The 138,745-nt window shown below is 37.4% G+C and overlaps 4 protein-coding genes, 1 long non-coding RNA gene and 3 pseudogenes across 5 annotated transcripts; 2 read left to right on the forward strand and 6 right to left on the reverse strand.

Annotated features, from left to right (window-relative positions):
• Positions 1 to 30,442: 30,442 nt before the first annotated feature.
• On the reverse strand, positions 30,443 to 33,509 carry LOC103448839 (L-type lectin-domain containing receptor kinase IX.1-like; annotated as a pseudogene).
• Positions 33,510 to 38,710: 5,201 nt separating this feature from the next.
• LOC108174559 (putative bark agglutinin LECRPA3) lies at positions 38,711 to 39,303 on the reverse strand. Its single transcript, XM_017335660.2, has 2 exons — positions 39,099 to 39,303; positions 38,711 to 38,997 (listed from the first exon to the last, which is right to left on the reverse strand). Exons 1-2 carry the CDS (start codon positions 39,301 to 39,303, stop codon positions 38,711 to 38,713), a joined length of 492 nt encoding a protein of 163 aa, XP_017191149.2.
• A 16,248-nt stretch (positions 39,304 to 55,551) lies between these two features.
• LOC103448840 (uncharacterized) lies at positions 55,552 to 60,897 on the forward strand. Its single transcript, XM_070808512.1, has 8 exons — positions 55,552 to 56,097; positions 56,176 to 56,307; positions 56,718 to 57,026; positions 57,108 to 58,758; positions 58,872 to 58,991; positions 59,176 to 59,698; positions 59,817 to 59,932; positions 60,089 to 60,897. Exons 1-8 carry the CDS (start codon positions 55,552 to 55,554, stop codon positions 60,895 to 60,897), a joined length of 4,206 nt encoding a protein of 1,401 aa, XP_070664613.1.
• An 8,623-nt stretch (positions 60,898 to 69,520) lies between these two features.
• Positions 69,521 to 71,523, reverse strand: LOC103448842 (transcription factor bHLH14-like). Its single transcript, XM_070808771.1, has 2 exons — positions 70,708 to 71,523; positions 69,521 to 70,387 (listed from the first exon to the last, which is right to left on the reverse strand). The coding sequence occupies exons 1-2, from the start codon at positions 71,432 to 71,434 to the stop codon at positions 69,636 to 69,638; spliced, it is 1,479 nt and encodes a 492-aa protein (XP_070664872.1). The 5' UTR covers positions 71,435 to 71,523; the 3' UTR covers positions 69,521 to 69,635.
• A 3,961-nt stretch (positions 71,524 to 75,484) lies between these two features.
• Positions 75,485 to 76,079, reverse strand: LOC139189679 (uncharacterized). Its single transcript, XR_011573525.1, has 2 exons — positions 75,870 to 76,079; positions 75,485 to 75,703 (listed from the first exon to the last, which is right to left on the reverse strand). It is a non-coding gene; the product is annotated as an uncharacterized lncRNA (long non-coding RNA).
• Positions 76,080 to 89,150: 13,071 nt separating this feature from the next.
• On the reverse strand, positions 89,151 to 91,092 carry LOC103413332 (transcription factor bHLH14-like; annotated as a pseudogene).
• Positions 91,093 to 97,605: 6,513 nt separating this feature from the next.
• On the reverse strand, positions 97,606 to 98,115 carry LOC139189542 (uncharacterized). Its single transcript, XM_070808513.1, has one exon. The coding sequence runs from the start codon at positions 98,113 to 98,115 to the stop codon at positions 97,606 to 97,608; it is 510 nt and encodes a 169-aa protein (XP_070664614.1).
• A 10,002-nt stretch (positions 98,116 to 108,117) lies between these two features.
• On the forward strand, positions 108,118 to 118,066 carry LOC108174560 (UDP-glycosyltransferase 79B9-like; annotated as a pseudogene).
• Positions 118,067 to 138,745: the final 20,679 nt, after the last annotated feature.

The following is a 138,745-nucleotide window of genomic DNA, read 5'->3' on the forward strand; positions in this document are numbered from 1 at the left end:
GACTCAGATAAAATAGATGGTTTACAAAAAGATACTGTATTTTATGGTCATCGATGATAAGTTGAATTAGAAAATTAGAGGTTTTTTTTTTGTCGGAAGAAAAATTTAGTACCAACACAACATACATATATGCATTGAGGCTCAATTAATTACACAAAACACAAACCAAAAGTCGAGCTTTGGTTCTTGTTCTTTTATTGAATTGGAGCTTTGATGATTGATTAAAGATCCATAAGTATTGGTCTATGAATCTATAACAATATAGAGTAATGATTATTTTGGGTAGCTTTGTTAAACTTGCGTTTCTAAAAAAAAAACCTTTCATTTTTAGTATGGCCATTAAAACTAAATGAAAGTTCTAACGATGTTACGTAAAATAACCATCGCCCATATTGTGACAAGTTCAAATAACAATGCTTATAATTTTTAGTTCATAGACAAATTTCCAGCCAATGCTCTTAGGGAACAATATTCTAATTTTCTCTAAAAAAAAATTTTAATAGTTAATATAATAGTTCATTTGATGATTGCTACATTTCACTGATGAATTATACAACATCAATTTCTAGTACAAAACAAAAGATTTTGCATGTTGAGAATTAAGCTGCCTCCTTGCTTTAGAGATATCCTGCAGAAGGTAATCCTGCAGATGAAGTCAAAAAGAAGCAGGAAAGTGTGAAGAAATGAAGACCTTACTAAAATTAGAAGGAGCTTTTTAATTTTTCAACAGCTAGTTTCTTCCCCTGTTTTTAGAAAGATTACAGCTGGTGTTTTATCCATTATTTGTACTGAGCACTCTCATCTTCCTCCAAGTGGATGGATGATATCCTCTGATAACCATTTATGATCGGAGAAGAGTACTAGGCCTCTAGATGTAGGTTCTGGTTTGTAGACCGGCTGTGAAACAAAAAGGATATAGTCTTTGTAATTTGTTTTTTGGATATCAAGAAAATATACAAAGTGACTCTTGCTCTTCTGTTTTCTCTCGAGCCAAAACAAACACAAAATTTCGTCAAACCTTTATTCAAGTTTCAATCTTTATCAACCAAAAACAATATGCCTGGTACCATTTCAAACATGGTATCAGAGCTCTTGGTCTGATTCCGAAGAAGGGCGTGATACTGTGGGTGAGATCTAGCTCCGAAGGAAACCCAGAAAATCTTAAAGGTGGTTCCTTTGTTGGTTGATTCACTGATACTCACTAAGAAATGGTGGGATCGAGTTCTTCCGGTGGAGATTTACGAACTCCACAGTTTGATGGTGCAAACTACGATTTTTGGGCTGTCAAAATGGAAACAATCCTCATAGCACATGATCTATGGGATGTGATAGAACTCGGAATACAGCCGCAGCAGACTCCCGAGGAGGAAGAAGGTTCTGTAGATGAAGGAAGTGAGGCTGAGCACACTCCAGTAGAAGCACCCACTATCTCCAAAGAAGACAGAATAAAAAACGCCAAGGCGTTAAGCCTCATTCAGGGAGCCATAACTGATGTGCTCTTCCCTCGCATCAGAAATGAGAAGACTGCTAAAGGAGCTTGGGAAATACTGAGAAGAGAGTTCAAAGGAGACAAAAAGGTAAGAGCTGTTAAACTTCAAGCCATTAGAGCTGAGTTTGAATATCTGAGAATGCATGATGGTGAACCCTTAGATGACTACTTGGCTAGGTTTTTTGAGATAGTGAATAATCTGAAATCACTAGGTGAGGATGTGCCTGAGAAAAGGATTGTGCAGAAGCTATTAATGAGCTTAAATAGAAGATACAAATCCATAGTGTCTATAATAGAGGAGACAAGAGATCTGGATGTTATAAGGGTTGAGGAAGTCTTGGCCTCGGTTAAAGTCTATGATAAAAGGGAAGACCTGCATGATGAAAGGGACAAGGTTACTGGTACTGAGAGGGCATTTAGTAGTCTAAAGATTGGAGGTAGTGTTCATGGTAGTACTAGTGGAAGTTATAAAGGTGCACAGAGTAAACAGAACCATAAATGGCAACAAAACAAGAAAGGAAGAAATTGGTCACAAAGCAGCAACTGGAATGGCAATGGTAACTCTAGTTGGAACAATCAAAATGGTGGAAGTTGGGGAAATAGAAGCACTTTTCAAAGCAAACAAGGAAGCAGTAGTCAAGGTGTCATGAAACCACAATGTCAAACTTGTGATAAATATCATTTTGGCATTTGTAGGTATAAGGGAAAACCAAAATGTGGCAAGTGTGGCAGATTTGGACACACTGCAAAGGATTGTAACAATGACAAACAGGTTGCTAACTATGCAAAAGAGGAAGGTGTGACCAATGGCACAATGTTCTATGCCTGTCACGCAGCATCAACATCTCAGGACAGATCCGTGTGGTTTGTTGATAGTGCCTGCAGCAACCACATGACTTCTCAAGAGTCTTTGCTACTAAATCTTGACAGATCAATTACCTGCAAAGTTAAAATGGGGACTGGCGATCTGGTTCAAGCTACAGGCAAGGGAACACTTGTAGTAGATACAAAGCATGGGAAGAGATACATTAATGAAGTTCTGTTAGTTCCAGGATTAGATGAAAATCTCTTGAGTGTTGGTCAAATGATGGAACACGGTTACTATGTCCTGTTTGGTGGTAATATGGCTATAATATTTGATGACAGCAATCTTGAAAATGTGGTAGCCAAGGTAACTATGGCTGGAAATAGGTGCTTTCCATTGTCCTTGGAATCTATAAATCCAGTAGCTAAAAGAGCTTCAATTGAAGAAGGGTCATGGATCTGGCATAAAAGGCTGGGTCACTTGTGTTTTGACAACCTAAAAAAATTGCAAAGAGAGGGAATGGTACTTGGTTTACCCGAGCTATCAGAAGTGAATGAAATCTGTGAGAGTTGTATTGCTGGAAAAATGCACAAAGAACCATTTGATAAGGAGAAAGCATGGAGAGCAAGCCATCCACTAGAATTGGTACATACTGATGTCTGTGGACCAATGCAAAATGAATCCATTGGTGGGAACAGGTACTTCATCACATTCATCGATGACTATTCAAGAATGTGCTGGGTGTACTTTCTTAGAAACAAATCTGATGTGTTCAATGTATTTAAAAAATTTAAAGCCTTTGTGGAGCTACAAAGTGGTTTCAAGATTAAGAAGCTGCGAAGTGACAGGGGAGGTGAATATACATCTCATGAATTCTTAGATTTCTGTTCTAACACTGGAATGGAGAGGCAATTAACAGTTGCATATTCCCCTCAGCAAAATGGAGTTGCTGAAAGAAGGAATAGAACCATTGGTGAAATGGCAAGGTCAATGATGGCCGAGAAGAATATCCCTGTAGTTTTTTGGGCTGAAGCAGTTGGAACTGCAGTATACTTGCAGAATAGATGTCCCACAACCTCAGTGAAGGGCAAGACTCCATTTGAAGCCTTCACAGGTAGAAAACCAGGCATAAAACATTTGAGAATGTTCGGATGCATATGCTATACTCACATACCTTCATAGCTAAGAAAAAAGTTTGATGAAAGGGCAAGAAAATGTATCTTTATGGGGTATGGAAGCTGCGAAAAAGGGTATAGAGTTTATGACCTGCAGTCCAAGAAAATAATCCTCTCCAGGAGTGTTGTATTCAATGAGGATCAGTGTTGGAGTTGGGAATACAGGCAAGTTGAAACACCTGTGATGTCCCTAGTCTTTGAGAATCAAACACATGGTGGTGATGTGCAGGAAAGTCCAAATGAGACTCAGGTTGAGACTGCTCAAAGCTCTCAACCAAGTTCGAGCCCAACCAATGCATCAACTAGCCGAAGTGAATCACTAAGTCAAAACTCAACTCCTAGTTCAACACCTGTAAAACTAAGGAGTCTAGAAGAGATATATGCTAGATGTCACATGAGTTTTGTTGAACCAGAAGATTATCAAGAAGCAGCACAGGATCAAGCATGGCAAGAAACTATGAATGCAGAAATCGATATGATTGAAAAGAATGACACTTGGCAGCTAGTTGATAGACCCACGGATAAGCCTGTTATTGGGGTGAGATGGGTGTTCAAAACTAAATTAAATCTAGATGGAACAGTTCAGAAGCACAAGGCTAGACTGGTGGCAAAAGGGTATGCACAAAAGCCCGGAATCGATTACAATGAGACCTTTGCACCAGTGGCAAGGTTGGATACAATTAGGACCCTTATAGCTTTGGCTGCACAAAAAGGGTGGAAATTATTCCAACTAGATGTGAAATCTGCGTTTTTAAATGGCATACTTGAAGAAGAGGTATACATTGAACAACCTGAAGGTTTTGAAGTTAAAAATGCTTGTCATAAGGTCTACAAATTAAGGAAGGCCTTGTATGGTTTAAAACAGGCACCTAGAGCCTGGTATAGTGAGATTGATGCATATCTCACCAGCTGCAATTTCATCAGAAGCACAAGTGAAGCTACTTTGTACACCAAGTCCGATGAAGAAGGTGGTATACTTATTGTCTCAATATATGTTGATGACATTGTGTATACTGGAAGCAACAAAACACTACTCAGTGAGTTCAAAATGGAGATGATGCAGAAGTATGAGATGTCGGATTTAGGCTTACTCCATCATTTTCTAGGAATGGGAATCCTACAAACTGAAAATGGTGTATTTATTCATCAAAGCAAGTATGCAAAATCATTACTTGTGAGGTTTGGTCTTGAAGACTGCAAACCTGTCTCCATTCCTCTGCCTACTGGTGAGAAGCTCAAGAAGGTAGATGGAAGTGAATTGGCAGATGAAACCATGTACAGGAAAATTGTGGGCAGTCTTCTGTATTTGACAGCAACTAGACCAGATTTGATGTATGCTGCTAGTTTGTTGTCAAGGTTCATGAATGGTCCTACAAAGAAACATTTTGGAGTTGCAAGGAGGGTTCTGAGATATGTGCAAGGCACGCTGAGCTATGGAATTGAGTATGCAAAAGATAGTGATGCAATCCTTGTAGGATTCTGTGATGCAGACTGGGCAGGGAGTGAGGATGATTGCAGGAGCACCTCAGGATATGCTTTTAGCTTTGGTAGTGGGATTTTCTCTTGGGCGTCTGTGAAGCAAAATACAGTTGCTTTATCAACTGCAGAGGCCGAGTATGTCTCAGCAGCAGAAGCCACGGCCCAGGCTATTTGGCTAAGATTTGTACTCGATGATTTTGGAGAAATGCAAGCTGATGCAACACCCTTATTCTGTGACAACATGTCTGCAATCTCCATGGTGAAAAATCCTGTCTTTCACCAGAAAACCAGACACATAAATAGGAGGTTTCATTTTATAAGGGAAGCACTACAAGAAGGTGTGATTAATGTGAAGTTCTGCAGAAGTGAAGAACAACTTGCAGACATATTTACTAAAGCCTTGCCTAAAGATCGATTCAATCACTTGAGGATGAAGTTAGGAGTAAAGCCAGTAAGCAGCTTAGGAGAGGCTGTTGAGAATTAAGCTGCCTCCTTGCTTTAGAGGTATCCTGCAGAAGGTAATCCTGCAGATGAAGTCAAAAAGAAGCAGGAAAGTGTGAAGAAATGAAGACCTTACTAAAATTAGAAGGAGCTTTTTAATTTTTCAACAGCTAGTTTCTTCCCCTGTTTTTAGAAAGATTACAGCTGGTGTTTTATCCATTATTTGTACTGAGCACTCTCATCTTCCTCCAAGTGGATGGATGATATCCTCTGATAACCATTTATGATCGGAGAAGAGTACTAGGCCTCTAGATGTAGGTTCTGGTTTGTAGACCGGCTGTGAAACAAAAAGGATATAGTCTTTGTAATTTGTTTTTTGGATATCAAGAAAATATACAAAGTGACTCTTGCTCTTCTGTTTTCTCTCGAGCCAAAACAAACACAAAATTTCGTCAAACCTTTATTCAAGTTTCAATCTTTATCAACCAAAAACAATATGCCTGGTACCATTTCAAACATTGCAATCATTTTTTTTTTCAGATATCAAGCTAAACAAAATGAAGCATGATTCTATGAAAAAGGATCCTCTCTGGATGCTGTCTATGCGGCATCTTGGGATCAATTATCCTAGTCGTTCACCACAGATCGAACGACTACGCCTTCACCAATCTCAAATTCACTGCCTTCTCTCTTCTCCTTTCATTGCTTATGTTCTCCTGTTAAGAGATCGAACGAGTTCGCAACGGAGGCATGTTATCCACTCATCGTAAACTCGATTGGCACAGGAAATAGGTTTGCCACAGACGAGAGGTTATGATCCCACCTTCGACGCGCAACGAAACACGTGCTGTCTGAGATGGTGTTTGGTGGGCAGAATCGTAAGGCGAAGGAAGGTAGTGGATGAGACATGTTGTCCATGGATTTGGAGGTCCTTCCGCCGCGACGACGCACTTCGATGGCTTGATTTTTTCTTTACCGTTTTATCGGTAGTGAACGATCAGGATTAATGAATCTCGAGAGTCCGCACAAAAAAAGATCTTCTTTTGGATTGTGTGCTCTCAATCACAATCATAATTATTATCTCAACATTCCATGTTATGCAATAATATGAAAATGTAAATATTTTGTTTTTTTTTTTTAAATTAAAGTTGAAAAACTTGAAATCTCTTAGGGGTGCAAGGTCTCCTGAGAGCCCTGACCTCATCTTTTATACCATATTTACGCTCAATGCTTTACAGTGGTAGCAAAACAAATCTTACTGGAACTGGAAGTGGACAATATTATTCTATCAGACAAAAGGGTGAAAAGGTAAAACAAGAAAGTGAAAAACGGATAGGAATGGTTGGTGAAGTTGATTTATTGATTTTACACACAACAAAACCAATCAGATATTTTAGGGTTCTTCTGTAGTCCCTACTTTGGTGAAGAACAATTCCTAAATTGAAAAAAAAATATCAGAAACTCAAACTTACTATTAAATTGATCAAAATAAAACATTGATGACATAGTAATTTAAAATTAAAATTATAGCAGCCAGATAACCATGAGATGCTAAACAACCTAGCAATCTCAACAAGAGGAGAAAAACCTATGTGTGGTTCGACTTGCCACTTGACTATGCAGAGTGACACTACTACCCACTCGAAACTTGTCATTTGTTAAATCAAATTAATCAAAGGCTCCATATTAATTTCAAGAAAAAATTAAAAAATAAATTAGTACATAAACTAATTAGTTAATTAAAATCAAATAACAAAAATAAAAGGATTTATTTTCTCGACCGCACCTCCTCCCTGCTCCTTGCTGTTCCCACCAACCCATTCCGATCATTAAATCAATCGATGCCCAAAAATATATTTGAATCTTGTTCACTTCATCTAACCTAGAAAAACTTTATCATTTGGTACTACGGTGTAATGATATTCCTATTTACTTGTAAGTAAAGATGTCTTATGTTCGATTCTCACTAAAAATGAATTTGAATCACATTATTGCTAGTCATTATGAGGTTAAGGTCATCCCATATCCCTTAATGTAGATAATATTGTTTTGTTAAAAAAAAAATCAACATAAAATAAAATAAAATAACCTAGAAAAACCTTGTTATTTTTCTTCTACCTATCAAATTCTTTTTTTGTTTGAATAGATATATAGCATATATTGTTTATGTGTTGTTTAAGGGTTTGCAGAGTGAGAATTGCTAAGAAATAAAAAGGGAGGGTTTTATTTGGTGCCGGTTTGGCGGTTGCTTCTCAATGACCTTTTTATCAATTAATCACACCCAGTAAGCTAAAAATATGTATAGAAATCTTTCTTCCTTTACTCAGACATTTTAATTAAGAGATTTCGATTTTCATTTGTCACAAAGTCAACACATCTTTATAATTCAGATATATGAACACCTTTGTAACTTTGACGTATAAGACGTCAGAAGCCTTCTTATCAGATCAATATTTCTATCGGTCACCTCCACCTCGTCGTCTTTCCAATGGAGGTGGACTGAGGTGGGGTTTTGTGTTTTCATCTTTTCATCTTTTGCTTTTAAATATTTTTTTTAGGTTTTAGGTTAAACAATTATTATATTTAATGTTTTAAAAAATAGTAAGTTTTAAGTAGATGATAGTACCACTCAACAAATTTTAGTGGAAATAATACTTGGCTACTCAAATATAAGTAAGAACTCATACTCAAAAAATTTTAAAATTGTTCGTTGTCAATTTATAGAAGTTCGTGTTTATAATCAAAACCGTTCATATTATAAATCACCCTATAAAGATTGACTCTACAAAAAATCAATTAAAACTAAAGTTATTTAGTTATCAAACTGTTTAAAAACAAATTAACGATATTGGTAAAAACATTACAAACTGTTTATGTATTTGTTACAATAGATTGACTAAATGACCTTAATTTTAATTTATTGTTTGCAATGATAATTTTTACAGTGCGATTCATAGTATAAGCGGTTATGATCATAAACATAAAATTCTTGATTAAAACATTAAGAATTTTAAGTAGGAATTTCTATTGATCTTTAAGTAACAAAATATTGTTTTTTAATGGAAAATCGAGCCAGCACAAATTTTTTTCAACAATTGAGAAAGAAATTTTGGCTACCAAACAATTTTAGGGTATTTTCATTACTTTTTGGACGAACGCATGAGTACAAAAGCAGCACTAGTTTTGAAAATGGAGTGCTTCAAAAATTCAACATACTAAATGATTAAATTCAGCATGCATGGATCGACTCAGCAATCCCATCTATCCATCCATCAAAATCAAAATCAAAAGAAAGAAAGAAAAGGTCGGGGTGGGAAGATTGATGCAATCGGATTTTGACACAACATGCTCGGATTTTGAGACAAAACCTTACCCACACAGGCTTTACATCAAATCATCTCTTCAATCTGCATGCTCGGGTCTCTCACTCTCTCTCCCATGATCTCATCTCACACCACTGCATGTAACGAGTTCAATATGTCACGTAATGTTCATGTTAGTAAGTTAGTAACAACATATAATATATTACGTATAAATTCTTTATTATATAGTATTACATTATTAAATAGAACTATTAAAGCGGTAAACTCGTTCTCATCTAATGTTCTCGACAATGCCTGTTTAAATTTGTTTGGGATTGGAGAATGAACAATAAATATATTTTGCATTATATGCAACTGCAGACTGCAATGCAGACTGCTGAGAGTTTTGCACATTTCATTGCATTTCCCATCTTTCAATATTTATAGTATTCAAGGCACTTCATAACATTAGTTAACAGAAAAGGTAAAAAAATCCCCCACGATCTTCTCCTATTTTGGCCTCCTCTATGACTTTTGCTTTGTGGCTAGGGTTCACGGCTTCTCTCTATCATCTGTTGCCCTTCATTTCCAAACGAAATGTCAATGCGTTGGCTGCTCAGACGTTTTACTTCGGCCATTGTGACTATTACATCACGTTTGGGATTTGGGAACTCCAAAAATACAATATAATATATATATATATATATATATATATATATATATATATATATATTATTTTGCATACAACTTTTCCGTTTTCGATAACGCGACGTAAACAACTATGTCATGTCTCGAGTGCAATTTGCTGCTTTCAGTTCTTCGATCGATGATCGATCGCAGATGGTGCAAATTTTGCATGGTTTTGACAGCTAGAATATGGGCTATGAACTGCTGTGAAACGACGATCGTCGTAGGAGAGGCTATTACTTGCTGATGAGAATATCTTATGACATGGTATACGTACGCAGCTTGGATATATAGAGAGGAGAGCGCAGTTTTCAATTCAACATTTCACCTTGTTTAGACTACATTTTTATTTTTATTTTTTTAATATATATCCGCTTAAGCTAGCTAACAACTAATTTACTATAATCTAAGAATTTTAAATTCGTTTCTCTTTCTCTTAAAAATATTAATATAACTAATTCTTCATTATCAATAAAAAAGAAATAGTTTTTATTTCTTATTCTATTTGATTAGTCTCTTCCTTCATTAGAAAAAAGGAAACTTTAACGAAAAGCACCCGGTACTGTTCACTTTAACGAAAAACCACATTTTTACACTAAAAAGTCAATCCTGGTACTATTCACTTTACCCTTTATTTTGTCATTATCATTAAAACTCAAAGTTTTCAAGCCATTTTTATTAGTTTTCCTTAGAAAAAAATGTCATTTTAATACTTTCATACGAAAGTTTCATTAATTTGTTAAAGTTTTACGTATATGACACACCCCGACCTGGAAAGGTCGAAGCATGCTGGCCATCACCGTGACGTGACGTAACCATAAGGGTAAGTGATGCAGAAAGTGAAAAAAATTGAAGCTAATTAGAACTAATTATACTAAACAGTGAAAGTGTGCGCAATCGTGGGATGAACCCACTACAATTATTCAGAGCATAAAAGATAGTGAGACTACATAAGGGTAGTCACAGGAACTAAGTACACTTATTACATAACAGTGCTAAGTTCGTACATCTAAACAGAAGAGAATGTCTGAACTGTCGAGATTCCTTGAGTGCCACAAAGAGTACAGCTATCTAGTATTGGAGGGGCGAAAAACAAAGTTGAGTGGGTCAACAAAACAATGCTTATATGAAATCCTTTTTTTTTTTCCAAATATACTAACCCCTCGTCGTAAAACAAGTATAGTTTCCTTAAAACATACTACGTAAGTATGTAAACAATAAAACAACAGTATCATAACAGTATTATAACCAGAAGTATGACAAATCATGATGCATCGAATGCCACAATAATATAATTGTGTGATAATCAAGTATAACTAAGTGCTCATCCATCTAAGCTGACACACGAGTTCGAACAGATAATTTCTGACACGAACAGGACCGGATGTAATCAATATGCTCTAGTACTACGATCACGTGAAGACTGGTGCATAAGCACATCACATACAAGTCGGATTGCCTAATGCAATCTACCCGACATGACTGACACCTAACTTGGATCCAAGGTGAGCGATTGGTGCGTTGTGAACATACACGTGAAGAACTGGCCCTGGCCCTAGGACGAGTACTTACACTAGGGTGCAGCAAGATGAGCATGTACAAATATGTATGAATGCCATAACAGTAATATCCCAATCATACAACAACATTTATCACAATTAATATCACAAGAACGATACTTGGCAAAATAAGCGCAAAAGTGAAGTAAATACGCATTTATGGAAACTATAAATATGTATAGGTATGAAAACAAATTGCCTACTCACAAGTACGTCGCTGGGTCGTAACCCCCGAGCCTAGCTTGGCCTCGAACGTCCTTGGGATACATTTTCCCTATATGTGAAATAACTAAAATAAAATTAATTAAAGCACATATACGGAATCCTAAATAAAACCTCCATAGTTTGCTCAAACTTAGGGTTTAAATATACCATCGTGACCTACTCGACGTCACGAACATCCCCAAATTTTTAGAAAATTTTTTTGACGGCTCACGCTCCCTCATGCGCAGGCTAGTGCCTGACGTCCGTCGGGAATATTCCGTTAAAAGCTAACAGAAGTTAACGGCGTTACTTGACACCGTTAGGAATATTTTGTCAAATATGACAGAATATTCCATCTCCTTCTCCGGTGAGCCTGGCCATCGCCGCCGTCCGCAATTCGGTTTTTCACCGGATTTTTGGAAAAATTTCAAATTCACTATTCTCCTTCATTTCTCAACCATTTTCGACGTACTATATATGGATTTGAAGCTAGGAAAGAGTAGAATCGCGTTATACCTGTTTAGAGTCCAAAAAGTGGATGGAGGTAGCTGAAAAAAGCATCGAAAGTTTCGGCTAAAAGTGAGCTCTTTGAAACTCGGTCGTTTCAAGTCCACCTTCTTCCAAAACAAGCTTAGGACCTTTAGAATGACGTGTAGAAGCTTTCCTAAGTTTCAAAATGTCCTAACTCGTTCGAAAACACGTCGAACTTAGTGTGCCCGAGTTCAGACCTCACGAGTTAACGAGTCAAAACTCGTTTAAACCAGGTTTCAAGAACATGGTTCATGAAGATGAGAGGAGTACAATAGTGTGGTTTTTGGGTTCGATCTACAAGTTTTGAAGCTCGTTTGAAGGTTTTGCTGAGAGAGAGCATACGTGAGATAGAGAGGAAAGAGAGAGAAAAAAAGTTCATTTTTCTCTTTTCTGATTGAGGGACAAAAATGAGGGGGAGATGTGATTGGTGAGAGAGTGAATAATGGAGGAAGGTGCACAAAATGGGCTAGGTAAAAGCTAGGGATAGGGTTTTAGATTTGTACAGAAAATAGGGTATAAAAATCTATCCGAAATAGTGTTTTCACACTGTAAAAAAATAATCGTACACTCGTAACAACGTGCACAATTTAGATACGGTGGCAAGAAATAGAATAAAAGCGATAAAAATACATCCACATCACTTGCCAATAAGGGCGTAATCGTTAAAATACATATTCGGGGAGAAATTACATAGGAAAATTAGAGACGGTTCATCATAATCTACCCCCTTATAAAAATTCATCCTCGAAATTTCAACACTGACTACAAATCAAAGCCATAAAACAGACATGGATACATATCTCGCATACGCTCTTCTATCTCCCAAGTAGCTTCCTCGACCGAGTGGTTCCTCCACAAAACTTTCACCATCCGCATGGTCTTGTTCCTAAGAACCTTATCCTTCCAATCAAGGATAGTCATCGGAACTTCATTATAGGTCAAATCTGGATTGATCTCCAATGGTTGAAGAGGAATCACGTGTGACGGATCAGAGATGTACCTTCATAGCATCGATATGTGAAACACATTGTGCACTATTGCCAACTCTGGTGGCAAGGCAAGTCGATAAGCAACTTCACCAACTCGTTCAACTATGTGGTACGGTTCGATGTACCTAGGGCTAAGCTTCCCTTTCTTTCCGAATCGCACAACACCTTTCCACGGCGATAACTTCAAGAATACCCAATCACCAACCTCATAAACTTTGTCGGTAGAATGTTTGTCTGCGATGCTCTTATGCCGATCTTGGGCCGCTTTCAGGTTAGCTTTTATCATTTGAATGTTCTGTGTCGTCTCATCCATAATCTTCGGGCCCACCAAAACTCATTCACCAACCTCGTACCAACAAAGTGGAGTATGACATGGTTTCCCATACAACGCTTCAAATGGTGCCATACCAATATTAGAATGAAAGCTACTGTTGTACGCGAACTCTATCAACGGTAAGCGCTTATGCCAAGCGTCTCCAAACTGTAGAACTGACGATCTCAACATATCTTCTAAAGTCTGAATAGTTCTGACTGTCCATCAGTTTAAGGATGATAGGCGGTGCTGTAGAGTAATCTCGATCCCAAAACTTCCTGAAATGCTACCCAGAACTTCGAAGTAAATCGGGGATCTCGGTTAGAAATAATACTAACTAGAACTCCGTGGTACCTAACCACTTCAGAGATGAATCGCTCGGCCAACTGACTTAAAAAGTAATTCTCACGAACGAGTATGAAGTGCGCTGACTTGGTAAGCTGATCGACTACCACCCATATACCATCATAACCATTTCGCGTACGAGGTAATTTGTACACAAAATCCATTGTAATATCTTCCCATTTCCACTGAGGTATCGAGAGTGGTTGTAGCAATCCAAATGACTTTTTTCTTTATGCCTTAACCTGCTGGCAAATTGCACAACGACTAACATACTATGCAATTTCTCTTTTCATACCTGGCTAATAATAGAAGTGTCGAATGGTATGATACATCTTGGTACTCCTTGGTTGCATCGCATAAGCAAAAATATGCGTTTCATCCAATATGTCTCTCTTTAGTTCCTTAACATTTGGTACATACATATGATCCCCCTGCATAAGCATGCCGTTAAGATATCTAATCCAGAGGTTATTCTTTTTCCCATCTGACACTGCCTGTATCAATTCCTGAGATTCTGTATTGTTCCTCTGGGCTTCGAGAACACGATTCAACAGAACTGGTCTGACCTGAAAATTGGCAATTAGGCCCCCCCGACGACCCTCTTTCAAAGCTACTCTGGTGGATCTTAGGTCAGTCAAAAGAGGAATGCGACTAGCATAAAGAGCATTAAGTTGACCATGAGACTTCTTACTAAGAGCATCAGCTACCGAATTGGCACGACCTTGGTGTTACTCAATGGTGCAGTTATAATCACTAAGCAACTCTACCCACCTCTGTTACCAAAGATTAAGATCTGGCTGAGTGAAGATGTACTTAAGGCTCTTATGATCAGTGAAGGTTTTACACTTTTCCCCATATAGATAGTGCCTCCAAATTTTCAAAGCAAAGATGATCGCTTCCAATTCGAGATCATGAGTAGGATAGTTCCTCTAATGAGGCTTTAACTACCGAGATGCATAAGCAATCATTACTTTATCATGCTGCATTAACGTACATCCAAGACCATTCAAAGACGCATCACTGTAGATCTCAAAGTTCCCACCATCATCGGGAAGTGCTAAGACATGTGCATGAGTGAGAAGATACTTTAACTACTGAAAACTCTGTTCATATTCATTACTCCACACAAAATGAACGTCTTTTCTAGTCAATTTTGTCAGAGGTAGTGCTATGGTTGAAAAGTCTTTCATGAAGCGCCGATAATAACCTGCAAGACCAAGAAAGCTTCGAATTTCTGTAACTTTCTGAGGTTGTTCCCAATTCTCCACGGCTGCGACTTTCTTAGGATCCACAAGCACACCTTGAGCTGATACCACGTGCCCTAAGAAAGACACTTGATCCAGCCTAAACTGATATTTGCTGAACTTAGCATACAACCGATTTGCCCTTAGCATCTTTAGAACTAAACGCAAATGCCTAGCATGATCAATTTCATTCCTTGAATACACCAAAATGTCATCTATGAAAACAATGACGAACCTATCGAGGTATGGATGAAATACTCGATTCATCAGGTTTATGAAGGCTACTGGTGCATTAGTCAATCTAAATGGCATCACAAGAAACTCGTAATGGCCATATCGAGTTCTAAAAGCTATCTTCGAAATGTCGTCGCTTCTGATCATCAATTGGTAGTAACCCGATCTTAGGTCAATCGTCGAGAATACACAAGCACCTTTAAGTTGGTCAAAGAGATCATCAATACGAGGTAACGAATAACGATTTTTAATCGTCACCCGATTCAACTGTCTATAATCGATGCATAACCTCAAAGTTCCATCTTTCTTCTTTACAAACAAAATTGGAGCTCCCCACGGGGAAGTGCTTAGCTGAATGAAACCCTTATCAACCAACTCTTGCAACTGAGTTTTAAGTTCCTTCAACTCTGCAGGAGCCATACGATAAGGTGTAAGGGAAATAGGATTAGTACCTGGAAGTAAATCGATGGTGAACTCCACTTCTCGATCTGGAGGTAAACCAGGTAATTCCTCGGGAAAAACATCAGGAAAATGCCTAATTACTCCGACATCTTCCACAAATGCAATAGTCTCTTCCGATAGCACAACATGAGCTAAATAACCTTGACAACCTTTACTCAACAGTCGTCTCACCCTCATGGCCTTGATGACTCCGTGCTTTAGACCACTACATTCACCAACAAACGTGACAATAGGCTTGCCCGGGTTGTGAAAAGTAACAACCTTCTCATAACAGTCCAACCTGGCACGATTGTAGTGTAACCAATCCATGCCTAAAATAACGTTGAAATCAACGATATCCAAAGGAACAAGATTAGCCGACATGACTACATCTTCAACAAGGATAGGACATCCTTGACATTCCCAACTAACATAACTGTCTGAGGTAATCAACCATGCTGGGATAGATTTGCATGTCTGCCTGAACCTCCACTGCTAGACGCTACGTCTAGGTTCTGATACTGTCCTCCAGTATACATTTGTGCTCCACCACCCTGATACGACGTATACTCTCCCTAGAACTGTGGATAACCTCCCTGAGTCTGCTGATAGCCTATCTGAATCTGCTGATAGCCTCCTTGATAGTAAGGAACTTCAGGTGTGTACTAGTATGGTCATACCTGATTATGGGCTACGTCCCATTGGTAGTGGAAAACTCCACCGTGGTCTATCTATTGACGATTACCAAGCGCTGGAAACTGCTGTAAGGGGACTGCATGTGGTAGATTAGCAGGTTGATTCTAAGGACAGTTATAGGTCGTATACCCTGTCTGTCCGTAAATGAAACATCCTCTGCTTCATCTCTTACACTCGCCATAATGATGGGTGTTAACAAAACTAAACACCTGAACTGCTAGAGTTTCCTTGATTCTGAAAACGAGAACCACCAGCGGATCTGCCTTCTCTCTGAGGTGTACCGGAGTTAGAACCCTCGCTCGACGATCCAGAGCTGTTTCCACTCCCTTTAAATTTTTAAGCCATTCTCGGGCCAAGTGACGATTACCCCTTGTTACCGTACCTCTGGGCATTCCTGCCAACATCCTCATCATTATCGTCAGGAGCATTCTCCGAATCTTCAATCCAAAGAAGACTTCGAAGAATTCCTGGTAGGTAGCACAGGGATTAGAGGTTGCTATAGTACGCCATTTCTTGCAAGTTCCCCTCTTAAACAAACAAAGCATCTTTCGAGGATTAGCAGTAGTCTCAGGGCAATAACGAGATAAGTCTGTGAATCTCCGATGATACTCAGTGGTTGACATCTTACCCTACCTTAAATCTGTGAACTCATTCTTCTTACTATCCAAATACTCCGGATGAACAAATCTGGTCTGAAACCGCTTGAAAACATCCCAATTCATAACATCCTCATCAGATAATGATTTCCTCTCATGATCCCACCAAGATTCGGCTCCTAACCAAAAGAGCTAGGTCGCTGTCTCGACCTATCTCTCTAGGGAAAGATTACCTTGCCTGTGCATAACTTGAAAAGTCTTCTCCACATGATCGAACCATATCTCTGACTTCTCTGATCCCTCATTACCAAAGAAATCATTAATCTTCAGGCGAGATATAATATCCAGAGTATTCCTTGGGGTAAGACGGAGTGAAGACTAAATAACATTGGCAATAGCTTCACCAAACTATCCAAAGTTTGGAAAATCATTCTCAACTGAAGTACATGGCTCCCTACGAGGTGGCATGGTTCTGACATAAGAAAACAAGAGTTAAAACACACTAGGAAGTGCAGGACTGTCTAAACCTAGGCTCTGATACCAAACTGACACACCCCGACCTAGAAAGGTCGAAACATGCTGGCCATAAACGTGAGGTGATGTAACCATAAGGGTAAGTGATGCAGAAAGTGAAAGAAATTGAAGCTAATTAGAACTAATTATACTAAATAGTGAAAGTGTGTGCAATCATGGGATGAACCCACTACAATTATTCAGAGCATAAACGACAGTGAGACTATAGAAGGGTAGTCATAACAACTAAGTACACTTATTATATAACAGTGATAAGTTCGTACATCTAAATAGAAGAGAATGTCAGAACTGCCGAGATTCCTCGAATGCCACAAAGAGTACAACTATCTAGGTTCTGGAGGGGCGAAAAACAAAATTGAGTGGGTCAGCAAAACAATGTTTATACGAAATCCTTTTTTTTTCTTCTGAATATACTAACCCTTTGCCGTAAAACAAGTATAGTTTTATTAAAACATACTACGTAAGTATGTAAACAATAAAACAACAGTATCATAACAGTATTATAACCAGAAGTATGCCAAATCATGATGCATCGAATGCCACAATAATATAATCATGTGATAATCAAGTATAACTAAGTTCTCATCCATCTAAGCTGACACACGAGTTCGACAGATAATTTCTGAAACGAACAGGACTGGGTGTAATCAATATGCTCTAGTACTACGATTACGTGAAGACTGGTGCAGAAGCACATCACATACAAGTCGGATTGCCTAATGCAATCTACCCAACAGGACTAGCACCTAACTTGGATCCAAGGCGAGCGAATGGTGTCTTGTGAACATACACGTGAAGGACTGGCCCTAGCCCTAGGGTGAGTACTAACACCGGGGTGCAACAAGATGAGCATGTACAAATATGTATGAATGCCATGACAGTAATATCCTAATCATATAGCAGCATTTATCGCAATTAATATCATAAGAACGATACTTGGCAAAATAAGCGCAAAAGTGAAATAAATACGCATTTATGGAAACTATAAATATGTATAGGTATGAAAACAAACTGCCCACTCACAAGTACGTCGCTAGGTCGTAACCCCCGAGCCTAGCTTAGCCTTGAACGTTCTCGGGATACGTTTCCCCTATATGTGAAATAACTAAAATAAAATTAATTAAAGCACATATACGGAAACCTAAATAAAACCCCCATAGTTTTCTCAAACCTAGGGTTTAAATATACAATTGTGACTACTCAACGTCACGAACATCCCCAAATTTTCAGAAAAATTTTTGGACGGCTTACGCACCCCCACACGTAGGCCAGTGCCTGACGTTCGTCAGGAATATTACGTTAAAAGCTAACAAAAGTTAATGGCGTTACTTGACAGAATATTCCGTCTCCTTCTCCAGTGAGCCTCGCTGTCGCCACCGTCTGCAATTCGGATTTTCGCCCGATTTCTGGAAAAAATTCAAATTCACTATTCTCCTTCATTTCTCAACCATTTTCGACGTACTATATATGGATTTGAAGCTAGGAAAGAGTAGAATCGCGTTATACCTGTTTAGAGTCCAAAAAGTGGACGGAGGTCGCTGGAAAAAGCCTCGAAAGTTTTGGCCAAAAGTGAACTCTTCGAAACTCGGTCGTTTCACGTCGACCTTCTTCCAAAACAAGCCTATGACCTTTACAATGACGTGTAGAAGCTTTCCCAAGTTTAAAAATGTCCTAACTCGTTCGAAAACACGTCGAACTCAGTGTACCCGAGTTCGGACCTCACGAGTTAACGAGTCAAAACTCGTCTAAACCAGGTTTCAAGAACATGGTTGTGATCGTGAAGATGAGAGAAGTACAATGGTGTGGTTTTTGGGTTCGATCTGCCAGCTTTGAAGCTCGTTTGAAGGCCTTGCAGAGAGAGAGAGCATACATGAGAGAGAGAGAGAGAGAGAGAGAGAGAGAGAGAGGGAAAAGAGAGAATGAGAGTTCCTTTTTCTCTTTTCTGATTTGGGGACAAAAATGAGGGAGAGATGTGATTGGTGAGAGTGAATAATGGAGGAGGGTGCACGGGATGGGCTAGGTAAAAGCTAGGGATATGGTTTTAGATTTATAAAGAAAAGGGGGAATAAAAATTTATCCGAAATAGTGTTTTAACACTGTAAAAAAAAAAATCGTACACTCGTAACAACGTGCACAATTTAGATACGGTAGCGAGAAATAGAATAAAAGCAATACGAATATATCCACGTCACTTGCCCATAAGGGCATAATCATCAAAATACATACTCGGGGATAAATTACATAGGAAAATTGGGGACGGTTCGTCACATATAGTTATATAGAAAAATGTATTTAAAACTTATGGTTCATTTGAATACAATCGTACCAACTTTTGGTACATTTAGATTCTAAATGTACCAAGAAACAAAATGCACCAGAAATCCAAATATACCATAAAACAAAATGTATTCATATTGTAGGTAATCAAATGTACCACTATAATCAATCGATCATACAATCAAATGTACTGCTAATAAAATTGTAGGAAAAATATTTAATCAAATTCTTAAAATGAACAGAAGTTAAATTATCGAAGTAAAAAAAACAGATGCACTTATATCAAAACGCCCTGAATTAAAGAGTTAATTGTAACAAACACTTCATGAATTACAATATTTGCAATTTGGATGGACTAAATAATTAAATTGTAGTGTCTTCACTATGTCGCGCATTACATGACAATCTTCATATATATTAATAAAACTATACAATAATATATTAACAAAAAACAATTCTAGACTAATGAATTGGACATGTATGTTGGTATTCACATGTCTTTTACACCTTGTTAATTTTGATTCTCTAATCTGTTTTTTTTTTAAACATTATTATCTACACTAAAGAAGGGAGGGAGTTAGCTAAGCCTCATAATAGAGGAGCAGTAATGTGGTTTAAATTCGCTTTTGGCGAGAACTTAAGCTATAACTCTCACTTACAAATGAAGAGGAATATCATTAGAGTGTAATATTAAGTGTTCAAATACTTTGATTTACTATATTTAATTCGAGAGTTTATCTTTTTTCTAAAATAAATTATTATTAAAAGGAGTGAAAAATGTTCGAAATTATTACAATAATTTAGTAGTGGACGTTGAGACATATAGATAAAACCCAACATCCTATCAATTTGGATATTGAACTGCATGCTCAAGAGTCAAAAATTAAAAAATACACATAAAAAGTGAAAGGTGTGAGTGAATAGCACCACCCTTTAAAATTTGAATTGTTTCAACATAGACAAAAACACCCCAGAGATTAACAAATTAAAAGGACACAGTTGCATTGAACTGAAACCATTCGAATCCAACCACAACTAGAGACTTTTTTAAAGAAACCCAAAAGATGAAAAGACTTTTTGGTCACCCATTGGGGTTTGGGAGCTTCAATTATTTTATTTTTTGAAAAATGATTTATGTTTGTCCTATGGTGATTGGAAGAAACAAACAAGGGGCGCGTGGATCGAGAGTTATCACGCTGGTATTGCGAATCGCGCGTGACGACAGCCTGAAATCACCCCGCCGCCCTCCACCAACGCCCGTTCTCTCTACCGCTCGATGCAGGTCTGTGGGTCCCACCACTCTGTGGTATACTGTGGGTGGCGCAGTACGCAAGCGCTCCGACCCCTCGTCCCCCCTGGGCCCAAATCTAATAAAAGAAGGGAGAAGGAACTAGGAAGGAGAGGAGAGCCCTGATTACAATAATCGCGTGTGTCAGTCCAATAATGCCACCCTAGAGTTCCCTACGCCTCCGATTTTGACACGTCAATATCAGCGTGTGGGGGCCACCGTACGTGTCTTGCATTGGGTTTTGGGGTTCGTGGACGTGCGCTTGATTCCATTGTTTACGGCCTGAGCCAGAATCCTGATGGGCGTCTTGTGTTGTTGTTATTTTGGTACGCCTTCGGCCGCCTGATTAAATGATATTGGGCACACCGGAATTTAATTTTGTGCCCCACAAACATCATTTTGTAGTTTCTTGCACATTTTCATGCATATTGTTAGCAAACAACAATCCATTATTGTTTCTCTATGTTCGTGTTGAGAGATTTTATGTTCGAGAATAAATATTTATAAAGGAAAACTAATGAAAAGAGCTTGAAAACTTTAAGTTTTAATGATAAGGACAAAATAAAGGGTAAAGTGAATAGTACCAGGTTTGATTTTTTAGTGTAAAAATGTGGTTTTTCGTTAAAGTGAACAGTACCGTGAGCTTTTCGTTAAAACTCCCTATTTATAGTCCAAGTTTTGCCATTGTGACGTCTGCATGCAGCCAATATGCCATTTGTCCAAGTATTTTTATATGACATTATGTAGTTGGCTTGAAATACAATAATGGCATTCCAATGAGTGCATGTAAGTCTTACTTCTCAAGTTCGCTATTCATGAATACTTAATTGTAATTGAGTGGTTATGTGACTTAGTTCAAAATTTCAAATTCATTCCAATATCATTGTACGAGAAAAAATGTATATCGATAATGCAATAATTTAAAAAAAAGATTAGGAGAATGTTCCTCCCTCTTTTTTTTGTATTTTTTACTTTATTATTTTTTCTTAGTTTATGTCCATCTGTGACTAGATGTAATTGTTTTTTTTTTTTTTTTTCAGATTCAATAAAATTATCATCCTATCCTATAAAAATTGGGAGAGAAAAGAAATTAACTACGAGCAAAAATTACTTAAACTCTTTTAGAGAATATGTTTTGGGGTTCTAAAAGTTTCTTAAGTGTTTTTTTTTTAAATTTATTTGCATTTTTATTAAGGCCTAGTATAAAAAATATTATCACCAAAAGCGATTTCAACCATTTTAAAATCAATTACAAACGTGTTCTTATTTCTCTTTAGCTTATTTGTAGGAAAGGTTTCATATATAGGAAATATCTTATTTTATTAGATATCACCTATTATGGCGGATTGAATATTTTTTACTCTTTTTACCCAAACGAAAAAAGAATGTTTCCTCTTAATTAGGTCGTGAGGGAAGGATGAATCTTGCAAATCATTTTCCTCGGTTGTTTTTTTTGCTCTCTATCTTGCCTGAATCCTTTTGAGGGGGAGGGGCGTGTGTGTGTTTCAACAAACATTATGCTCTCGTGACAACTATTGTGAATAAGAACATCGAAACAACATTACACAATTTCATGTATAGCAGTTGTTTGCATTTACCTTCCTCCTCAAATTCGATTGAGATCTTTTTATAGATCTCTGTGTCTCTGTGTCCGGAGTCCATGGATTCAGAGATTCGTGTCGTTGAAGAGAAAGAAATAGAGATTCCGACCTTTAATTTGTGTGAGGTGGGCAAGTGAAATAAGTTTTAATGAGGACCGCATGATTTAAAATAAATGGCCTAAATCTTTGAGTCCGTCGACTCTGAACACAGAGATCCTAAGAGGATATCAATTCGTACTATTTCTACTATACCTTTCCTTGAAAAGCCCCAAAAAGACGGAGTATGAAACGAATTTGATTCATCATATATCTTTCTACCATTGGATTGTCAATTTGTCACTCACATCAGTAATCTTTTTACATGAACAGACAGATTCCTTTTCGTTTTCTTTGTGTCCAAACAAGACTTTAGAAAACGCATCAGGATTCCGATGGACGACGGTATATAGTGGGAATCTGAGGAGCTTATTTGAGCCACTTTTAAGGATGGGTTCAATAACTTAGTGAAAAACCGATTGAATATGCATGAGCCATGCATTCCATCAATCTATATATTTACTGCCCACAACTAATTCTACTTTTTAGCACTTTCTACTGCCGGAAATTTACCATTTGTAACATGAGGTTCCATATTCACACATTCAGGTCCAATAATTTGATGCATTATTTTTAATGGCCTAACATTTTGGATTGAAAAAAACTGTGGCATTTTGTTTCCGCGTGTTTAGCCATGAAAATTCTAGCTTAGAATGGACTAGAGCACGGAACCCACATTTAAAAATCCTATCTCCTATGGAGACTGAACTTACTAATGATTGTTGTTGAATGGGGCGTGTTATCCACACACCTATTTTTACTTCTCACACACATCTTATTAATTTCTGTCGTTGATTTTCTTCGATTCATCCGATCCGACGGCCAAAAACCAAAAAGGTGTGTGAGAAGTAAAAAAGGTGTGTGGATATTACATCCCTTGTTGAATATCAACAAATGACATACACATAAAAAACTTTGTTTCGGATTGTATGGACTAAACTTACTAAGGATTGTCAATTATCACTCACAGTCGGAAGTAAGTTTCATTCACTTATGTGCCCCAAAGCAAAGATTTGCCCCTAAAATTTTATTTTGGTCAATTTATCTTAAATTTTTAGTAAGTATTGGAGGTAAGAATCCTATTAAATTCTCCAAAGCACCCTCCAACACCTTTGGTGACTTATTATTATTATTATTATTTAATTTTAACAAATGATATTGTCTACATTAAAAAAGCGAGTGAGATTAACTTTATAATAGATTAACAATAATGTAATTCAAATTTTCTTTTGTTAATAATCGAATTTAAAACTTCTTATTTACAAATAAAAAAGAATACCGTTAAATTGTAATAATAACGACAATTAAAACTTGATGTGGAATGAAATTAATCAACTAAACTTTTCAATCAATCATGTGCGTAGAGAGCACAACTTGATGGTGATGATCATATAAATTTAGTAAAAGTGGATTTGATGGACGGTTCCGAGGACATGGATGTAATGTTTCGATTTGATATGCCATTGACATTGTCACTGGTTTGATTCAGTTGATTGGAAGCTATCATTGACAATCATTATTATTATTATTAATCTTTTTTTTGTGTGGATCAAATGAGGTTAATCAAGGTCCATGTCTGAGGCCTAAGGGTAGTATCCATAGGCCCAAATTGAAGGGGTTTTCTGCATGCGCTGTTATGTGACATAATTTGATTCTTCTCATTTATGCAAAATTTCAATTCGGAAGATGTAAAAGCAAGACTCCAGAAAATCAGCATATTTCGGAGGGGAGGGAGTGAGAGATCGGTGTAGGTTCTGGGTTGTTCTCGACCATGTCAGGTTTCGAAGTTTATAATCAAAATGCGACTGCTTTCTGAAATAAGTATTTTTTGAACTAAAAAAATATTTTTAAGTTTTTCTGCTAAACATTATTAAAAGTGTTTTTAATACCTGAAAACAGTTTAAATTATTTTAAAAGCACTTTTAAACAAACTTGCATCTTATGAAATAAGTGTTTTTTTTTAAAACTAAAAAAGAGTAAATTGTAGCAATGATCTCTTAACTTTAACTCAATTAGAGCAATGATCCTTTAACTAAAAATCAATTACCATTGGTCCCTCAACTCATCAAAATGTGCAACTATGGTCCCTCAACTTTAATCCAACTGGAGAAATGGTCTCTCAACTTTAATCCAATTGAAGCAATGGTCCCTCAACTTTAACTCATTTGGAGCAATGGTTCCTCAACTTTAACCCAATTGTAGCAATGGTCCTTCCAAAATAACTTATTTTGGTAAAATTCTAACGAAGTTGACGACATGGACCATAGTTACACGTTTTGATGAGTTAAGGGACCCTAAATGTAACAATGGTTCTTCCAACATAACTCATTTTGGCAAAATTCTGACGAAGTTGACGAAAAGAATCATAGCTACACATTTTGATGAGTTGAGAGACCAATGGTAATGGATTTTTAGTTGAGGGACCATTACTCTAATTTGATTAAAGTTGAGGGACCATTGGTATAATTTACTTAAAAAAAAATTCTAAGTTTTTCTACTAAACATTATTAGAAGTGCTTCTAATATTGAAAACAATTTAAATTATTTTAAAAGCACTTTTAAACAAACTCTTAAAAGAATAAAATGATGTCCTTCAAGACGTTTGTGATAAAGGAATAAAAAGAGTTTCTCTATAGCTGCTCATTTTGAAACATAATGACTAGGGCGTGCACACTTTCGTTCGGTGCGGTTTTTGGATAAAACCTAAACCGAAATAATGTAGGTTCTGTTCGGTGTGGTTTTGGTGTAAGAACTGAAATGGAACTAAATCATGTAGTTTTGGTTTGGTTCGATTTCAAAGGGTTTTGGTTTCGATTTCACTTGTAGCAAGTCATTACTTTGAGGCAGTGGCGAAGCTAAGAATTGTTGAGAAGAAGGGTGAAATTTAAAAAGGTAAAAGGTCCCAGAAAAATCTAGATAACCATTCGAGGTCTAAGTCCATGGTCTGCAAGAAGATTAGACAATACTTCATTCAACTAAGTGACTTCTCTTTATTAAGAACTATCCAGAATATTCAAATGAGGATTTAAACTACTGAAATATTCGAAGGAGGATTTAAACTACCTGAAATATTCGAAGGAGGATTTAAACTACCTGAAATATTCGATGGATGATATAAGCACCGTTTCTTATAGTATAGTTCTATTATGTAATTGCATAATGAACAAGATTCTAAAAGACGATATGCGCTAGTCGGTTGGTGTGATGTGCCCTAATGCCTAGCACCTAAGTAGAGCCTAGGTAGACTAGGCGGATTATACATCGTATAAATAAATGCTATTCATTAATTAACATAAATTATATAACATATAATATACAAATTGATACATTTTCCTTAATATTTTAGTCAATTATAGAATGAGATAAAAGTTTAAGTGATTACAAGCCCGTAGTACCTTACATAAGTTTTTTGAAACTCGTATGAATTTATAGTGAATTTTAAAAGGAATAACTGTGTCAAAAAATGTTGCCTAAAATACATTGACAAAAGAGGACACATAGAAGGTCGCAACTTAATTAGACAATAACTAAGAGAAAAAGTGGCGTAACTTGAGTAGATAAAAATTGGAAAAATAAATAAATTGGTGAAAGTTAAGAGGTCGCGTGGGTAGGAATGGGAGAGAGAGAGAAACTCATTCTTCTTCTTCCTGATATCTTCTTAGTTAGAACCAACGCTGCAAAAATGGCAAATTCAACATTCTCTAGCTTCACAAACAGAAATAAAACTTTGATTTCGATTATAAAATAACCGAACTGAAAAATAAATATGGATAGTGCAGCGTAATAGCATTGACAACATTATCCATTCAAGCATTTCTTCACTCACTTTCTATGCAGGTTTAGAGGGCAGATTCCTCACTTTTCATGGGGATTTCGGACAATTGGAGAGGCGATCGCCTCTCTTTGCTCTAGTGTTGCTTCACCCATGTTTTGAGGCACTACTTTGGTTTTGGTTCCATGCAGTTCAACAAAAATTTTGGTTTTTCAAGTCACTACTATGAAATTTTGAATGCTCAGCCCTTTCCCACTCATTTTGCTCTTGGACACTTGCTCTTTAAAAGTTTAGGAGACCTTTGAGCTTGTGAACATGCTTGAGAAGACATTTGAGTTTGAGAATGCGATACTTGGGAAGACCTTGGACCTTGTGAAAGTGAAATTGATGGAGAAGAAACCACTGAAACTTGTGAACTAGAAGCTTGAGATTGCCTCAGAGCTTATTGTTGTGGTTGTGGATTAATAGTAAGAGAGACGATGCTTGAATTTGAATTGGTCAGCTCTACATAATACAAAAACATAAATATTATTTAATTATATTTGTTGTTTTAAAGTTTAAAATGCCTTAAAATATTTATTCATATTATGCGGTTTGTTTTAGATATTAGAAGCTGAAACCAAACCCTTTTTCTAGCTTGCTGTTTGGTTTCAAAACATAAAAACCGAACCGCTCAGTGCTGTATGTTTCAGTCTGTGTTTTGGTTTCTATTTTGGTTCCAAGTGCCTACTGTGGAGCCAAAAATAATCACAAGGCGACACGTGGATTTTTGGGTGAAGATGACAAATTTACCCTTGAGGCATACCGGGTCTCCTACACGCGAGCAGTGGAGAATCATCTATCAACCAAATAAGGAGTACCCAAAATAGGTAACAAGTTCAAATTTGTCTTATCCATCCTCATTCCATAACCTTCAAAACCTTCCATACAAATTAGATTAATTAGGCTAATTAATGGATTAATTCCTAATTAATCCATTAATCACCAAATTAATCACCATTTTCACACAAAATCCTCTAAGGGCCGGCCACCTCATTCCCTATATATAGGACCCTATTTCTTCTAAAAGGCTAAGTTGATACTATTGCAAAACTCCCAAAAATCTTCTAAACATTTTTTCTCTCTAAATTCTAACTTTGGCATCAGAAATTCTTTGACCAAAGCCCCCCATTCATCGTGTGTGCGTGAGGTTTTTGGCTTTGATCAAAGGTGTTGATTGTTTTGTATTAGGTGCAATTTTGTCAAAGAAGGAGAAGGCCGGCCACCTCATTCCCTATATATAGGACCCTATTTTTTCTAAAAGGCTAAGTTGATACTATTGCAAAACTCCCAAAAATCTTCTAAACATTTTTTCTCTCTAAATTCTAACTTTGGCATCAGAGATTCTTTGACCAAAGCCCCCCATTCATCGTGTGTGCGTGAGGTTTTTGGCTTTGATCAAGGGTGTTGATTGTTTTGTAGGTGCAATTTTGTCAAAGAAGGAGAAGACGAAAATTTGCATCCACACCTACCTCTAATTATGACTTCGGCTTAACTAGTGAGGGCACTAGTTGGTCACTTTGGTCCTTTGGGCTTAAGTGATAATTTATGCTTGTATTGGGCCTGTATCACATATCTTTTAAACTACATGTTAACGAAATTCTCTTTGTTAACCAATAAAAATATTAAATTAATTACGTCAACAAAACAAAAGAAAAATAACCAAAATAAAATATATGGACAATATAGTAAATTAAACAAAAAAAAAATAATTTTACTTTCTTTATAAATCTCTCACATCTAGGTAACCATATTAGGCTATTTATTGCCGTCATTTTTCTTCCACGTTTTTCTCATATAAAATAAACTTTAATAACAAAATTGTTATCCAAAAATAGATGCTAAAGATATGAACAACCTCTTTACTGATGAAAAAACGTTTGAGAATTGGCACAAAAACCTTTAGTGTCTATTTTATATTTTCTTTAAAATTTCAATGCACACGGTTGCTTTTATAAAGACAAAACCGTTATCAAATCCAATAGAAAGAGTTCGTTTCCATTTCCAACTTGCAAAAAGATGAACATTTCGGTACCATCTGCTCAAGATTAGAGCCAAGTAATTTAGATTTATGATGTTTTCTCTTTCAATCCTGCAAGTTGTCCTGCAGAAGGAAAATAAGAGCCGAGCTAAACCCACTTGCAAAAAGATGGACATTTCGGTATCATCTGCTCAAAATTGTATTTGGATATTGATTAAAGCATCTTAAATCTTAATTAAAGTAATTAATTAATCAATCATTAAGTTACTGGGTGATGTTTTATTTTGTTCTTCCTACAGGTCCAAGTTCAGTAATTCATTAGGGGGATGAGAATTCCTGATTACAACATGGCGGCTAATCGTGTTAGGGAGAAAATGCTCCCAGCAAGATTTTCGCTATGTTTAACTTCAATTCTGCTTTTTATTTGTTTGTCCGATCATTTTCTATTTGGGTCTCGATTAATTATGTGTCTGAACGGTTAAAATCAATTTCAACACTCCAGCTAGAAAGTTGAGTGTCAAACTTCATGAATTAAGTCAATTAACTAGGTCTAAAGAATCAGTTAGAAATTCATTTTCAGAATCTACTTCAATAGACATATTAGATCATGACCGAGAATTAACTAATTAATAAATATGAGACTCAAATCAATTAGGACAAACTCCTAGATTGCTCACCCTTGCTATGAAAACCAAGACCAAACCAAAACTACCTAAACTCAAGAAGATCCAACTTCACCAACAACAACTGATTTTGAAGTAAACCAACAATTATCAGTTTTAACCAAGCCATTTAAAATACATTGGAAATCATTAAAAGATGACATCAAAGTAGAAGAAATATACCAAGGAGAAAAAGATTTAGACTAAGTTACACCCAAGATACAAAATTTGATATTTACAAAAAATGTCGTTCTAAAAGATACACCGTTTGAATGGTTTTTTTTTTTTTTTTTAAAAAAAAAATTGTGTAAAAAATATGTTGTTACTTACCTGCGCCCATTTATATTTATATAGAACTGTCTAAAGATATAGCTTCAAAATAGTAAACAACTAAAACATTTACAACACAAATGCAGCAATGTGTCAACAGGGCCGGCCCTGAGAATTTGGGGGCCCTAGGCGAGTATTTAAAGTGGGGCCCTAAAGTTCTCGGACCTCTGACTCTTTGTATAATGGTATGTAGTAAAAAGAATTCGCTAATTACATAAAAAATATATTTCTTCATCAAATATCATTAAAAATTAATAACAAAAGAAAAAAAATATATACTAACATTACTTAATATTGCATGTGACATGTCTTTATACGCAAATGCACTAAGATTGAGAGTGAAGAGTAATAAAACTTGATGATCAAGAGAGGAAAAAACAATAAAACTTGATTGACGAATATAATAATTCAACAACGCCAAGTGATTCTCTTGTGTTCTTTCTAAATCAACAAACACTAGCGAATCAAATTTTAGAATAACCTAGTTTAACAATAAATTATTGAAAAAGAAAATTTAAATTCAAAGTTATGGTTACCTCAAATTACAATCTTCAAGACCAAGTGATAGTTGCTTAAACATTCAATAGAAATAGAAAGACTGAGAAGTTGAAAGAAAAAGGATTACAAAGTTATGATTATTTTGGTTTTTGTTATTTTTTAGGTTATTTTCAAAAGCAAAAGAAAAAAAAATGCTTTGGACAGATTGAGGCCATTAACTTCACTAGCTTCTTGTCACACGGGTGGGTGTGTGACAATTGATCTTTGTATGTTTTTTATTTAAGAAACTCAAGTTTTTTCTATTTATACAATTTTTATTTAAAATATTTTTGAAAATAAATAAGAATTTAAACATAAACCACCCACCAACATGAGGTTTTGTTATTTTTTTCTAAAGTTGAAAATTTTAAATTCATTCAAAATTAATATTTATTGAATTATTTTAACTCCTTTTGATTCTTGTAATTATGAAATTTTTAAAGAACAATTTATCTTTAATTTCATAGATTTGAAAAAAGCAAAAATTAATGCCTACAAGGTGTTTCGAACTGCCCACCCCAATGAAAATAGAGTGGAACTGTTTCCACTGCACCAACGAAATAATTATGATATTTCTTATGTTTTCTTTATTTATATTTTATATACAGGATGTATAGAAAAATTTGGGGGCCCCCCGAACTTGGGGGCCCTAGGCGACCGCCTACCTCGGCTACCCTCAGGGCCGGCCTTGTGTGTCAATCGTATCAGTTTGAATGAAAGATTTGAATACAGTTTTATCACGATTTTAACTTGGGATTATTGCGGAGACTGAAATGTTGTCGATGGAGTGGAATGTTGTTGCGAAAGATGGGGTGAACTGTGAAGAATTAGAGTGCTTTAACAATATCCTGAGAATTTGTTTGACCTCTTTCTGAACTAATAGTCTCAGTGGAAAAAGTTGAGAGTGATGTTGCAGAAGCGAAATAGGTGGCCACCGGCATCTTTGATGGGAGATTAGGCAATGCAACTTTGGAGTTAAGCACTTGAATCGCTTGTTGTATAGAAAGTCTGAATTGAAAATCCGGGTGAGCACACCACAGCCCAACAATCATCAAGCGCTCCATCTTTTCCTCATCAAAATGTCCGTTGAGTTTTGGATCGCCTGCTTGAAAAAATTTCCCTTCTCCGTAAAGCTCCCAGACCCACTCCACTATTTCAATTTGACTACTTTCTAAACTGAGATCCATGGATTTTCTCCCGCAGGCTATTTCCAAAGCAACAACTCCAAAGCTGTAGACATCTGATTCCTTGCTAGCCTTTCCTGTGGTAATATATTCCAGAGACATGTAGCCCCTGGTTCCCGCCACAACTGTTGTCTGTGACTGTTTTCCATGGTCCACAAGTCGAGCTAACCTGAAATCGCCAAGTTTTACATTGAAGTTTGAATCCAGCATAACACTGGTAAAAAAAATAACCAGAAGCTAAACCTTGAACTATCTTGTATCTTGCCAGCCAAGATAACAAGCTTGTTTCTTTAAAAAGATGAGAATCTAAACTACCGTTGGACATGAACTCATAGACGAGTAGTAGTTTGCTCTCTTCATGGCACCAACCAATACGTTGTACCAAATTCTGGTGTCTAAGCCTACTGATGATCCTTACTTCTGATGCATACTCCTTCAACCCTTGTTTAGATCCGCTGGATATCTTCTTTACAGCAAAATATGAGTGTAAGTCTTTTATGAAGCCCTTATAAACCACTTCGAATCCTCCCTCTCCCAACTTCTTGCCCTCCTCAAAATTACTTGTCGCTTGAGCCAACTCGCGGTAAGAGAACTTCCTCGGACCAGCCCCCATTTCAATTTCCTCATCAATCAAGTTATTAACAAAAGGATTCTCATCACGTTCCTCAACTGCTTTCCTCTTCTTGCAAAAAATGAACCAAACCAAACCCAACCCACCAACCAAGATTAGAGACCTGCCAACACCCAAACCAATCGGAAGTCTACTATTGGCATTTCCTGACTTGGGTTGAACACCGGGGCTTGGTGCAGGAATTAGTGGTGTGTTGTATGTTTCATCCAAATCAACTAGAGCAGTTGAAGCAAAATTCCATGAGACAACCTGTTTGGGATAAAATCTGAACTTTGGGCCAGAGAGAAAGTCGGCCCAAACCCAAGGCCCAGAGGAAAACTTAGGAGGCAGGAAAGAGGCTTTCGGCTGGGCACAAATTACAAAGGCCACCTGCTTACCTGCTCAAAGACCACAGGGGGTAGGTTATTCAGTCACTGCACAGCCCAATAAAGTACTTTATTGGTGGCATTCATGTAAAAAAGATAGTGAGTCATCACCAAACCGCATTCGGGCAACCGCCATTGCTACAGGAACCCAAGCTGAAGCCGTCTATAAAAGGAGGAAGAGAAGACAGAATTAAACACACTCAAACAAACAAACAAAAGCCAAAACTCTGCTCAAGCCAGATTTGCCTTCAACGAAGCTGTAGTCAGCACAAGCCTTCATCCCATTCGGGATAAACCTTCCCAAACCCCTGTAATAGCTCTGCTACCTCGTTCATGGTGGTATCGATTCATTTTGTATCCTCTTCTCCCCCGTCAACCCCTCTAAAAGCTTTCAGACCTCTGACAGAGCTACATAGATAGATTTTGTAAGAAGTTCAGCCTTGGCCGATAAGGTTCAAACTTACCCGACTATCTTTGCTCTGTCTTTGTCTTTTCTTTTTCTTAAAAAGCACAATAACATGTTATATATTCCCAGTTATATACAAGTTATTTCTAGCAAAGTTATAGTGAAAATGAGTCTTCAGCACTTGGATCCGATCTGAATCGCGTCAGAGTTCAAATCAGATCTAAGTCTTAAGCCCGGCGGGCATGTAATTTAAAGATCAGTTTAAAAGTCCTTGGCCTCAAGGCATAAAAAAGAACTCTATGTGGACTCAACCCATCCACGACAATCCTTGATAAGCGAGAAGTCCGAAGTTACTTGGGGCGCAAGTAATCGATCTATTTCTCCGTTTTGTTGCTATTATATTTTGATTCATAGAAAAGGCTTAAGCAGGGAGTGAATTCTGATAGAAAGCCTCAAGGCCTACACCTAAGGCCCCACGAAGGCATCTATTTAGCTTCATTTCATGTTGCGGTCTAGTTGGTCCGAGTATAGGGATTAACTCTGATGGGAAGCCTCAAGGCCTATACCTAAGGCCCTACAAAGGCACTCATTTGGGTTTGTCCTACATCTTGGATTCAGATAATCAAAGGTATAATAGTGATAAAACTCTGGCAACCATAAAAGGCTAAATATGATACATCCAAGCGCTGGTTTAGTTTGACAGGAAGCCTCAAGGCCTATACCTAAGGCCTCACAAAGGCACCTGTTATATCTAACTTGGTTTCTCGGGCGTATACATATTCAATTAAAGCTTAACACCCATTCAACATCTGCCATACTGAAGATGGCAGTGGCACGCCTGAGCATTACAAAGTTAATCTTGATTGTGAGCCTTAAGGCCTACATCTAAGGCCCCACGAAGGCACCCTTTCAAATTAACTCTGTCTTTCTCTTTCAGAACTGCCCGACGAGCCTTGCCCGAAGTGTGTCTTGCCCGACCAAGATCTGCTCGACAAAGGCTTGCCCGAGCGAGCCCAAGAAGAAAGCAGAAGTACGACAGATACCCTCAACCGACGCCATTCTCCCAGGGGAGCTGTGTGCTCGTCTGCCAGGAGATTCCTGCGACGAACACAACCTTATGCGCAACAACTTCATAACCTGTTGCAGCAGAGAAACCGACAATAACCCAATCCGGCAAGTATTGTTTCAGATCAACCGTGTAAGAAAGATAACTGATTACATCCACTTGGGTATCATTTGTATTATTTTGAAAGCTAGTGAAGGAAACAGTTAGATTTTATTGGAAGAAAGAATGGCAACTAGGGTTAGGTTATGTTGCATGTTCACCGTACAAAGGATTTTAAGGTGATAGATAGTGTTGTCAATTCCCTTAATTCAAGGGATGTGTCTCTTGTTGTCAATTCCCTTAATTCAAGGGATGTGTCTTATTTGTCTTGTTGTCAATTCCCTTAATTCAAGGGATGTGTCTTATTTGTTTTTTTTTGTTAGCTTTAGACATAAATCAAGGAGGGATAGGTAGTCTTGTTTTGTTCCCTCTAGCACATATATATTTGCTATCTCTTGTACCTGATTGTCTTATGATGAATATACCACTCACAAAATTCAATATGGTATCAGAGCAGTGACCCTAACCGGCCTGTCTCTTTGGTGTTCTCTTGAGAGATTTGTGAGCTTCTTCTTGTCCTTCAATCATGGTTGAAGAAAGCTCAGTAAATTTGGAATGAGACAGCTTTCATGCTGCTCCACCATCACCACACTCAGATATTAATATCAACCCAAATCAACGTCTTAGTTCTGTCTTGCTAAATGAGTTTAACTATCTTCCATGGGAGAGAGCAGTTTCTTTTGCTCTGGGAGGACGATCAAAGCTTGGTTATGTTAATGGTGCTATTCCAATGCCTGAGACTACGTCACCGGAGTATGATGCTTAGCTATGCAAAGACCAGTTGGTCATGTCATGGCTACTCAATTCCATGGATCGTAAGATTGCAGAAATTTTTAGCTATGCTGAATCCTCTATGACTCTTTGGAAAAATCTCAAGGAAATGTATGGAAATCAGAACAATGCGGCTTGTGTGTTTCAGTTAAAGAAGGACATTGCTGGTTTGCAACAAGAAGGGAAGCCATTTGTGCAACATCTTGGAAAGTTGACCACTATGTGGAATGAGCTGAATGTGTATCGACCATACACTATCGACGCTGCTGTGCTAACTAAGAGAGCCGAGGAAGACAAAATATTCCAACTCTTAGCAAGCCTGAGCCCTGAATTCGAAGATCTTCGAAGCTATATCCTCATGAATCCTGACATGCCTTCTTTTTCAAGTATGTGTGCCACAATTCAAAGAGAAGAGGTTCGAAGGAAAGTCATGACCTTGGACATAAAGGCAAATATACCAGAAGCTAAGGCTTACTTCTCTAACAAAAAACCTGGTGAGGAGAGAGGCTATAAAGGAAAGAAAACTGGCTTAAAATGTAGCCATTGTGATGCTCTTGGATTCTTCATCTAGAGTTAAAACCAAAGTTTCCTAGGGATAACAAAGGTGTCTCGAAAGGCTCATACAACCCTTCTTACAAGGCAAATCATGTTGCCACAACTTCTTCTGAGGGAGCACTGAAGTTCACCACTAATCCAGCTGCACTGATCAATGAGTTTGCTATGTTTCTTCACAAGAAACAAGGTCTTGGAGATAGTGAAGGACCACTAAATCAGTGTGACAACAATCAAACTGCACTACTAGGACAGTTTGCTGGCTTCCTGGCTGGAAATGAAGGCGTGGTGCGGTACAAAGGGACATCCCAGGTATCTTACATTCCTTCTCAACTGCTCTCAACATTGGTAATGTGCATGATTATTGGATTATAAATTCTGGAGCCACTGATCAAGTGATGTCGAGTCTGAGACTCTTTATGTTCCCTCATTCCCTTTTCAACTTTTATCTGTTGGCAAGATCACAAACTCATTAAATTGTCTTGCCATTTTCTCTCAAAAAAATGTGATCTTTCAGGATGTAGTCACCAAAAAGACGATTGGTGAAGGATTTTTCTTAAATGGTCTCTACTATCTTTTCAAGCATATTCAAGTTCCCAAGGTTTTTCAAGTCACTTCAAGCTTAGCTCAAGAACAACAACTTTGGCACCAACGTCTAGCACATCATTCTGAAAAAGTTCTATCCACCTTGTTCCCAAACATGTGCAAAGTTACAAGTCCTTGTGATGTTTGTCACTTTTCTAAGTTTACTAGATTACCATTTACTTCCTCTTTGTCTAGGGCTAGTAATCCTTTTGAAATCGTGCATTCCGATGTTTGGGGACCAATTCTAGAGTCTTTTGATGGATACAAATATTTTGTAACTTTTGTGGATGATTTCACAAGGATTACTTGGTTGTATCTTTTGAAATTTAAAAGTGAAGTGATGGAAGTTTTTCAAGATTTTCATAGATTTGTGGCCACCCAATTTGCTTCAAAAATTCATATTTTATGATCAGATAACGGCACAGAATATATGTCTCATAACATGTCACACTACTTGAGCACGCATGGTATATTACACCAAACAAGCTGTGTTGGAACACCGCAACAAAATGGGGTGGCCGAGAGGAAGAATAGAGATCTACTTGAGAAGACTAGAGCTCTTATGTTTCACATGAATGTGCCTAAGAAGTTTTGGTCTCAAGGAGTTCTTACTGCGGCATGTCTCATCAATAGATTGCCTAGTAAAGTGTTGAATTTTAAATCACCTTATAAAATAGAAAGATCAACTTTTCCCATTTGAGAGTCTTTGGGTGTACATGCTTTGTTCACATTCAAGCTCAAAATCGTGACAAGCTAGACCCAAGGGCTGCCAAATGTGTCTTTCTATGTTATTCATCTACCCAAAAAGGTTACAAGTGCTATAATTCAACAACTAGAAAAATGGTTGTTTCAAGGGATGTTAAATTTGAAGAATATGTTCCTTACTTCTCACAATCACTGGATTACTCTAGACATGGGGAGCATTTGATGGACTTATTTCCTTTTCCATATCCAAACGGAGAAGATGCAACATGCATTCCTAGTGATCATGTGCCGATGATGTTAATCTTCACTCGGTGGAACATCTTGAAGATGAAACCCCTTCCTCATCGGAGATTCACACTGCACCTTCTAGTGATCCTTCCAACCATGATGTTGTTCAAATACCTGTAGTTCAATCTCCTATAGTTCGTCACAATCCTGCACGAGAGAGGAAACTTCCATCCAAGTTGCATGATTATGTGACCTACACTGCCAGGTACCCCGTGACTGATGTTATTGACTATAGCAAAGTCTCATCTTCTTTTGCTACATTCCTAAGTGCCATTAATGAAGCTCGAGAACCTCAAAGTTTTCAAGAAGCCAATCTTCACAGTGAGTGGAGAAATGCTATGGTAGAGGAGCTTCAAGCCTTCCATGAAAATAACACATGGACTATAGTGAAACTTCCAAAAGGAAATAAGGCAGTGGGGAGTCGTTGGGTGTACAAAACTAAGTTTCATTCAGATGGCACAATCGAAAGGAATAAGGCTCGCTTGGTTGCTCGAGGTTTTACACAAACCTATGGCGTCGATTATAAAGAGACATTTGCTCCGGTGGCAAAAATGAACACTGTTTGAGTATTGTTGTCAGTTGCAATTAACAATGCATGGCCTTTCTTTCAAATGGATGTTAAAAATGCTTTCCTGCATGGTGAACTTGAAGAAGAGGTTTACATGAAGTTACCCCCAGGTCATCCTCAATCAAACAATCCAGAAATGGTGTGCAAACTCCATAAATCCATTTATGGTCTCAAGCAAAGTCCACGTGCATGGTATGCCAAGCTCAGTCATGTTCTGGAAAGGGTTGGTTTTTGTCGAAGTATTGCATATTCTTCTCTATTTGTTCGTTCCAACTTAGTGGGTAAACTAGTTGTGCTTATTTATGTTGATGATCTAATTGTGACAGGTGATAATATGTCAGAGATTAATGCTCTTAAACAGTATCTTAACAACAAGTTTGCTATCAAGGATCTTGGCACTCTCAAATACTTTCTGGGCATCGAGATGGCACACTCTCACAAGGGTTTCTTCCTCAACCAACGCAAGTATCTCATGGATCTTCTTCATGAAGCAAAAATGACAGATTGCAAGCCTGCTTGTACCCCCTTGGATAGAAACTTGAAGCTAAAAACTCACGGTGATCCAATTCCCAATTTAAGTTACTATCAAAGAATGGTTGGCAAACTCATTTATCTGACTATCACACGTCCTGATATATCATATGCCGTTAGCATTGTTAGCCAATTTATGCACTATCCAAGCATGGATCATTTGAAGATTGTTTATCGTGTGCTACATTATCTTAAGGGTTCCATTGGTAGAGGAATTCTTATGCGCAACAATAGTCACACTTAGATCTCAGGCTATACCAATGCTAATTGGGCAAACAATTCTCTCGATCGCAAGTTTACCACTGGGTTTTGTACGTTTGTGGGAGGCAACCTAGTTACCTGGAAAAGCAAGAAACAAAGTGTTGTTGCACGCTCTAGTGCAGAGGCAGAGTATCGTGCTATGGCGTCGACTGCTTGTGAACTTATTTGGCTCAAAAGTCTTCTGTTGGCTTTAGGTTTTCCTCATCTACAACCCATGTCCCTACGTTGTGATAATCAGGCCGCGATGCACATTGCATCGAATCCTGTATTCCATGAGCGAACTAAACATATTGAAGTTAATTGTCACTACGTCAGAAATCAAGTTCAGTCCAAGGTGATTGATACTCACTACACGCGCAGTCATGGTCAACTTGCGGATATTTTCACAAAAAGATTAACCTCTGCTAATTTTCAGTGTGTTTTGTTCAAGCTTGGATCAATTAATCCCTTTGATTCAGCTTGAGGGGGAGTATTGGAAGAAAGAATGGCAACTAGGGTTAGGTTTGCATGTTCACCGTACAAAGGATTTTAGGGTGATAGATAATGTTGTCAATTCCCTTGATTCAAGGGATGTGTCTTATTTGTCTTGTTGTCAATTCCCTTAATTCAAGGGATGTGTCTTATTTGTTCTTTTTTGTTAGCTTTAGACGTAAATCAAGGAGGGATAGGTAGTCTTGTTTTTTTCCCCTCTAGCACATATATATTTGCTATCTCTTGTACCTGATTGTCTTATGATGAATATACCATTCACAAAATTCAATAAGGGTTAGGTTAGGTTGCATGTTCACCGTACAAAGGATTTTAGGGTGATAGATAGTGTTGTCAATTCTCTTAATTCAAGGGATGTGTCTCTTGTTATCAATTCCCTTAATTCAAGGGATGTGTCTTATTTGTCTTGTTGTCAATTCCCTTGGGATGTGTCTTATTTGTTCTTTTTTGTTAGACGTAAATCAAGGAGGGATAGGTAGTCTTGTTTTTTTCCCTCTAGCACATATATATTTACTATTTCTTGTACCTGATTGTCTTATGATGAATATACCATTCACAAAATTCAATAGATTTTTTGAGCTGGAGTTGTAATCCGAGCACTATTTCGTTTTCCTTCCTCAATACCACCATTCCAAGGTGCGGTAAGATTAGACTTGAGAAAGTTGATGTCGATATCGACATGATCACCATCGGGATCCCTGATGGTTGGTGGCGTATTCTTGAAGATATCAAACTCCACTGCCACAAACGGATACTGAGCCTTCGAGATGTCTCCTGAGAGGTCTTCGACAGGAAGGCCGAGCTTAGCACCATTTCCTGCTGCACTGTTGAGTAAGGATCCGTTTGACGCTACAAAGAATACCATCCCATCAGCACTCCCTGAATCGATTATGAATGTGAAATTTGTGGTAAAGTCTGCGAGTTTTCCAGTGGCATTTTCCTTGGCTCACGGTAAGTTGCTCGACCGACGTTCCCAGTTTCTCCAGGGCTTCTAGTGAGTCTGATGAGTTGGGTATCAATATATGCTTCTCCCTCAAGGGATATGTTGGTCGTGCCATTGGGAAAGCTTGGGAAGTTGAAGGTTAAAGCAGTTGCAAAAGGGTAGAACATAAAGAAGAGCAGGAGATATAAGAACACATTCCCGGAGTTATCCATATCTAACATTTTGTAGTGGTTTTTTTCCAGAATTATCATCTAATTATAACACTTATATACTGAAGAACACATCTGCAGAGTAATTGTTCGGTAGACGCACCATACTGTATACCAATTCAAATCGAAACAAATTCATCGACGACCTGAGTCTTAGTCCACACTCTATAAAGTGCTGGGAAACAAACTAGCAATTGAGCTTGATGTATTGTTTGACATTGTATTTGTTTATGTATACTTTTATCCATATTTTGGTTTGAAATGGTATTTAATTATGTTTGGGTTTTTATCACAAATGGTCCATGACTCATCCTATCAGGATGGTCTCTGAAATTGAAAATCGATCAATGTAGTCTTTGAAAATAGGTGTCACAAATCATTGTGATCATTTTGTCACAATTCTGTAAAAAAATTCAGTTAAATGCTAATGTGATACCTAAATGGATTCCACTAATTTAATAAAATATTATTTTATGAATTAAAATATTTAAATAATGAACAATGACTGTATTTATTCTATGGGAATTTGCACTCGTATTATAATAAAATATTATGTTTTGTTGCAGGCCAATTGCTCTAGTAAATATTTAAATAATTCTCGTCAAATAACCACATGAATGTTATTTTATTGTGAGGTTAAACTCACCTCCTTTTTCTTAGTGTAGATAATATCGATTGATAAAAAAAAAAAAAAAAAAAAAGAGTAGAGAGTGACTATGCTAGACCACGGCGCCGGTCTGAAATTTCTTTTTAAAATTAAAGAATGACTCATGTAGTGTGTGGCAGGTGAAGTAAATATTTTTGGTCCGATATGCATTGACATAGAAATCTAGGATTTGACCAAAAATAAAAAGAAGAAACGTCTTGGAAATGGTTAGAAATCAGATCTTCGAGAAGGGTTCTTCCACTGATTTTCTCATGAAAGACTTACATACATGCGTACACAGTTACCATGGCGTTTTATGCTAATGGTTCAAAAATTTATGTAAATTCTTAGTTATATGCAGTGACAGTGTAACCGTGTCCTATAAATTAGTCCTAGTCATGAGTACATTTCTTTCTATTATTTTTCTCTATCAAAGGTCTTGAATTATGTCTTTTTATTTTTGTTTTATTTGTATGTTTTTTTTAGTTTGTTTTGGTCATAGCCATTTGAATGGGTAAAAGAATTGAATTATAGAAGTGGAGTACTTGACCCCTTCACACACGAAAGAGAATTTATATAAATACTTAAGCAGTAAAATGCTAAAAAAATTTAATTGCCGGTAGGTTTGCTGAAAAATCAGAACAATAAACTAAATGTTTGGTATGGCCAAATTCGTAGGAGATTTCCTACAAGTTTCACATTACTTTTCTTCCTCCGATGATATTGTATGGTTACTTTCTAGTAAGGTTTGTGGTTATTTTTGGTGAAATTCGTGTTCTCTTGCACTTTTTACTAGCACTCACAAATGTGCTATGAATGTGTGGTTAGGTTACATAACCCATAATATTTTTCCTATTTAAGATGTGTAGCCAATTCAGTCCATGTTACAATTTTTCTCACCAAACATTGACTGGGTTACAAATCCAATTTAATTGGAAAAAAAACCCATCCAATCTTACCCACCAAACAGGGCCTTTGAGTCCAAATTCATTTTGATGGTTGTGACTAGACATGAGTAGTATCCTCAAGTAGAGCTCCAATCTTGGGGAAGGAACTTGTGTCTCTAATATGTAGGACATTTTTTCAATGTAGTTGATCTAGTCAACCCATTGTTACGTTCATCAAACATATGGGACACGACATGTTAATCCATTTAAATTGCTTCTATTTAGTCTCAGCCAACAAATAGTAAAACCAGTTCATCCGTTTTGTGAAGCAGGTTGCTTGCATTGCAAGAAACAAGCACTAGGGGAGATTCTAGGCGTGAAATCTGAAAGAGCTCTTCTTTCTGCACTTCTTCTCCATGATTATGTCAAGTGATACTTAATCCCCTCTTTCTTTCTAGGCATTAGATTGAAGTAATAAACGGAAAAGCAAGTTAAATACTAGAAACTTCATCTTTCCTTATTTCAGTTATTATAGGTTGCGTCATTCTCATCAGTCATCACTCTACATTCGGGGAACTTCCAGATTTTTAAAACTGGTGCCTATCACGATTTCTGGTATTTTGCGCAAAACTCATTATCTCTTTCGTTTTATTTCAATTTTGTTTTTAATTTGTTTGTTTGATCATTTTCTTTCAATGCAGGTCTTGAATCTTGATCAATTTGTTATTTCGATAAATTTCGATATGAGCTTAAGCTTTAATTGAAAAATGAAAGATCAATGATTGAAAGTTCATGAGACAACAAAGCTCTCCGAATACAAAAGGTACAAATTTTGCTACTCTTTTTCTGTACATGTTGACATTTCTTCTAAGTGAAAACCTACAAGCGTAAAGTGTTGGAAAATTTAATAATAATATTATTATATTAAATTTATTAATTGAATGAAAATTGGAAGTTGAGCCTTTTGGTAGAAAGATATGCCTACTTAGTTGAAATATTGCAACTTTTGATAGTCACATGCTTTCAAAGAGGCATCTCACATTTTATAAATAGGGAAGCCCCCTATAATCACAAAATAACATTTCAGTCTCATTGAGTTCATATGAGAGAGTTTTCAATACAATCGTGGTTCATGGAGCCTTGTGATTTGGAGTACTACTATTACAAGGACGTGGTCGTTGTATTTTGGAAGACATGAGCCGATCAACCATGAGCACTGTAGTGGGGCGTAAACTTGTCTTAAAGACAGAGTGTCTAACACTTTCCTCGACCGTATTTCCAAAATTTTCTAATCTATTATGTCATGTTCGTTTATATTGGTTACTCATGTGTGTGCATTACTTTGATATATAATTGCATGAATTATTTCTTGATTTTTCATGTGATTTAATATAGCAATTAGACCCAATTTTTTCCAACATAAAGCTACCAAAGTCACTCCACCATGTTAATTTGAGTCTTTCCCAACTATGGATCAATGGGTTTTCTCCGACAAGCTATCTCTAAACCAACGACCCCGAAGTTGTAAACATCTGTTTCTTTGCTCGCCTTTCCTGTGGTAATGCATTCCAGAGATATGTATCCCATGGTTCCAGTCAGAAGCATGGTTTGTGATTGTTTTCCATGATCCACAAGTTGAGCTAACTCGAAATCCCCAAGTTTGCTGTTGAAATTTGAATCCAGCATAATATTGCTTGATTTGATATCCCTGTTGCAACACGCATTGTTCCCATTCTTTGTGTACCAAGCCTTGAGCACTTTTGTATCTTGCCTCCCAAGGTTGGAAGGTTTTCAGTGCGACCAATTGATGCGGAGTGTTGGGTATTTTACATACCTTGTATAGCCTCACTCTCTACCCATATGCTACTTTGTTTGTATATATTTGCAGGGGTTTTTTATTGTTTGCTTTTTACAGCCTTTGAGTCTAAGCTTGTGTGGGTGACATGCCTGACCCTGATATTCTCCAAACACTAGGGTAGGCATGTGCTGGCTAACACTCGAAGGTGACAAAGCCATATTAAAATGCATGATAACAACGAATATAAATAAAAGTTATGAATTAAAATACAATGATTATGCAAATGAGGAACGTGTTCAGAGCATACAACTACAACCTAACACTAGAAAGGAAATAATATATAATTGAATGAGCAAATGAATGGGTCCTACATCGAGAGGACTCGAAGATGCCGATGCGGGAGTGTCTTGATGCCGGGATCGTACACCTCAAATCTAAATCCTGAGGGGGCACAAAACAAACATTAGTGGACCAAATTGATATATATATATATATATATATATATATATATATATATATAATATTGAACCAGTTAATCAACATACTAACCCCCAAAGTTTAATGGAAATTCAATAGTAAAATATGTAATAGGTTTTTTCGAAAACCCTAACATGCCATAAAACTTTTCATAAAACATATATCGTAAAATATGCTAAATAGTGGTATTATATACTAGTGTCATACAGCCGAAGCCACCAACCTACGCCCAATCGAAGCCAATATAAGTATCTTCCGGCCAAAGCCACTTACCTACGCAGCCGATGCCAATATAAGTATCATCGCCCTTAGGCACCAACCTACGCCCGACCAAAGCCAATATAAGTATCATCGCCCGCATGCATAACAGTGACCACTAGATACGCACAAAAACATTGAATATAATCTTTCCAGCATAAGTGTGTGTTTATATATATATATATATCTCTCTCTCTCTCTCTCTCTCTCTCTCTCTCTCTCTCTCTCTCTCTCTCTCTCTCTCAAAAACATCTTCATAGTATAAAGTCATCCATCATCTATACTATAAAAAAGTGTGCAAAAGCATGTTCATAAGCAGTATATAGTCATCCATAATCTATACTACAAAGAACATGGGTTCGATAAAATAAGGTAATTCAAAATATTCTCAGTAAGCATAATATCTCATAAAACGTTTCCTTAAAATGTAATTATTAAATCATGCTTTTCATGTATGTATTTCTACTATTAAAACATACATTTTAGAAGGGCTCCACTTACAGATGCTTCATCCTCGAAGAGCCACGCAAACTAGTGAATACGGAAATGCCACAAATAATTGCCCCTAAGCACATAAAGGGTCCAATTAATAAAACTCTATCAAAACTATTGAATTTGGGAAAATGGACGTCGAATTACCCTAAGAAGGGTCCCGTACGAAAACCCGAAAAAAAATAGTCAAAAAGTCAATGTTGACCGTTGACCGGGTCAAGTCAAAGTCTACGGGTCCGGGTCAACCGGGTTGGGCTTGGGTTAGGTCCAAAAATGGGTTTGGGTTTAAAGCTATCAGGCCAGAAGCCCAAGTGGAATGGCCCAAGAGCTTAGGGTTTAGGGTTACTAGGTTTGGGGTCTCTGGGCTTCAAGGGGTTAACGGGCTGGAGGCCATGGGGTTTGGGCTCAAATGCAAAGGCCCAAAGGCGTACTCCTAAACAGTCCTAAGGCCTAAGCCTCTAAGGGTTTTGGGTTTCGTCCTAACGGGCCTTAGGCTTAAGGCCACGCCTAGCAGCCATTTGGGTTTTAGAAAATAAATTAAATAAACATAAATGAATAAAATAGGTGGGTTGGGCTTAACGAGCTCAAGGCCCTAGGTTCTAAACGGCCTAAAGGGCCTGGGTTCACTGGACTTAGGTCACTGACCCATTTCTCACCGGGAAGCCTCCCGTGCTCCGGTCGCCGGCCAAACCACACCTAAGCTTATGATCTAGATATCAAAATGAACTTTAGGATGAGGGCAAGAGATCTAGTACCTTCGATTAGTCATGGGGTGGCTGGATTTCAGCTTGCAAGCCACGAGCTCGCCGGACCTGGGTGTGTTATGGGTGTCCTAGTGTTTCACAGGGACAATGGAGAGGGAAGGTCTAGATGATGTTGGTGGTGGTGAGTGTGTCGGGGTGCTCCGTTGAGGTGTGGTGTATATGGTGTGTACTGGTCCTCGGGGAAGAGAGAATCTGAGAGAGAGCATGAGGGAGAGAGAAAGAGTGAGACCGAGAGAGAGACCAAGAGAGATGAAGGAGTGGGCCCCCGGGGAAACAACCTTAAAACAATTGGGTCCCACGGGCACACACATTAAGATCCAATTTTTTTTTTTAAAGAAAGGTATCCCTAACTTAAGGAAATTACAAAAAAAAACCCTTTTTGTTGCATAAATCTGAGGATGGGTTGTTAAAATCTGCCCCGTTAAATAAAATTTCGTCCCGAAATTTGAAATAAATTCCTATACTAAAATACTCGAAAATAGGGAGAAGAAAAAAAAAATAAATATATATATAGCGAAGAAATCAAGTCAGAACAGTTGCACAAAAGGGAAAATGCCGCCGTGTCGCAATTGGGTTGCAATGATTCCATCTTTCGTGCCTCTAGGCTCGTACCTTATTCCCTTATCAGTGTAAAAGTAGAAAACATACTTTATAAAGATATAAAGTCGGAAACACATACATTGACGTAGGGTCAAAAATATGTACGTAAAATATGATAACTTCAAAATAGATATGTAATAACGTAGAGGTTAAAAACTTCGTATTGAAATTAACACTAAAAGTGGAAATGACTCGTCCAAACATTTGTAACTTCGAGAAGATACAAATATATAACTAAAATAAGGAATTTAAAATACTTGAACTGAAAAATCCAAAACCAAAAATGAAAATGGGTCTCGCCTAAGCATATGTAACGTCATGTACTACGAGAACAAGTGTGTCTTTGGGTCAAGCCTCAACGAAAGCTAATCCGTAACAACTGCTGTAGATGGGTTTTCCTGCCCACTTACTTAATGAACCCAACAAATAAGTTATCGATATAGCAGTTGGCCGCCCGCGTATCGACCACACATTTGTTATCTCGATAAGCAAGCAGTAATTTTCCCAAAGATGCACAATTTTCCCTAATGTAAATTCGATCTTTCGAATACCATTTTGTTCCATAATGTGAAAGTGTACAAAAATCATCTGATTCTCATCTTGACTGTGCTATGGTACCATTCCAGAGGGTACTAATCATATCTGCTAAAAGTGTTTTGACATCCACGTACTCACAAACAATAAAGTCTTAGAGTGAAGCAGTGGAAAGATGCGTTGAGGCGAACACATCTCATCATCTTGCTACAATTCATAGGCATCATATCGTTGGAAAATATTTACCATAGTACGATATGATGTTTATGAATTGTAGCAAAATAATAAAAGGTGACTATTCATTTCTGCGTGAAGATAGTGATTGGGGACCCAAACCGCTGACCACTTACATTATAACCTTCATCAACTCATACTAAAAGACGACTCCAACCTCAAACTCATGTGGGTTGGGCTTAATGGGTCTGAGGCCTTGGGTTCACTGGACTTGGGTTACTGACCCATTTCTCACTAGGGAAAAAAGCCAGAGCCTCCCGTGCTCCGGTCGCCAGCCAAACCACACCTAAACTTATGATCTAAATACCAAAATGGACTTTAGGATGAGGGGAAGAGATCTAGTACCTTCGATTAGTCATGGGGTGGCCGGATTTTGGCTTGCAAGCCACGAGCTCGCCTGACCTGAGTGTGTTGTGTGTGTCCGAGTGCTTCACATGGACGATGGAAAGGGAAGGTCTACATGATAGTGGTGGTGGTGAGTGTGTCGGGGTGCTCCGATAATGTAAGATCCCACATCACCCAAGGGTGAGGATCTTGTAAGCCTTATATGTATATCCCATCTCTACCTAGCACGAGGCCTTTTAGGAGTTTACTGGTTTCGGGTCCCATCGAAACTACGAAGTTAAGCGAGTTCGCGCGAGAGAATTCCTAGGATGGCTGACCCACTGGGAAGTTCACGTGTAAGTTCCCAAAATCAAAACAGTGAGGTTGAGATCGGGGTGTGTCAGATTGGTATCAGAGTCACTCTGCCGTGTGACACATCCCGATCCCGACCTCACGGTTTTGTTTCTGGGAACTTAAATGGGAACTTCCCAGTAAGTCACCCATCATGAGATTGCTCTTGCACGAACTCGCTTAACTTCGGAGTTCCGATGGAACCCGAAGCCAGTGAGTTCCCAAAAAGCCTTGTGCTAGATAGTGATGGGAATATACATATAAGGCTTACAGGATCCACTCCCATAGGCGATGTGGGATGTTACAATCCACTTATTTAAGGGCCCGACATCGTCGTCGACACACTTCCGACCAAGGATTGGCTCTGATACCATATTTTCACATATCGGCCCAGGCCCCCACCACATCCTGGGCTCGACTCCACCGTAGCACGATATTGTCCACTTTGGGCTCCAACCACGCCCTCACGATTTTGTTTCTGGAAGCTCACATGAGAATTTCCCATCTCTACCTAGGACGAGGCTTTTTGGGAGCTCACTGGCTTCGGGTTCCATCGAAACTCTGAAGTTAAGTAAGTTCGTGCGAGAGTATTCCTAGGATGGGTGACCCACTGGGAAGTTCTTATGTGAGTTCTCAGAAACAAAACCATGAGGTCTAGATCGGGGCGTGCCAGATAAGGTGTGGTGTATGTGGGTGTGTACTAGTCCTCGGGGAACAGGGAATCTGAGAGAGAGCATGAGGGAGAGAGAAAAAGCTGAGGGAAAGTGAGTGAGAGAAAGAGTGAGACCGAGAGAAAGACCAAGAGAGATGAATGAGTGGGCCCAGAGGGAAACAACACCAAAACAATTTGGTCCCACGGGCACACACATTAAGATCCAAAAACAATTTTTAAAGAAAAGTATCCCTAACTTAAGGAAATTACAAAACCCTTTTTGTTCCGTAAATCCCGGGACGGGTTGTCATAGTGGACCTCTCGTTGTATTGTGGGTTGCTGCTTTCATTTTGCCTGGGCCTTTTATTTTCTCTGTAGTTGTTTACCCGATTCTTTTTGGGCCTTTTACTTTCTTTGTAGTTATCCACACACTATTTTTATTTATCACACACTCTCTTAATTTCCAACTATCAGATCAAATGAATTGAAGAAGATTAAGACATAAATTAATAAGAGGTGCGCGAGAAGTAAAAATGAGTGTGTAGATATAACACCCCTTTATTATAATGGAAGTTGTCTTTATGATAAAAAAAAAAAGTAACTATTTTGGGCTTAAAACTTTGACTGTGTTATTCAAGTCTTACTTGTACGGTTGAAATTGATGTAAGAAAATTTGCCATTAAATATGAAAAAAAAATACTCTTATTTAAGAAAAAGAAAAGAAGTCTCACTTAGGGAGGTGTATTCAATTGAGAGTTTAAGAAACTTTAATGGATTTATAAATCCATGGATTTTTATGGAATTTAATTGATTTGTAGCGATTCCATAAAATTTTGATTCAATTCCCTCAAAATCTCATAGGGAGATGTGATATTTGTGGATGCTTAAAATAATACACTACAAAATCTCTCTAATTCCCTCTAATTCCTCAATTTTTTTTCAAATTCTTTAAAATCAATTTTTAATTAATACCCCTGGAATGTTATAAATTTCTTTAAAATCATAATTAAATACACAGATTTGGAAGGATTTTAAAATCATGATTGATTACACCTTGAATTTTAGAAAATCACTTAAAATACTGATTGAATACTTCATTAGAAGAACTAAAATCCCTCAAAATATCAATTGAATATACCCCTCTTAATTATAAACTTACACCTGACTTTGACGTACATGCTATAGCAAGCATTACTCAATAAAAAAAAAAAGCATTGTCCTCATTAGCAAAGGAAACTAAATAAAATAATTGATAGTTTTTAATGGTACAGTCTTTTTAATATCATTTCTCAGTGCCTCCTCACTAGTTAATCCATAAGGCGGTCTGTATGGTTGGAGAAGAGTAGCCAACTTCCCTTCTCTCAGCCAACTTCCCTTTCCTCCATAGTCGCCAACCTCTGGCTAAGGCTGGGGGTCGATGGGCGCCTCTCCTTCTCATTCTCCTAGCTTTCCTCTCTTCTCCCCATCCTCTCTTTCTTCCCCACCCCCTCCCACATTTCCACCCTTCCTTCCATTACCTCTCATCCTCATTCCCCTAGCTTTCCTCCATTTTCTCGTTCCCTTTTTCTTCTTAAGCCTCCCCCACCCTTCCACTCCACTCTCTTATACCCCGTCCCCATGTTCCCCCATATCCCTGTCTCCCCGCCTTAGTTCCCCCAGCTTCCTCCCTTGGTGTTTCTTCTCCCCCTCATTCATCCGAGGCTCCTCTCAATTCCTTCTCCCCCCACGGTTGTCTTTAGTTTCACGAGTGGGCTTTGCCACAAGGGTTCCTCTGGTGGCCATGGGTGGCTTTGTTTTTTTGTGATTTTGGGTGACTTCAGTGGCTGCCGGGTTTGGTCTTGCTGTTTCAGTATCATGTTCGATGGGTCTCTCCCTCGCTTTGGCATGGTGGGCCTTTGGATCTGTCGTGCTTTGTCCTGGGTGGCGTCAATTTTGGGTGTTCCCAGCGGGGGCCTCCTGGTTGCTCACAGTTTTAATGTGCAAAACCGTTGTTGCTTTTGGGCTCCCCAAGGGCTTTGCCCTTGGAAATATCGTTTCAGCCTATTTGGGTTTGCTTCAGTCATGCGGCGGGGTGGTTGGTTCCCTTTGCCATCCTTGTCGGCCATTGCTTTCCTCCTCTTGTTACATCTCACTCCAGGCGGCGAATGCCGGTCTTTGGTGCCTTGGGTATCGCCCCAACTTCGGTGGGTGTCCCATGCCTCTGTTATCTCTACACATTTTGCCACTCCACTATCTCTTGCTTGCTGCTCCACTGTGGACATGTCGGATTTATTTTATTGTATTTTAGTCTAGGTTATTCTCCCTATGTATGTGGTGGTTGCGTGCTTACATTGGTTAATGTTGTCTCCGCTTTTTACGTTGAGTTAGTGGTCTCGTTTTTAACGTGGATCATTTTTGTGGTCTCGCTCAGCAATGACATTTTGTGGCCTCGCATTTATGCGATGACTTATGTGGTTGTCTATATAATTTTGTTGCATGTGTTTGTAACAAATTTGTATTGATGACAGTATGTGGGGTTATGACAGTATTTGTGGTTGTCGTATAGGGGTTTACTATTATTTGTTGTACTGCACAAATTCACTTCAGATCAATTTCTTGGTCATTGAAGTTTATGTACCCAACTGGCCACCTTTGTATATGTTTGTAAAGTTGAATGAAATACAATATCCTCCCTGTTAAAAAAAAAAAGTAAATCCATATGGCAGTCTTGCCCCAGCATTTTGAATCATCAACTATTTGATGCTCGACATGCTTGCATTGTATACTACAAAGTGGCTTTGGAAATAACAATCTTATAAAAAGTTTTGGAAATAATGATCTCATAAAAAGCATTGTTTATGGATATATTTAATTAGATAAACTTAATTTTCAATAATTATAGCATACAAATAATTTATTTAAACAAGGACAATTTAGTAATTAAGCTAGTTTTAAACTAGGTTCTAGTTCGTTGCCTGACTAGCCCCCTTTTTTAGAATCTAATCCTAGCCAATTTAAGCTTATTAAATTGGCTTTGATATTACCACTTACAATCGCTTTGGTGGAGAGACTATTTTCTGCTATGAATATTGACTTAAAACTTTGCACTCTACAATATAAAAACAACTGCTTCAATTAAACCTTGCACTCTTTTGAATTTCACCCCTCCCCTCGGCAAATCCTGGCTTAGCCATTGGCAAACTTGTAGCCCTAGACATTTGAGTGCACTCATCAACTTAGGCCATCTCCAACCGAAGGTTGGCCAGTGGGCTCGCTTTAGCCATCTGACGCAAGAAATTAATATTTTAATGAACAATGCAGGGCCATATTTCTTACCATATCCAACTGAAGGCCAAAGGGTCATAGGGCTCGTTTTAACCCTGTCACAAAAAACATCTCCAATTGAGGGCCAAATGGTCATAGGGGCAAACATATTATTTAAATTTAAAAACTACAACTTAATTTAAATGCACATTTACCATTTCTAATAAGAAGCTTATATTTGGGGCACCCATATTTGTCCCACATCGGGAGAAAATTGAGCAATCAAAAGCTTGCATGTGTGGCACCCATTATATTTGTCCCACATCTGCTGTGGGAGAGGTTTGAGTAATCAAACATGCTTATAAAAGCAACATCCCCACATGGAACCAATCACCTTTTTGGACCTTAATTAAATATTCTTTTTAAATTTTTGGCCAAAAAAAAAAACTGTAAAATAAAAATAACGGCTAGTTGACGTCAGCTAGCCATTGAGATTCAAACTTTTTAGCCCGACCCGGGGCCCGTTAGCTAGCTAGCTCATTTGGGCCAGCTGGTTGGCCCTTTTTTGTCTAATGGGACCCACGAGCCCTTTGGCCTGGCCCTCGGTTGAAGATGACCTTAGCATATGGGTAGTCTTGATTTGGAGTCTGAACACATATCATGGCTTCTGATCCTATAATCTTCACATCTACTTCCACAACTGCAGCAGCAGCTGACCTATTACTTTTACTAATATTATTATGATGCTGGTCAACTATGGAGCTGGTGCTTTGGCTAGAGTGATGATCAAGATTGTTACTTGCATTATTGCCCTTTTTAGGTTTTTGTAGTTGTTCTTGGACTTTGGCCTTCAATTCCTCAACTTTTGATTTGAGTTGATTGATGTACGCCACGACATCGGCAAGCAAAGAGGACCTGTCCATTTTTGACACATTGAGAACAACTGACCATAGGACATAGTGTTTGGGTTAAAACTTGAACTTTGGGCTAAAAAAGAAGTTAGTTCAGAAGGAGGTTTAGAAGGAAGGAAGCCCAAGGTTCGGCGGAAACCCAGAAGGCAGAAGAAGCCTTTTTTTCCGACTAAGTGCAAATCATTTAAGCCACTTGCTCACCTACCTAGAAGTCAAGTGGTGTAGACTAGCCAGCTAATCAACCCAAAAGTACTTTACAATGGCAGTACAAGTAAAAAGCTGATGAGTCACTACCCTTCAGCTGCATTCGGGCAAGATTGATGTTGTAGGCAGCCAAGCCAAATCGTCTATAAAAGAGGAAAGACAAACTCTGCTCAAAGGACACTCAATCAAACAAACAAACATACAAACTCTGCTCAAGCCAGATTTGCATACGAAGCTGTAATCAGCATCAAGCCTTCATCATTTTTAAGATCAACCTTCACCAAAAGCCTTTGTAAAAGCTCTGCTACCTTGTCTAAATCTTGCTGTAGTATCGATTCCTTTATGTAAACTCATTTCCCAATTCCCCCTTTTAGCTCCTAAACCCTTTGTAAATCACGAAGAGATGAAGCTGCAAGACGATCAGCTTTGCCTGACCCTTTTCGTTTCTGTCTTTTCATTCATAAATCTAGTAGTATGATTTATACTTCCATCTGGATTCAAGTTATTTCTAGCAAGCTTATGAATAAAAAGTGTCTTGGTTCTTGAATCTGGTTGGTTCAATGGTGCCCGACCATGTAAAAGTAAAGTTGGAATTCGCACTCATAGCTTGACCAGATCTAAGTTTTAACCTTTCGGGCATACAAGATTGATCAATCAAAAGTCCTTGGTCTCAAGGCATAAAAAAGAACTCAATGTGGACTTAACCCATCCACGACAGTCCTTGATAACAAAAAGTCCGAAGTTACTTGAGGCGCAAGTAATCAAGCCTATTTCTTAGTTTTACTTATGTTATATTATGATTGCCACAGAATGTTTGAGAATAGAATTAATTCTGATGGGAAGTCTCAAGGCCTATACCTAAGGCCCTACAAAGGCATCTATATGGGTTCATTCTGTTCTTCGGGCTCGGGTGATTAAAGTATAACAGTTATAATACTTCCGCAACAATGAAACAACCACTATATGTTCGAATACTAAGTTAGTTTTGATTGTGAGCCTCAAGGCCTACACTTAGTGCCCTACAAAGGCACATTTCATAGCTAACTTGGTCTCTCGGGCATATACAAATAAACTAAACATACATCTGTCATGCTAAAGATCGCAGTGGCACGCCTGAACACTTAAAGTTAATTTTGATTGTGAGCCTCAAGGCCTACACCTAAGGCCTCACAAAGGCACCTTTCAAAATTAACTCTGTCATTCTCTTACAGCCTGCCAATAAGCAGAACCCCGACAGACAATATCAACCGGCGCCAACCTTTTGGGGAGCTGTGTGCTCGTTGGCCAGGAAACGTCCCCAGCGGAAATTCCTCCAGTCGAACACATAGAATCGTTGGTTGAGCTTCTCCCTCCTCTGTCTCTCTGCCTCAACGTTGTTTTACAATTGTGATTCTCTACTTGGAGCTCCATGGTTTGACGCTCTTCCTCGCTTTTTTGGTCAAGCCATGTCCTCTTATGTGAATTTAAACTAACCTAATAAATAGATTAATTCAACCCAAATTTACTCGCAAGTACACGAATAAGTTGTAGTAGAAATATGTAAATATGAGATCAAATCCACCGGAGTTGATTTAATAATTTAATCCTATAACTATTACTTAACAAATTGAAATAAAGATTGGGTTTGTATCGAAGAATAATTAAAATTACCAATGATTAAACATAAATATGATTGAGAACAAATGTAAGAAAACATTAAGGCCTTGATTCCACCACTAATTGTCATTCCCTAGTATCCAATTGTCAACTCATGAATTATCAAATTAATGAAAACTTCTGTACATATGTTCGTGGTCAGGTACACATGCCAATAATTTCCCAAAGAGATGTGAATTTTACCGTGGTCAGGCTTAAACTCAACTATTCCTACAATCTTTATATCCATGGTCCAGTATACACAAATATGTAGAAATCCAATTAAGCGTAGTGAGAAACAAATTAACCACTTATCAACTTGGTCGCGTCAAACAAATAGCTAATTTTCTAGGAAGCCACACAAACCAATATTCGTCTACAGTCGGATCAAAATATAAATTCATGATTCTCATTCACAAAGCATTGATAGAATCCAATTCATGGTCAGAAATAAATTCATATGCAAATAATTTCAGTATCAAAATCCTAGACTATGGTCAAGCACAAAGAACCAAATATTAAAATTACAATTCCTCTAGTGAATGAAAACTAATCATCAATATGAAATTCACGAATTAAACAATCATATAACTAGAGTAATCATAATTAGGGCCTCCTCTTAACCTTAGCTAAGAGTTTAGAACCCCATGAACAAAGAATTCATATTAATTCTAAGAAGGAAAATTTGCATAAAATAAAACTAGAGAAAAAGAACCAAATTGTTACTGCTTTGCCGCTGCCTTGTTCCACGCCAGAAGAAGAAGCCGGAGTCCCCCCTCTTTGCTGCTGCTTTTCCTTTTATCGGTTGCACACCGTGAAAATTAATAAGAATCAAAGCCCTACATGTCAAGCCCACTCCAAGTCTGATTTAGTTTCCTTTTGAATCCCTCTTCAATGCTAAACTCCAACTGGAATACGAAAGCAAAAACATCTTCCAGCACGTCAAATCTATTTCCTTTTTCATCTCTCCTTAGTCCTCCTACTTCTTTTGAGCCCATGCCAAAATTCAATTTGATTAAAAATCAAGAATGCCCACTCCATCTCCATGTACTCAAAACCACACGAATTGGAAGTAAAATTTGTAAAATACTTTCCCATCTTTCTCTCTGCTTTCGCTTGACTAAAACTCCAAAGGTAGAATGAAGAAAATGCATCCACTCTCACCGCTTAATTTGTCGGTTGAAGTCCCTCATCTGTGGTTAATGACAAAGGCCACGTCTCCTCTTTAACTCATAGCCAAATAACTTGAAGTCACACCACCAATTGGCCTTCGATCTAAGAATAAAATAATAATTGATTAAATGGATGAAGCCAATGGTTAGGAAGACTATAATGTATAGAATGTGTTAAGATCACGTTAAATTCCACTTTTATCAATAAGCATCATAATCCTTATAAATTACAAAAACTTAAGTAATTTACTAAGAATAATTTTTATGAGGCACTAACAAATATAAATAATAGGGTAACAATTGTAATAAATACGTGTTTATCATCCTTCGTATTTTCGGAGGTGAAATTGCCAACGGAGTCAGAAGGTGATTCCGGTGACGACCCTCCTAGATTGATAGGTGCAGCTTCGTTTATACCACCTTGATCTGAATGAAAATAAAAAAAATAATTAAATAAATAAATAAAAAGTATTGAACATCGATATTAAATTTGGTTTATTACAGGTAGATGAACGCAGTGTAATTAAATAATGGACCTATGCAACTAATATGTACTTAGTGAATCATCAAAAGGGAGAAAAATTGTTTGGTAATTAGTATTAGGTACTAAATTACTAATCAATGGCCATGCCATTTTCAGAGCTTGATCAATATTTGATAATATCGACAAATAACCAAAAAAGTTCGAACGCTGTACAAATTTAAGTACTATAATTTGGTATTTGTAAGTACCAAAAAAAGAATTGCTCACGAATTTTGACATAGTTTTTGGTGTATACCTTGTCCGGTCAATTCCTTTTGGTCTGCTGAAAACAATCCATTTTCTAGGATAGGAACAAGCACATTGCCGCCACGGCTGGTCTGCTCTGCTTTGAGAGCCTGTTGTTGTTGTTGATGTTGCCATCTGATCCGAACAGCGAATGGCCCAAATGAGTAAAAATGGGTACATGATTCACTACTTGCTTAAGTTCCATGGCTTCTCAACAGAGGATGCCTGCCTAAGTTCCATGGCTTCTCAACAGAGGATGCCAATAAGCATCTCATGGAGTTTCACGTGGTATGCTCGGGAATGAGACCAGCAAATGTGGATGAGGAGCAAGTCAAGTTGAGGGCATTCCCATTTACATTAGAAGCCAAGGCAAATGAGTGGCTTTACAATTTACCTCCGGGATCAATGAACACATGGAACCAGGTGAAGCAAGCATTTTTGGAGCAATATTTTCCGGCCACAAAAGCTGCAAGCATAAAGAAGGACATATGTGCAATCCGACAACAACATGGAGAGCCCTTTGGAGATTACTATGAGCGATTCACACATTTGGTTGCATCTTGTCCTAATCATCAAATTTCAGAGCATCTTTTAATACAGTATTTTTATGAAGGATTATGTGGTACTGATCGTGTAATGCTTGATGCAGCAAGTGGACGAGCATTCATGGACAAGACACCAATAAATGCTAAGGCATTATTAAAGAACATTGCTGGCAATAATACACGACAATTTGGAGGGAGAGATGAGCTACCTCTTAAGAAAGTTAACGAGGTAAGTGCTAATTCTAGTATTGAATTACAATTAGCTAACTTGACTGAGCTACCTCTTAAGAAAGTTAACGAGGTAAGTGCTAATTCTAGTATTGAATTACAATTAGCTAACTTGACTAATCTTGTGCAACAGGTTATGGTGTGCTTTTAGTCCTATCAAATTTTTGGCGCCGTTGCCGGGGACATGACACCAATAAATGCTAAGGCATTATTAAAGAACATTGCTGGCAATACACGAAAATTTGGAGGGAGAGATGAGCTACCTTTTAAGAAAGTTAACGAGGTAAGTGCTAATTCTAGTATTGAATTACAATTAGCTAACTTGACTAATCTTGTGCAACAAGTTATGGTGTGCTTTCAATGATGGGACATGCCACGGACATGTGCCCTTCGTTGATAGATCAAGGTGGTCTTGAGCAAGCTAATGCGTTAGGAGGATTTCAAAGGCAACAAAGGTAAAAGTATGATCTATATTCCAACAACTATAACGTAGGATGGCGCGATCATCCACACTTAAAGTGGAACAATCAAGACAACGAACAACAATATGTTCCCAACAACTATAACCGTCCGCCTGGCTTCTTTCAAGCAAGACCGCAGGCACCATTTCAGCCTCAACAACAACAAGCTCCAAGTAAGTCTCTTAAGGATTTAATTGCTTCTTTAGCTAACTCTACTCAATCTCATCAACAGAAAACAGACAAAGCAATTGAAAACCTTGAGCGCCAAATGAGTCAGTTAGCAAGTTTGATGAGGCAACAACACCAACCAGGAAGGCTGCCTAGCCAAACCGTGGTGAATCCAAATGCGGAGCAGATGAATGTTGTGACTTTAAGGAGTGGAAAAGAAGTTTTTAAGCAGTTGAGGATGCAAAAGAGGACTAGAAAAGACACAATTGAACAAGGGGAGCTACAAACCAAGAATCTTGAGCAAGATGAGGCTTCAATAGAAACTGAAAAGTCTCCTAAAGATACAGAATTGAACAAAAACGATTCTGATAAGGTAAGTAAAGAAGTTCAAAATTCATTTAACTCATGTGTCCCTATTCCTTTTCCTAGTAGGTTTATGAAGTCTAAGAAATAGCAAAATGATAAGGAAATCTTGGATACTTTCCGGAAAGTCCAAGTGAACTTACCTCTTTTAGATGCCATAAAACAAATGTCCAAGTATGCAAAGTTCCTTAAAGAGCTTTGTATGAACAAGAGGAGATTCAATGATCAAGAAACTGTGGCATTAAGTGAGGAAGTATCAGCTGTTTTGCAGAGAAAACTGCCACCGAAGTTAAAGGATGCCGGTAGCTTTACCATTCCATGTGTAATCGGAGGGAAAGAGTTTGGGAGAGCCTTGTGCGATTTTGGGGCATCCATTAATCTGATGCCATATTCAGTGTATGAGTCATTGAACCTTGGAGACTTGAAGGAAACAAAGGTAGTAATCCAGTTGACAGATCGTTCAAATAGATATCCCAAAGGCCTATTGGAGGATGTACTTGTGCAACTGAATGAGCTCATTTTTCCCGCTGATTTTTTTGTTCTTGAGATGGAACATGACCCTATGCCTACTGCACTTCCTCTTATATTGGGAAGACCATTCCTTAGAACAGCACGGACAAAGATTGATGTCTACGATGGTACCTTAACCATGGAAATTGATGGAGAAAGTGTCAAGTTCAAAATCTTCAATGCTATGAGGTACCCTAGTGATTTAGAATCTTGTTTGTCTATTGATGCGTTTGACTATTTTGTGCAGGATTGTTTTAATGAAGGTGTGGGACAAGATAATTTGGAAAAGGCATTAGTGCATAGCATTACACATGGAAATTTTAATTATTCAAAGCACATTGAAGAAGAATTAATCCAAACAGTGGCCTCTCTTGAGTCTCTTTCACCAATTTGTGGTAAGTGTTCTTCCTATTTTATTTCTCTTCCTACTTCTAACAAAAAAACTCTTCCTTTTGTGATTCAGGCACCTAAATTGGAGCTTAAACCGATCCCTGAATATCTGAAGTATGCATTTTTGGGAGAGGATGAAACATTACCAGTCATCATATCGTCACAACTCACAGCAGAAGAGGGGGAGAAACTGATCCGGGTACTGAAGGATCACAAAACTGCCATAGCTTGGAGCATTGCAGATATCAAAGGTATAAATCCAGCTACATGTATGCATAGGATTCTGCTGGAAGAAGGTGGAAAACCAACTAGGGAAGCTCAACGCCGTTTGAACCCACTCATGATGGAGGTCGTTAAGAAAGAGGTTATCAAACTTCTTGATGTTGGCATCATATATCCTATTTCGGACAGCAAGTGGGTGAGCCCTATTCAAGTAATTCCGAAGCGATCCGGAGTCACAGTTGTTAAGAATGAAGCTAGTGAGCTAGTGCCTACACATGTGCAAAATAGTTGGAGAGTCTGTACAGACTATCGGAAGATAAATAGCATCACACGCAAGGATCACTTTCCAGTTCCGTTCATTGATCAAATGTTAGAAAGGTTAGCTGGTCATTCTCATTATTGCTTTCTTGATGGCTATTCTGGATATAATCAGATTGCAGTTGCTCCGGAGAATCAAGAAAATACGACTTTCACATGTCCATTTGGCACATTTGCATATCGAAGGATGCCGTTTGGACTTTGCAACGCTCCCGCCACATTTCAAAGGTGTATGGTAAGTATATTTTCTGATATGATTGAGAAAATAATTGAAGTGTTCATGGATGATTTTTCAGTTTATGGTGATTCTTTTGATACATGTCTACATAATCTGTCCCTAGTTTAAAACGTTCTCAAGAAACTAACCTGGTGTTAAATTGGGAAAAATGTCATTTCATGGTTTCGCATGGATTAGTTCTAGGGCATATCATATCTGAAAAGGGAATTGAAATTGATAAATCTAAAGTAGAACTTGTTAGTTCTTTACCCATCCCTACTACTGTCAGGGAGGTTCGTTCTTTTCTTGGACATGCAGGTTTCTACCGTAGGTTTATGAAGGACTTCTCAATGATTTCTAGACCCTTGTGCCGTTTACTTCAAAAGGACGTAACATTTGATATGAATGAAGAGTGTGGTAGCATTCAACAAGCTTAAGGAGTTGTTATCCACGGCTCCACCAGATTGGAGTTTACCTTTTGAGTTGATGTGTGATGCTTCAGACTATGATGTTGGTGCAGTTCTAGGGCAGCGTGTCAACAAAGTGCCACATGTCATCTATTATGCATCTCGAACACTCAATGATGCACAATTGAATTATTCAACAACAGAGAATGAGCTTCTAGCTGTTGTATTTGCTTTAGAAAAATTTAGATCTTATCTGATTGAGACTAAAGTTATTGTGTTTTCTGACCATGCAGCTTTGAAGTATCTACTCACAAAAAAAGATGCAAAACCGCGACTCATTCGATGGATACTTCTGCTTCAAGAGTTTGACTTGGAGATCAAGGATAAGAAAGGGAGTGAAAATGTTGTAGCAGATCATCTTAGCCGATTTGTGCATTCAAACACAGAGAAAGATCTCATCCCTTTACGTGAGAGTTTTCCGGATGAGCAATTATTTTCATTAAAGATTACTGACCCTTGGTATGCAGATATTATCAATTACAAGGTCATCAAAAAGATTCCGGATGATTATACATGTGCTCAAAAAGATAAGCTTGTCAAAACTGCCAAATACTACGAGTGGGTGGGATGATCCTTATTTGTGGAAATATTGCACTGATCAATTGATTAGAAGGTGTGTCCCTGAATCTGAGTTTAAATCTATTCTAACTTTTTGTCATTCTTATGCATGTGGTAGCCATTTTGGAGCAAAGAGGACAGCCTTGAAGGTGTTAGAGAGTGGTTTTTATTGGCCTAGTTTGTTGAAGGATGCGTACGAGTTTTGTGCAACATGTGATCGTTGTCAACGAATAGGTAACTTGGGCCTAAGAAATCAAATGCCACAAACCCCTATTTTGGTTGTTGAGATCTTTGATGTGTGGGGCATTGATTTCATGGGACCTTTTCCATCTTCAAATGGTTTTCTTTACATTTTATTGGCTGTGGATTATGTTTCTAAATGGGTGGAAGCAAAAGCCACCAAAACTAATGATTCAAAAGTTGTTTCAGATTTTATTAAGAGTAACATCTTTGCAAGATTTGGAATACCTAGAGCAATCATTAGCGATGGAGGGAGTCATTTTTACAATCGAACATTTGAAGCATTGCTTAGGAAGTACAATGTCACACATAAGGTGTCTACACCTTATCATCCACAAACTAGTGAGCAAGCAGAAATATCAAACCGTGAGGTGAAACAAATTTTAGAGAAAATTGTGAGTCCTAGTAGGAAAGATTGGAGCATGCGCTTGAATGATGCATTGTGGGCTTATAGGATTGCTTATAAGACTCCTATTGGAATGTCCCCATTTCGGTTAGTTTATGGGAAACCATGCCATCTTCCAGTAGAGTTAGAGCACAAAGCTTATTGGGCTATCAAAGCCTACAACATGGACATGAGTGTTGCTGGACAACAGAGGAATCTTCAATTGAATGAGTTAGACGAAATCCGGAATGATGCATACGAGTCTAGTCGAATATACAAGGAGAAATCAAAAGCATTTCATGACAAGATGATATCAAGGAAGAGCTTTTCCATTGGACAAAAAGTTCTTCTATTTAATTCTCGCCTTCGGTTATTTCCAGGTAAACTTCGTTCTCGATGGGTTGGTCCATTTGTTATAACTAATATTTTTCCTCATGGTGTAGTGGAAATCCAAAGTGCAAAGACCGGAAACATGTTCAAAGTGAATGGGCATAGACTCAAGCCATATTATGAGTCTTTTGCGGAGCATGATGTGGAGGTTGTACCCCTCCAAGAACCATCTCCCCTTGGATGATTACTCTTGGTACCGTCCGGCTGCGGACGTAAAAGCAAGCGCTTATGGGGAGGCAACCCAATATTTCTATTCATTGTTTTTTTTTTGTCATTTTCAATTTTCCATTTTTTTTTTCTGAATTTTCTTGCATGCTAAACTGAAATATTTCTTATCTTCGTAGGAAAATTTGATCGTGTCCACCATTGAAGTTGATTGTAAAATTGGAGTTTGGGGGTCATTGCTTGATTTTACTTCAAATTGGGGAAGTTTTCAGTCCAAATGCTTTATTTTGTTTCTTACTATTTTATTTTATTTTTATTTTATGCATTATTGTGTTTTTTCTAACATTGGAGACAATGTCCAGTTTAGGTTTGGGGGTAAGGATTGAAAAAAATGACCAAATTGAAAATTTTCGTACCTTCGACTAAGAACTGGTTTGATTTGTTTCCGCGTTGTTTCTTTTTATTTTCTTAATTAGTTTTGTTTACTTTAAAAAAAAACAAAAAAAAACATTCAGAAAATTTGAAAATCCAAAAATATTGTCATATTTTCTTTATCGTTTTGAAGTTGATTTTTGTTAGTTTCCCGACTCAATGATATAATTGGATTGAATTTGAACCACGGTGATCAAGAACTTAGTAAGCATGTGTTGTGTGAAATTCCTTATTCTCTTGTTAGCCTTGTATATGTTTAATCATCTTTGAAAAACCAAATGCACATAGCCTTGTTGATGTGAAACTAAAGTATGACTTAAAGCTTCACATGTGAATATAGTGACCATATACAACCTATGTGAGTTTTTGAGCCTATTGAAAGTGTGTGCATTTTTCATACACTCATATTCTTTCATGTGTAATGAACTTATGTGAATTACATCTCTAGAACTTGCGTAACGATCTTTCGAAATGTTTGTCATTTGATTGCATGAACTTGAAAATGATAGAGGCATTAGGTTTATCACCATGGCCCAAATAAGCATGTTTCCTAAAGAAAAATGATATCATTAGATTGCCAATTTGAGCCGTATATATTGAGCCTTTTATTTCTTATCACCAAATATGTCTACCCTTATACCTTAAACATTTTTCCTTACCCTTTCCAAGCTAGCTAGTGAGCAATGTGAGATTGTCTTATGAGAAATATTTGTGAAGTACTTCGAAGGAGTTTGGCAAAAGAATAAGTGTGGGGGTATTTCATGTTTGTATTTAGTTATGTACGAAAATTGGTTCGAAAAAAAAAAGAGAAAGAAAAAAAAAGTATACAAAGCAAATAAAAAGTTTTTTTTTAGGTTTCAGTTTAGAAGTGTGGTTGGAGGTATTAGCAGAGTGGTTGGAAAGCTTGAGTTCTTGTAAATCTCAACAAGAGAATTGCTTGCAATGTAGCTTGGAACTTGTGTTTACCTATCCTTTCATTTCTATAACACTCTTCCTAAGCCTCATTACAACCAATAAAAGTCCTCTTGATTTAAGTTTTGCAATTATGATTGTGGAGATGAGATCTTTATGCAAGCTTATGGTAGATCTTTCACATTTGATTCTTTGAGTGAAACACGTTAAACTAAACATATGCGTGATTGAGTGCATGTCCCGTGAGAAGATCACTAGTTAGCATGTGGTGTTTTAAAAAAAAAACTTGAAATTGCATTGGCATGGCTATTACACACACTACACTTCAAGGATGATTAAAAAGTTACTGCTAACATTTGAATAAGGAAGATGAGCTTGGATTAGTTTGTTTGGTGCTAGCTAAGGTTTTTGATTATTTGTTTTCTTGAATGAAATTCTATGAGGGTCACATAGGGGGAAGCTAATTTTTTTCATGGTTTCTTTGTTTTGCTCGAGGACTAGCAAAAGCTAAGTGTGGGGGTATTTGATAAGCTTATATTTATATATATTTTACATCAAATTCACTTCTCTTTTCTTAGTTAGTTCCTTATATTTTTGAGCTATTTACTTTGTTTTTGTGTTTTGTGGGATTTGTCAAGCAAATAAAAGAAAAATAGCACAAGTAGGATTTTTAGTAACAAATTCGTCAAAACTGCCTGTGCAGATCAGCGGACTTTGGAAGCAATTTCCGAACAGCTCAGGATGAATTAGAGAATGAGCCTTATATTCTTGGAAAGCTACGGATGTCTATTTTCTGTATCATTTCGCGGATTGTTAATATCATTTTTCTAGAAGAAGTTATGGCCGTTTTAACACTGAAAGGTTACCAAGAGGCTGAGCAGTTCGTAACTGCAATGAAAGCAATAAACCCAATAAAGCTAGCAACCAAAACTGATGCAGCCAAAAACAAGTCAGCTGACACTTATTCAAATATAAAAGGGAATGAAATTAAAGATGAGGATTAAGAGGGAGTAATTGGCATAAAGGTTGCCCAAAGTGTTACAATTGTTTTACCACATTTCCTCTCACTTATTGTCATCACTAAATGGTTGTTAGTGGGGTGAGTTATGGAGCAGAAATGGGGCAGCAAGAATGGGTTTAAAGGCAGTTGCGTTGGGGAAGGAAGGAAGAGGCATGAGGAGGCCTTGGTCGATTTCTTTCGGTTCTATCTTCTCAAACTCATGTCTATCTTTTGTTTTAACTTAAGGATTATGTGTAACTAAATTTTTTAGTAGTTAGGGGCTGTTTTGAAGCCCCCCGTATTTAGCCTTGGACAGAATTTACCGCCCGATTGGGGCTGCATTCCCAAACAACCCGACTCGCCGACAGCGCCTCGTGGTGCGACAGGGTCCGGGCACAACGGGGAAGGAAGGAAGAGGCAGGAGGAGGCCTCGGTCGATTTCTTTCGGTTCTATCTTCTCAAACTCATGTCTATCTTTTTTTTTAACTTAAGGATTGTGTGTAACTAAATTTTTTAGTAGTTATGGGCTGTTTTGAAGCCTCGAATATGATTGCAATTTTGTTATGACATTTCGTTGAATTACTTTTATGAATGGATGAAAATTGGTTCACTACTTATCTCATTGATGAATTCTTTATTTGTTTTCTATGGATGCATACGTAGTAAGCATATCTAGGATTCTAATGCTATGAATATGTGCGTGCCTGTCCTTGTCGAATGAGGACCTACATATATTCTAGAGTAGTACTTTTAATTGCGATTAACATGTGAACCAATTTCTAGGATAAGTAAGACAACGCTAGTACTTACGATGCCTTGTGATGACTCAAACTCTTTTCGTTCTTAATGATTTCTTCTTGTTAAATCTATGAACACGCCATTCTAGATTGCATGCTAGGAACTAAGTTAAGTTGAAAACGACATTCTCTTAACATACTACGTAAGAAAGAGTAATAGGTTGAGTTCTAACATTGAGCCAACTTGAGCATCTTCATCCAGAAATAAAAGAAATTTGAATGAAACATAACATGTTTGCATCATTATTTGGTGGTGGATAGCAATACCCCTAACTCGTTTTTCTTAATTTGTGAACTACTTAATATATGTTTCTGTCCTGTTTTTGTTCGATTTAATTTAAATAGCAAATCAACTCCAAAAATCCCAAAACTTTGTGTGAGTGTAGCTCTTTGTGTCTAGTATCTGCACATAAAATTTCGTAGAATTTAGATAAGTGTAAGTTGGTCTAATAATTATTTTTCGGTGGCTGGTCAGTAGGGACAGCAACCAGTTTTTGTGACATTTTAAGTAGTTAGATAAAACAATCTTCTACGGGAAAGACCCTTATTTTCATATGCTACAATTGACAAATCTTATTGTTAATAAGGAAAATCAATAGGATATTTGTGTGCTACTTTATGGTGTGCTTTTAATCCTATCATGGGCCGAGGGCCCACTCCAACAACTCCGATACTATCCCCACTTAACCACCTGCACAATCCTTAAATGTGGGGTTTTATCACAAAAGACCTTGGTGTTAGTTAGAGTGGGGTAATTATATTTAAAGTACTCCTTCTCTTTCCCTCTGTCCGATGTGGGACAATTGGTTTCAACACTCCCCCGCACGTGAGACCCCATTTTATGGGTCACACGTAGAGATCCACACATTGGCAACCACATGGAGCCATGTCAGGGCTCACCCATTGCGCGGGGCCAAATAGGGACTCACCCAATCACGTAGCATCTTTAGCCTACGTAGAGCCATGGCCGAACTCACCCATTGTGAGGGACCAAACGGGGACCCACCCAATCACGTGGCCCGTCTCTTTGCTCTGATACCATGTTGAATTTTCCAGGTCGATAAGTCGAGGGCCCACTCCAACAACACCAATACTATCCCCACTTTACCACCTGCCCAATTCTTAGGTGTGGGGTTTTATCACAAAATGCCTCAATATTAGTTGGAGTGGGGTTAAGATATATAAACTCTTCTTTTCTCATTGATACGTTTGATGTGGGACATTTCCACACACCCTCTCACGTGGGACCCAATTAGTGGGTCACATGTGGGAGATCCACACATGGACAACCACGTAGAGCCAAGATGACTCACCCTACACGTAGGGACAAGGTTTGCTATGTGCTTATATGATTTTGGGTTACTTCCTAGATTGCTAATTGGTTTTATGGTGGAACCCCAATTTCATCATAGTATCAAAGCAAGGTTGTCCACGTGTGAAGCCCAATGGCCACACGCGCTCCACGTCACCCAATTGTTGTCCATGTGTAGGCTTGAAAATCCGACACACGTGTGGGAGCGTGTTGAGAGTTGTCCCACATCGGTGAGGGACAAAGTTTGCTATATGCTTATATGGTCTTGGGCTACTCCTTATATTGCCAATTGATTTTATGGTGGAACCCCAATTTCATTAGATACTCTCTTAACAACAACCCTTTATAAACCTCACCAAATCCTCCATGTCCAAACTTCTTTCCCTCATCGAAATTACTCATGTATTGAGCCAATGTCTTGTATGAAAACTTCTTCATGTTGGAGAATATGATCTCATATTAGTCATATGACAATAATATACAATTAATATATGAGAATTTTCACCTTAAATCGAGATTTTTTGTGATAAAACTCAACACATAGTAATAGGTGATTAAATTGAAACAATATGAGTGATATTGGTGGTTGGAGAATATGATCTCATATTAGTCATATGGCAACAATATACAATTAATATATAAGAATTTTCACCTTAATATTGAGATTTTTTGTGATAAAACTCAACACATAATAATAGGTGATTAAGTTAAAACAATACGAGTGATATTGGTTGTTGGCCATACTTGAACCTATAAAGTTTAACACTTCGGGCTCGTTCCCTTTTCAAATCCTTCATCGATCGAGTCATTCACCATAGGCCTATCATCATCACTACTTTCCCACGTTTCACCGTTCCCCCAACAAATGCACTAAACCAAAACCAACCCACCAACCAAAACCACACACTACCAACAAAAAAACCGAACTAGTTCGACATTGACCCCATTTCCTAGCCATGCTCAACAATGGGGTTCTGCCGGCACAGAAACCACTGGCGGCAGGTTGTTCATCGTATTCTCATCACAGTTCCGTCGAATTAAAACTCCATGTGTTGAACTTGTGTAGAGCTAAAAAAAAGCCCTTGTTGTGGTAGAGAACCCAACGACAACATTACCCTGCAAGTACTCACTCAAATCAACCATGTAATAAAAATGGATAATGCTAAAGAGACAAAATTTGCAAACTAAATGATGCGTCACCAATAAGAATGAGCACGTTTACCAATGATTAAGTAATAAACTAATCATCAACTTCTATATCCTTTAATATCTAAAATTTTGTCTATAAATTTAGTCTTCATAGTATTTACCCAATATAAACATATTACTAAACCATAATAATAAGTGACAAAATACTCAAATATGGTTCTATTTTCTCATTTGCAATTCCCATAAAATACATTAAATACAAAGATGAGTACTATAAAAATATGTATTATGTAGAGAGAGCCATGGATATGAGATATTTTTTATCTTGATATAGATGAAGCCGTACAACTTCCGTCCTTTTGAAATTCAAATTAATCTAGATTCCAGAAATTTCAAATTTGATATTAATTTCCAAGAAAATTTAGGTAAATATCTACTGACGACAAACTTGTGTCTCTTATATTTACAAAAAAATAGGGAAAATGAGGTACTATTTATATTTAATTTTAAATTTTAAATAATTTTTGACCGCACGATATACGATGAACGGTCACAATCACGGAATCTTCGGAATCCCCACGTAAATGATCCGTCAAGGATCATTTTCCAAGAGATAGAAGAGATTGTTATTCTATTGACAAATATAATAGGATGTTTTTATATCTGTCTCCTATGAACACTCTTTATAAATGGATTTTTTATTTCTTTGTTGTAGTGGTATTTCGGTTTTATCCGGCTCAAAATAAGGCATAGTCCTAATCCAACTTGTATGCGGTTTTAACAATTATTAGGTTCAGAAGCCAATTTTTTTTTAATATAACAATATATTTTACACTTAGGGGAGCGAGGAGTTCGGTTAAGCCATACAATGGGCAATCTAATTTGGTATCGAATTTGGCATCCACAAGATTCGAACGTAAGACCCCTCACTAAAGGGAGGGAGGAGTTCAATTGCCACTTAATACTACGGTGTAGTGATATTTCTCTTTACTTGTAAATATGAGATCTTAGATTTGATTCTCGTCAAAGGCGAATACATTATTATTGCTAGCTCATTGTGACGCTAAGCCCACCCCCTTTCTCTAATGTAAAAAATATCATTTGTTCAAAAAAAAATATGGCTTGTTAAAAAACAAATTATTAGGTTCAATTTTATTAAAGGAAAACTAATGAAAATAGTTTGAAAACTTTGAGTTTTAACCATAAGGACAAAATAAATGATAAAGTGAATAGTACTATGATTGACTTTTTAGTGTAAAAATATGATTTTTCGTTAAAGTAAACAATACTAGGAGCTTTTCGTTAAAGTTCCATTTAATTAATGGCTTGTTAGACTAAGTCTCAAACACTTAATGGAAAAGGATAACACTTAGTACTCATTTATGAGCTCACGATTGAAAATATCACATGTTCCTTGATTTTTAACACCTAAGAAAAATTAATAATTTGTCACTGATTTTTTAAAACAATAAAACATGTTAAAATATTATTGAACAAAATTAAAAAGTAAGTAACAAATAGTGAGTACCCAAATATTATCCTATACAAAATGAGTAGGTATGCAAACACATTTGCTTAGCATCTAGCTAGAGTTAGTAAATTTTATCTTAAAAATGTCTCAATTGTTAACTTTGGTTTTAAAAGTCTCATTTTATCTAGAGTTACTTAACACTAAACTTAGGTGGCACTTATTTATGCAGCCATAATTTAGTAAAATAGAAAATTTTTAGATAATAATATTTTAAGATGAAAACTAAAAGTAAAAAAGTTGATTGAAACGAATTAATTTTTTTAAGTACTATAAAACTGTCACATAAAATACTAAATATGAACACTTTTAAAGATGACATTTATTTATGTGTTTTAAAAAATGGAACTTTAACGAAAAGATCTCCGTACTGTTTACTTTAATGAAAAATCATATTTTTACACTAAAAAGTCAATCCTAGTACTATTCACTTTACCTTTTATTTTGTCATTATCGTTAAAACTCAAAGTTTTCAAGTTTTTTTATTAGTTTTCCTTTTAAAAAAATGATTAAATTTACCACTCTCTTATAGATATTTACATGCTGACTTGTTGCTGAGGTTGGTGGTTGTGCTTTCTTTGTTCTATTGTCTTCCTTTTAGCTGTTTTTCCCCTCTCTCCTTTCCGATCTGCCCATTTCTTCATACCCCTATCGACGTTCCTCCTTCCTCATCTCTGCTCCGATATGCAACCGCTTCAAACCGCTGTTTGTTGCGGTACTTCGAGATGGTGTGTAGTGTTCTAGTGTTCCCATCAGCTCTGGTGTTCAACACCACCACTTTCTCATTGTCTGCCTTTGTTGGCAATGTTGCTCGTGGAATCCCACGGGCTTCCTTTACATGGTTCTTGGTTCTTGTATGTGTGGTTGTGTTTGGATAGGTGCTCGTGGTTGGATGTTGCAATGGCGAGGCGTCGGTTGGTTAGTGGTGAGGGTTTGTGCTGGTAGGGATGCTCGGTGGCAGGTGCTGCAAGGGAAACTTTGGTTTTCTATTGTTATATTCTAGGGCTTGGGCCTTTACTGTTTGTTGAGTCTTTTGGGCTAGTTTGACAGGTCCTGTTTTGTTTGTTTATGCTTCTGTATCTTTGGACCTTATACTGTTTCTTTATGTTTGGTAATGAAATTGATCCTTCCAAAAAAATTTTTAAAAAAAATTAAAAAGTGAAAAGGCAAGTCTCTTATCATATGAAAAGAAAAGGCACTCTTAAAATGAAATTGATCCACTTCCAAAAAAATTAAAAAAATAAAAATAAACAGTGAAAAGGCAAGTGTCTTATCATATAAAAAGAAAAGGTACTCTTAAAATAAATAAATAAAAATCAACACAAACTACAATTTTTCTTCATTAATTCAAATTGCGCAATAGTACAAAAATAAATAGTTATAATTAAATTAGAAAAAAATTATTTTTACTTACTTGTTAATAAATATTTTCCTAATTTAATTTAATAAATATAAAGTTAGACTACTCAGTAGTCCGTACAAGTATTACCTAAGACGTTTGATCTCCTCCGGGGTCCCCCTTCCTAAGGGACAACTTACACCTGACTCTGAGGTCCAACAAGCACCACTCAATGAAAAATCACTGTCCTTATTAGCAAAGAAAATTAAATAAAATAATTTATAGTTTCTAATGTGACCATCTTTTAATAATACCGTTTCTCAATACCTCCTCACTAGTGAACCCATAAGGCAGTCTTGCCACAACATCTTGAATCATCAACTCTTTCACGCTCGATATGCTTGCATGGTACACTTGTAACCCTAGGCCTTTGAGTGCACTCATCAACTTAGCATATGGGTAGTCTTGATCCGGACTCTGAACACGTATCTTGGCTTCTGACCCCATAATCTTCACATACACATCCACTTCCACAACGGCAGCAGCAGCTGCCCTATTACTATTACTAATAGTATTATCATTAAAATTAATATTAGAATAATGATGCTGGCCAACTATAGCGCTGGTGCTTTGGCTGGACTGATGATCAAGATTGTTACTTGCATTATTGCCCGCTTTAGGTTTTTGTGCTTGTTCTTGGACTTTGGCGTCCAACTCCTCAACTTTTGATTTGAGTTGATTGATGTACGCCACGGCATCGGCAAGCAAAGAGGACCTGTCCATTTTGGACACATTGGGAACAACTGACCGGAGGACAAAGAATCTGTGGTTGAGTTTCTCCCTCCTCTGTTTCTCGGCTTCAACGTGGTTTGACAATTGTGATTGTCTACTTGCAGCTCCATTGTTTGATGACCTTCCTCTGTTTTTTGATCGAGTCTTGTTCTTAGTATTCTCGGAGGTGAAATTACCAACGGAGTTAGAAGGTGATTCTAGTGATGATCCTCCTACATTGATAGGTGCAGCAGCTTCGTTTATTCCACCTGCATCTGGAAAAAAAAGAAGTACTGAACGTCATGTTAAATTAGGTTTATTACACGTAGATGACGCAATGTAATTTGCTGATGGACCTATGCAATTAATATGTACTTAGTAAATGACCAAAATGAAAGAAAAATGTTTGGTAATTGGTACTAGGTACTAATCGTTGACCATGCCATTTCAGAGCTTGATCACTATTTGGTAATATCGACAAATAACCAACCAAGTTCGAACATTGTACAAATCATGTACCATATTTTGGTATTTGGTAAGTACCAAAAAACGAACGGCTCTCGAATTTAACATAAGTTTTGGTGCATACCTTGTCGGGTCAGTTCATTTTGATCTGCTGAAAACAGTTCATTTTCTAGGATAGGATCAAGTATATTGCCTTCAAGACTGGTCTGATGCTTTGAGAGCCTCCTGTTGTTGTTGTTGTGGTTGCCGTCTGATCCGAACAGCGACTTTGATAAATGCACTAGACCGTAATCTTCTTTGATCACATCCAAAGAGGCCAGTTCAACCACCCCACAAGGAGTTGCAATGCAAACCAAAGTTTGGATTCCATGCATTCTGGCTTCTTTCACTCTCTCACACTCATAAAACTGAAATTCATGGTCACCTGCAAGCCAAACAAACCCACCAGAACCAAATGCCCTGCCGAAAATATTGTTACTATTATTACCGTGGCTTGCAGAGAATGACTGGGTTAAGGAAACGGTGTAAAAGTAAAACAACTCGGAGTCAGTGACATCTCCATGATCCACCAGCCTCATGTCCAAATACATCACGTCATCATGCAAAAGAGCTTCAACTTCCCGGTTCACTTGATTGCTTCTTTTCGATGCCAAGTGGTCGCGGGTGTTCTGAAAATGTCCGCCAGCCCATGACAGGGAAACTTGGTCACTACTGCTGTCTTTGGAGGCTCGCCAGAAAATGGAATACACCCACCACTCAGGCACGTTCTGAACTAAGAACTGTAGGCGCTGTTGAAATGTGGTTTCCTGGCAGAAATCGGGTGGACAGAATGAGGATATGATTTCTTCCATAGTATTTGCCCTAGTTTGGTTTTGCTACAGAAGAGGACTTTATGTAACAAGAGACAGGAGGGTGAGAAGCAGAGCAGTGGAAGAAGAGAGTCAAGAAACTAAGAGATCGAGGCTCTCAGTGGGTGGTGTGGTTTTTGTGATTTGGTTATGGGCATAAATATGTAGGGGAACCAATGCCTAGCTTTATGCGTTGCACTGGTTTTTTTTTCTTTTTCGGAGAGCGTTTACTGTTTGGACTTTGGGCAAATGGTTCCAACGTTATAAACACGGTGACATAATAGACTTAATTTGTTTATTTAATTAGAGATATGTTATTTTTTATTTTTTTAATAAGAGATCGGTTCCTGTCATTTCTCTTAATACCATAAGCATACCAACACATGATTGTTCGAAATCGACAATAACATATTTTAAAATACAAATTTGATGAACAGATACTAAAATTTTATTTTAATATTCAAAAGAATAAATATCACTAAACTAAAAAATAATCACGTGCTATAGATTGATGGTAGTATATTCCAAAGCGTAGTGGGAAATGCACTGGGATCTGGTCTACACCACGTTCACTTGCTGATTTAGGGAAAATGATCATTTCTGCAGATCCGAGTTGTTTGGGTTAAAACTTAAACTTTGGGCTCAAAAGGGAGTTAGCCCAAAAAGAGGAGAGAAGCCCGAAGCCCAGCCCAAGCCCAGAAGGCAAAAAAGGCCTTTCCCGACTAGGTGCAGATCATTTGCACCACTTGCTCACCTGCCTAGAGACCAAGTGGTATAGACCAGCCAGCTAATCAGCCCAAAAGTACTTTACAGTGGCAGTACAAGTAAATAGCTGATGAGTCATTATCCTTCAAGCTGCATTCGGGCAAGATTATTGCTACATGAGGCCAAACCGAAGTGTCTATAAAAGAAGAAAGAGAAATCAGAGATAAGGACACTCAAACAAAAAAACAAATACAAGCACAAACTCTGCTCAAAGCCAGATTTGCCTTCAAACGAAGCTGTAGTCAGCCCAAGCCTTCATCCATTTCGGGATAAACCCTCACCAAAAGCCTTTGTAATAGCTCTGCTACCTTGTCTTAAGCTTGCTGTAGTATTGATTTCTTTCTGTAAACTCAACTCCCTACCTCCTTTTCTAAAGCTCTCAAACCCCTTGAATAACCACAAAGATATGAAGTTGCAAGACGATCAGCCTTGCCCGACAAGGTTAAACCTTGCCTGACCCTCTTTGTTTTTGTCTTTTCATTCATTAGCCTAGCAATATGTTATATACTTCCAGTTGTATTCAAGTTATTTCTAGTAAGATGATGATTAAAAGATTCTCTCAGTTCTTGAATCCGATTTGAATATGTCTTCACAGTTCAAACCAGATCTAAGTTCTAAGCTTTCGGGCATGTAAGATTGATCATTCAAAAGTCCTTGGCCTAAATGCATAAAAAAGAACCTTATGTGGACTTAACACATCCACGACTAGCTTTGATAACAAGAAGTCCGAAGTTACTTGGGGCGCAAGTAATCAATTTATCTCTTAGTTTTATTTCTATTATATTATGATTGTAGTAGAACGTTTGAGTATAGAAGGAATTCTGATGGGAAGCCTCAAGGCCTATATCTAAGGCCCTACAAAGGCACCTATATGGGTTCATTCTGCTCTGCGGGCTCGGATAATCAGAAGTATAATGGTTATAACACTTCTACAAAGCAATAAAACAGACATCATATATTCGAGTACTGAGTTAGTTCTTGACCGGAAGCCTCAAGGCCTACACCTAAGGCCCTACATACACCTAAGGCCCTACAAAGGCACCTGTCATAACTAACATGGCCTCTCGGGTATATGTGCAACTAAAACTCAACATCCATTCTACATTTGCCATGCTAAAGATGCCAGTGGCACGCCTGAGCACTTAAAAGTTAATCTTGATTGTGAGTCTCAAGGCCTATACCTAAGGCCCCACAAAGACACATTTCAAAGTTAACCATGTCCTTCTCTTTCAGCCTTACCCGACAAGCTCGCCAGTGAAGCAGAAGCTCGACAGAAAGCATCAACTGGCGCCGACCTCTCGGGGAGTTGTGTGCTCGTCGGCTAAGAGACATCCCCAACGGAAATTCTAGCCACGAACACGAGTGATCTTGTAATTGTATCTGTTCATCGTACATTGTGCAATTAGTTTTCATTAGGAACTATTTATATTTAATTTAAAATTTAAATTTAAAATGATTTCTAATTTCACGATATACGATAAACGGAAATAATTACAAGATATTCGGATCCTCAAGAAAATAATCTCGCAAGGATCCTTTTCTTTGATTTAGTACTATTTTCAGTATCTGGCATGAACCACATGGCTAATTTAGTGCTAGTTTTAGTATCAGGCAAGGACCACATATCGACCACATGGCTTGATTTGATTAACGAGTCCCCTCATCCCAAAAAGTAAGAAACCATGAGGACGAGGGACTAAAATTATCATAAAAATTGGAAGAAATACCCTTCTTTTTTTTTTTTTCTTCTTTCTGTTGAGCTAATTTTAAATTAATACTTTGAACTTTGAGCACCTGTCAAATAAGCATTAGATCCCATCTGATAATACATAAATACACCCTTTTTTTTCATTATATGTTTATTGCTTAAACACTTTGTCATAATATTGTTTTTGCCAAGAAATCTTGTGATATTATAGAAGAAAGAAAAGCGTTCAGTTGTCGTTTAAAGGCCCTTTGGCCCCACCCAAATGATTCTCCCTTGGCCCCGCTCCTTATCTCAAAATAGTGATCTTTCAAAAATCGAAAAGGACGAATCAATTTTATTGGATAACAAAAGAATAAAAACAAACGTTAAGGAGGTTCTTTTAGAGATAGATTTTTTATGAACACTTAAACTCACTTCTCAATTTAACATTCATTTACTTGTCAAAATTATAATACATTATACAAAAAGTATGAAGTTTGCAAAATTTATACTTTTAAGAAAGTCCCCTTAATATTTCTCAAGAATAAATAAATAAAGTAGATATCAACTCAATTGCATTAGCATATTTTAAGAAAAATCCACACATTCTTTGAAAAAAATTTCTATGTTAAGAAACTTACCATATTGATATTATTTGGTCAACTAATAGCCAGGGTTCTCATTTGTCATTTTGTTTCAATCTTATTTTATACTATATTTTTATTGTGTCAGTTATCATTTTTTTTCTAATTTAATGTTGTCGTGTCCTATTTTATCAAAATACTGTTCGTAAATGGTGCTTCGTGATCATGAGGTAATAGGAGCCGCAATGTCTTTATTTTTCCATTGTCTAGATAAAAGCATAATGTTTTTACCATCTCATGAGTAATTTTTATTTTTTCAGAAGTTTTCATCTCCAATACAATCTTGCAACCTTAAATGCATTAGGTTTTTTTATTTTATTTTATTTTATGGATTTTCCCCCTTCAGAGACTTACAATATTTGTGATTATTATCTTGTAATTTTAAACTTGTTGCAAGTACGCTCCTCTTCTAAGGGTGGATTGTAATCTTCTTCCTTTCATCGTTGAATGGTAGGCAAATACAACAAAACTTTGATATGTCCAAATTAACGTTGAATGTTAGGCAAGGCCAGAACTTTGCATAATTTGTAAAAGAAAAACAACAAGCAACTAACAAAGCAAGCCAGAACAGAAGTAGCTAGCTAGAGAGATAAGGAAAAATATATAGTGGTGATCTGAAATCTGAATGATTTTAGGAATCACACATACGATTCTTTCGCACTATTCCGTATTTTAAAAAACTAGTTTTCATATATTATACAGGAATCATTGTAAAATGTGATAATTAAATACATAAACAGTGATGAAATCTATGAACGTGGACGGCCGTGGATTTAGTTAGGATTGTTGCTTGGTATGGAGTAGGATTCTCTCCCCTTCTATATATAAAATTCAAAATAAAATGTAGATGTGGTGTAATCGTAACCATTATTTAAATAAGAGGGATAGAAGGGGAGAGAAATTGAGAGGGGAGAAAATTCTACTCTACTTGGTATATATTGTAAGGACTTAGTGGAGTAAGGACCATGACTACTACTAAAGCTTATTAAAATTTCAAAAAATAAAAAGAGAGAAAATATCAGTGTTCTAAAATGCAGTCAAGGCGGCCTAGGAGCTGGGCATCAGACCGCTGCCGCGATTTTTCCAAAAACGTTCAATAAATCGACAAGGGTATTAGGCGGTGTCTAGGCGGCCGACTGGGCGGGCTAGGCGGTCTCGGGGGCGAACTTGGCGGTTCTGTCAAAAAATTACACATCAGTGTTTCACTACACAGAGTAGAAGAAGAGGGCAACAACATAAAATTTGAAAGAGAGCGAGAGAGTGTGAGGGAAGAGAAAGCGAGAGAGAAACCAATAGAATGAAAAACAGTGCAATTGCTGGAAAAAAAAATGAAAATTTTGACCTAGACTCTTCGGATTTCTTTGTTGGAGCCGATAACGTTTTCAAGGATCTTTGCTGCGCTAGACTAGGTTTTGGGAAATTTTGTAGGGCAAGAAGATGGGGAATTAGGTGGAGAAGACGGTGGAGAAATAGGCGGAGCAATCGAAGAAGAAGAAGTGGAGGAAGACTGGAAGAGGAAACGGGAAAAGCCTCCCGATTTCCAAGGCGTCAAAACCAATGCCCCCTTATCTGATTGATTTCCACTACCAACTCCCCTTATCTTATTTGATTGATTTCCACATGTTATAAATTATAATAAAAACAATTACCCACTTCACTATTAAATAATATATTATGTAATTACTACTTGGGCTTATAAGTTATAAATTATAATAAAAACTATTAACCACTCCACTATTAAATAATATATTGTGTAATTATTTGGAAGATTTATATATAGCGATCAAAACTTTAACTATATTTCAATAATCTTCACTAGTTTTTAAACATGTCAATAAGAAATTTATATAACACTTAAATAATCACACATTATATGTTTGCTCCCCATATTTTTATTATGTTTCAATACTTCATAATATATATGTCATTCTATTTTCTAATTTATGATGAAATTATATATATATATATATATATATATATATATATTTTTTTTTAAGTATAAATAGATACTTATTTACAAGAAATACAATATATTTACTTAAATCTGCCTAGTCCGTCTAGGCGCCGCCTATACTCCGCCTAGCCGCCTAGGCACTAGGCTCCAACCCACCGCCCAACTATCGCCTAGCGTTTTTTTAAACCTTGGAAAATATAAAATGGTTGCTAAAACTTTTTAGTGATGACTTTCAAATGATTTTTAGTCGCTGAAGAGGCAGTTTATATGTTAGCTACTTTTGAATAAATATGCGTTATGCATTGCACTTCTTCCCAATTTGGTTATGGGCATAAATGTTGGGGAACCAATGCCTAGCTTTATGCGTTGCACTGTTTTTTTTCTTTTCTTTTTTTCCGGAGAGCGTTGCACTGTTTTGAATGTGGGCAAATGGTGCCAACGTTATAAACACGGTGACATAATAGACTCAATTTGTTTTTTTAATTAGAGATATGTTAATTTTATTTATTTTTAATAGGGATCGGTTCTGTCATTACTCTTAAACTTAATACCAATAGCATACCAACACATGGTTGTAGATTCGAGGTCGAACAATAACATATTTTAAAATATAAATTTGATGAACAAATACTAAAATTTTATTTTAATATTCAAAAAAAAAAAATCATTAGACTGAAAAATAAGGTAGACTTTGGATACGGTTCCTAAATATGAATATTCTTTGTCTGAAACCTTATTGGTTTTCAATTTTTTGTTGAAGTCCTTGAAATTAACGTGATAATTTATTTTTATGTATGTTACTATATGTTTTAAATTAAAATTTGAAATTTATAGTTGTTTATATTAATGATATTTTAAATAAAAAACCATAATTTGTGGGATTAAAAATATTAAAAAATATATATACTATTATGTGTGTATAAATATATAAACATGGGTACATTTATCAAAATTAACAAAAAAATTATTGTACCAAAACATGGGTGCATTCTTCAAAATCACACACACAAAAAAAATTAGGCTTAATAACATTAGTAAATTTTTTCAATTAAACTTGACATGAATACATTCTCAAATCAAAGAAAAAAGAATGTACCCATATAAGATTAAAAATGGATTAAAAAAATTGAATAGATTTTATATAAAAAAGAGGTACATTTTACATGTGACGACCTGTCCCTAATTTTCTATGTAAATTTTCCCCAAATGTCTAAATTGACGTTTATGCCCTTGTTGGCAAAGAGACATGGATGTGTTATTCGCTCTTAATTTATTTTCTCGCTATCGTAAATAAACTGTACTCACCATTATGAGTGTGCGTTAAATTATTCAGCTCTCCCTCTCTCTTTTTTTTGATAAGGCACGGTAGATTTCTTGTCATTTCATCTTTAAAACCTTATCCATTTTCTTCTTAAAAAGGGTGATCCATGCCTTACACTTCACCACCAATTATTTTAGTTCCTCAAATCCTTCACCCAATCAGCTCTCCCTCTCTCATTCTTTTCGGACCAATCAGAAACCTTTCTCTCTCTCATCTTCTCCCTCTCTCTCCTCATCTCGTAACTCTCTCCTCTCTGCAACTACAAGGACCTTCATAACCACTCATAGATCGAGTCCAAAAATACCACCATTTTATTCCTCTCGAACTCACAAACACAACCATACCAACCGATTCTCGAATAGTTGAGTTTTGAGTGGTCAACGCGGAGCAACTCAGAAGCTCCGACTCGGTCGAGTTGGCATCGTCATGATCTCGGCCGAGTTACAAGATTTTAGGACTTGGGGAAGCTTCTACTCAACTCCCCAAGGTCTTTAGTGAAGGTTTGAGGAAGTTTTGAAGTGAAACAACCTAGTTTCGAGAAGTTGAAGTTTTGACCGAACCTTGCGAGGCTTTTTCAGGCCATTTCCCGTTCGTTTTTGCACTTCCAAAAGGTATAGGTTCGTCCTCCTCATCACGAGCTTCATTTCCATATAAAATTTGTTAAAAATGGTTGAGAAATGAGTAAGATATTAAGATTTGAAATTTCCCTAGAAAATCGGCGAATTTTTCTAGTTCCCGGCTAAACCCGATGGCGGACGGCGGCGGTGACCACCGGAGAAGATGATAGAATATTCCGTCAACTCTGACGGAATATCTTAACGGCGTTAACATTTAACGGAATATTCCGTCATTTTAATGAAATATTCTTAACGACCGTTAAAGCCTCCGTTAGGGCCTGCGTGTGGCCACTCGTATGGCCATGGGTTGGACGGCGCGTGAGGGCATGTCCGACCTCCGGCCGACGAGTGGTTGACACGTACGGGTTCGTGACTTCGAGTAGAACATTTTTGTATATTCAAACCTTTCGTTTAAGCAAACTATGGGGATTTATTCCTGTTTTTAGTGTATGCCCTTATTAACTAATTTAATTTAGTTGTTTCCCATATAGGGGAGACTTATCCCGAGGACAAGCGAGGCTAGGGGGCTACGATCCTATGACATACCAGTGAGTGGGCATTTTGTGTTATATATATATATATATATATATATATATATATATTGTATAGTTTCCACAAATGTTTTAAGTTGATTTATGCATGTTATGCCACGTTTTACTTGAATTTAAAATAATGCCATGGTGGTGGAGATTTACATTTGATCATGGCATATTCATATGCATTTTACCTGCTCATAAATATTATACTATTGTGAAATGCTAAGTAATTCTAAGGGACGCGCAGATAAGTTCAGGTGAGTTTATTGTGTTGTTTGGAATGATTGAGTTATGGCATGCATATTTTCATATAGTGGCTCATCATTGCTACACCTGGTGTTAGTGCTCCTGCCCCGTTCCAGGGCCAGTCCTTCATGTGATGTTCACCTCGCACAACATGCTCGCCGTGAATCCAAGTAGATGATAGCCCTGTTGTACAAGTCGCATTAGGCGACTCCGAATTGTAGGTGATGCGCATAGCGTTAGCCTTCATGTGATCGTAGCACTAGAGTGTATGTTATTACACCTAACCCAGTCGTACAGGTCACATTAGGTGACTCCGACTCGTGTGTTAGCATAGATTGATGAGTAATAGGTGCAATCGTACATGTCACATTATGTGACTTCGACTGCGTGCTAGTATAGATTGTTGAGCACATGATTATATTCATATTTCCATTGAGATATTTTACTATGGCATATTTCTAGAATTGTTGTTGGCATGCATATGATTTCATACTTATACTTAGTATGATTTTCGGGAAACTATACTTGTTTTACAGCGAAGGGTTAGTATGTTCAAAAAACAAATGGATTTTATAAATCTTTATTTTTGTGCCCACTCACCCTTCTATTTTTCGCCCCTCCAGCTCCTAGATAGCTGACCTACTCCATGGCACTCAAGGATTACTCGGCGATTTTGACATATCTCCATTTTAACGTAGGAACTTATCTCCAGTTGTGTAATAAGTACTTCTCTCGTTCGACTGCTTTACCCTTATGTTATCTATGCTCTGAATATTCGTAGTTTTTGGGTTGTAACCATTGTTGTGCACTCACTTTAATAGTTTAATTAAGTTCTAGTTTCGGTTTGAATTTATTCACATTTTTCTTACATCACTTGCACTTTTGGTTACGTCACCTCCACGTGATGGCCAACACGCCTTAACTCCGGTCGGGGTGTGTCATTACATATAACAAATTGGTATATTTAAGAATGAGTACATTTGAAGATTAAAATTTTGAAAAAATTACATGAATGAGTACTTATATAAGATTAAAAAATTGAAAACATTATTTAAAAAAGCTAATGGGTACAAACTTATTCTAATTTTTTAATTTATTTTGGAAATGTTTTGAATTGAAAATTAGTTAGGAGTTTAATAAAGGTGTGAGTATTAAAATTCTAAATCAATTATTAATTTTTATTTAAAAAATTATGTAACTAACATGTAAATTCATTATTACATTAATGCTAGGGACTTAAATCAAAATCTAAAAACTAATAAGATTTTAGTCAATAAACATTAGTAATTAGGGACCGGATACTATTTTTTTTCCAAAAAAAATCACGTACTAGAAATGCACAACGATAGTATATTCCAAAGCATGAACATGGCTCCATTTTTGTGGGAAATGAACTGGGATCGGGTCTATGTTGGAAAATAGTTATTTATTTAGTGTTTAGATTTGGGTTTAGCCCATTAAAATTAGGTTTTTGTTTACTTACTTATTAGGGATTAGGGTTAGTTTATTATAAATAGAAAACTTTGTTATTCAGAGATAATAAGTCAGTCAAAATTAGTCTCTTCGGTTCATGTAGTTTTCTTGGCAATTCCATTCAATAAAGTTTTATATTTAGTTAGTTTATTTGTTTGTTGTGTGCTCTAATAATTAACTTTGTATCAGAGCAGGTTCAATCATTTTGGTATTTAATCTGCTTTGATGTTATCATTTCGTATGTTCGTATAGTTTGATATTAAAAAAAAAAATAATATTGCTGAAGCTTTGTCATGCCTCGCCACTCCGCTGCTTGAATCGATTCCGCGGCTATCCATTTAACTCGTTGTCCGCACCACCACCCGTTGAATCCGCTGCTTCCCTTGTCGTACCTGCATCCCCGCCGCCGCTGCACTAGGACCGACCCACCAAGTCTTCTGTCTCGATCAAATCCCGATGACATCGCACCCCTCGCAGCCCCGCAAGCCAAAACTCGTCGCCATACCCATCTACTTGTATCCGAACTTGCACCACCATCTGATTGCTTCGCTACTTAAACCCAGAAATCCGTCGTCGCACCCATTGCATCGTCGCCATGCCACCAAGTCCCGCCTGCAACCCTGCCGTCTCACCACTACCTGCTATAAACCCACGTCGCTCGCCTACTTGCGCGCAGCGCAGACCGGACCTGATAAACCCACCTTGCTTGCTACTTGTTGTCTGACCGAAACCAAATTGCACCATAATTTGTCACTGTTCTTGATCATTGTGTTACGATGGCCAGAAAAAAGGAAGAAAAAAAATAGAAAAAGAAAACATAAGAAGAGAGAAAAAAAAAGGGTATGAAGCCCACTATCCTATTATGATTTGTTAATTGAAGCTCTGTTAGCCTGGTTTGTTTGGGGCTCACACGGTTGATGTAAGAATGGTTATTACTGAGCTTGGAAATCTCCTGGTTGCCCACCATGATGACGATCACTTGAGTGCTTGAATTAATGATCATTCGAGTGGCATTGTGTACTTGGTTATTATTTGGATCTTCAACTGGAATCTGCTTGCTACTTGTTTGCTCGGATTGTTCGTTTGCTCATTTGATTGCCTGCTTGCCTTGTCGTGTTTGTCTAACGGAGCTTGCATCCGCATCTGCTTGTTTACAAACTCACGACGTGTATCGCCATGAGTTTGACAGTTTGACGGGGGTGTTGGAAAATAGTTATTTATTTAGTGTTTAGATTTGGGCTTAGCCCATTAGAATTAGGTTTTCATTTTCTTATTAGGGACTATGATTAGTTTATTATAAATAGAGAACTTTGTTATTCAGAGATAATAAGTCAATCAAGATGTAGTATCTTCGGTTCATGTAGTCTTCTTAGCAATTCCATTTAATAAAGTTTTATATTCAGTTAGTTAGTTGTTTGTTACGTACTCTGATATTTAACTACACCAAGTTCACTTGTTAATTTAGTTCTATTTTCAGAATCTGGCATGGATCATCCCCATCTTCATCGACGAGTTGCATTCACCATAGGACTATCGTCGCCACTACTTTCCCATGTTTCGACCTTCCTCCAACAAATGCACCAAACCAAACCGAACCCACCAACCAAAACCACACATCCACCAAAAAACAACCGAACAACCGTTTGAGCCCATTTCCTGCCCTGTGCTCAACAATTGGGTTCTACCGGCATAGGAACCACTGGCGGCGGTTTGTTCATCGTATTCTCATTGCGCAATTCCGTCGATTTAAAACTCCATGTGTAGAACTTGTGCAGAGCTTAAAAGCCCTTGTCGTGGCAAATAACCAAACGACAACATTACTTTGCAAGTACTCACGCAAATCAACCGTGTAATGAAAAAAATATTACTAAACTGTAGTAATAAGTGACAAAATACTCAAATATAACTCCATTTTCTCATTTACAATTCCCATAAATACATTAAATACAAAGATGAGTACTATAAGAATATGTACTATGTAGAGAGAGCCATGCATATGGATATGGAATCGTTTTTATCTTGATATAGGTGAAGCCATACAACTCCCGTAATTTTAAAAGTTCAAATTAATCTAGAATCCAGAAATTTCAAATTTGACATGAACTTATGAAATTCCGGAATTGGATTTGATATTAAATTTCAAAAAAAATTAGACTGGAATTGCAAAAATCGTTCTGGAACAGATAAAAGTCCACATATATTGGATACTATCTTAGATATTAGGTAAATATCTATTGACAACAAACTTGTGTCTCTTATATTTACAAAAGAGATAGAAGAGAGATCGTGATTCTATTGACAAATATAATAGGACATTTTTATATCTGTCTCCTATGAACAGTCTTTATAAATGAATTTTTATGTTTTTATCTTGCTGTAGTGGTATTTTCGGTTCTATCCGGCTCAAAATCAGGCATAGTCCTAATAACCCAACTTGTATGCTGTTTTAACAACAATTGTTAGGTTCAGTTTTATTAATGGCTTTGTTAGATTGGGTCTCAAAGGCTATATACAAAAGGATAATACTTAGTAGGCCTGGCAATTCCTGACACGACCCGATAACCCGACACGAAATTAACAGGTGTTCGGGTCAACATAATAATGAATCAGGTCGTTATCGAGTAACCTAATAAGCACCGGTTAAGATAACGGGTTGGTTCAGATATAAACATGAGTAACACGATACACGATAAGCAAAATATTAATTTTATAATTTTATAACCCTAAAAAAATACTATAATAATTATATATATTAATTTAACAATTTTATACCCCTAAAAACTATAATAATTATGTATATATATATATATATAATTAAATATTAAAAATTGGTGACCATTGGATCCGCTTAAATATACATACCATTCAATTTCTTAAGTGTTATACGTACAAAATAAATAAATTTAAATCTACTTAATAAATAAATAAATAAATATATATATATATACACACACACACCATTGAACTTGATGGGATACGAATTCTACAAAACTAATTTCAACAATCCAACCGTCAAACTAGTTTGTATATGCTTCGACATCGCATTAGCAAAAAATCGCACAAAACAAGCATTCAAAGATCAAGTAACGGGACAAAACTTTTCGACGGTTATCAATGAAGAATCATGATATAACGGTTATTTTAACTATGATTTTGATGATTTTTTACAGCTACACTCCTTGACCATATATGAATACAATGAATGAAATTGATCTTTAATTTAAAATATTTACACTAGTGGATACCACAAAATCTTATGTTATACTTAATGAAAGTATGAATAAACTCTTAAGTGTTAGTGAATCTATTGTTTTGATGAGATACGCATTCTACGAAACTAGTTTCAATGATCCAACTATCAAACATGTTTGTATATAATTTGAGATCCCATACGCCAAAAATTGTAAAAAACAAACATTCAGAGATCAAGTAACGGGACAAAACTTTTCGACGGTTATCAACGAAAAATCATGATTTAACGGTTATTTTAACTCCGATTTTGATGATTTTTTACAGTTACACTCCTTGACCCTATATGAATACAATGAATAAATTCGATCTTCAATTTAAAATATTTACACTAGTGGATACCACAAAATCTTATGTTATACTTAATGAAAGTATAAATAAACTCTAATTGTTAGTGAATCTATTATTTTGATGGGATACGTATTTTACAAAACTAATTTCAACGATCCAACTATGTCAAACTGTTTGTATATGCTTCAAGATTGCATACGTCAAAAATTGCAAAAAACAAATATTCAGAGATCAAGTAACGGGACAATATGAATACAATGAACAAATTTGATCTTCAATTTAAAATATTTATACTAGTGGATACTACAAAATCTTATGTTATACTTAATGAAAGTATGAATAAACTCTTAAGTGTTAGTGAATCTATCTTTTTTGATGAGATATGCATTCTACAAAACTAATTTCAACGATCCAACCGTCAAACTTGTTTGTATATGCTTCAAGATCTCAGACGCCAAAAATCGCAAAAAACAAACATTCAGAGATCAAGTAACAGGACAAAACTTTTCGACGGTTATCAACAAAAAATCACGATTTAACGGTTATTTTAACTCTGATTTTGATGATTTTTTACAGCTACACTCCTTGACCCTATACAAATACAATGAATGAACTCGATTTTCAATTTAAAATATTTACACTAGTGGATACCACAAAATCTTATGTTATACTTAATGAAAGTATGAATAAACTCTTAAGTGTTAGTGAATCTATTGTTTTGATGAGACACGCATTCTACGAAACTAGTTTCAACGATCCAACCATCAAACATATTTGTATATACTTCGAGATCGCATACGCCAAAAATCGCAAAAAACAAACATTCAGGGGGCATTTGTTGAGCTGGACTATCTCGGACTGGACTAGCTTCAAGGACTAAGCTGGACTAGATTAGACTAGACTAAGCTGGACTAATTTAGTGAAGCGTTTGGTGCAGTGTTGGACTAAGAAGCTGGATAATAACAAATTCTAATATTATATTATTTAATATATAAATTATTAATATTTTATTATGATCTAGGTGACCGGAGATGACGAGGAGTCTATCGGGAGTGGTTGTTGAGCATGACGAGGACAAGAGAGGATAGTCTTAGCTAGTCCCATGGTTATTGGGGAGTCTCGCTAAGACTTCTTAGTGAAGGGTTTTGTCCATGCTAGTCCCCTTTAGTCTTATTAATGTTAGTCCCAGCATGGAACAAACACGATATTGGACTAACAGCTAATCTAGTCCAGTCCAATCCCACTTAGTGAGGGCAAACAAACGCCCCCTCAGAGATCAAGTAACATGACAAAACTTTTTGATGGTTATCAATGAAAAATTACGATTTAACGGTTATTTTAACTTCGATTTTGATGATTTTTTACAGCTACACTCCTTGACCCTATATGAATACAATGAATGAACTTGATCTTCAATTTAAAATATTTACACTAGTGGATACCACAAAATCTTATGTTATACTTAATGAAAGTATGAATAGACTCTTAAGTGTTAGTGAATCTATTGTTTTGATGAGATACACATTCTACGAAACTAATTTCAATGATCCAACCATCAAACTTGTTTGTATATACTTCGAGATCGCATACGCTAAAAATCGTAAAAAAAAAAAAAAAAACATTCAGAGATCAAGTAATGGGAGAAAACTTTTCGACAGTTTTCAACGAAAAATCACGATTTAATGGTTATTTTAACTCTAATTTTGATGATTTTTTTGTAGCTACACTCCTTGACCCTATATGAATACAATGAATGAACTCGATCTTCAATTTAAAATATTTACACTAGTGAATACCACAAAATTTTATGTTATACTTAATGAAAGTATGAATAAACTCTTAAGTGTTGGTGAATGTATTGTTTTGATGGGATACGTATTCTTCGAAACTAATTTCAATTATCCAACCGTCAAACATGTTTGTATATACTTCGAGATCGCATAAGCCCAAAATTGTAAAAAAACAAACATTCAGAGATCAAGTAACGAGATAAAACTTTTCGACGGTTATCAACGAAAAATCACGATTTAACGGTTATTTCAACTCCAATTTTGATGATATTTTTACAGCTACACTCCTTGACCCTATATGAATACAATGAATGAATTCAATCTTCAATTTAAAATATTTACACTAGCGGACACCACAAAATCTTATGTTATACTTAATGAAAGTATAAATAAACTTTAAGTGTTAGCGAATCTATCGTTTTGATGGGATACGCATTGTACGGAACTAATTTCAAAGATCCAACTGTCAAACTTGTTTGTATATACTTCAAGATCGCATATGCCAAAAATCGCAAAAAATAAACATTCAGAGATCAAGTAACGGGACAAAACTTTTTGACGGTTATCAAAAAAAAATCAAGATTTAACGATTATTTTAACTCCGATTTTGATGATTTTTTTACAGCTACACTCCTTGACCCTATATGAATACAATGAATGAATTCAATCTTCAATTTAAAATATTTACACTAGTGGATACCAGAAAATCTTATGTCATGATGATTGATGAAAATTGACGATTTTGTAAAAGGAATAACATGCAAGCTTTGAGTTCCATTGGCAAGATTTAAACTTTTGAGAAAGGTTTCACAACCTTGAAAACAAAAACTCTTTCATTTTGCATATCCTTGCACATTTAATATTTTGTAATAGACTAGTTGTGTATGGATGTTTGTTTATTAGGCTCTTATTTTCGAGTTTAGATGTAGTAGTTAAACGACAAATGTGTTTTAATGTTTTGAAGTAATATTTATGTGGTAATGTGTGGTATGTGCAAATTTAAAGGAAAAAAATATTTTTCTTAACAGGTCATAACGGATGTGACACGACATGACTCGTTACGATAACAGGTGTTACACGAAAACGACATGAACATGACAAACATGACCCATTTGCCAGGCGCAATACTTAGTACTCACTAAGGGGCTCACTTATTGATTTGGCTTAATATTAAATAATACTACGTGTTCCTTAATTTTTAAAACTTAAGAAAAATGAATAATATGTCAATTATTTTTAACAATAAAACATATTTTAAAATATTCATGGACAAAATAAAAAGATGAGTACCCAAATATTATCCTATACAAAATGAATAGGACAAACACCTTGCGCATAGCATCTAGAGTTAGTAAATTTTATCTTTAAAAAAAGTCTCATTTTATCTAGAGAGTTACTAAACACTAAACTTAGGTGGCACTTATTTACTCAGCCATACTTCATTAAAATAGATACGTTTTTAGGTAATAATATTTTAAAATGAAAACTAAAAGTAAAAAAGTTGATTGAAATGAATTAAATTTTTTCAAGTACTACAAAGTGTCATATAAAATACTAGTAACTGTTATTAGTACTCTAAAAATTTTATTTTACACTTCTTACAAGTGCATTTTTCTTTCTAATTATAAAAAAGTTTAGAATGACAAATGAGATTTTAGAATGCTAATAACAATTTTCAAATAATAAATATGAACACTTTTGAAGATGACATTTACTTCTGTGTTTTAAAAAATGATAAAATTTACCACTTTCTTAGAGATTTTTAGGTGCTGACTTGTTTATGGGTACAAATCATAACACGTTTAAATCCTATTACAATATGACAATTATTGAACTACAAAGGCTACAATACAAATCACTTTCTCACTCGTTTCATATCATAGTACATAATTGAGAATAAAAAATAAAAAAGGAATTGTTATTGACACTTCAAAAATCTCATTTTACATTCGAAATTTTCTATAATTAGAAAGAAAAATATATTTACAAAAAATGTAGAATGAAATTTTTAGAATGCTAATAATAGTTCTAAAAAATTAAAAAGAACAATAAAAAGGCAAGTCTCCTCATCATATGAAGAGTTAAGGTACATTTAAAATAAATAAATAAAAATCTATTAAAATCCAGCACTACTATAATGTTTCTTTCATTATTGCTCAATTTAGGTCTTGGTTCGAAACTCGTGGTTGGTGTGGAAGCTAAACTTGTGGTCAATGGGAGACTAAAATGCATGTGTGAGTCTTTTCGGCCCTAAAAAAATATGAATAACCGTGGCTTGCCACTAATTGTCCCATTTTTTAAAAGAAAAAAATATTTATTTCATAACTCGTCGGATTACTCAATAATACAAAAAATGAATAGTTATAATTAAATTAAGAAAATACTATTGTTTTTTACTTGTTAATTTAATAGATATAAAATCAGACTACCAAATATTCGGGACAAGACTTACCCAGAAACTATAAACTTACAACTGACTTTTGATTGGACCTCTGGTGTTCCCCTTCCTAGCGGCAGTATTTATCATAATTTATTACAATAGATAAATTTTAGATAATAAGATTTTAAGATGAAAACTAAAAGTAAAAAAGTTGATTGAAATGAAATAATTTTTTTAAGTACTACAAAAGTGTCACATAAAATACTAAATATGAACACTTTTGAAGATGACATTTGCACTGTGTTTTAAAAAATGATAAATTTACCAACTCTCTTACAGATATTTAGGTGCTGACTTGTTTATGGGCACAAATCATTATAACAAGTTAAATCCTATGTACCATATACCAATTAGTGACCTACAAAGGCCACAATACAAATCACTCTCTCACTCGTTTCAGATTATATGACATTATTGAGATAAAAATTTGAAAAGAACAGTTAAAAAGGCAAAGGATGATTTTCTGCATAATACGAACTACTCAATAATACATTAATTCAATGGTCATAATTAGAATGAGAAAATATTATTTTTACTTATTTATCAACTTATTAAATATAAAACCGAACTACTTAATAGTCTGGGCTAGACCTACCAAAAACTAAACTTATACCTAACGTTTGATCGGACCTCCCGTGTCCCTCTTCCCAAGGGACAACGTACACCTGACTTCGAGGTACAACAAGCACTACTCAATGAAAAATCATTGTCCTTATAAAAATCTTTTTATAATACCATTTCTCAATGCCTCCTCACTAGTGAACCCATAAGGCAGTCTTGCCACAACATCTTGAATCATTAACTCTTTCACGCTCGATATGCTTGCATGGTAAACTTGTAACCCTAGGCATTTGAGTGCACTCATCAACTTAGCATATGGGTAGTCTTGATCCGGACTCTGAACACGTATCATGGCTTCTGACCCCATAATCTTCACATCCACATCCACTTCCACAACTGCAGCAGCAGCTGCCCTATTACTATTACTAATAGTGTTATTATTATTATTAGCATTATTATTAGAATAATGATGCTGGTCAACTATGGAGCTGGTGCTTTGGCTGGAGTGATGATCAAGATTGTTACTTGCATTATTGCCCGCTTTAGGTTTTTGTGCTTGTTCTTGGACTTTGGCCTCCAACTCCTCAACTTTTGATTTGAGTTGATTGATGTACGCCACGGCATCGGCAAGCAAAGAGGACCTGTCCATTTTGGACACATTGGGAACAACTGACCGGAGGACACAGAATCTGTCGTTGAGTTTCTCCCTCCTTTGTTTCTCGCCTCAACATGGTTTGACAATTGTGATTCTCTACTTGCAGCTCCATTGTTTGATGATCTTCCTCGCTTTTTTGATCGAGTCATGTTCTCAGTATTCTCGGAGGTGAAATTGCCAATGGAGTTGGAAGGTGATTCTAGCGATGACCCTCCTACATTGATAGGTGCAGCTTCTTTTATTCCACCTTGATCTGGAAAATAAGAAGTATTGAACATCGATGTTAAATTTGGTGTATTACACGTAGGTGAAAGCAGTGTAATTTACTGATGGACCTATGCAACTAATATGTACTTGGTAAGTGACCAAAAGCGAAAGTAAAATGCTTGGTATTAGGTGTTAATCATTGACCATGCCATTTCGGAGCTTGATCACTATATCACTATTTGGTAATATCGACAAATAACCAACCAAGTTCGAAAATTATACAAATTAGGTACCATACTTTGGTATTTGGTAAGTACGAAAAAACGAATTGCTCTCGAATTTAACATAGTTTTGGTGTATACCTTTACCTTGTCGGGTCAGTTCATTTTGATCTGCTGAGAACAGTTCATTTTCCAGGATAGGAACAAGTATATTGCCTTCACGACTGGTCTGCTGCTTTGAGAGCCTGCTGTTGTTGTTGTTATTGCCGTCTGATCCGAACAGTGACTTTGATAAGTGTACTAGACCGTAATCTTCTTTGATCACATCCAAAGAGGCCAGTTCAACCACCCCACAAGGAGTTGCAATGCAAACCAAAGTTTGGATTCCATGCATTCTTGCCTCTTTCACTCTCTCACACTCGTAAAACTGAAATTCATGGTCACCTGCAAGCCAAACAAACCCACCAGAACCAAATGCCCTGCCGAAAATATTGTTACTATTATTACCGTGGCTTGCTGAGAATGACTGGGTTAAAGAAACGGTGTAAAAGTAAAACAACTCGGAGTCAGTGACATCTCCATGATCCACCAGCCTCATGTCCAAATCCATTACGTCATCATGCAAAAGAGCTTCAACTTCCCGGTTAATCACCTTCTTCCCCTCCACATTGTTGAACCCAAATTTGGGTTGGTAACTGCTGGTCACTTGATTGCTTCTTTTTGATGCCAAGTGGTCGTGGGTGTTCTGAAAATGTCCGCCAGCCCACGACAGGGAAACTTGGTCACTACTGTCTTTGGAGGCTCGCCAGAAAATGGAATACACCCACCACTCAGGCACGTTCTGAACTATGAACTGTAGGCGCTGTTGAAATGTGGTTTCTTGGCAGAAATCGGGTGGACAGCACGAGGATAAGATTTCTTCCATAGTATTTGCCATAGTTTGGGTTGCTAAACAAGGGGACTTTATGTAACAAGAGAGAGGAGGGTGAGAAGCAGAACAGTAGAAAAAGAGAGTTAAGAAACTAAGAGATCGAGGCTCTCATTGAGACCATCTCCAACCCTGGGCTAAAAGCCAAATTACCCCCCAAATTACCCCCCCAAACACTCTCCAACCCATGCTAAAATTTTAGGCTAAATGCCAAATGCTATTTCTGGGCCAAATACCCCCCCCCCAGCTTCCCCCCGGGCTAAATGCGAAATGTTTATCGGAATTTAAATTTTTTTAGATTAAAATGTTCATAAAATTAATTTACAATAATCTACATATTTATTTTAAAAAAAAATTGATTTAAGAAAAAAATTTAGGCTAATTTCATTCTTTAATAATTCCGGGCTAAATTTTTAGGGTAGAAGGGTTGGAGCAGAAAAGATGTTTCTGGGCTAAAAACTAAATTTTTCGGGCTAAAAAATTTGGCTTTTAGCCCAAGGGTTGGAGATGGTCTGAGTGGTGTGGCTTTTGTGATTTGGTTATGGGCATAAATGTAGGGGAACCAATGCCTAGCTTTAGGCGTTGCACTGTTTGGACTTTTGGGCAAATGGTGCCAGCGTTTCAAACACGGTGACATAATAGACTTAATTTGCTTATTAATTAGACATATGTTGATTTTATTTTTTAAATTAAGGGATCGGTTCCTGACACTTCTCTTAGTATCAATACCATAGTAACACATGGTTGTAGATTTGAGATCGACAATAATATATTTTAAAATATAAATTTGATGAACAGATACTGAAATTTTATTTTAATATTCAGAATAATAAATATCACTGAATCAAAGATAATCGCATGATATAGATTGAATATTCCAAAGCATGAACATGGCTCCATTTTCGTGGTTAATGCGCTGGGATCGGATGTACCCCACGTGCACTCGATTATTTTTTACTATTTTCAGTATCTGGCATGGGCCACATGGCTTGATTTGATCAACCTAATTCCGAGTCTCCTTATCCTTATGAGAGATTTTTCAATGTGGTTGACATATGAAATAGTACATCACGTATCATTATATAAATGTTAAGATTTGTGTGTTAAAAATTTAATTGGATTTTGGAGTGGAGGTCACAGTTTGGAGTTAAGAGTGCGTGGCAAACTCAAGACTCGTTCGTTTTGGTAATCGGGTGAGAATCATTTTGTGAATTTGAGAGAAATTTGAGGGAATCTTCTCCGGGTTTTCGAGTTCATTACTCATTTGGTTTAGGATATATAATTTGTGGAATTTGGGTTGTGAGAGTTAAACATTTTTTTTTAATCTCCGTTTGTTTAGTGAAAATTTTCGCCGTGTGTATGTAGTCTTTACGCCGAACCACGTTAATTTCATGTGATCTTAGTTGGAGAGTGTTTGTTTCTTCAATTTCGCTTCCAACATTAATATTTGGTACTTTATTAGAATTCACTTCTGTTTGAGCATAAAGCACAACATTTATCAAGTCACTTATTAAGAACTCGTTAAGATAACGAGTTTAACACGATATGATTTGTTAAGATAACAGATATGACATAAAGATGACACGAACACAACAAATACAATCATTTTGTTAAATCTAGTGACATTACCTCTTTCCTTTTTTGTTTTTGTCTATCTGACTCTCAATGGGTTCCAATGTTTTACCCGTAATCTTGTCATTGTATGTCTGAGTAGTGAGATGTTTATTGCCAAACACTTTTGTCATAATATTGTTTTTGGCAAGAAATCTTGTGATACAATAGAAAGAGAAGCGCTCAGTTGTTTAAAGATCCTGTGGCCCCACTCAATCGACTGCACATAAAGATAAATGTACAGATAGATTTCTCACTCTCCATTTATTGTTGGTCCCTTTTGGGACCTCGGCCTGACAGAATGACAAAACCAAATGATTCTCCCTTCGCCCCGCACCTTCTTTCAAATGGACCTGGATTGTCTACCCTTTCGTTCCATCTACTTTTCATCATCTTTTATTTTTGTGGTTATGGTTAAGTAATGTTAACGTTTTATATTTCCATTACTTTTTGTCTTATTATTTTTATAAAAAAATTAATATAAAATGTTGACGTGGCTTAACCATGACCACATAAATAGAAGATGATGGAAAGGGTATGGAACGGGGGAGGGTAGACAATCCAAGTCCATTTGAGAGAAGGTGCGGGGCGAAGGGAGAATCATTTGGTTTTGTCATTCTATCAGGTCGAGGTCCCAAAAGGGACCAACAATAAATGGAGAGACAAAAAGTAATGGGAATATAAAATGTTGACGTGGCTTAACCGTGACAACAGAAATAGGAGAAGATGGGAAGGGTATGGGATGGGGAGGGCAGACAATCCATGTCCCTCTCAAATTGTGATCTTTCAAATAATGAAGGGACTGATCAATTTTATTTGATAACAAAGAATAAAGAGAAATATTAAGGAGACTCTCTTAAAATGAGATTTTTTTAAAAAAATATTTAAATTTGTTTTTTAGTTTAATGTTAATTTACTTGTCATAATTATAAAACATTAAGAAACATGAGATGATATAGAATTATACTTTTGAGAGAGACTTCTTAGCCCTTCTTAACAATAAATAAATAAAGTAGATATCAACTAAATTGCATTAGCATATTTTAAGAAAAAAAATTTCTATGTTAAAAAACTTACCATATTGAGATTATTTGGTCAATTAATAGCAAGGATTCTCATTTGTCATTTCATTTCATACCTATTTTACACTATTTTTATTTTGTCAGTTACCATTTTTTCTAATTTAATGTCGCCGTGTTCTATTTTATCAAAATAGTGCTCGTAAATGGTGCTTCGTGATCATGAGGTAATTGGAGCCGTAATGTTTTTATTTGCATTGTCTAAATAAAAGCATAACGTTTTTTTCTATCTCACGATTTTTTTTTTGAGAAGTTTTTACCCTAACACGATCTTGCAACATTAAATGCATTAGTTTTTATGAATTTTCCTCCTTCAGAGTCTTACAACATTTGTGATTGTTATTTTGTAATTTTAAACTTTCTGCAAGTACCCTCCGCCTCTAAGTTCTTCCTTTCATGAACGTTGAATGGTATGCAAATACAACAAAACCTTGATATGTCCAAATCAACGTTGAATGGTTGGCAAGGCAAGAAATGGAAACTTGCATTATTTGTAGAAGAGAGAAAACCGAAGGAAAAAAAAAAACTTGCATAACAATCTCTTCATGTTGACAGCTAAAGAGTTTAGATAATGTTATTCACACACCCATTTTTATTTCTTACGTATCCTTGTTAAATTTTGTCCATTGATATTCTTCAATTCATTTTCATCCGATGATCGAAAATTAAGAGAAATGTATGAGAAGTAAAAAGGAATGTGTAGATAGCACAACCTAAGAGTTTTTGACCTCATGAAACTATATATTGATGGTATAAGCTTGTTATTACTGTATCAAATAGCTATATGGTATATAATTATTAGAGAGACGGGTTAAATGTCCACTTCTAACAACACTAATATTGTCCCTAACTTAGTAATTACCACCTACATAATCCGTCAGGTATGCAGTTTTATCACAAAAGACCTCGGTATTAGTTAGAATAAAGTTAAGATATTTAAACTCTTATTTTCTTAGAAATACGGTCGATGTGAGATATTTTAACATATAAAACGTCGGATTCGGTAAGGTCATCGATTTGGACTAACCTTCATTGCTGTAGAGAAGTACAAACCAATCATACAAAGTAACTTCAAATCTTCTGTCAGACATAATTTTGTACCACCGACATATGCTATAGTTTTATACGAGGTGTTGCTATGTACTTTTCTTCTTTTTCATATCAAGTGGGCAATCACTCAGTACAATTTGTAAGAGCAAGTCCACCCATAGACATTGCTCGGGGGACAGGGGAGAGGAAAGCGCCCGAGGCCCTGTGAACTTGCTCCAGCGTTGAAGGAGCCCGAGCGGAGGTGAGGCCCGAGCTCCGGGCCTGTGAAGAGTTGACAGTCCGAGAGCCCGAGTGGGTGTGACGCCAGCGTTGGCGTCTGACCTTTTTTTTTTTTTTTTGGTCAGGCGCGTGCACCCTACTCGCGCGTGGGGGCGCGTCACCTGACCATTTTTCAAAAAAGTTAGCCGACTTTTCAGACATAAAAGTTACCGTTCGGAAGCCACGTGGCTTCCCACAGTCCGTTCGATCTCAACGGCTCTTTAATTTGGACCGTTGGATCTCAACGGTAAAAAAAATAAAAAAAATCTTATTTAATATCAACCGTTCGATCTAAGATCAACGGTCGATATTAATATGCTTTATAAATAAAAAAATAGTTTTAAAATTAAGAAAAGTTACTTTTGTGACACGTGGCACAATCTGGAGTGTTGGAATTCATTTTTTTTTTAAATCCAATTGCAGAGATTAATTATTTGAATAAAAAAGTTTAAAAATTGTAAAAAATCCGAAAAAATATCTGAATTTTTTTTTTAAAAATGTTTCTACTTTTCTATAAATACATTCTCATTATCATCTACTTTACACCACAATTTCATATTTTCTCAACTACTTTCAATCACATTCCTATATTTTTCTCAAAGTTTCAATCCAATTTTTTTTCAACAAAATGACTACTGATGCAGGTACGAATTGGACGCTTCTTGAAGATGTTGCATTGTGTACTAGCTGGGTTGAAGTTACTCATAGTTCGCGTACGGGTAATGAGATGCAGTTGCGAGAAATGTGGAGTCTTATTCATACTAATTATCTTGAAAAAATGGGTGGGAGTAGAACCAAAGAATTGATGTCTAGTTGTTGGAAATTACTTAGCCAATCGTTTAGTATTTGGAGAGACGCCTTGGCACAAGCTAGTAGTAATCTTCGAAGTGGGGAAAATTACATGGATCATGTAACAATATATTATTTATTTGTTTGTACTATACCCAAATTTACATTTTAATTATTTGTTTGTATTATTTATTTGTTACATACTTTAATTATAATTATTTGTTTGTATTATTTATTTGTTACATACTTTGATTATAATTTTTTGTTTGTATTATTTATTTGTTTCCTACTTTAATTATAATTATTTGTTTGTATTATTTATTTGTTACCTACTTTAATTATAATTATTTGTTTGTATTATTTATTTGTTACATACGTTGATTATAATTTTTTGTTTGTATTATTTATTTGTTTCCTACTTTAATTATAATTATTTGTTTGTATTATTTATTTGTTACCTACTTTAATTATAATTATTTGTTTGTATTATTTATTTGTTACATGCTTTGATTATAATTTTTTGTTTGTATTATTTATTTGTTTCCTACTTTAATTATAATCATTTCTTTGTATTATTTATTTGTTACCTACTTTAATTATAATTATTTGTTTGTATTATTAATTTTTACATACTTTGATTATAATTTTTTGTTTGTATTATTTATTTGTTACCTACTTTAATTATATTTATTTGTTTGTATTATTTATTTGTTACCCACTTTGATTATAATTATTTCTTCTCCCCCATTGTGTAGCTAATTCAAGCACAAGCTTGGTATGGTGCCAAAACCAAAAGTAAAAATAAATCATTCAATCGGTGGGAATGTTGGAATATTGTCAAAGATTGTCCTAAATTCAGAGTTGTGCCTATCGGTCCATAAGTTGTCATGAACAGCACCCCACTACACTCTACACCTGATAATGACTCGCATGAAGATGATGCAGAAGAAGTGCCCAAAACTCCCATCCCTGAACAAGTGTCAGGTTCGCCCGTTATCCAATTAGGCCTCAAGGTAAGAAGGCTTCAAAGAGAAAAGGAAGTGCTTCCAAGCATGATTATGCAAAGTACATGGAGGAACTTACTCGCCATAGTGAATTGACTTTGGCGCGGGAAATGGCGAAATTTGAGGCTGATAAGGCTGGAGAGGAGGCAAAAGTTGCACCTGTTGAGAGAGAATTTCGAGCTAATCAGAAAGAAAGAGAGATACTTAGGCAAGAAAGGGAACTGGTTAGAGAAGAAATAATGGCTCAACGAGATCGTGAGATTATGAACATGCCTTTAGAAGGGAAGTCTCCAAATTCTAAATATTTTTGGAAGTTGGAGAAAGAGGATGTGGTGCGTAGGAGGCGTGCAAGAGAAGTGAGAGCAAGAGGAGATGGTCCTAGCACGACAAGAGAAAATCATCCTAGCACCACAAATTGGTTAAGTGATGATGATTAGAGTACTTTTTGTAATCGGAGCCCATAGTTTTCCAATCACCTTCGGTTGTAATTTATTATTTATTGAATTGAGTATTTTATGTTGTTTTAAATTTATTGAATTTAGTACTTTATTTAAAGTGAGAATAAATTTATTTAATATGGTAATATATTTATACTATAAGAGAATCTTTATTCAAATGACATAAACACACCAAATAAAATTACATAAACACACCAAATAATAAAAACCTCACTAAAATGAACTAAAATAAAATACACCAAATAAAATTACATAAACACACCAAATAATAAAAACCTCACTAAATGAACTAAAATAAAACACACCACAAACCAAATAATAAAAAACACACTAAATAAACTTAATTATCTTCAGGTTGTTTCAACGCCCACTGGTGCTCTATCAAGTCATTTTGCCGGGCATTGTGCATGTCTGGTCTTTGAAATGCAGTATATCGTTGAATGACCCTTTCATTGTAACGTCCATCCATTTCTAATGGCTCATGTTGCATGGGCTCATCGGTGGCGTTATGAGCACAATATATACGTGTTCTTGAATTGTTCATCGTGTCTGCCTCATATTCATCAACGGCTTCATAATCGTACTCATCTTCCACAATCATGTTATGAAGAATAATGCACGTCATCATGATGGATCGAAACGACTCTACATCAAACAATCTGGCAACACCTCTGACGATCGCCGAGCGAGCTTGGAGGATACCGAAACAACGCTCCACATCCTTCCTGCACCTCTCTTGACATCTTGCCAAGTGTTTTTTCTTTGCACTTCGCGGACGTGGCACTGTTTTGACAAATGTTGACCACCTTGGGTAAATGCCGTCAGCTAGGTAGTATGGCCCGTCGTACATACGTCCGTTGACCTCATATGTGACTTTTGGTGCCTTTCCTTACAGGAAATCGTTGAACACTGGGGATTAGGTAAAGACGTTGAGGTCATTTTGAGCTCCCGGAACCCCGAAAAAGGCGTGCCAAATCCATGTATCAAAAGATGCCATGCTTCCAAAATGATACTTTTTGCTCATTTTCTGTCTCCATAAGCGCCTTGCCATGCACTTGGATAGTTTTTCCATGTCCAATGCATACAATCAATGTTCCTAATCATCCCAGGATAGCCTCGCATCTCGGCCTTCTTCAGAAGCCTTTTTAAGTCCATGTGAGTAGGTTTCCGGAGGTACTCAGCAGTGTAGATAGATTCGATTGCTTCGCAAAACCTCATCAAGGACTCAAGAATGGTTGATTTCCCCATCCTTGCTATCTAATTCACTTGGTCTGTAGCTGCTCCATACGCAAGCATCCGCAGCGCAGCATTAATTTTTTGCTTGGGAAGGAAACCCATAGCACCACAAGCATCATTCTTTTGCACAAAGTAAGAATCATGGTTGTAAACAGCAATCATGATTTTCTTGAACAAATGTCGTTCCATTCTAAAACGACGTCTGAAGTATGTATCAGGAAATGCACTATTATGGACAACATAATCGTCCAACAGCTCATCACCTCGTTGTTGCCTGCTTCTATCAAGGTTTCTGGAATGGATGGGCCTGCATATATGAGCCACAACTTGGATGACTCGACGAGAATATAAGTCTCTGGCCATTCTTGCTTCGTCATCTCTCATTCTCCGCTCCTCATCCTCTTCCTTCTCATTTTGGGCTATATGGAGATTGAACATTCCTTCAGATTGGTTAAACAATTCTTCCTCTTCTTAATCGATTTCCCACATCATGCTTGAAGAAGAAGACATTGTAAGTAGAAACTATGAATAATGATACAGATTTTGATTTGGTGAAGAAGGAAGCAAAAACTATGAATAATGATAGAGATATTGAGAAAATTGGTGTGAGATTTAAAAGGATGGATGATGGATTATATGGAGGATTCTGAAATGATTAGGTTGTAGATAGTGCCACGTGGCATGCCGTCATTCATTAAAAATCTGATCGAAATCTATCCTAAAAGATTCTGAAAAGATAATGACATGTGGCACGACGACATTGGATAAAAATCTTATCGAAATCCATCACCAATAATTATTTTTTCGGATAATGACACGTGGCGCAACGAGAACGATTTAAAATCTGATTGAAATCTATCCTCAAAAATTCTGAAAAGATAACGACACGTGGCACGATGACATTGGATAAAAATCTTATCGAAATCTATGACCAATAATAGTCGTTTTGGGTAAATGACACTTGGCACAACGAGAACGATTTAAAATATCTTATCCGAAATTACAAAAAAAATTATTTAGTATTATTTTGTAAAAAAAATTAATAAATATTTTATTGCCTATTGCCATGACTATTCAAGTGCAAGGGTGGAGATGCAAAAGGCAGTTACTCTTTACATGGTGGATTAAATAGTGGATTGCCTGGGGGGAGGGCTCCAAGGGTGGAGTTGCTCTAATGGCTCATTAGTGAGATGTTGAGGGCTTATAGAGGTGAAGGACAATGATTAACAATCCTTTTGCCCTCACTAAAGGGTTCAAACAATGGAAAAGGGTCTTCGGATCCTTTTTGTGGGGATTTGAAGGATCAATCAATCATGTCCGTTCATCGTATATCGTACGATTAGTTTTCGTTAAGTACTATTTATATTTAATTTTAAATTTAAAATGATTTCTGACTGTATGATATACAATAGCCAGACATGATTGATGGAGCTCTTGGATCCCCACAAGGAGGATTCGAGGAAAGGATCATTTTCCTCAAACAATAATTAACTGGACAGAAGTAGGCAGAGAGATGAGGTAAAATAGTGGTTTCTGAGATCTGAAATTCTGAATGATTTTATGAATCACCTATACGATTATATTTTACTACGTCAGTATTTTATAAAACTATTTTTCATATTTATACAGGAAGCATTGTAACATGTGATAATTAAATACACAAACAGTGATGAAATCTATGAAACGTGGCTGACTGTAGATTTAGTTAGGATCGTTGTTTGGGGATTTGGATCCCATTCGGATTAAAATTGTGGAGATCCTAGAGATCCTCACATCTTAACCATTTATTGTATATCATGCAGTCAGAAATTATGTGACTTTATTTATTTAAAATTAAACACAAATAGTAACTGACGAAAACTGGCCGCATAATGCATGATGAACGGCTAGGATGTGAGGAACCCTAAGATCCTCACAAAGATGATTCGGAGAAGATCCTCATCCAATGATTGGTACATATCCTTCGTCCTGTATTTCATGCAATTATTTTATGATAATATTAAGGACTCAATCAGGAGGAGTAAGGAACACATTGTTATTGTTGTTATTATTATTAGCAATAGACTAGTATATAGCATGTGTTTATTAAAATTTTGAAAATAACATTTACAAAGAGAGAAAATATAAAATAGTCGCTAAGAAGTCACTACTATCAATTTCAAATCTCAAACACTAAAGTGAGGAATTATGCTAATTTCAGAGACTATTTTGGTTAAAAAGCCATGATTATATTCCTCGCTACTTTTAGTTTGGTTTTTTTTGTTAACTGGGTTAATTTGATCTTGGAAAAATTAGCATGCGGTCCCTTGTTTCTAATGTTCATTGATTGAGACATTATTAGTTTTTAGATTTTGGTCAAAGTTCCTATTATTAATGTATATAATGAACTACATGTCAGTGACATCATTTTTAAAAATAAAAATTATTAATTGATTTAGGGTTTTAATACTCAAATTTTTACTAAATTCCTAATTAATTTTCAATTCAAATCATTTCCAAAATATAAAAAATAAAATTAGAATAAGTTTGTACTCATTAATGTTTTTATAAAAAATTTCAATTTTTTTAATCTTATATGTACCCATTCAAATACTAATTTGTTATTTGTAAAATGTACCTATTTTTTTTTTATATAAAATTCATTCAATCTTTTTTCTTATCCATTTTTTAAACTTATATGGGTACATTCTATTTCATTGATTTGAGAATGTATCCATTTCAAGTTAATAGAAGAAATTTAATAATGTTATTATGTGACGACCCGTCCCTAATTTTCCTATGTAATTTCTACCCGAGTATGTGTATTGACGGTTATGCCCTTAGTGGTGAACGACTTGGACGTGTTTATTTCCTCCTTATTTATTTTATCGTCTTTGTAAATAAATTGTGCACGTTATTATGGGACTGCGTAGATTTTATCAGTGTGAAAACACTATTCCGGATAGATTTTCGATTTCCTTTCTGTACAAAATCTAAAACCCTATCCCTAGCCTTCTATTTAGGCTATCCCGTGCACTCCACCAATCCCATCCATTCCCTCATTTCTGTCCACTAATTAGAAAAGAGAAAATGGGACTCTCTCTCTCTTCATTCTCTCTCTCCCGTATACTCTCTTTCTCTGCAAACCCCTTGAACGAACCTTAAACCTCTCAGATCGAACCCAAAAACCACTCCATTGTACTCCTCTCATCCTCACGATCACAACCATGTTCTTGAAACCCGGAATGGACGAGTTTTCAACTTCGAACTCGTGAGGTTCGAACTTAGTGATCTGAGTTCATCAGATTTCAGGCCGAGTTAAGGAGTTCTGAAGGTAGAGGAAGCCTTCCCACAACTCCCTGAGGCCTCTAGGACATTTTTGAAGAAGTTTGGACGTCGAAACAACCGAGTTTCGAGGAGTTCACTTTTGGCAGGAACTTTCGAGGTGTTTTCCGACGACTTCTGTCCACTTTTTGGACTCCAAACAGGTATAACGCGATTCTACTCTCCATGAGCTTCAAATCCATATAAAGTTTGTCGAAAATGGTTGAAAAATGAAGAAGTTATGTAACTTTGAAAATTTCCCAGAAATCAGGTGAAAATCGAGTTGTAGACGGCGGCGACGGCGAGGACCATCGGAGAAGGTGATGGAATATTTCGTCAGAGTTGACGGAACATTCCTGACGGCGTTAGGTAGCGTCATTAACTTCTATTAGCATTTAAAGGAATATTCCGTGGAATATTCCTGATCACGTCAAGCTAGCTGATGGCGCTGGCCTGCGTGTGGGGGGGCACGTCTGGCAGTGCCATTGCCAGCGCGTGAAGGGTCAAAATTTTTTTCTAAAAAATTGGGGATGTTCGTGACGTCGAGTAAGTCACGGTGGTATATTTAAACCCTAGGTTTGAGCAAACTATGGGGGTTTTATGTAGGTTTATGTAAATGTGCTTTAATTAATTCAAAATTAGTTATTTCACATATAGGGGAAACGTATCCCAAGGATGTTCGAGGCTAAGCTAGGCTCGGGGACTACGACCCAGCGACGTACTTGTGAGTGGGCAGTTTATTTTTATATCTATACGTATTTATAGTTTCCAGAATTGCATAAATACATCACTTTACGTTTATATTGCCAAATAGTTGATAAATGCGACATAATTGTGATAAATACTGCTATATGGTTGAGATATTACTATCATGACATTCATACATATTTGTACGTGCTCATCTTGCTGCATCGGTGTTAGTACTCGTCAGGGCCAGGGCTAGTCCTTCACGTGTATGATCATATCGCACCCTTCGCTCATCTTGGATCCAAGTCCTGTCGGGTAGATTGCATTAGGCAATCCGACTTGTATGTGACCATTCTTCTACACCAGCCTTCACATGATCGTAATACTAGATCATATTGATTACACCTAGTCTTGTTCGTGTCAGAAATTATCTGTTCAAACTCGTGTATCAGCCTAGATGGATGAGCACTTAGCTATACTTGATTATCACATGATTATATTATTGTGGCATTTGATACATCATGACTTGGCATGTTTCTGGTTATAATACTATTATAATGCTGTTAATTTATTATTTACATACATACGTAGTATGTTTTAAGGAAACTATACTTGTTTTACTACGAGGGGTTAGTACATTAAAAAATAAAGGATTTCGCATAAGCATTGTTTTGCTGACCCACCTAAATTTTTTTTTTGCCCCTCCAGGACCTAGATAGATGTACTCTTTATGGCACTCGAGGAATCTCGGCAGTTCTGATATTCCCTTCTGTTTAGATGTACGAACTCGCACTGTTGTGTAATAAGTGTACTTTATTTACTTTGACTACTCTTCTGTAGTCTCACTGTCTATTATGCTCTGAATAATTGTAGTGGGTTCATTTCACGATTGCGCACTCTTTCACTATTTAGTATAATTTGTTCTAATTAGTTTTAAATTTATTCACTTTACATCACTTACCCTTATGGTTACGTTACCTCACGGTGATGGCCAGCATGCTTCGACCTTTCCAGGTCTGAGCGTGTCATATTAAGCCTAATATATATATATATATATATATATATATATATATTTTTTTTTTTTTTTTTGAAAAATGTACCAATGTTTTGGTGCAATAATTTTTTTAGTTAGTATTGATGAATGTACCCATGTGTGTGTGTGACAAATCGTCCCTACTTTTATGATTTTAATAATTTTAAAAGAGTGAATGGACGAAAATGCCCTTGAGGTGAAATTGTTGACCTTCATTGACTGTCAATTCGTGACGCGAATGGGCTATTATTTTACCATATTCTCAAAGTACTCGACGGTACGAACACATGGACGCAAATGGACCTTAGTTCCGAGTTAGAACGGAGAAGTTACTAGCCTCGGAAGTAATGAGACATTTTAGACATGTGGACTTACTATTAGTAGTAAGTCTCTATAATTAGTTAGCTGAGTTAGGAAGTTTCCATTTGTGGAAACTAACCCAAAAGCCCAGAAACCCCAACCCAATTCGCGACCTAATTGATACCTGCAACCTCCCATTTTCTTACGCTGATTCGGGCCAACTATGGTGGATTTTTTCGACGCAACCAATACCATCTTGAAGCTCTCACTCCCCTCTACAAAACCCAACCAAGAACCACCTTGATTAACCACTGTACGTGGCAGTGTGAGGCCACAAAACTCGATGAAAACCAATGGTGCTCCGGCCACCCTTTTCCTTTTTCTGGTGAATCGGCAAAGCGATGGCCAATTCAACCACTTGGGTTTTGTAGCCCATCATCCCAGGAGTAAATCCTGATCAACTTTGACCCTGTTGGACCTCTGTAGATGATGAATTGACACGGGGAAGCTTTGGGCACCCATCAAATTTATCGGCAAATTTACCATTTTCCGTCAACTTTGGCTAGCGGGCTGACGCTGCCTTTTTAAGTTAAATTTGATGCTTTGATTTCAATTTGATAACCGTTTGATATAGTTCGATAGTTTGAACCTAGTATGGAATACTACACCACTTGACTATTTTATTATTCGACAATCCGACAATTGGATCATCACCAAACCTTAATATGTTCTAGTACGTAATATTTGAGAACCATAGGAACTGACGGATTGGGAATCCGACGTATGGATCTTTCCAAATTGAATTTCTAGGTTTGTAAAACTAACGTTGATAGCAACTTAATTCTAACAATTGGCAGAGATCCGACCGTTGGATCGTAAAGAAGTTTTAGTATGTTGTTCTAGAAGCATAATGTGGACTATAGGAAGTTACGGATTGGAAAACCATGGGTAGATGTTCCAGGTTAACTTGTATAGGTTTGTGAACCTCACCTTTGATAGAGACTTGACTTTTGGACATTATGTTACGAATTGATCTCAAATATTAAAATCAATGTTACTAGAGACTATGTAGGGCTTATTGGGCCTATATTGATTAATGAGTTATCCCAGATAATATATACATCGATTGACTTTTTGTAAAATTTGATGGGGACCCTCCTTAGCGTATTTCGATGTGCTAATTCCGACTCTGCCGTCCATTTTCCAAAATTCGACCGTTTTAAGATCGTTCCTTTATTAGCCGTACTTTGTACGAAAATGCGTAATTTCATTAGCACGTTATATTTACCTAAATGGTTTCCTTTCTAGGCAAAATGCATCGCAAGGACACTCGATGCTACAAGGCGGTTCGACTCGGTGACATGATCTTTGAGTGGATCTTTTCTTTATATATACTAGCAGAGAACACACACTTGTGTGAACAACTTCTCTTAATAAGTGCATATTTTTTTTAATATTACATAATTACTGTTTTGTCCTCCTTATGTAAATATTGTGTATCAAAAGTGAGGGTAAAATTGGAAAAATAGGGATATGATTGTTATTTTGTCAAAAGGTACAAAATTACTATTTTTCCCTCCTTTTGTCAATAGTGTGTATCAAAAGTGAGGGCAAAATAGGAAAAAAATGGGGAAAAAGTTGACAAGGAGGGTTTTCTTAATAATAGTATGTATATATATATTGGTTACTTTCCATATATACAAGCATTAATAAATTCTTTATATGATTGCCATGATTAAATTGATGTTTATAAGAAATATCTTATTGTTGGGAAATGATGAAATAATCCTATGGGATGCATAGGTATGCTTACTATAAGGAGATGCCTTGATTATATTTATGGCCATGAATAGTACGATATTGATTATAATTGTTGAATGGCTGTGGCATGACTATATTGATGTTATCTGCTTATCGTTTGTTGCACTGGTGTTGGTACTCGCCTAGGCTCGGGCCAGTCTTTTACGTGTATGTGCACATCGTACCGTACACTCACTTTGGATCCATTGTAGGTGCCAATCCTGTCGCACAACTTGCCATAGGCAACTTCGACTCGTATGTGCTACGCATAACGCTAGTCTTCACGTGATTGTAGTACTATAGCATATATTATTATTACACCCAATCCTGTTCATGTCAGAATACCTCTACATGAACTCGTGTGTCAGCATGTGTCGATGAGCACCCGATATGATATATTGCTTATGTGAGATTTTTTGATAATGGATGTCATGCCCTTATTTACGAGATATTGTGTCGTAATGAATTCTTGAGATGTTGCAGGCTACGGTAAGTATTTTCTTACTATACATAGTATGTATATTTTGGAAACTATACTGATTTTACAGCGAGGGGTTATTATGTTTTCGAAAAGGTTTTTACAAAGATTTGTTTCTAGGCCCACTCAACCTTGTTTTTCGCCCCTCCAGGTTTTATTGTAGAGCTTACATGTCGACGAGGATTCTTGGCAAATCTTGGTGTAGACAATTACTTTCGATGATATAATTCTCACCCTATCTTACTGAAATATGAAAGGCTAACGCAAGTATGAAATTGTCACAAAATTAAACTTTAGGTTAAAAGTGGGACGAAAAAAACTTTAGGTTTAAAGGTTGGAATTTCACGATAGTAAATTGAGGACTACCCTATATTTAAATATTTTCCTAAAGTTGTTTGTGACAATGCTTTATTTTTTAGAGTTGATGTCATATCTTTGAATTTGCGGGTACGTAATACCTTGTCAAGGTGTACACCTCATTGTCAAAGTCAAAGTGCTTCTAACTTCATGTTTACAGCTTCTCGGCATGAAATTTTTGTATGCTTTTAGAGATTAGCTGCCTCTTTTTTCTTGGGTAATGTTAAAGAGACTAAATTTGAAGACAAAATTTGTAAACCAAATAAGGATTGTTCATGATTGGATGCTTTTAGAGATTGGTTGCTTCTTTTTCCTTGGGTAATGCCTCTCTCATTCCATACAACAATGCCAATGCCTCTCACCATCTCGTCTCTTAGCTCTGCCCCATCCACATTTACTCCGTACATCACTTCCCGTCTAGGTCTAACCATAGTTCCTTCCCTCCGAGCTTTGAATAGCAGTTGGGAACGTGCATTAACATTTTTCAACTCTAGCTAATATCCCTCTCGCTTGTGCAAAAACATCATCATTAGTGTTAAACATGTGTTTCTTGGTAGAAAGAGCCTTCTCTTCTCAGACCTTGATTGCATTGTTTGAACAAGGAGGCAACTCTACTTTTGGAAAGATTTTTCAGTGTGACCGGTACACGGGGTATAGTATACCACGTGTTGCTATACAAATGGTGAGATATGTGTGTTAAAAAGTTAATAACTTAAAAAAAAAAATTTCCCACCACTTCTATAAAAACACATGGTGTACTCGTGTTCTGGTTACAATGAAAAATTTCTCCTACTTTTGACAGTGTACCTACCATATATCAATTGGAACTAGATCCCCTCCGGACCCAAAGGAACCGAGCCCAAGGATCAAATGATTCGGGCCTTTGAATTTTGATCCAACGGCTACAAACAGATGGCTCCTCTAAAACTAATAATAATTGTAGTTGTTGGATCAAATTTCAATGGTTTAGATCATTTGATCATTGAGCTTAGTTCCCTTGGGTTTGGAGGGGATTCGGTTCCATATCAACTTATCCTCTGTCTTTTGAGAATTGATAACTCAACGACATTTGCAATATCGATCGCTTCCCTTTCCTGGTCCCAAAAGCATCCATGTAATAGGTCTCCACTCCAAGCCCAAGAGTCAGAAACTATTAGACCATCTCCAACCCTGGACTAAAACCTAAAATTTTTAGCTCAGAAAATTTAGGTTTTAACCCAGAAACCTTTTTTCTGCTCCAACCTTTCTGGCCTAAATTTTTTAGCCCGAGGTTATTAAATAATAAATTTGCGCTAATTTTTTTAAGTAATTAAAAAAAATATGTGCACTATCCTAATTTAATTTTATAAACATTTTAACCTAAAAATATTTACAGTCTGATAAATATTGAAAACTCACTAAATTTGGGTGAATTTTGAGTTAATTAATTTTAGCTGTTAGATTTAAATTTGGGTTGTTAGATCTTTTTTATACCGTTGGATTTGATAATATTAGATATTAGCCGTTGAATTCAATGAAATTATAAATATAAAACAAAAACATTAACCAAATTAAATGTGGACCGTTGGATAACCAATGGCCCGTTTGAATTTCAACTGTTGATCATCCAAAAGAACCGTTGGCTCACTTTTCTTGGCCGACATTTGTTGAACACACCCATGTGGGTGGGGTTGCCTTTTGCAGCAATGATAAATGCTGGAGCAATACTGGAGCGCGTCCTTCATGTCGTGCAAGTGGTTTTGGGCACTTGTCGTCCAACTCCTTCTCTTCCACTCTCACATGTGGGCTCCACCACTAACCTTGGCCTAAATCTGGCTTTTTTTTATTTTTTTTATTTTTAAGACTTAACCCCATTTTAGAACAAGGGTTGGAATGAAATTTGGGGGAGGGGGGAGGAATAGAAGGGAAAATTTAGAACTTACTCTAAGGGTTGAAGTTGGTCTTATAGACTCAAACTTTATGCATTTTAGGTTTTTGATTGAAGTCCCTTTCCTGCCACATAAATGACATAATAATAAAAGAGATGCAATAATATTAATAAATACTCAACTGTTTTTTTTTTTTTTTGCTTTCATTTACACCAACCGTTTTAATAGTAAAAAGAAAAAATACTTGCTTATGGGTGCATTCTAGATTATAAAAAAAGGGAATTTTATTTTATTTTTATAAAATATGAGTACATGTATATAATAAAATTTGGCTACATTTTACATATAAAAAATTGGTATATTTATATAAAAATGTGGGTACATTTTACATACCAAATTGATACATTTAATACAAAAAAAGAGGAACGTTTTATATAACAAAAAATGGGTACATTTATATAAAAAACAATGGGTACATTTTATATAAAAAAATCAATGGTACATTTTAGATTAAATAAATAAATTTTATATTAAAAAATGGGTACATTTTACATAAAAAATGGTACTTACAAAAAAAAAAGAAGATACATTTTGTGTGACAGCCCCTCCCGGATGTTCTTATTATTTTTACCCTTGATAGCGTGGAATGACCTATATTACCATTGAACGTTAAGTTGTGGTGGTGTGTTTGAGCATAGGTTTTGGACCCAATTGGAACTTAAAATTTTATTTGTTTTGTTTGGTTGCCCTAACCTGGACCACACACACACACACCCACACAAACACGTTGACCTATCTTTCTCTCTCTCAGATTTTTCTTCCATTTTCATACAACTGTACGGACAACCTCTCAACCAACTTCATCACTTATGGATCGAAGTTGTGAAAGTCATATTCATGCTCATTGCAAGCTTAGGAACAAGGCCATATCATTAGTTTGGAGGTTGGACCTCGAAAACCCTAGAAACTCGCGAGCTCCGGTGAGGTGCACTGTTCACTCGACGTGATCGCGAAGGTTTCAGGTAGTTTTGAGACTTAGAAAGGTTTTATTCTTGCTTTTCTGGTACTTTAGGTTGATTTTAGAGTAATTTTGACGTAGAAACGCTCGGGTTTAGTGAGTTGCATGGTGGCTGGATTATCGTGACTTTTTCCTGCGAGATTCCGGTAGATTTAGGACCTATGTTCCTTTCATCCTAAGCTTCATTTTGGTATAAAATTTGTGAATTTTGGTTAAGAATTGAAGAAGATATGACGATTAGAAGTTTTTCCAGAAACCGGCAGTTGCAGAGGTCACCGGTGCCGGACTCCAGCTAGCTGAGGTTAAAGGAAGGGAATATTCCATCAAAGTTGACGGAATATGCTAACGGTGTCAGGTATATTTAATAGTATAATCTAATATTTAATGGAATATTCCCTAACGCCGTTAGGGAATCCGTTAGTGTGCCAAGCATGTGCCTACACGTGGGCCGCGCGTCTGGCCGTGCCTTGGCCAGCGTGTGACGGTGCGTGAGTGGTCGGAAATTTTTTCTAAAAATATGGGGACGTTCCTGAGGTTGAGTAGGTCATGATGGTATATTCCAATACCCTAATTGAGTAATGTATGAGAAGTTGTTACCTAGTTTTGATTATGTGCTTAAAAATAATGTTTAAATAGTTGTTTCGTATATAGGTGAGACCTATCCTGAGGGCGAACGCAGTCAAGAAAGGCTCGGGATATATATATAGACACACACACTTGTTATTTTTCCCAGAAAACTTAATTAAATGGTTTGATACTTTGAAATGCCATGTCAAATGCTTTCTATGTTTAATTGTTCATTAGTATGGTTATATATATTGTTGCTCGACGCTGTGGACGTTCAGGTAAGTTTTAGGTGAATATATTGATGGTAGTGATGGTAATGAGTATATTAGTGCTGAGATGTATTTCGAGCTATTTATCCTGCACCCCGATGTTAGTGCTCCGCCCAAGGACAGAGCCTAGCCTTCACATGATGGTTCACCTCCCACACCACATGCTCACCTTGGATCCAAGGCATGTGCTAGCCTGTCGTACAAACCACTTTAGGTGGTTCTGACTCGTAGGCGACTTGCGATACTTCACACAGCCTTCACGTGACCGTAGCAATTGAGCGTATTTATTTACACCTAGTCTGTCGTACAGACCACATTAGGTGGTTTCGATTCGTGTGAAGAATTTGATTGATGAGTTATGGACCCAGCCGTACAGGTCACTTTAGGTGACTTCGGCTGGCATACTATCTCATATTGATTGATAATACCTGGCTTACTTATTTCTTTCTGAGATTTGACATGGTATATTCGGTGGATTTGTTATTTTGAATATGATTTTGAGATATAATTGTGTATGTTATTTTCTGGGAATTATACAGGTTTTACAGCGAGGGATTACTACTTTTGATATTGAAATGGTTTTGAAAAACTTTATTTTTGCCCAATCACACTTTCTGTTTTGCACCCCTCCAGGTTTTAGGTAGGAGTGCTCGTTATTGGCTCACAAGGAATTCACGGCAGCTCTGACAGGTTATCACAAATGTAGGACCATCGTTGGTATTGTATAATTAGTATTCGTCCTGCTGGACTGCACTTAGGCTACCTACGATCTGGTTATGTGTAGTCACTTTTAATATCAACTTTCACCTTATCTCATCTAGTGTTTTAGTCAGTTGTTTTTTTTATTTTTTTTATTTATTCACATTTCTAATTTTATTATTGCTTCTGCACTATGCATATAGCTACGTTACCCTCACGTGATGGCCAACATGCCTCAATCTTAGGTCGGGGTGTGTCATTTTGCATATAAGAAAGTGGTACATTTGTACAGAAAAATGGGTACATTATAAATAAATTATGGGTACAAATAAAAATAAAAGGTTAAAAAAAAATTATGAGTACAAATAAAAGTTAAAAAAAAAGGGACAAAAAGAAATTAATATATGGGTACAAATTAAAATTTAAAGAAAATTGATGCAATTTAAAAAAAAAGGGTTGCAAATTCAAAATGGGTACAAACTAGAACTAGAAATATATGATAAAAAGTTTAGCCATAGATATAAATATACCTAATGAAACGGTTCTAACACTAAATGAATATATTTAAAAATAAAATTTAATTATCTTAATATGTAAATATTTTATTTTTGAAATAAAATAGAGTAGAAAAATTGAAAATGAATAAGGTTTTAATCAATAGAGTAGAAAAATAGAGATAGGAACCTAATTTCTCCATATATAATATATTAGCTAGTAACATTATCTAATGTAACGCATATATAGATTTAGTCAAATTAGCTAAAGCAGTGTAATTCACTCTTTGCACAAAAGTCCAAATTCCTTTTATCCTAGTTTAGATGAATTTAGTGTTGCATCGAGTTCAAATCAGATGTGTCCAGCATAGTTTGAAGAATACGGATTATTCATGTGTCCAGTCCACTACCAACAAATTAAGGGTAAAAAAGGAGGGGTACTAGACTTCAAAGAAATCACGCCAAAAAAACACTCAGAAAGACATGGGTTTCGTGTGCAGGGCATAAAATGTTAAAAACAAGGGGCAGGCCTCACGAGATTGAGCATTCATCAAACCCATAATAAATAAACAAGGGACGCTTGACTCCATTCCTCCACCTCTCTAACGAGCTGGCCGCTAGAGGTCATGATGAGATCACTTTCTTGTTGCCCAAGAAAGCTCAAATTCATCTTCAACATCTCAATCTCCACCCACACCTCATCACCTTCCATTCGGTCATCGCCCCTCACATTGAAGGCCTCTTGGACAACATTGCGTTTGTCTTCAAAATCCCACTGTATTTGAGCTATTTGCTCACCTTTGCCATAGACCGCACCCGCGACCAAATACAAGATTTTCTGAAAACAAGTGTTGCTGACTGTAAACTCGACATGATTTTCTTTGATAGTGCCCATTCGATACTAGAGATCACAAGAGGGCTTGGCATTAAATCCATTTTCTATGGTGTCATTTGTGCCGCAGCATACACACTTTCTCTTGTTCCGATATGTAATTATGTGACCAAAGATGCATGCATGACGCCCATGATAATGACTGAAAAACATCTTAACCCAGCTCTTGGGTATGATAAAGTTTGTTTGTTTGGATGTTTTGGTTGATAGTTTGGATCAGTTTCTTAGGGTTCGAATAGCAGAGAATGAAGAGGACTTGGAAAAGTGATTGACGGCTTCAAAGGCTGTGTAAAGTACAGCAGCCATAATTTCATTAAGTAGAGGAAATCTTGTAGGGTATGGTGCATTACCATGAAGCATGCTTGCTTAAAGGAGTGATTGACAAGAGACTTAAACAACTCTTTTATCCTTACTACTCCATATTAAATCCTAGCCCTTCATTTGGGTTTCAAGTGATCTAATCTGGAATGTACATTTGTCACTCACACACTTACACATACATTTAAACTGAAAAACTAGCCGCTGGAGGCTAAAACCCTTTCTTCTTCTTTATTTTTCGATGCAGTTAGAAGCCATGCTCGGGAGCTCCTTGCTGCCTTCGATCCTTCGACTTCAGAAACTGTTTAGCTTCCAACACTCCCTTCTAAATTGCTTTTGGGAGTCATTCCAAGCAATCCCCTCAGGTAATTGAATCTCTCACTCAGTAATGCTTCTGTGAAAATATCTGCGATCTGATCTTCTGTGCTGCAATAGATTAGCTTGATTGTGTTGTTCTGCAATGCCTCTCTGATGAAATGATATATTCTTTTGATGTGCTTTGTTCTCTGATGAAATATTGGGTTTTTTGTCATGGAAATTGCAGAGGTGTTGTCACACATAAGTGATGTGGCTTCAACCTGCAATTCGCCAAAGTCTTTGAGTATAAACCTTAGCCAAATAGCTTGAGCTGTTGCTTCTGATGCACTCACATACTTTGCCTTGGCTGTGGACAGTGCAACACTGTGTTGCTTCACAGAGGCCCATGAAAATACCCCTGAACCAAAGGTAAAATCATAGCCCGACGTGCTTCTGCTATCATTTTCACTGCCACCCCAGTCACTGTCACAATATCCAATTAGGAAAATTGACTTCCCCATTTCATATTTGATGCCATAATCAAGTGTTCCTTGCACCTATCTTAGAACTCTTTTTGCTGTCCCCATGTGTATCTTGCTAGGATTGCTAGGATTCTGCATAAACCTAGAGAGTAAGCTTGTTGAGAACATTAGATCCGACCTTGTTGTAGTTAAGTACAATAGACTGCCAACAATGCTCTTGTAGAGACTTGCATCCATAGATTCACTCCCATCTTCCTTCTTAAGCTTCTCATTTGCAATTAGAGGTGTAGAGACCGGTTTGCAACCCTTCAAACCAAACATTTCAAGCAAGGTTTCATCATACTTCCTTTGATGAATGAAGATACTGTTTGCCTCTTGAATTACCCCAATGCCAAGAAAATGATGTAAGAGGCCTAGGTTAGTCATTTCATACCTCTTTATCATTTCTTCTTTGAACTTTTCAATCATTACAGCATCATTTCCAGTGTAGACAACATCATCCACATAGATTTAGACAATGAATGTCTTGTTGTTGCTTTCTGTCTTGGTGTAGAGTGTAGCTTCACTAAGACTTTTTTTTTAAATCTTTTCTCAGTGAAATAAGAATCAATCTCACTGTACCAAGCCCTTGGAGCTTGTTTTAGGCCATATAGTGTTTTCTTTAGCTTGTACACTTTATCTGGAAATGCATTACTTGTGAACTCTTGAGGTTGTTCCACAAACACCTCATTCTCTAGCACTTCATTTAGAAATGCCGATTTGAAATCCAATTGATGTAGCTTTTAACCCTTCTTGGCTGCTAGGGCTATCAAGGTCCTTCTGGTCTCTAACCTTGCTACTGCTGCAAAGGTTTCATTAAAGTCTACTAATCTTGCCTTGTTCTTCTGCATAGAACCATTTAGGTATAGCTTCACTTTGTACACCCATTTCACTCCAATTACAGGTTTGTCACTTGGTCGATTTACAAATTCCCAAGTGTTATTCTTCTTTATCATTTCAAGCTCTTCCTTCATTGCTTTCTTCCAAGCTTTGTCTTTCTCAGCTTCTTCATATGTTTCGGTTCCATTACACAGTAATTACATGTAGCATATATCTCATCCAAGCTTCTTAACCTCACTGGAGTTGAACTTGGAGTTGTTATTTGTGATTGACTTGATTGTGGACTCATGTTTGCTTGCTGTGGAGTCCCTTGCATGTCACCATTCTTTGTGGTTTCTTCTTGAATTGAGGTCTCCATAGGCTCCCTTGTTTGCCCATTGTTGAGGTCAAGTTGTAGAGAGACAATGTCTTTCTCTTCTACACTTGTTTCCCAATTCCATGTTGAGTCTTCATCAAAGATAACATCCCTTGACAAGATTATCTTCTGAGTTAACAGATTGTAAACTATGTACCCTTTCTCACTGGTACCATAACTCACAAAAACACCCTTGTTGCTTGATTTCTCCAACTTATGTCGTAGTTGTTGAGGAATGTAAGTGTAGCACATTGAGCCAAACACTTTCAAATGCTTCACAGAAGGCTTCCTTCCACTGAACACTTCAAATGGAGTTTTCTTGTCCAATGCTTTAGTAGGGCACCTATTCAATAGGTACATTGAGGTGTTCACAGCTTCATCCTAAAATGTATAAAACATGTTCTTTTCATGCATCATAGACTTAGCCATTTCGACTATAGTCCTATTCTTCATTTTTGCAATGCCATTCGATTGTGGTGAATATGCCACTATGAGTTGATTCTCCAACCCCACATCTTTACATAATGCATTGAACTCAAGATAGGTGTACTCTTTTCCCCTATCACTTCTTAGTCTTTCCCTTCAAGCCTTTCCAGCTTCAAATGGATCTCTGTGATGCTTTCCAAGCACACACCCTTCACAGGTTTCACTGCATTGATCCAACTTTGGTATACCTTGTACCATTTCATGCTTTTACAGATTTTCTAGACTTGTCATGTTTAAGTGACCAAGCCTCTTATGCCATAGCTTCATAGAACTTGTCACACTTGTTTTCCTTGCCACCTCTCTTAGGTACTTCAACATAAGTGGAAAACTTCTGTTTTTCACTTCCACTCATATTCACTAGGTTTGATAGGGACTTGTCATCATAGATCTCGACCACAATTCCTCCAAAAAGTAGGAAATAGCCATGCTCCATCATTTGACCCACACTAATTAGATTCTCATCCAATCCAGGCACTAGCATCACCTCCCTTATGTATCTTCTTCCTTTCTTAGTGTTAACGAACATAGCTCTTCTTCGAGTGGCTTTGACAATGTTTCCATCTCCCATTTTCACTTTTCCAGTGAAGTTTGTGTCAATGTCAATGAGTAATGACTCATGTGCAGCCATGTGATTGCTGCAACCACTGTCAATGTACCACACTTCAGTGTTTTTCTCCATTTATGCACTGAAAGCACAAAACACATTTGCTTCTTCTTCTACTTAGTTTGCACAGTTCACTTGCTGCACATTCTTTGATTTGCAATCCCTTATGATGTGCCCGAACTTGTTGCATTTGTGACATCTAGGCTTGTCCTTGAACCAACACTCTCCAAAATGGAAATTGTCATAGTGCTTGCATTGCTCCTTGGTTCTTGGACCTTCATTTGAGTTGCTACCTTGGTTAGGTCTAGGGGTTTTGTTACCCCTTTCCTTCCCATTTCTTGTTCTTACCCTTCCACTGTGGTTTTTGTTTGCTTGCATTAGCTTGACTACTAGATCCAATAGAGAGAGATTGAAATGCTTTCTCAGTGGCAAAATCTGCATGCCTCTTGAGCTTTTGGTCAAAAACTCTTAAGGATGCCATCACATCTTGCACACTAAGAGTTTCAATGTCCTTGATTTCTTCAATGACACTCACTATTGAATCATAGGGCTTAGTTAAACTGATCTACAGTTTCTGGACAACTCTCTCATTAGGCAATTCCTCACCATGTGTTTTCATCTTATTTACAACATCAAATAGACTAGTAAAGTAATCTTTCAACATCTCATTTTCCCTCATTCTTGTATACTCGAAATCTCTTCTACGGGATTGAAGTTTTACCTTTCTGACTTTGGGGTCTCCTCTGTACTCTTGCTGTAAAACTTCCCAAGCTCCCTTTGCAGTTTTTTCATTTGCTATCCTCGGGAAAATAGTGTTTGAGACAGCACCTTGGATGATTCCAAGTGCTCTAGCATCCTCCATCCAGTTCTACTTCAGTGTTTTGAGTTGTGTTTCTATGAGGTCCTCCTTTAGAGCATCGACCTCCATCTTAGGTAGTTCATACCCATGTTGAACCATATCCCATATATCATAGGACTTGAAAATGGTTGTCATTCTTATTCTCCAAAAATCATAGTTCTCCCCCATCAAAGACTAGAGCCTTTAGCTCACTGCTACTGCTTGATCCCTTCATTTGCAGGGTTGTTTGTTGATTGTTGTTGTTGAGGATACTATGTAGGTGCTCCCAAAGATCTCAACTTGCACATATTATGCCTAGAAAGTTGTAAGATCAGAAACTAAGCTCTGAGGCCATGATAAAGTTTGTTTGTTTAGATGTTTTGGTTGATAGTTTGGATTGGTTTCTTAGGGTTAGAATAGTAAAGAATGGAGAGGACTTGGAGAAGTGATTGACGGCTTTAAAGGCTGTGTAAAGTGCAGCAGCCATAATTTCATTAAGTAGAGGAAATCTTGTAGGGTATGGTGCATTGCCATGACCCATGCTTGCTTAAAGGAGTGATTGACAAGAGACTTAAACAACTCTTTTATCCTTACTACTCCAAATTAAATCCTAGCCCTTCATTTGGTTTTTAAGTGATCTAATTTGGAATGTACATTTGTCACTCACACACTTCACATACATTTAAACTGAAAAACTAACCGTTGGAGGCTAAAACCCTTTCTTCTTCGATGCAGTTAGAAGCCATGCTCGGGAGCTCCTTGCTGCCTTCGATCCTTCGACTTCAGAAGCTGTTTAGCTTCCAACAGGGTACCCGTCTTCAACTGTGGTATTGACGCGTAGCCATGAAGTTCAGTCCTTGATGACATCAAGATCGTGTGGCGTTGGTATTAGAGTTAACCGGAGGCTTATCACAGGATACAGAGCGATCAAAGAATGTGACGCCTCTGCCTTAGAACGTGCAGAGAGTTCGAAGGTGACTTTTGCGATTACTTGGAAGCACAGTTTCAAAAGCCAGTGCTTTTAACCGGACCCGTATTGAGCCTGGAAAAAGGACCAAAATTATTAGAAGAAAGGTGGGCTGATTGGTTTGCCGGGTTTGAAGCCGGATCAATGGTGTTTTGTGCATTTGGAAGCCAGTGGGCATTTGGAAAAGACCAATTCCAGGGTTTGAGCTAACTGGGTTGCCATTTTTGGTAGCTGTGAAACCGCCATTGGGCTTTGTGCACCACTGTGGGTATGGGATAATGTGGGAGTCTTTGATGAGTGAGAATCAGATTGTGCTGGTCCCACAATTGGTGGACCAGATCTTGGGAGCCAAGTTGCTGGCTAAAGAGCTCACGGTTGCAGTGGAGGTAGAGAGAAGAAGATGGGTGGTTTTCAAAGGAGAGTTTGAGCAAAGCTGTTAAAAGTTTGATGGATAAAGAGAGTGAGGTGGGTGTTATGGTGAAGAAGAACCATGCAAAGTTTAGGGAAATAATATGGGAGCCAGGGTGGGCTACGTTGATAGGTTTGTTGACAATCTGAAAGAGCATGTTTAATTATATCTTTGATGTCTTGTTGACGTCTTTGATGTATGACAGTTGAAGTTTATTTCAATAAGTTGCCGGTTGGATTGGTCCAACCAAGAAAGGCATGGGGCATTACTTTACTTGTTTGCTTATGATCTGAATCATTCGTATTATAGATCATTATGTAAAGATACCTTTGCAAAAAATCAATTAAAACTAAGTCCTTTTAGTTAATCAACTTTACTTGTTATGATAAACTAGCATCATATGTGCTAACAAAATGCAAGTGTCCCTAGCCAAACTTACAGCCTAAAAGGCATTTCCAGCTCAACAAAACCTTGCTTCAGTTAGCATGCAAAACCCTTGTTCATACAGCACCAAATACTACAATTTGAATTGGTTCACAATAAACACCCTCCATACAAAAGGAATGGCAAAATGCAAAATATGGTTCAAAGAAATTGAAGCAACCATGTAACTTTCGACTTCCAAATTAACAACGAGCGTCAACTGGAAGACCATGGCATGAGTAGCTTAAGCACATCTCTTCATACATGTTCATGTCACCGCAATAGAATTCTACCCAAGGTTAAAAAAAGTGATACAAAGCGGATACGAAATTTAAACAGCCCAAAAATAAACATCAGAAAATCGATCCATCTTAGGATTTAACAGATGTGCTTGTCTGGTTTCCAACTTTGATGGCTGAATCCATCTAAAACACAATGCTGGAGTTACAAAATAGAAAAACGTTGTGAACGCTGCAGTTTAGACAACTTCAACCAGACAAGTCCTAGAGCCCCTTTCAAGCATTAGTTCTTTGTACAACTCATCATTGTCAACAGTCATCTTAGTCAAAACTTTACCGCTGTTTAACAAACACTTTGTCACTTTCTTCACATGCGGGTATCCCTCGAGTCCCCTTATAGTGATAGTCTTGAGGTGTCCTGTCACACAAATCGGCACAGACTCTGGTGTACTCCATAGATCCTCTTTTGAGTACCTTTCAAGCTCCTCATGATCCTCAACGCATTCCTCATCCTGAAAAGTACGAATGATGAGAATACTAGAGAGCATCAAGTTGTTATGACTTAGCATGAGCGAAAATACATCTTGCTTCTTCATAATATGAAGACAAGAGATGCCAAATTAGGTGATTTCTTGACGAACTGTGTTAGCAAATCCCAATGATAGCAATCGTAAACAAGCAACTTCAATTCGGTCAAATGATTTAAAGCAGGCAGACAACCCTGGCTCACGAAATATAAAAAAATGGGTACATTACAAAAAACCACATCAATTATGGATCGCATCACAATTTCATGCCTCATGTTTTAAACATTACAATGTTATACTTTAATTTATGAGTCCATTGCAATGTCATACTTCCGTTAAAAATGCAATCAATTTATTTGTTAAATGCTAACGTAGCAACAAATTAATTTGTGCCACGTGGCAAAAAATAATTTCAATAAAGTTTAATAATCTAATAATGCCAAAAACAAGAAAATCTATTTAAAATATAAAAAAGTTTCATCATTTTAAAAGAAAAAGTTGCAGACCTTCCCACCCATCTTCCCCGACCAACCCCAACCCTCTCGACCCTCCGTTGCGCAATCCATGAGAATCATCCAGCCAAAATACCCCTTGTTAAAAAACCAGACCTACAATGGTCTCAACCTACCAGTGCCGCAATGGTGATGGAAGCAATGGAGAAGATGAGTGAAGAGAGAGAGAGAGAATATTCTATTAGATTTTTCAAAGCATACCGTTACAAATATTTCGGAATAAAAAATATAGCTACCACTAGCATTCCTCCCTAATGAGTGACTGCCAACTGGACACTTAACAACTAATTAAATTGACTCCCCAAAAGACTTAGGCTATTACAATCCAACCCCAATTCTTTAGACTCTTACAATTAGCCCCAAAATCCCTTATAATTTAGTCCCATACGACTAATAATAATTTATCCTTGTGACTGAAACAATCACTCGAACTTAGTTCATAACAATACTCCCCCCCTTCGAACAACCTTGTCCTCAAGGTTCAAAGTGGAAAATCTGGAAACTTATTCTTGAGCTCATCGAAATCCTCCCAAGTTGCATTAGCTTCCTCTTGGTCATTCCATTGCACCAGCACTTGTACACCAGCAACACTACCCTTTTTGTACATCCTTCTAGCAAGAATTGCTTGAGGAATGTTATGAGCCAACCCATCTTCTATGACTTGAGGCAACACATATTGTGGAGTGATTGCATAACCTAGTTGTCTCTTGAGGCAGCTCACATGGAAGATAAGATGAATCTTGGTTTTTGCAGGGAGTTTTAGCTTGTAAACCACCATTCCAACCTTCTCCACGATTTCATAAAAGCTATAGTACCTTAGTTGTAGCTTATGGTAGCTATGTGGAGCTAGAGCTTGTAACTGATATGGCACCAATTTCAAGTAGACCAACTCTCCAACCTCCAAATGCATTTCAATTCTCTTTCTGTCACTATATTGCTTCATTCGATTATGTGCTACTTCCAAGTTGATCTTCAACACTGATAACACCATATCTTTGTCCAATAAACCTTGTTCCACAACTTCTACCTTTGCAGTCCCTAGCTTGTAAGGGATTACTTGAGGTGGGGGGTAAACATACATTAACTCAAAAGGGGTATATTTTAAGGAAGTGTGAAAGGAAATATTGAAGCACCACTCAGTCCATGGTAACCATTGAACCCATTTCCTAGGTTGCCCTCTCACAAAGCATCTTAGATAGGTCTCCAAACACCTGTTCATTACCTCAGATTGCCCATTACTGGATCTCTGTCACTCACAATGGAACTAGGTATTCCATGAAGTTTGAAAATGTATTCCACAAAGAGTTGTGCTACTGAAGATGCAGTGTAAAGATGTGACATAGGCACAAAGTGAGCATACTTTGAAAGCTTGTCCACCACCACCCATATCACAGATTTTCCCTTGCAATTGAGTAGACCTACTATGAAATGCATGTTGATATCACTCTATATTCTCTATGGGATTGGAAATGGTTGCAACAACACATGAGGTGACATATTTTCGATTTTGTTTTGTTGACAATTTGGGCACTCAGGTATGAATTTCTGAATGTCATGTTTAATGCCCTTCCAATAAAAACTCCTCTTGATCCTTTGATAAGTCTTGAGCACACCTTGATGACCTGAAGATGGAGTGGAGTGATGTTCTTCAATAATTTTTGCTCTTTATTTAGAAGTAGGCCCTAACATAATTCTCTTCTTGTAACAAAGAAATCCATTATCAATAGAATACCTACCCAACTTTTAACTACTAGAACCATCTTGTAGGGACTGAGCAATCTCTTTCTTCTTCTCTATAATCCACTCATCCTGTTCATTGCTTTTCCTCAAGTCATCTATCCACCTAGCATAAGGGTAAGATATAGCAACACATTCAACATCCTTAGAGATCTTAGTGATAAATTCTTGCAAACAATGAGCATCCTGCAATCTTGACAGTGCATCAGCAACCATGTTTTGAGCCTTTTGCTTATATTGAATCTCATAATCATACCCCATGAGTTTTGAGACCCACTTTTGTTGAAAGGGAATACTTGCCCTTTGGCTTAAGAAATACTTGAGACTGTTGTGATCTGTCTTAATAATAAGATGTCTCTATTGCAAGTAATTCTTCCATTTTTTGATTGCATACACTATAAAAATTAGTTCTTTCTCATAAGTGGAGAGTGCTTGATTCGTCAGACCTAGAGCTTGGCTAGTGAATGTTGTAGGTCTCCTCCTTGTTGAAGAATAGCTCCAATGCCACAACCTGATGCATCACACCCTAATTCAAATGGCTTGGAGAAGTTTGGAAGGGCCAAGACTTGTGGTAATGCCATAATGGACTTGAGTTTTTCAAAAGCCTGTGCAGCTTCCACTCCCCAATTGAAACAATCCTTTCTGGTTAACTGATATAAAGGTTGACATATTTTCCCATACCCTGGAACAAATTTCCTGTAATACCCAGTTAAGCCTAGGAATCCTCTTAGCTCTTTGACAGATTTTGGAGTAGGCCACTCTTGTATAGCTAACCATTTAGAAGGATCAGCTGCAACCCCCTTGTGAGAAACAATATGACCTAGGTATTCTACACTTGATTGTCCAAATGAACATTTGGATTTCTTGAGATACAACTGATTTTCCCTTATAACCCCCAATACTACCTGCAAATATTGTAAGTGTTCATTCCAATCCTTGTTATACATCAGAATGTCATCAAAGAATACTAGCATAAACTTTCTGAGATAAGCTTGAATATATCATTCATTAGACTTTGACAAGTGGGTGAAGCATTGGTAAGCCCAAAAGGCATCACCAAGAATTCATAGTGACCCTTATGAGTTCTAAATGCTGTTTTTTTCCACATCACTAGCTTTCATTAGGATTTGTTGTATCCAGACCTCAAATCTAGCTTGGTAAAGTACCAGGCACTATGTAATTCATCCAACAGATCACCTATGAGAGGTATGAGGTATTTATCCTTAATGGTTAAGGCATTAAGCTCCCTATAGTTTATACATATCCTCCAACTACCCTCTTTTTTCTTGACTAGGAGCACAAGAAATGAGAAGGGATTGTGATTTTGTCTAATAAACCCTGCAGCTAATAGCTCTTGCATTGCCTTTTCAATTTCATTTTTCTGCAATGGACCATAGTGATATGGTCGAATGTTTGGGGTAGGCACTTGGAAAATATCCTCAAATTGCTCCAATACAACCTGGAGTTCATGTAATTGCTCCACATTTAAGTCATGGAACTCCATTTTCCCACCCTCCATAGAATAGAGGAATAGTCCTAAGTTAGAACTACCAAGCTCTTTATCAATGTGCTGCAGAGAAGTTTCTTGAATCAACTATGAAGGGGTCACAGTGTGAGAGAGTTTGTATTTATGTTGATCTTTAGTAAACTCCATTGTAAACAACTGGAAGTCCCATAACATAGGACTCACAGTTGATAACCATTGCTGTGAAATCACGTTCTCGGATTTCACTGTTATAATCTACGTAATTGTATTATTGAGATTTTTATTTTTCGGGAATTTATATTAATTTATTTGAATTTAGATTTTAATTAAACTAGTTACAAAGAGTGAAGTTTGGAAACTAATTATTTAAAATCTGTCGATCGTTCATGTCACAATTTATATTTTTAAATAGAGCTCGATCTCACGAATGCATAGGCACAAACCGTTCGTGAAACAGCGCCATAACGAAGGAGTTATTAACGTTTAAAATTAATGATATTTCGGTATTTTTACCTCAATCAAGAAGGCTCCAGATTTTATGGAGCACTGAGATTATGCCACATGTGTGGCTAACATAAAAAGAAAAGAAGAGATGGACGGACAGGATGAAAAGGAAAGGAAAGAGAGAAGAAATGAGAGATGCGGGAGAGAAAATGAGAGACAAGACCAATCAAAAAGGGAGGAGGAAAATGAGAGGACGAATGAGGGAGAGTGAGGGAAAAGGAGAGAGGTGAGATGCACGGAATCAACCCCAACCCATGGCACCTGTGACCCGAACCGTTATCCCGGTGACATTCCGTCGCTTATCCGCCATTTTTTTCTGACGAATTGGACCGATCTACCACCCCCAATATTGTTCTAGTCCTTCCCTCTTCCATTTCCACCTAAAATTATAATGAAATTGGTTTTATTTTGGTGGAATACTACCCGATGGGAAACATTGGTGCACGGCGGCAATTCCGCCGTTTTTGCAGCTATTGTCAACGACCACCACCCTTGAGGCCTAAAACATAGCCTAAACACTAGTAGGGGCGTCAGAGCATCCATGGAGTGGAATCGAAGTACACTCAAAATCTAGGGTTCTGGTGGGTTCAAGGTAATTCCGAGCACTTTCCGGCCGAAAGACAATTTGGCCCAGGTATGAAACTTACTCTACTCATTGAGATCTACAATTATGTAAATTTTCGTAATTTTTGGAAATAGTTGAATTTTCCGGCAACTCGGGGTGGTCGACCACCACCCTCAGCGGCGCATGCCCAATGGGCCAACAATGTCTTTCTAAGTTCAATTAGATGCCTTGATTTCATAATTGATATTCGTAAGAAGTGGTTTGGTTGTTTGAACTTAGTTTCATTATGATACATTACTTGAACAATATATGAATTGACGATACGACCGTTGGATCATATTGAAATTTTAATATGTTGTTTTATAAGCATAATGTGAGTCTTTGGAAGTTACGGATCTGAAATCTGATGTGCGGATCTTATGGATCAAATTACGTAGGGTTGTGGGCACCACCGTTGATCGAGAGTTCACTTTTGGTCAACATGTCTCAAATCGTTTGTAAAACTAAAATTAGTATTAATAGAGGCTCAGTGAGGCTTTGTGGACCTATCTAGGTGAGTGACTTTAATATATGTGATATGGTGATTACCCGATTCTTTATATTAATATCCTTTGTGGATATGACTTGGTTTTATAATTGTTTTTTCTATTAAAATGTGACTTAGTTTTATAAATGTGTTTTTTGTTAAAATGTGATTCTTTTATAATTGGCCATCGATCTATTTTTATTAAATGTGAATTGATTCATGGATTGGTAATATTTGTGAAAATAATGATTTGAATTGCATATTGAAATGTTTATTAAATTGAGGGCTAGTAGGAGACCATGACCCTGTTTGGTGAATCCGCGATAAGGGATCACTAGTGGTCTTGCTTGGTTAATCCGCGATAGGGGACCATATTATTTATGGATCATGATTGGTTAATCCGCGATAGGCGATCCTTATAGCCATACATACTTAGAAGTGATCATGCTTGGTTAATCTGCGATAGGTGATCACTGCCTAACAGTTCCGTAAGTGTGACTCTGCTTGGTTAATCCGCGATAGGGGACCATGATCTTGCTTGGTTAATCCGCAATAGGGGACCATATTTTCTATGGATCATGCTTAGTTAATCTGCGATAGGCGATCTTTATATCTTTGGTATGGCCATACACACACACACACACACACACACACACACACACACACACACACACACTTAGGGGTGATCATACTTGGTTAATCCGCGATAGGTGATCACTGCCTAACAGATGCATATGAGTGACTTTGCTTGGTTAATCCACTATAAGGGGTCACTGCCTACTTGGTTACTACAGGAGTGGTTCTACTTGATTAATCCATGATAGGAGGGCCACTTCCTGTTTGGTTACATATGTAGGCTTCGGCCGAACTGCGTCCTTCTAACCCTAGTTTTTAATGCACATATGAACGATGGTTTTTGAGAATCCTGGTGGTTTGAATAGGAAAATTTGTTGGATGTCTAGGTGACTCATTCGGAGCTGTTAGAGACTGGACTATGTTTTCATAATTACGAACTTATCTTTGAGGTTTATAAATTATGATCGATGGTCTTTCTTTTTATTGAATATCACATACTTGTATTATTGTCACTCACCTGAGCTTTGCAGTTTATCTGAGTTCTGGTTGGCCAGTGCACCATTCTCATGATGTAGGCACTGATTATATATATGATAGATTTGGGTAGATTACGAGAAACCGCTAGATATTTTGGATTCTGTTGAGTGGTTCGGAATCCTTGCTCCTGTTCATTTCCATAAGGTTCGTCAAGAACCCTAGATTCGAGTGAATGGGAATTACCCACAAAAGGCCTTGTGAATATTATTTAGATTCACCATGTTTAATTACTTATAATTCAAATAGGGAATTATGTAGAGTTCCTTGATTAGATACGTGAAATGATATGTATTCGCATTGATTGATTTATGTAGTTAAATGCTAAGATTATGCATCTTTGAGTCATGAATTGATTAATCGATGGGATTGTGGAATGACGTTGGATATGATTGTTATCATTATGATGATTTTAGTTGATCAGTGTGGCTTGAGAATAATATTGTGCTTCGTTGGTTATTTGATATGTTACATGCTGTTGATGGAGGTATCATGTTGCAAATAAAGTGAATTATGGGATTATTACTTGAGTGTAGTGAATGGTGAACTACGAATGGCTTGATCACTATTTAGGGTACGTAGGTAGTCTAACGAAAAATGTTAGATGTAGCCATAAAGTATACAAAAAAATTTTATGCGATTCGATTCTTGAGTTATGCTTCGTACCAGAGCCGGCGTTAGGGGAGTGTGACCGGTTCGATGGCACAGGGCCCCAAAATTTTGGGGGCCCCCAAATTATTATTTTTTGAATATAATAATATATATAAAATAATATTATATAAAAATAATAAATAAAAATATTAATCAAATCAAAATATATACATATAAAAATCGGATGGGTCAAAATCAAATCAAAATATATACATAAAAAAAATTTGATGGGCCAAAAGCCATCAGACTACTACCTATCAAAGTCAGACTACTAGTACCTAAAAACCATTAGACTACCTACAACCTGTATGAAAATATATAAAAAAATAATTAACAAAGGGCAAAGTTAATCAGAGAAGCCCACTGACCGAGGCAAACAATTCAAAGACAAAGTATTCCTCTCACGCCAAAATCCCATCACTACGTTCCACTTTTCTTCTTTCACAGCAAACTACCAGTACCAGAGCATCGAAATCCTAGACGTTGTGCCAGTGTCCCAGACTCCCAGTGTAATTCCCTTCTCTTTTCATTCCATTGTTATATTTCCCACAAATTATTAAACCCTAATTTATAAATTTATGAAATTAAAGAGAAACGTCCAAATTATCAGAGTGATGGAGACTTCGATCAAAGCATGATATTTACTAATTTAAGTATATTGACTCGAAATTTGAAGATTTGGGTATTTTTCATCTATAATGATTTTTTTTTGTACTTTTCAGGGGAAAATCAAGAGAAGAGCAGTCACAAAAAATCGCTAGACGCACACGTATTATGGACTATCAGGTTTCATCGTTAAGTGAAGCTTTAGTTCTAGACTTTTTTAAGTTTTGTTTATTTGGTTTCTTTAGATTGAACTTATTGTTACTTATTAGTACTATGGTTATTTTGTAGCTTTCTTTGCATTTAATAGTATTTAGAAATAGATGGTTAGTTAGTTTTAAAGTTTATTTTGATATTGCTTTTTAGCATCAATACGTTGTTCAATTTTTTTAAGATGTCTTATAAGAAGGGCCCCTTTTATGAATTTCGCACAGGGCCTCCAAAATCTCAGAGACGGCCCTGCTTCGTACATATTTCAGAGGTGGGATATGTTGGAGATATGGTTACTTGGTGACGTCACGTGTCGATCCTGGACGTAGGTCGGGATCGAGGCCTGACAATTGCACCCCTAAGACAACATCACACCCCCAAAGGCAATGCAAAAAGATCAACAGTGCATTAAAACCCCCTACAGAGAGTGAAGTAGCTTTGCAGCAACCAGAACTTCTAACTTTTCCCCCATCTGCTATCATTACCTCAAAGTGTTTGGTAGGAGAAACTGGGTTGCCCCAATGCTTCAAAAGTTTTGAGTCTACAAAATTATGAGTGCTACCTAAATCTAACAGGATCCTAACACTATGTCCATTAATTTGCCCTTCAACCTTATAGTTTGAGTTGTTTGGCCACCCATTTAGTGCCATAAAAAGCACAAGAACTGAGTTCCATTTGTTGACACTCAATGTGGTCTTCAAAGGGATTCAATTCTACTTGATCAGAACATAGCACATCCAGCATCAAAAGCTGTTTTAATCCATACTTATGCCCTTTAACCCACTTATCACTACAAAACCAGCATTCTCCTATCTCTTTTCTTCTGGAGACAATTTCTTAATAGGGAAGTTATTCAAATGAGGGACAGTGTGAGGAATAACCGTGGTGGTAGTGGATTAAGATTTGGCTGCAGTGGTATATTTTTGAGTAGGAGGTCTAAGCTTAGCAAGTTTTGCATCTAATTGCATCGCAATGGAAATTGCATCATGGACACTAATAGGTTTCAATAGCTTCACATCGAACTTCAATTCCTTCTTCAACCTTCATATGAAACAACTTTTCAGCAGAATCAGACAAACCTTGGGTGATCTAGTAGCTAAACGCTTGAATTCATAGATGTAGTCACGAAGGCTACATGTATGTCCCAATTTGAAGAATGCTTCAGCATTATCTTCAAACTCAGAAGGTCCGAACTCCATACACAGGGCCTTAGTGAACTCTAGCCAAGTTGGGGCAATATTCAGGCAATCCAACCAACGACACCAGTGGAGGACCTCACCTTCAAGATGAAAGGAGGCAATGAGAACTCACTGAGCCTCAGGGATGTTGTAAAAGGAAAAGAACTACTCCGCCTTGTAGATCCAAGCAAGGGGGTGATCACCCTTAAGGAATCTTAGGAATTCGATGCGCTGAGGCCATAGTGGGCCTGGAGAAGGTCCGCCCCCACCCGAGTTAGGACTCAAAGGGCGAGTGTAACGCCTCGCCCTTTAAATATTTATTTTCAGGAAATAGTTTGATGATAGGCCCAAATCAAACTCTTGTTTAATTTGCTACCATTACACATTATTCTTTAATTAAAATTCCTTAGTTACTCACAAAAGCCTACCACCAAATTTACTTATAAAAAACATACGTTTATTATTTTTAGTTTAACACCAATTTCTCTTCTTTACTCTAATTCCCAACAAGAGGTCAAAACTCAATTAATTAACATCATTTATTTTATAGCTGCATCTAACTTCACGTTAGACTGCCTATGTACCCTTCAAAGGGATCAAGCCATTTGTAGTTCACATTTCATTTTCAATTCATTTTCGAGACATTCAAGTAAAAACAATAACCCACATTGGGTTTAATAATTGAAACACATCAATTGGATACCAAATTCATATGTAGAATATCAAAATTTTCACAAAATGGTAGCATCCAACCACTGGCCACGTGTCGCCGGGAGTGGTGGTTTTAGGCGAACGGAAACTCAATTTTTCGACTAATTTCAAAAATTACCAAATTTCACAGAAATGTATATCTCAATGATTAGAGAAAGTTTCATACTTGTGGCCAAGTCCAATTTGGCCGGAAAAATCCCCAAATTCATTCGAACCTGCTGGAAACCCTAAGATGAGTGTTATTCGATTCGACTTACTCGATGTTCCAACACCCCTACAACTGACTAGTTCTTGTTCCTAGGTCCAAGGGGAGTTGATTAAGGGTGGTGGTGGGTGGTGAAACTCGCCGGAACGGCGAAATCGCCGTTGAACACCTCTAGTCACCCGCATCGTTTTTACGTGATTTTTAACTTAAAAACCCACAATCTTGAGTGAAAATGGTAGAGGGGATGTTGGAGAAGAGGTTGTAGATATTGAATGATGGTAATTCGAAGGAGGAAATGGAAAAAATCATCGGAGTGGGTCGGTTGGGTTGTGCGGGTGCTCGGCGACGGGAAGGTTAGGAACTTCCCTTATTTTTTTCCCCCTTTTTCTAATTTGTTCCTCCCCCTCCCCCTTTTTCTGATTGATCCCAATCTGTCCTTTTTTCTCCTTCTCTTTCCATCAAAGTCACACACGTGGCATTCCCTTTTCTCCAGATTTTCTGGAACCTTCCAACTTAATGTCAAAATGACTATTTTGCCTTCAACTTCTATCGCTAATAACTTCTTCGTTATAACTCTATTTCAGGAACGGTTTTCGCCTACGCGCTCATAGGATCATCCTCTGTCAAGAAATCCAATAAAATATATGAGAATAAAATACGTCCTCATATAATTACGTTAAGTCAACTAGGGGCATTTCCGTTTTTTCCACTTAACGATAAATTTCACAACATAATTTATAATAATTTTTGGAAACAAAACTTTAAAAGCTCTCAATTCAATTTTACATACCCATAAATCAATTTATTTTCAATTTTTATCCGCATACTCATATATTTAAATTTTTAGGGTATTATAGCGAGAAAGTTGCTCCAGTTCATGCGGAGGTGGACGATCGATAAGTGGTTAAGTTGAGGAATCTTCACCGGACCTCTGGCAACTCATCTCATGCCGAAACTGTTCGAAGTAGAGAGGTAAGCGAGCATTAAGGTGAGTATTGAGCTTGTTGTCAAAAGCAATGTTAACAGCGGAAGCGATGAGAGAAGGCAAATTCGCAAGGAAAGCTTCAAGGGTGGGGACACGGGCGTCCATGGTGGTGAAGCGTGTAGTGTTGGTGTAACGGGGCATACATAGCAAGGAAAACCAATTATCGAATAGGGTGATACCAATGTTAAAAACCATACCTGCAATGGTCTCAACCAACCAATGCAGCAATGACGATGGAAGCAATGGAGAAGATGAGTGAAGTGAGAAAGAATATTCTATTAGTTTTTTCAAAGCATACCGTTAAAAATATTTTGGAATAACAAATATAGCTACCACCAGAATTCCTCCCCAATGAGTGACTGCCAACTGGACACTTAACCAACTAATTAAATTGACTCCCCAAAAGACTTAGGCTATTACAATCCAACCCCAATTCCTTAGACTCTTACAATTAGCCCCAAAATCCCTTACAATTTAGTTTCATACTACTAATACTAATTTATCCTTATGACCGATGAAAATGGTGAAAGGTATAGAAAAGCGAAGCAAGAGGCGAAGAAAGCTGTCAGAGAAGCTAAGTTAGCGGCTTACGACGATATGTATAAACGACTAGATACCAAAGAAGGAGAGTTGGATATCTATAAACTATCTAGAGCAAGGGAAAAGAAGACAAGGGACCTAAACCAAGTGAGGTGCATCAAGGATGAGGATGGAAAGGTTCTTGCTACAGAGAACGCGGTTAAAGACAGATGGAGAGGTTATTTTCATAATCTTTTCAATGAAGGACATGAAATGAGTGCTTCTTTAGGGGAGTTGAGTAACTCAGAAGAGTGTAGAAACTACTCTTTTTATCGTCGAATCCGGAAGGAAGAAGTGGTTGTAGCTTTGAAGAAGATGAAGCATAAAAAAGCAATAGGCCCAGACAATATACCAATCGAAGTGTGGAAACTTTTGGGAGAGACAGGTATAACATGGCTCACTGACCTTTTCAATAGGATTTTGAAAACGAAGAAGATGCCAAATGAGTGGCGAACGAGCACTTTGGTGCCTATCTACAAGAATAAGGGCGACGTACAAAATTGCATGAACTATAGGGGTATTAAGCTAATGAGTCATACAATGAAGCTCTGGGAGAGAGTCATTGAGCATAGATTGAGGCAAGAGACACGGGTTTCGGACAACCAATTTGGGTTCATGCCAGGGCGCTCAACCATGGAGGCAATCTATCTCTTACGAAGATTGATGGAAAGATATAGAGATGGGAAAAAGGATTTACACATGGTCTTTATAGATTTGGAAAAAGCGTATGATAGGGTCCCAAGAGACATTCTTTGGAGGATTTTAGAGAAGAAAGGAGTACGAGTAGCATATATCCAAGCTATAAAGGATATGTATGAAGGAGCAAAGACTGCCGTAAGAACTCATGAAGGACAAACCGAAAGCTTTCCCATAACTGTAGGATTACATCAAGGCTCATCCTTAAGTCCTTACCTTTTTGCGTTGGTAATGGATGAGTTAACAGGACATATTCAAGATGATATTCCTTGGTGTATGCTTTTCGCAGACGATATAGTGTTGATAGATGAAACTCAGGAAGGGGTAAATGCAAAGCTTAACCTTTGGAGAGAAGTGTTGGAATCTAAAGGTCTTCGCCTAAGCCGATCAAAGACAGAATATATGGAGTGCAAGTTCAGTGCAAATGGAGGCCAAAACGAGTTAGGGGTGAGGATCGGAGATCAAGAAATACCAAAGAGCGACCGTTTTCGTTACCTAGGATCTATCTTGCAAAAGAACGGAGAATTAGATGGAGATCTCAACCATAGAATACAAGCTGGATGGATGAAGTGGAAGAGTGCATCCGGCGTGTTGTGTGACCGCCGTATGCCACTGAAGCTCAAGGGAAAATTTTATAGGACGGCAATAAGGCCGGCGATGCTGTATGGCACAGAATGTTGGGCGGTGAAACATCAACACGTACACAAAATGGGTGTAGCGGAGATGAGGATGCTTCGTTGGATGTGTGGGCACACGAGAAAGGATAAGATTAGGAATGAGGATATCCGGGGTAAAGTAGGAGTAGCCGAAATTGAAGGAAAGATGAGAGAAAATCGGTTACGGTGGTTTGGCCATGTGCAAAGAAGGTCTACTGACGCTCCGATTAGAAGATGCGACTATGGGACAGAGGTTCAGGGCCGAAGGGGTAGAGGAAGACCTAGGAAAACTTTGGAAGAGACTCTAAGAAAAGACTTAGAGTACTTGGATCTAACGAAAGACATGACACAGGATCGAGCACAATGGCGTTCTAAGATTCATATAGCCGATCCCACTCAGTGACTTGGATTTTCCAAGTCTCCAACCGAGAAGTTTTCCTCACTCGGGAAATTAAGGGAACACTACCCCAACCTACATGCTCCACTCAGAAAGCTTCAATATACAAGCTTCAACAAAAGAAAATTCAAAGAACTTAGCGAAGAAGGCTTTGGTGTATTTAACACAATTCGTTGAAATGAAGGAAAGCTTATTTATTGATATCCCCGATAAGCTACAAATATGTACATATACATGAGTCAAAATAAACACACAAGAGGGAGCCTTCACAAAGGTTGCTTAGGAGAAGTCTCAGCAGTCGGTACAGCCACAGAAAGAGAAGGCACCGGAGGGGGATCATTTGGAGCCTCAGTACTGGACAGAACCCTAGAAGGAGGAGGCATCAGAGGTTGATCATTCGGAGCTTCATTACGCGGTACAGCCCCAGAAGACGAAGGCAATAAATGCCTTTGGAACAAACCCACAAATCTCTGATGATCAAGTAAAACCTGACCATCAGTTTCCTTCATCTGGTCAAGCTTCCTCTTCATGTTTGTAGCATAGTCATGTGCGAGCCGGTGCAACTGTTTATTCTCATGCTTGAGCCCTCTAATTTCCTGTTTGAGACTCATCATTTCAGCCGCCAATGATTCAACTTGGCGGGTTCGCGCAAATAGGCGTTGGGCCATATTAGACACAGAACCTGCACACTGAACACTGAGAGCCAGCGAATCCTTAACAGCTAACTCATCAGACCGTTTGGAAAGTAGTCTGTTATCTTTGGGAGTGAGAAGGTTCCTGGCCACCACCGCAGCGGTCATATCATTCTTCATCACGGAATCCCCAACGGTAAGAGGACCAGTAGGGGAGACGAAGGATGGGCGCCATATGTTGTCTGGAGAAGGCGGGGCTGCCTCTTCAACAAGGTTCAAGTCAAAACGACGGTCGGAGGGGCCAGACATTTTCAAAGGTGTTGAAGAGAGAAGAGGTCGGACAAATCAAGATCTTAGAAGTGCAAGAATGAAGCTTCTACTGGTGGAGATTCAAGTGTGCTTTGGAACTTAATGCCAGCCCCTATAAAAATCTGCACTCGACGGAGCTTCAGAAATCGAAGAGGCGCCTGCTCAGAAATCGAAGAGGCGTTTGCTTTCTCAAAAGCTGGGCTGCTTAGAGATCACGAGGGTTGATCTTAGAAATCGAAGAGGCGTTTGCTTTCTCAAAAGTTGGGCTGCTCAAAGACCAAGAAGGCCGATCTCAGAAATCGAAGAGGCGCTCGCTTTCTCAAAAGCTGGGCTCCCCAGAGACCACGAGGGCCGATCTCAGAAATCGAAGAGGCACCTACTTTTCCAGCCTTGTCAGCACTTGTCACACGCACACTCAGCTTTGCGGAAATTATGGGCATTCTGTCGAAGACTTCTGGGGAAGTAGAAAACACATGAATCTTACTGTTCAATCACCCACTTCCCACACGCAACAATAGCTCATGGGTACCACATATAACTTTGCCAAAGTTCTCTGCCAAAGTTGAGCACGTGAAGCTTGCAGCTCCCACTACATCGCTCTGACCAAGAAGGGTAAAAGAATAGCAAAGAAACAGCATTAACAAAGTTTAGACCCATAAATTTTGAAGGTCTAGCTACCATATTATTACCCACAAGGGTAAAGGAACAGTACCACTGCTGGATAATTGGAAAGTCCCTGTGTGTCAACCTCTGTGCTTCGTGGCAAGGTAGACTAGCAAACATGCCCAACCTTTACTCACATTCGAGAAAACACTCCCAATAAGATTGCTTGCTCCAAAATCGAAGAGGCACCGTCCTCCGAATCTCGAGAGCCAGACTTCCAACATGACTACTTTCTTAAAAATCGAAGAGAGGGTAAAGGAACAGTACCATTGCTGGATAATTGGAAAGTCCCTATGTGTCAACCTCTGTGCTTCGTGGCAAGGTAGACTAGCAAACATGCCCAACCTTTACTCACATTCGAGAAAACACTCCCAATAAGATTGCTTGCTCCAAAATCGAAGAGGCACCGTCCTCCGAATCTCGAGAGCCAGACTCCCAACATGACTACTTTCTTAAAAATCGAAGAGAGGGTAAAGGAACAGTACCATTGCTGGATAATTGGAAAGTCCCTATGTGTCAACCTCTGTGCTTCGTGGCAAGGTAGACTAGCAAACATGCCCAACCTTTACTCACATTCGAGAAAACACTCCCAACAAGATTGCTTGCTCCAAAATCGAAGAGGCGCCGCCCTCCGAATCTCGAGAGCCAGACTCCCAACATGATTACTTTCTCAAAAATCGAAAAGACACTGCTCCCCGAATCTTCGAGAGCCAGACCCCCAACATGATTGCTTTCTCAAAAATCGATGAGGCATCGTTCTCCGAATCAATTGAAGAGGCGCTCGCTTTCTCAAAAGCTGGGCTGCTCAGAGACCACGAGGGCCGATCTCAGAAATCGAAGAGGCACCTACTTTTCTAGCCTTGTCAGCACCTGTCACACGCACACTCAGCTTTGCAGAAATTATGGGCATTCTGTCGAAGACTTCTGGTGAAGTAGAAAGCACATAAATCTTACTGTTCAATCACCCACTTCCCACACGCAACAATAGCTCATGGGTACCACAGATAACTTTGCCAAAGTTCTCTGCCAAAGTTGAGCACGTGAAGCTTGCAGCTCCCACTACATCGCTCTGACCAAGAAAGGTAAAAGAATAGCAAAGAAACAGCACTAGCAAAGTTTAGACACATAAATTTTGAAGGTCTAGCTACCATATTATTACCCACAAGGGTAAAGGAACAGTACCACTGCTGGATAATTGGAAAGTCCCTGTGTGTCAACCTCTGTGCTTCGTGGCAAGGTAGACTAGTAAACATGCCCAACCTTTACTCACATTCGAGAAAACACTCCCAACAAGATTGCTTGCTCCAAAATCGAAGAGGCACCGTCCTCCGAATCTCGAGAGCCAGACTCCCAACATGACTACTTTCTCAAAAGCGAAGAGAGGGTAAAGGAACAGTACCATTGCTGGATAATTGGAAAGTCCCTATGTGTCAACCTTTGTGCTTCGTGGCAAGGTAGACTAGCAAACATGCCCAACCTTTACTCACATTCGAGACAACACTCCCAACAGGATTGCTTGCTCCAAAATCGAAGAGGCACCGCCCTCCGAATCTCGAGAGCCAGACTCCCAACATGATTACTTTCTCAAAAATCGAAGAGACACTGCTCTCCGAATCTCGAGAGCCAGACCCCCAGCATGATTGCTTTCTCAAAAATCGAAGAGGCATCGTTCTCCGAATCTCGAGAGCCAGATACCACAGACCACTTTTTCAAAGTGCTCTGACAGAGTTAAAACATGTGAAACTAGCAGCTCCCACTACCGTGCTATGACCAAGCAGGGTAAAGGAATAGCATTACTACTTATTGTTAGGGAGACTCCTATATATGTCGACCTCCATCCCCAACGGACAGGCAGACCTGCAAAAATGCTCAACCCTTCATCATATCTGAGAGGGCACTCCCAACGAAGCCTTTCGAAATATTCAGCTTTCTTTCCCCCCGATAATACCTCTGCAAACAAGCTATACTAGAGCAAGAATATCTCATATCATCAGGGTTAAAAGCAAGAGTATCCCATATCATGCTTTTTCCCTGTCTTTTCCTTTGGCCTTGTTTTTACCTGCAAGACAAGGAGAAAGAGAGCAATCAGTCAGCACTTGGAATCAAGCTTCCAGCCAGGAACTGACTGCCTGGAACCCCTTACCTGATTACTTACCTGACATTGCTCTCGAGTACTCATCTTCAACATCTTATGTTTCCAGGGAAGATTCCACATCTGCTTGAGGAACAGATAGGGCAAGTGCGAAGGATACAAGGAAGCATGTGGAGACAAGCGTAACAGCACACGTGCCGATACATCCATTACTCTGTCAAAAGCAAAAGTATCCCATATCAGCAGGGTGGAACGTACTATAGATTTGATGGACTTGTTTTGACCCTCAAATTCTTCAGTCGGCCTTATATTCTGGAGGAAACCAGAAAACCCTCCAGCTCAGTTCAAGAATAAGCCTGTGGAAAGTTACTTCTTCAAAAGCAAAAGTATCTCATATCATCTCTTCTCATTTTTCTTCTCTTTATCCTTCATGCTGCTGCAAGATGGGGAGAAGGTGAACAATCAGTCGGAGCTCTGATTGCTTACCTTGTCTGTCACCTCTTTCAGCAGACCCCCTAGCTCGGCAACTTGGGGGACTCCTACTACATGGTTTGTATCGCGCTTGACCAAGCCTGAAACTACAAGTAAGCTTCAAGTGAAATTGATACATTACCTTGTGCATCTCCACCAGTTAAAGATACCACCCCTGGATGGAGGAAGAGTACTTCCAGAGAAGATGCCACATCTACCTATGAGACAGATAAGGCAAGTCAAGACGACACCACACTCCGATATTTAGAAGTTTAGTGATTACGAGATCATTCTCCCACAATATTTCCTAATGTCATTTGTACTAAATCATTCACTTGTACTCACTAAAGGAGAGCTTGAACCTATGTACTTGTGTAAACCCTTCACAATTAATGAGAACTCTTCTATTCCGTGGACGTAGCCAATCTGGGTGAACCACGTACATCTTGTGTTTGCTTTCCTATCTCTATCCATTTATATACTTATCCACACTAATGACCGGAGCAATCTAGCGAAGATCACAAAAAGCGACCGTTTTCGCCACCTAGGATCTATCTTGCAAGAGAACGGAGAATTAGATGGAGATCTCAACCATAGAATACGAGCTGGATGGATGAAGTGTAAGAGTGCATCCGGCGTGTTGTGTGACCGTCGTAGGCCACTGAAGCTCAAGGGAAAATTTTATAGGACGGCAATAAGGCCAGCGATGTTGTATGGCACAGAATGTTGGGCGGTGAAGCATCAACACGTACACAAAATGGGTGTAGCGGAGATGAGGATGCTTCGTGGGATGTGTGGGCACACGAGAAAGGATAAGATTGGGAATGAGGATATCCGAGGTAAAGTAGGAGTAGCCGAAATTGTAGGAAAGATGAGAGAAAATCAGCTCCGGTGATTTGGACATGTGCAAAGAAGGCCGACTGACGCTCCGGTTCGAAGATGTGACTACGGGACAGAGGTTCAGGGCCGAAGGGGTAGAGGAAGACCTAGGAAAACTTTGGAAGAGACTCTAAGAAAAGACTTAGAGTACTTGGATCTAACGGAGGACATGACACAAAACCGAGCGCAATGACGTTCTAGGATTCATATAGCCGACCCCACTTAGTGGGAAAAGGCTTTGTTGTTGTTGTTGTTGTTGTTGACTGAAACAATCACCCGAATTACATTACTCCTCAAATTGTGGGGTTTTGGTGATAAAAAATGAGGTGGAGAACGGCGAGGTTTAGCGGTAGAGGATGAAGTGAGAGTGGGTGAGTGGACTCACCAACGACTCGGCACTGATCGTAGTAGGCGGATCGTCTGGAGCGGGTGACTCTTCGTCCACCACGTCCAAGGGAAGCACGGCCGTCGGGTCGCCAGCTTGTCGCTTGCAGTGTCGTCGGCGGTCGGGTCTTCTCTCAGTTCTCTCTCCAGATCGAATCATGCGGCTATCGGGTCATCTCTCAAATATGGATCATACGACTATCTGGTGTAGAGGTCTGCAACTATGGCAGCGGATGTCGTCGGAAGTAAAGAGAGAGGATCGAAGAGAAAGAGGGGGCTATGGAGTGAATTTCATTAATTTTGGGCCCAAATTGTAAATTTTTATTTTATTTTATAATACTTTTTATTATTTTCAAATATTTATAAATAATAACAATTTTTAATTAGATTTTTTTTCATGTGGTTTAAACTTGACATCTATATGAACAAAATTGTGGGCTTCACAGTTGTCATATCATCATTTAACAAATAAATTAATATAAAATTTAACGGATGTGTGACATTGCAATGAATTTCTAAGATGAAGTATGATATTACAATGTTTAAAAAAAATGAGATATGAGTTTGTTATGTGACCTAAAGTCGATGTGGTAAAATATAATTTACCCTAAAAAAATTGATCAAACATATCCTCATCATCCAGACAATAATGATATCCTCATCATAAGATAGTGGCGTATTTGTGTGGCTCATTCGTATGTTTGTGAGAGTCAATTTATGAATTGTGAGTTAGAGAGCAATTTGAGAGAGTATTCTCAGTTTGTTTGGGTTCTTTACTTGTTTGGTTTTGTTAGGTTCTGTAATTTGTGAGATTTGGATTTGGGAGAGTTTAAACATTTTTTTCTAATCTTCGTTTGTTTAATGGAATTTCCTCATCGTGCTTTGCTCATGGATGCAAACTTTTACACCAAACT

This window comes from Malus domestica, chromosome 11 (genome assembly GCF_042453785.1).
Source record: "Malus domestica chromosome 11, GDT2T_hap1".
Lineage (NCBI taxonomy): Eukaryota > Viridiplantae > Streptophyta > Magnoliopsida > Rosales > Rosaceae > Malus > Malus domestica.

Bases quoted from the DNA above. Each gene is read 5' to 3' on its own strand.
- LOC139189542 (XM_070808513.1), bottom strand. From the start codon at position 98,115: ATGTACGACGGGCCATACTACCTAGCTGACGGCATTTACCCAAGGTGG.
- LOC103448840 (XM_070808512.1), top strand. From the start codon at position 55,552: ATGAGACCAGCAAATGTGGATGAGGAGCAAGTCAAGTTGAGGGCATTC. The intron at 58,759-58,871 runs GTGATTCTTTTG...CGCATGGATTAG, and splicing joins GGATGATTTTTCAGTTTATG to TTCTAGGGCATATCATATCT. The intron at 58,992-59,175 runs GTTTCTACCGTA...GTGATGCTTCAG, and splicing joins TTCTTTTCTTGGACATGCAG to ACTATGATGTTGGTGCAGTT.
- LOC103448842 (XM_070808771.1), bottom strand. From the start codon at position 71,434: ATGGAAGAAATCATATCCTCATTCTGTCCACCCGATTTCTGCCAGGAA. The intron at 70,388-70,707 runs GTATGCACCAAA...TTCCAGATGCAG, and splicing joins AAATGAACTGACCCGACAAG to GTGGAATAAACGAAGCTGCT.
- LOC108174559 (XM_017335660.2), bottom strand. From the start codon at position 39,303: ATGGATAACTCCGGGAATGTGTTCTTATATCTCCTGCTCTTCTTTATG. The intron at 38,998-39,098 runs GTGAGCCAAGGA...TATTCTTTGTAG, and splicing joins CGTCGGTCGAGCAACTTACC to CGTCAAACGGATCCTTACTC.